Source organism: Aotus nancymaae, unplaced genomic scaffold (genome assembly GCF_030222135.1).
Source record: "Aotus nancymaae isolate 86718 unplaced genomic scaffold, 86718_ANA_hifiasm-v0.15.2.pri h1tg000039l, whole genome shotgun sequence".
Classification (NCBI taxonomy): domain Eukaryota; kingdom Metazoa; phylum Chordata; class Mammalia; order Primates; family Aotidae; genus Aotus; species Aotus nancymaae.
The window spans coordinates 6,173,566-6,313,996 of NW_026988453.1; the positions used below are offsets into that span (position 1 = coordinate 6,173,566).

The 140,431-nt window shown below is 47.1% G+C and overlaps 5 protein-coding genes and 1 pseudogene across 23 annotated transcripts; 3 read left to right on the forward strand and 3 right to left on the reverse strand.

Moving 5' to 3' along the window:
* Positions 1–1,097: 1,097 nt before the first annotated feature.
* LOC105722008 (alpha-1,3-mannosyl-glycoprotein 4-beta-N-acetylglucosaminyltransferase-like protein MGAT4E) lies at positions 1,098–5,100 on the reverse strand. The gene is made up of 4 exons (XM_012459208.2): positions 5,071–5,100; positions 3,129–3,285; positions 1,822–2,351; positions 1,098–1,700 (listed from the first exon to the last, which is right to left on the reverse strand). Exons 1-4 carry the CDS (start codon positions 5,098–5,100, stop codon positions 1,098–1,100), a joined length of 1,320 nt encoding a protein of 439 aa, XP_012314631.2.
* Positions 5,101–19,827: 14,727 nt separating this feature from the next.
* LOC135268196 (vacuolar protein sorting-associated protein 26A) lies at positions 19,828–21,368 on the forward strand. The gene has a single exon (XM_064360190.1). The coding sequence runs from the start codon at positions 19,926–19,928 to the stop codon at positions 20,907–20,909; it is 984 nt and encodes a 327-aa protein (XP_064216260.1). The 5' UTR covers positions 19,828–19,925; the 3' UTR covers positions 20,910–21,368.
* An 893-nt stretch (positions 21,369–22,261) lies between these two features.
* TMEM183A (transmembrane protein 183A) lies at positions 22,262–39,137 on the forward strand. 3 transcript variants are annotated; one of them, XM_012459447.3, is made up of 8 exons: positions 22,262–22,379; positions 22,577–22,666; positions 23,506–23,673; positions 28,598–28,757; positions 29,951–30,131; positions 32,612–32,692; positions 36,424–36,579; positions 38,458–39,137. In XM_012459447.3, the coding sequence occupies exons 1-8, from the start codon at positions 22,262–22,264 to the stop codon at positions 38,641–38,643; spliced, it is 1,140 nt and encodes a 379-aa protein (XP_012314870.1). In that variant the 3' UTR covers positions 38,644–39,137. The 3 variants fall into 3 exon arrangements, 2 of the variants coding, with proteins under 2 accessions (XP_012314870.1, XP_012314871.1); XM_012459448.3 differs by having other exon boundaries at positions 28,601–28,757; XR_010336486.1 differs by lacking the exons at positions 36,424–36,579; positions 38,458–39,137 and adding an exon at positions 31,891–32,054.
* A 3,083-nt stretch (positions 39,138–42,220) lies between these two features.
* Positions 42,221–92,323, forward strand: PPFIA4 (PTPRF interacting protein alpha 4). 17 transcript variants are annotated; one of them, XR_010336487.1, is made up of 31 exons: positions 42,221–42,302; positions 54,620–55,252; positions 59,412–59,513; positions 59,921–60,085; positions 60,364–60,438; positions 60,681–60,770; positions 61,305–61,514; positions 61,793–61,939; positions 62,200–62,334; positions 64,175–64,258; positions 64,520–64,651; positions 64,845–64,907; positions 65,596–65,687; positions 67,672–67,780; positions 69,311–69,519; positions 70,980–71,220; positions 71,936–71,971; positions 72,191–72,324; positions 72,601–72,767; positions 75,018–75,111; positions 75,580–75,661; positions 76,029–76,229; positions 76,952–77,014; positions 77,626–77,652; positions 79,743–79,918; positions 83,781–83,878; positions 84,534–84,709; positions 87,440–87,508; positions 91,415–91,595; positions 91,808–91,916; positions 92,175–92,264. XR_010336487.1 is itself a non-coding variant. In XM_012459438.2 (30 exons), exons 2-30 carry the CDS (start codon positions 55,019–55,021, stop codon positions 92,222–92,224), a joined length of 3,642 nt encoding a protein of 1,213 aa, XP_012314861.2. In that variant the 5' UTR covers positions 42,221–42,302; positions 54,620–55,018; the 3' UTR covers positions 92,225–92,323. The 17 variants fall into 17 exon arrangements, 7 of the variants coding, with proteins under 7 accessions (XP_012314861.2, XP_012314863.2, XP_012314864.2 ...); XR_010336491.1 differs by having other exon boundaries at positions 61,323–61,514; XR_010336490.1 differs by lacking the exon at positions 42,221–42,302 and adding an exon at positions 43,906–44,101.
* On the reverse strand, positions 88,573–88,691 carry LOC135268243 (5S ribosomal RNA; annotated as a pseudogene).
* Positions 92,324–98,853: 6,530 nt separating the features above from the next.
* MYOG (myogenin) lies at positions 98,854–101,822 on the reverse strand. Its single transcript, XM_012459433.2, has 3 exons — positions 101,291–101,822; positions 100,457–100,538; positions 98,854–99,826 (listed from the first exon to the last, which is right to left on the reverse strand). Exons 1-3 carry the CDS (start codon positions 101,759–101,761, stop codon positions 99,705–99,707), a joined length of 675 nt encoding a protein of 224 aa, XP_012314856.1. The 5' UTR covers positions 101,762–101,822; the 3' UTR covers positions 98,854–99,704.
* Between the last annotated feature and the right edge of the window lie 38,609 nt (positions 101,823–140,431).

The following is a 140,431-nucleotide window of genomic DNA, read 5'->3' on the forward strand; positions in this document are numbered from 1 at the left end:
AATAAACATTCTAGTGAGAGGTAACTGGCTAGGCACAAATACATTTTTCTGCAAGTTTAACTTTAGGAAAAATTTCAAAAACAAAAGAAACTACAAAACACCTCATTTGTGTTTTTATTGGGGTTCATCAATTTATTCAATTTAGAGAGAATTGATATCTGTGTCACATTTCATTTTAATTACTGATTTTTGCTGTTAAGTCCCTTGCTGATATCATCAATGTTTAGTTTATCTTATTATTCATACCGTCTTTAAAAGCATCCAGCACTAAGTTCATCCAGATATTTGCTGATTAGATACATGAAAGAATGTGTAATCCTAACTCCTTATTTTCCAATGGAAATAGAAAGATTCTGCTATAAGTAACATTGTTTCTTCCCTTAAGAAGATTACAGCTGCTGGTTTAGCTATTCTTAACTTTTTAGGAGAAGATATGGAACATCTCAGTGCTTGAATCAAAGTAAAGTATCCTCTCCTTAGAAAAAATGGACATATGAGCCTACAGCAAATTTTGCACATAGTTCTAGAAAATTAACAGATACTTGAAGCAGCCATTCCTTAAACTCAGCTCAGCAAACTTTGCTCTGGAAAGATCTCAACCTTGGTACATTGAAGGTTTGGGTCTACAGATGTGAACTAGTCAGTTCCACCGTCATGAATATACTATTAAGACTATTGCCAACTCTAGATACATCAGTAATTCCCTCAAAGAGAGATCTGACGATGTTATACCTGTATATAGACAAGAACAAGGCAGTGCATGGTGACACCTTCCCTCTCTCTGGCCCTTGGAAGCCAGAAGGATGTTGTCTTGTCTTTACCCCTCATCAGACTGTGTCATCTACCTTAAAACTCATCATTAGGGGGACACTGCATCTCATCTTGCCCAGGACAGTCCCGGTTTGTACCTATCGTTTTAGTGCAGTTTTTAAAGAGTGCTTCCTTTCACTTTCAAAAGTGTCCTAGTTTGAACAATAAATTGTATGGCCACCCTACTAAGAATGAGCAGCCCTTGATTGATGTGTAGATTTATTTATTCCCAAACCATGTAGATTCCATTCTCAAAGGCAGTTCTTTCAGAATCCCCACTGTGCCCTCTATTTCTCTTCTTCCTCAGGCTCAGTCCAGACTTTGATCTGCCTGATCAGGAGCCAAGACTCTTGAGATGCCAACACCAGTAGTCGGATACAACTCAACTCTTCCACAGACTCTTTTTCAGAAAATACTATCTGGTCCAAATACCCTCCCACCAGTGGCCCTAGCAGGGCACAGCGAGTGCAGCCTCTGGGGTCCTCCTGGGGATCATAGCCCGGTTCCACTTGCCCCTGCTGCAGTTGGTACCTCCCTTCTTTGTCAGAGCCTGTCAGCACCGCTATCCGGGTGACTCTTTGTGGCCTGTCCAGAATCACTGTCAAGTAGTTTCCTTTTAAAGGATCTAAGGTAGAGTAGCCCTCCTCGTTCAGTGTATAGGCGTATTGTGGAATCATAGCCAATATTGATGCCATGTCAGTGAGGACAGTAGCAGCAGGGTTGTCTGATTCACCAAAGACCCTATCCTTCTCCACAGGAAAGCATATGTCGCCAAACACAGAATAATCGGCCGTGTGGTGGAAGACAGAGGGACTGAAATGAATAGGAACATTCTGGGCCAAGAGAAGATGAAATTCAGAGAGGAACAAGTGAGTAGAAGTGTCCTTCTGCCTGAACCCAGGAGGTGGAGGTTGCGGTGAGCCGAGATTGCGCCATTGCACTCCAGCCTGGGTAACAAGGGCGAAACTCCATCTCAAAAAAAAAAAAAAAAAAAAAAAAAGTGTCCTTCTGAAAGAGGAGGAAGAAAGCTGTCAGGTGGGAGAGGTCACTGGTGCGGAAAACTTTTCCAGAGATGCTCAGGTGGGCGAACTCCAGGATCACCCAAGGTAGTTCTTTCCAGGCTGATAATGCCAAAGAGATGGCACCAACAAATTTAGGGGCACAATGAATGTGATCTTCCAACAGTAGAAAGTAATCAGAAAGGTTGCTGGCAAAGTTCGTGAGGAGGGCATGATCTACTTTCTGTCTGGAATAGAAGGTTTCACAGGGTGATGAGTGATTAACGTCACTCAGATCTCCTGGGAGAGGAGACCCACCGTGGATCACCAGCAGCTTCCCCGCCCCAATCTGTGATGCGAAGAGACCTGAAATATTGGCAGCTGTTTTGCTGAGCCACTCAGGGTCAGGACCTGACAGGTGGACTAGCACCACGATATACTCCAGCTCACTTTCTGAGGAAGCTTGGAACATGGACTGCAAGGTGTCCAAGAGGTGGCTCCCATGAGGATGCTGCACTGAGGCAATCCCCAGGGTCAGCAGTCCTGGGGGAGACATGAGGCATATTGGCACTTCAAGAGGGTGAAGGGTTCCTAGGACTCTCCTCCCAAGCCTTCCCCTTATGCCGATCCTAGTGACAATTCACATTCCTTTTCCTGGGGCATGTAGTCCACATGGGAGGTTAATAGCTGATCAAAAATTGTGATATGGTTTTATTTGGTCACAGTATTGTGGTCAATACTTTGGAAGGCTCTTGGGAAAGCTTTGTGAAGGGCAAGGCTCTCTCATGGGCAAGGCTGCCAGGTACCAAAGGGAAATTTGCTGGCTTGGCAAAGTATCTTAGCCTGGCCTAGACCTTCAGAGTTATCTCAGCTACCACAGGTCAACCTGTGAATTCGAGAATGTCAGGAAATCTATGTAAACCCAAGGGTCCAGCAGTCTAGTGCACTTAGCCCTGACGTCCACATGGCCCTCTTTGCCCTCTACCCAATGGCTTTTCCCATGGCTCCCTCCAGCTCCTCCCCCTTCCTGTCTTCCCCTCCCTGGGGGCCTGACATAACTGAGCCTAACTATGGGACAGCTCCTTCTCGGGGTCACTATGGCCCTTCTGCCCTGTTGGTCATTCAAGGGGTGACCAGGTGGGAGGAAAACACACTCGGAATTATAACATGCACCAAATTCCACAGCATGGCATTGCCTCAGAGCACCCTCTTTCCTAGCCACGTGCCAGTCACTTCCCTTTTCGACCCTCCTTCCTTTTTCTGGCTGAAATACCCTGTCTGGCCTTCTCCCAGTCTGACCACTCCCTCCCAGCTACTCACTCTTTTCCCGGGGAGGGGCTCCAGCCAGGAATTGGTAGCTGGCACGCTGGAAAAGAGGGGAGTCTCTCTGCATCTCCTTGAAGGTCTGCAGATGGTTCTTGCTTTCAGAGCTGATTTGTTCCTGAACTGTCTGCCAAGCTATGTCCCCCTTTTCCTTCTGAGAATAAGATATGTCAGTCCTGAGATTATCCCCAGATTCTCTGAAGACAATTTAGGATCAGATCACCCATAAAACAGGCTAGGCAAGCCTCAGCTTCCTGTTCCTTGGGAGGCCCAGCATCAGGGCTCAGGGAACCGCTCTTCCCACCTCGTCATAAGAACACGCAGGGCTTTCAAGCAGATGTTATGGGTTCTGAGTCGGGAAATGGGGCTCCCAGGCTTGTGTGGAGGGCCTGTGGGAAGGGCCGAGGCTTGTGTGGAGTAAGCATCTGCCTGCCCCCACCATCATCAAGCTAACCAAGGTGTGGTCCACCTCGGCTTAGGCCTGGGCTCGGTTCTGTGAGATGTGCTGGTGCCCAGTGCCTCAATTCTAGAGTCCTTTCTCTTGCTCAAATCTGACCATGCACACATTCTGAACCACTTCCCACACCTGCCCTATGCTTAGCTCCAGCTGGTCTGAGGTGTTTTAGGAAAAATGTGTATTTCAAAGCCTGGCCAGGAACCGCGTGGGGTTTGGTCTTCTCACTTGCAGATGTTGTCCACTTGGGGAAGCTGTTTCCAATCCTTCATGTGAGAAATGGGAAAAATAACATCTCCATGCCCAGGTCCTGGTTGGGAGGTGGCCAGCACACAGGTCCTCATCACCTGCTGTTCCTACCAGTCAGCCTGGTCCTCTAGAGGTGACCGTGCACTGCCCTCTCCACACCTGGAGTCCCCTTTCTCCCTCCCTGCCCCTAGTCAAATCTCACTGATATATCAAGGGATAGTGGAAAGTGGCTGTTTTACATGCAGGGATTTAGAAAGTAACTGTGAATCAAGCTGGTAGGGTTGGTTTTGACTGATTTCTTCAATAACACAGAAGCCCTTGGCAGAGTTTTTGAGGGAAAGCTACAGGAAGTCTCTATCAGTCCTATTTCATACCTTTCTAGCAAGTGGGTCTCTTAGTAACCACATGTTAGGCATCTAACAGCCAGTTGTCTCTTATATCTGGTACTACTCTGTTTTCCCCTGGAAATGTCCCTTTTCTTCATCTATTCTTCTCTACTGTCACCATTGATAGTTATAACAAATTACTTATTTCTTTCCTTCATGGCTGAGCAATTTACAGAAAGTAAATTGCATTTTTTTTTCTTCTTGAGACAGGGTTTCCCTCTGTTGCCCAGGATGGAGTGCACTGGCGTGATCTTAGCTCACTGCAACCTCCACCTCCTGGGCTAAAGCCATCCTCCCACCTCAGCCTCCTAGTAGCTGGGACCATAGTACGCACCACCATGCCTGGCTAATTTTTCGTATTTTTAGTAGAGACGAGGTTTCCCCATGTTGCCCAGGCTGGTCTCAAACTCCTGATCTGCCCACCTCAGCCTCCCAAATTGCTAGGATTATAGGCATGAGCAACTGTGCCCAGACATCTTTTCTTAAGAAAAATGAAACAAAATTATTTTACTTCCTTTTATGTTTGTTAAAAAAAGTATTCTAAGTCGTTACTTCTCTTTTCTGAGAACATTTACAGTGATTCTAGAGTGTCCCACATAGATGAGGCCTAAATGTTGACTTTTATTGAGCTATTTTCCTACTTAATAACTGAAAATTGTTCCACTATCAGGTTCTGGTACTCACCAAAAGAAGTGTATATTCAACATTTTGAATTTTCTCATGGAAGAAGCAGCTCAAGAGGAATAAGGATATAATGGCTGTGACATATTTCCAAAAACAATGGCGCATGCTGCCAGGGTTTGGATGTAGCTCTGCAAAGAAATGTGGGCAGCACATGGATCTTAATTACCTGCTGCTCAGAGAAGCACACAGGCGCCATTTTCCTACCCTTTCCCCTTCTGTTCCTACTTCAAGGTATCACTGGCTTATTTCCTGAGCTTTCTCCCTCTGCATACTAACACCGCACCCCAAATTTATGCCGTCTAAAAGGAAAAATTGCCATCTAAATGGCCTTTTAAAGGGATACTTCTTAGGAGGGCCATGCAATAGAGGGGAAACACCCTCTTGGAGTAGAGATACAACCAGAAGAGGTGTTGTACCGAGGAAAGGAAACCAAAAAAGAAGATAAACGGCCCAAGTATGATCCTTTCAAATCCCAAATCTCCACTAAAGCTCCCCCTTGGGTTTTCTGATCCGCCTATCTCCCAGCCATTATGCTGATTGATTCCTCAAGGCTTACCCTTCCAAACTCATGTTTGGTTGGGGTGGTAGAATTTTTGTAGGACCTTCTACCTCAGAGTCAAGTGAAAAATCAATATTTGAGTATAAGCCCTTCATTGCATGTGCAACGTTTCCAAGGGAAATAGTGAGGTAGCAAGGAAAATGGAAACTAACCAGAAGTTTCTAACCATATGAAAATTCTTACCATAATCAGAGCAGTACGTCCACTGGAATAATTTCATCTGTCTGTGGCTCTTGGGTCACACATAGACAAATAGAATTCAAAGGTCCTCAGAAAGCAGGGATTTTTCTGAAACTAAAAATAAAACAACCTTAGTGACTGAAGGGCAGGGCTCTGACTGAACAGAGTAGGCTGAAGCCACTGAATGTCTCCTATAAGGCAGCCAAGCATGGTCACACTCCCAGGAGACAGTACCTAGCAATCATTGTTCTTTCTGAATGGGGAGCAGGGAGCTCACCATCTCCCCAACCACTTGTAAGTGAAGGTTAGATTTGGGTGGTGAGAAATGTTAACACCAGCTTTCTAGCTGTGGTAAACACAGTAAGTCTCTCTAAATATTCCATTTGTTCCTCTATTCCTGGCCCCCTTGCAGTTAGGTGAGGCCACAATACTAACTCCAGCCAATGAAAAATGAGTAGAAATTAGTGTGTGTCCTTTCTGGGGTAAGACAGTAAAAAACCCACATGAAATTCTCCATTTTTTTCTCTTCCCTTACTCTGGTGACTAAGCTATGCATTCCAGATGGCATAGCTGCAAGACAGTGGAACATCTGTCAGCCTGGTTCCCTGAGTGACTATATGGAGCAGAGTCAACACTTGCTCCTTAAACCTGGATGAGACATGTAATTTGGGGGAGAAATAAATTTTTATTGTCTTTAACCACTGATATTTGGGATTGTTTGTTACCACAGCATAAGTTAGCTATCCTGATTTAACCCAGCATTTTAGAAATAGTTTAGAATTCAATTCTATCACTTTGAATTAAATTGGCAGTAGGTTTTGAATAATACCTTCAACAACTTAGAAAGCCCTCTTGGAGAATTGCAAAGAAGAGCTACAGGGAGGTGATGAGTCTTTCTTCATTACTCTCATTCCACACCCCCCTTTCCAGGCTAAGATTAGGCCCAACAACCAACAGATTCTTAGATCTCTTAGTTACCAAAAATTGGTCATTAAACCTCTATTCTTTCCTAGCCCCCTTGATGTTAATGTTTGACCCAATAAATTTCCATATTCTTCCTCTGCTCTGCTTCAGTTTTATTATTGACATCATCCCACTTTTCCCCCGGCCTTGTGGAATTTTACTCTATGTGTACGTGGCCCAGTAGTCTTGACTTGAGGAAACTCATATGCAGATTTCTGGAGCTCTTTTTCCTGCATAGTTCTCTCTTTCCTGGAACTCTGCTTTGTAATGTCAATGCTTCAGAAATTACCTTAATGCAGAAAGCCAGGGGAACTGTAAGGCTTACTTTGTGTCTGTCCTTTCTCCCCTTGGTTACTTGTTGTTCAACATCTGAAGGCATTTTTTTCTTATATTTTATCCAATTTTCTACTTGTTTATAAAAAGAAGTTAACACCAGTTCTAATTACCCCATAATGATCCTAAATTCAACTTTTAAATCTAAAAAAGTCTTCAATTATAGATGAGCTTTACTTAGCAATTTTGCTAAAGGCACATGTATAAAACTATAGCATTATGCTATAGGTCATGACTCACTTGAGACTGAGATAAATAAGCAGCTTTTTCCTCTTCCTTTTCTCCTTTTCTTTCTCCTACCCCTTCCTCCTTTTCCTTCTTAGTTTTTTTTTTTTTTTTTTTTTTTTTTTTTTGAGACAGTCTTGCTCTGTCGCCAAGTGCCATGCTGGAGTGCAGTGGCACGATCTCGGCTCACTGCAACCTCCTCCTCCCAGGTTCAAGCAATTCTCCTTCCTCAGCCTCCCGAGTAGCTGGGACTACAGGTGGTCGCCACCATGCCCAGCTAGTTTTTGTATTTTTTGGTAGAGAGGGGGTTTCACCATGTTGGTCAGGATGGTTTCGATCTCTTGACCTCGTGATCCGCCTGCCTTGGCCTCCCAAAGTGCTGGGATTACAAGGGTGTCCTTCTTAGTCTTTAAAAAAGTTTCCTTGTCTTCTTTCTTCTCTCTAAACCAAAATGCTGCTTTTGAAAAAATTTATATAGAAGTAAAAATGATCATAAAATTTCCAGTATAAAATACAACTATTAGTCTAAAAGCTAGTATGTTGTAACTTTGGTTTGCGACTCCACATTTTGTTTTCTCTGTGATTTTAGAGACTAATGCATTTTTAAAAACGATTATTAGTTATGTTTTTGGACACACAACGTATAAAGATATAATTTTATGATATCCATAACTGAAAGGGGTGGGGAGCCAGCAGTATAGGAGCGGAGTTTTTGTATCTATCGAAGTTAAGCTGGTATAAATTCAAATTAGAGTGTCATAACTTCAGGATGTGAAGTGTAATCTCCATGGCAACCTTAAAGAGAATGTTATAGAATATACACAAAAGGGAAGGAGAAGAAAATTAAAACATTTCATTACAAAAAACCCCAGCTAAACAAAAGAAGATAGTAACGTAGGAAACGAAGAACCAAAGAGCTGTAAGCCATATAGAAAACCAATAGCAAAACCTGTGTGAGCTTTTCCTACATAGCCCTGGTATTTATACAGTTTATTTAAAAATTAGCCCACATTATTAATTGTTAAAATATAGTTTTCTCTTATTCAGCTCTCCTTCCTTTACATTTTATACCTTGACAAGTCTGAGTATTACAATATTGATTCTTTCCTATTACCCACTGTTGATACTATTAGAGAACTTTTATATATTCTACAAATATTCTTTCTCTTTTTGAGGCAGTGTCTCACTCCTGTTGCTCAGGCTGGAGTGCAGTGGTGTAATCATGGTTCACTGCAGCCTCAAATTCCCTGGCTCAGGCCATCCTCCTGCCTCAGCCTCCCGAGTAGCTGAGACTACAGGTGCGCACCACCACACCTGGCTAATTTTCTGTATTTTTAGTAGAGACGGGTTTTTCCCATGTTGCTCAGGCTGGTCTTGAACTCCTGGGCCCAAGTGATTCACCCACCTTGGCCTCCCAAAGTGCTGAGATTACAGCTGTGAGCCATTGTGCCCAGCAAAATATTCTTTCTTACCCCCAGTTTTTAAAAAATCATCCTACTGTATTATATTTTATTCAAAGGATTTGCTAGCTATCCTGACCTTCTTGCTCATTGGAACATTATCCTATGTACATTAAAAAAAATTGTGACTGGCACATAATAAGTGTACATATTTATGGAGTGTAATGTGATGTTTCGATACTTGTATAAATTGTGCAATGACTTCAACATGGTGAAACCCCATCTCTACTAAAAATACAAAAAATTAGCTGGGCATGGTGGCACGTGCCTGTAATCCCAGCTACTCAGGAGGCTGAGGCAGGAGAATTGTCTGAACCCAGGAGGCGGAGGTTGGGGTGAGCCGAGATCGCGCCATTGCACTCCAGCCTGGGTAACAAGAGTGAAACTCTGTCTCAAAAACAAAAAAGAAAATTGTGCAATGACTAAATCAGAGTGATTAGCATACCCATCACTTTGAACATTTATTTCTTTGTGAGGATAACATTAAAAAACCTCTCCTCTAGCTCTTTGAAACAGACATTATTGTTAACTGTAGTCATCCCAGTATGCAATAGACCACCAGAACTTATTCCCCCATCTAACTACAGCTTTGTACTCCCTGAACAATCTCTCATTATCCCTGCTCCCCAATTACCCTCCCCATCCTCTGGTAACCACTATTCTAGTCTACTTATGAGTGGGACTAGTGAGGTATCCTGCTCGACATACTAAAACTTTGTTGTAGCTTATCAAGGAACTATATTCTAGGACCTCCTTTTAGAAGAGAAAGAAGAAATCACAGAGGGAAATTGGAAAATACTTAGAGATAAATAAAAATGAAAATACAAATATCAAACTTAGAGGATGCAACAAAGCCATCTTTCTTCTTTTTAGATATTAGAATTTATAGCTATGAATTTCCCCTATGGGGAAGAAAGATATCAAATCAATAACCTAACTTACAGTTTCAAGAACTAGAAAAAGAATAACAAAATTCAAAGCTAGCAGAAGGAAGGAAATAATAAAGACCAAAGCATAGAGAACAAAAAAAATAATTGAATAAAAAGTACAATGGCTCACACCTGTAATCCCAGCACTTTGGGAGGCCAAGGCAGGTGAATCACTTGAGGCCAGGAGTTCAAGACCAGCCTGGCCAACGTGGCAAAACACTGTCTCCACAAAAAATGCAAAAGTTAGCCGGGCATGGTGGTGTGCACCTGTAATTCCAGCTACCTTAGAGGCTGAGGTAGGAGGATCCCTTGAACCCAGGAGGCAGAGTTTGCAGTGAGCTGAGATTGCACCATTGTATTCCAGTCTGGGTGAGAGCGAGACTCTGTCTCAAAGAAAAAGAAAAGAAACCAATCCAAAAGTTGTTCTTTGAAGAGACCAACAAAATTGATAAACCTTTAGCTAGACTAAATAAGAATAAAAGGATAGAAGACTAAAATACTAAAATCAGAAATGAAAGTGGGACCTTACTATTGATTCACAGAAATAAAAAGGATTATAAGAAAGTATTAAGAGCAATTGTATGCCAACAAATTGGATACCTCAGATTAAATGGACAAATTCCTAGAAACACAAAACCTACCAAGACTGAATCATTAAGAAATAGAAACTATGAGTTGACTTACAATTAGTAAGGAGATCTAATCAGTAATAAAAAATCTCCTGACAAAGAAAGCCCTAGATCTGATGGCTTCTCTGGCAAATTCTACCAAACATTTAATGAATTAACATAAATCTCCAAGCTGTTCCAAAAAATTTAAGAGAAGGAAACACTCCCTAGTTCTGTGAGGCCAGTTTTGCCCTGATACCAAAGATAGCAAAGATTCTGCAAGGAAACTACAGATTAATATCCCTTTTACACATTCATATAAAAATCCTCAACAAAATACTAGCCAACAAAATTAAGCAGCACCTTAAGGATTATATACCATGATCAAAGGGGGCTTATTCCTGGATGTAAGATTGAATTAATGTGAAAACCAATGTAATATACTACATTAACATAATGAAGAAAAAGAAAACCACATGATTATCTCAATTGATGCAGAAAAAGCATTTGACAAAATTCAACACACTTTCATTATAAAAACATTCAACAACTTAGGAATAGAAGAAAATTACCACACCATAATAAAAGTCATATATGAAAAATTCACAGTGAATATCATACTCAGTACTAAAAGACTAAAAACTTTTCCTGTAAGATCAGGAACAAGGCAAAGATACCCACTTCTGCCACTTCTACTCATCATAGTACTGGAAATTCTAGCCAGAGAAATCAGGCAAAAAGAAAGAAAAAAAAATCCAAACTTGAAAAGAAGAAGCAAAATTTTATCTGTTTGAATATTATATGATCTTATATGTACAAAGTCCTAAAGAGTCTACCAAAAAAAAACCCTGTTTGAACTATTAAACTAACTCAGCAGATTAGCAGGATACAAAATCAACACAAAAAAATCAGTTGAATTTCTATGTAGTAATAACAAACAGTCTGAAGAGAAAATTAAGGAAAAATAAACCTATTTATAATACCATCAAAGAGAATAAATTCCTTAGGTAATCAGTTAGTCAAGGATGTGACTTATACAATGAAAACTAGAAAATATTGCCAAAGAAATTAACAAAAGCATAAATAAACAGAAAGCTATCCTATATTCATTGATTGGAACACTTAGTATTGTTAAGATGTTAATATTTTCAAAGTGATCTACAGATTCAATGCAATACCTACCAAAATCCCAATGATGTATTTTGTAGAAACAGAAAAATCCTTTCTAAAATTCATATGGAGTTTGCCTTGAGTAGGCAAAACAGTCTTGAAAAAGAAGAGCAAATTTGGAGGACCAACATTTCTGATTTCAAAACTCACTACAAAGCTATGGTATCAAAAGGTGTGGTATTGGGGTAAAGCAAGACATATAGACCAATGGAATAGAAAAGAAAGCCCAGAAATAAACTCTAACATGCAGTCAAATAATTTTTCATAAGGGAACCAAGACCATTCAATGGGGAAAGGACAGTCCTTTCAGCAAATGGTGCTGAGAAAGCTGGATATGTACATGCGAAAGAATGAAGTTGGATTCTTACCTTACATCACATACAAAAATTAAATTGGCATGGGTGAAAGACAAATTTTAGAGCTAAAACTATAAAACTCTTAGAGGAAAACACAGGCAAAGGCTTCACAGTACTGGATTTGGCAATGATTTCTTAGATATGACACCGAAGGCACAAGCAACAAAAGAAAGCATAGACAATTTAGACTTTATGAAAATTAAAACCTTTTGTGCACCAAAAACACTATCAACAGAGTAAAAGGCCAACTCACAAAGTTGGAGAAAATATTTGAAAAAATCATACATCTTTTTTTTTTTTTTTTTTTTGAGACAGGGTCTTTCTGTGCCACCCAGGCTGGATGGCAATGGCACAGTCACAGCTCACTGCAGCCTCAACCTACTAGGCTCAAGTAATCCTCACCTCAGCCTCCTGAGTAGCTGGGACAACAGGCCTGCACCACCACGTCTGGTTAATTTTTAAATTCCCAGAGCCCTCAGCTAATTATAGTAACTACAAGTATAGTGCATGTAGCTAGCAATGGAACTCCATTTTTTTTCTTCATCTTACGGAGCTCCTGTGTTACCCAGGAAAAAGGAATGGAACAGGTGTTCCCTGATAGAGGACACAGTATAAAGACTCTAAGGATTAGACTTGGGTCTGGCCCCCAAAATTGACTGGATCATGAGGTGTGGGATTATGAAGCTTAGGAAGATTGTGTTCACCCTTCAACTCATGTGGTCTGCCCTTGGGACGTTGTACTTGACCAAACCTTTTCAGTTAATATCAATTCCTTCTTACTTGGCTCCATTGCATACTAAACCCTGACCATGCCCCTTACAGATCAGCAATCCGACTCCCAAACTTAGTATGGCTAATAATTTGCAAGAGCACAAACAGCATTTATTTGGACTGATGCCCATTTTAAACAGAGTGGAATAGGGAACACAGGTTATAGGAGGAGAAAAAAGAGCATCGTCACTGTGAGAGTGGCCAGAGAGATAACGAAGAGAACTAAGAAAATGGAGTGTCATGGTGAAGATGATTTCAAGAAGGATAGGATCTCATAGAAATATAAGAAAGTGATGTAGAAAATGCAATGAAGGGGTCACTGGCTACCTTGAAGAGTAGTTTCAATGGACAGGTAAATTTTGAAGCCCAAGTTTGGCGACACAGAATTGTACAGGTGCTGAAGAAACAAAGACAATGGGCTACAGCTGTTCTTATTAGTCATGGTAGAGGAGGGAGCGGTGTTTGTCGTAGAGGTTTGCAGGACAGAATAGACTTGTGCATGTTTGTAAATTAGAGAAAGGAGCCTATAGGTGGAAAAAGTATGTTCATTTCTGTGATCCCTGATGTGATTCCTTCTTTTTGTAGACTCAGTTATCACGTACTGAGGCTATACTGCCCTCATGTGGTGCAGACTGCCCAGGAACTTTATTCTAAACTAGGAGTCTGCAAACTTGCCAGATGGTAAATATTTTAGACTTTAAGGGTCATTCAGTCTTTGTCACAACTACACCTTGTAGAGTGAAACGAGCCACAGATAGCTCTTTGAGTAAGACGTGGTCGCAACTGTACCGGAACTCTGGTCTGCCCGCTCCTGCAACTGACTCGCCACCGTTCACTCTCCAGAGGAAATCGTGCCACAGATGCAGCTTTTAACAACATGAGAAAGACATCCCTGGATCCACAAGTTAATTCACTGGATTAGAATTACTCTAACTGGCCAGGTGCTGTGGCTCAGGCCTGTAGTCCCAGCAGTTCGGGAGGCCAAGGAGGGCAGATCGCTTGAGCCCATGTTCCAGACTAGCCTGGGTAATATAGAGAGACCCCTTCTCTACAAAAAATACAAAAATTATCCAGGCATGGTGGTGTGCACTTGTGGTCCCAATTACATAGGGGGCTGAGGTGGGAAGATCTCTTGGGCCCAGGAGGTCGAGGCTGCAGTAAGCCGATATTGTGCCACTGAACTCCAGCCTAGGCAACAGAACAAGACCCTGTCTCTAAAAATAAAATCACCCTAACTAGCCACAACCTAACACCCCTGGTGAAGATGTGGGCTGACTTGATCAAAAGTGCAAAGGAAAATAATCTCAAAGTGAAAGGACCATTTTGGATCCCTACCAAGCTTCTGAGAATCACTAAGAGGAAAAACTCCTGTGGTGAAGGTCTAAGACTTAGAAGAAGCCAAGATGAATCCCCACGAGAATCCACAAGCGACTCACTGACTGACACAACTTCTGAGACTGTTAAACAGATTACTTCCATCAGTATTGAGCCAGGTGTTAAGTCACCTCTGCACAGGATTCATCAATTTTGTTAAAGTGATTATCAGTTGCTTGAAAAAGAAAAAAAGTAGCCACAGGTAATACGTAAATAGGTATGCGTATTTCAATAAAACTTTATTTGCAAAAAATAGGTGGGGGTCAGATTTGGCCTGCAGCCTCTGGTCGGCTGACCCTTGATCTAAACCTGTGTTCTCAATATTAGGACTGAACATTAAAGTTATCTGGGGATTTAATTTTTTTATTTTTAGAGAATAATTCCTGGTCTCAAAGCATCCTCTCTCTTCAGCCTCCAGAGTAGCTGGAAATATAGGTGGGGCCACCAGCCTGGCTCTCTGGGGATTGTTTTAAAATAATGTGAGTGCCCAGGCTACACCTGAGACTGACTGAATATGAAACTTTGGGTGTAGAGCCAGGTTACTAGTACTTTATAAAATTCCACCACCAGGGAGGGAGTCCATTGTGCAGTCATGGCTGCAAGCTACTGATTCGAATGAATATGCTTCTAGTTTTAAGTGTAGCCCACATTTAGTGAGTGCTTATTACATGCCAGGTGCTGAGCTAAGAGCTTTCTGTATATTGTATCATCTCATGTAATCCTTAAAACAACTCTGTGAATTGGGAATCATTATTATGCTCATCTTATAGATAAGAAAACTGAATTTTTGTGAGATTAAGTAATTTGCTCAGGGTCATGTGCCTATTAAGAGAACAGTGATTCAAACTCAGAACATCTGCCTCTAGAGCCTGAGCCTCCAATCAGTAGGCTGCTCTATTTGTTACTATTATTTTTAACTGAAAACCACTCAGAACTATGTGAATTGAACTATTTTTATCATATACTATATTTTATTTTATTTTATTTATTTATTTTTTTTGAGACGGAGTTTCGCTCTTGTTACCCAGGCTGGAGTGCAATAGCGCGATCTCGGCTCACCGCAACCTCCGCCTCCTGGGTTCAGGCAATTCTCCTGCCTCAGCCTCCTGAGTAGCTGGGATTACAGGCACGCGCCACCCTGCCCAGCTAATTTTTTGTATTTTTTTAGTAGAGACGGGATTTCACCATGTTGACCAGGATGGTCTCGATCTCTTGACCTCGTGATCCACCCGCCTCGGCCTTCCAAAGTGCTGGGATTACAGGCGTGAGCCACCGCGCCTGGCTACTATATTTTATTTTTAAAATTTACTTTATAAAATAGAGGTGGGGGGGTCTCACTATGTTGACCTGGCTGGTCTCAAACTCCTGGCCTCAAGCAATCCTCCTGCCTCGGCCTCCCAAAGTGTTGGGATTAGAGGTGTGAGCCATCACACCTGGCCATATAGTATATTTTATTTTATTTTTTGTTTTTGAGACAGAATCTCATTCTGTTGCCCAGCTGGAGTGCAGTGGTGTGATCTCCCGGGCTCAAGCGATTCTTGTGCCTCAAGCCTCCCAAGTAGCTGGGACTATAGGCGCCTGCTACAACACCTGGCTGATTTTTGTACTTTTAGCAGAGACGGGGTTTCACCATATTAGCCAGGCTGGTCTCAAACTCCTGACTGCAAGTGATCCACCCGCCTCGGCCTCCCAAAGCGCTGGGATTACAGGTGTGAGTCACTGTGCCTGGCCAATATACTTTATTTTATTTATCTATTTACTTTTTTGAGATGGAGTCTTGCTCTGCCATTCTGGCTAGAGTGCAGTGGTGCGATCGTGGTTCACTGCAACCTCCACCTCCCAGCTTCAAGCAATTCTCATGCGTCAGCCTCCCAAGTAGCTAGGATTACAGGCACCTGCCATCACGCCTGGCTAATTTTTGTAGTTTTAATAGAGACGAGGTTTCACCATGTTGTCCAGGCTGGTCTTGAACTCCTGACCTCAGGTGATCCACCTGCCTCAGCCTCTCAGAGTGCTGGGATTACAGGCATAAGCTACTGCACCCAGCATCAATATACTATATTTTAAATAAGGCATATAAAGTTAGTCACAGGCAATTTTCCCTAGATTTAATTAATGTACTTTTTCTAGTGCCACTGCATTCCTATTATGAATGAAATTCTTCTGAGACCTTTTCCAGAGCTTTAGTGCATCATAGAAATTCATTTTTTTTTTTTTTTTGAGACAGAGTCTTGCTCTGTCGGCCAGGCTGGAGTGCAATGATGTGCTCTCGGCTCACCACAACCTCTGCCTCCCGGGTTCGAGCAATTCTCCTGCCTCAGCCTCCCAGGTAGCTGTGATTACAGGTGCGCGCCACCACGCCAGCCTGCTTTTTGTATTTTTAAGCAGAGACGGGGGTTTCACCATGTTGGTCAGGCTGGTCGTGAACACCTGACCTTGTGATCTGCCCGCTCCAGCCTCCCAAAGTGCTGGGATTACAGGCGTGAGCCACCGCACCCAACTAGAAATTCATTGTTTAAGTACACTTTCAGTTTGTTTTCTGTTACAGGTTTTCTCTATCTTAGCCAGTTTGACTCCGCATGTACTTAGACTACTAGTATTAATCAAAGACAAAAGTTCTGTATGACTTTTTTTCATCTTAGAGGCAGTATAAGATAGTGGTTTTTATTTTTATTTCTTATTCTTATTTATTTAACAAAGATGGGGGGAGTCTCACTATGGTGACCAGGCTGGTATCGAACTCCTGGCATCAAGTGATCCTCCCATCACCACCTCCCAAAGTTCTGGGAGCCACTGCGCCTGGCCAAGACAGTGTTTTTTCCTGCCTCAGCCTCCCGAGTAGCTGGGACTAAGGCATGTGCCAATATGCCTGGCTAATTTTTTCTGTATTTTTAGTAGAGATGGGATTTCACCATATTGGCCAGGCTGTTCTCGAACTACTGACCTCAAGTGATCCACCTGCCTCAGCCTCCCAAAGTGAAGTCTTTTTTTTATACATGAACTTTGGAGATAGTCTGAATTCTAGCTCTTCCACTTATATGTTAAGTACTAACTAGTCTTTTAGCATTTTTTTTTTTTTCCTGAGACAGAGTCTTGCTCTGTTGCCAAGCTGGAGTGCAATGGTGTGATCTCGGCTCACTGCAACCTCTGCCTCCCAGGTTCAAGCACTTCTCCTGCCTCAGCCTCCCGAGTAGCTGGGACTACAGTTGTGCGCCACTGCGCCCAGCTAATTTTTGTATTTTTAGTAGAGACGGGGTTTCACAGTGTTGGCCAGGATGGTCTTGATCTCCTGACCTTGTAATCCGCCTGCCTTGGCATCCTAAAGTACTGGGATTACAGGTGTGAGCCACTGAGCCTGGCCATCTTTTACCATTTTAATCAACTGGAATGGGTTGCCTTCCTTCTGACTCTATGTATTCTCTCTTTATGCAGTAGAAGCAAAAAGGAATTAGTCACTTAAGGTGTTTTCAAATAACAACCACCACGGCCTTTTCACCAATATAATAATAACAGCTGAGAGGCTTACTATGTGCTATTTTAATGCTTTTTATGGGTTAATTCAATTAATTAGTACAACAACCCAGTGAAGCAGGTGTTTTTATTATCTGAAATTTACAGGCAAGGAAACTGAGGTTCAGAGAGGTTAAGTAACTTTTCCAAAGTCACACAGATAATAAATGGCAGAGGGAAGTTTTGGATGCTGGCAAGTCTGATTTCATAATCGCACTCTTGACTACTTTAAAACTACTGCTTTTTTATAATAAACTGCCTTGAGTAGGAAATTCCACTGTCATGTATTTATTCAAATCAGAAGGAATACTTTTCCAATACCTCCAAAGCAATGATTCCCAGGCTTTAGGATTTCACAGGCTATTACAATTTAAAAGAAAATTATAACCAATATAGATTTGCCACCTTTAAGATTTCATGAGAAAGGACCTTAAAAAGCAAACACCTCCAGTGATAATTTACTATTAGTGCAAAGTAAAGGACAATTTTTTTTTTTTTTGAGACAGAGTCTTGCTCTGTCACCCAGGCTGGAGTGCAGTGGTATGATCTTGGCTCACTGCAACCTTCGCCTCCCAGGTTCAAGTGATTCTCCTGCCTCAGCCTCCCAAGTAGCTGAGACTACAGGGGTGCGTCACCACGCCTGGCTAATTTTATTTTTTTTCCTAGTAGAGACAGGGTTTCACCATATTGGCCAGGTTGGCCTCAAACTCCTGATCTTGTGATCCACCCGTCTTGGCCTCCCAAAGTGCTGGGAGTACAGGTGTGAGCCACTGCCCCTGGCCTAAAGGGCAATTTAATACCAAAAAAGTAGGGTGGACGTAATCTAGAAAGATAGCATTCGAATGCATAGGTATTCATATATTGTTCTTAAATTTCTCACTTTTCTGAGGAAAATATTTGAGAACATTTTCCTTCCACCTTCTTCCTAATAGCTAGGCTAAGCCACTTGCATTTAAACATAACAACAATTTTAGTAAGTTTTACTTCTTGTCCTAGAAAGAACCTGTATCCTCCGATCTGGAGATTAACAGTGCTATTAACTAAAAGTTGTTGCGTTTTGATAAAAGGTGGAATGAAAGATCAGGATCATTGGTTCCAATATAGTAGCTGGAAGACTTCAGAGTCTGAGAGGTTTTGCTTAAAATCTTCTCAGTCTAGAAATTTTGAACGATGAAATAAACAATTTTGTGAACTAGCATTTATTTCATCCAATGCATTAAAATAGTAATTATACTGCTGAAAAATGAGAGCACATTCCTGTTAAAACCCAAGTTTTTTTATAGTGACAATGTAATAGGGTTTACGTTTCTTGTACCTTGGATTCCCTCCAGAATTTGAATGCCTGAGTGTTTTCAACAGGATGCCACATGAGTAGAAATCTACATATATGTGGAACTTGTGAATTTTTTATTGTACTTTTTTTTTCCTTTTTGTGGAGAATGGGGTCTTCTTGTTGCCCAGGCAGGTCTCACACTCCTGAGCTCAAGCTATCCGCCCCGCTCTGCCTTCCTAACTGCTGGGATTACAAGCGTAAGCCACCATACCCAGCCATGAATTTTTTATTGATAATGTGAAATGAGAAGCCTCAGCACTTACTATTTTTGAAATGGACTACAAACATGAATAACATATAAATAGAAACCTTATTTGAAACAATTTTCTTTTGTTAACAGTTTATTAGACATTTGTTTCATGTTATAACTTTAGATAAATTAAATTTGAATATTACACAATTGTGTCAATTATCTTCAGCTTCAGTTATAATTCCTAATTGATTCAAGCCTATTATCACGACCCCTGGTGGTAGTCTGTTACATAAGGTTAGTAAAAGGTCTGAGGTTTTTCTCCTAACAAACTTTGTGCTAGCTAATTGGACTGAAAATAAGATAGATAACTCTCTGGCAGATCCAGCGGATTGGATGCCTGGGTCCTAAATTTCTCAAGCCAGGAATTATTACGCTTTAGGAGTTGCAAGGAAGTTAGAAGGATAAAGGAGAATAACTTAGGACACCCAAGAACTAATTATTCGTCGTGGTGATACTAGCCCAGGGTTCGGTCCCTTACAGTTCTGTAACTTTGACTCAGTGACTCGCTTCTCTCTCAGTACAAAGGAAAGACGGTATTCTTTCTTTTTGGCGCAGGGTCTCGCTCTGTCGCTCAGGCTGGAGTGCAGTGGTGCGATCATGGCCCACTGCAGCCTCGACCTTCAGGACTCAAGCGACCCTCCTGCCTCGGCGATAGTTTTTCATCGATGATTCTAGTGATTTTTTGGGGGGATCGTGATAGACTCGAAACTTTTAAGAACGCCTTCTCCTGTTTTGAGAATTCAAAAATTTATTTATAGCTTTCATAAAATAAAGTGAAGACTCTTACAGAACTATGTTGGACTAGCAGGTGCCCGGGAAGATGACAGTGTATATGCATTCTGGTGCTGACGTGGACCGGGAGTGTGGACAGAGGAATTACTATAAAGAATCCGGAAGACGGTCACGTGACGGGGCGCCGGAGCGGAGGGAGCCGGGGCTGGGAGTTCTCCTGAGGGAAGAGGAGTGGAGTCGGGGGGACGCGGCGGCGGCGCTGACAATGAGTTTTCTTGGAGGCTTTTTTGGTCCAATTTGTGAGATCGATATTGTTCTTAACGATGGGGAAACCAGGAAAATGGCCGAAATGAAAACTGAAGATGGCAAAGTAGAAAAACACTATCTCTTCTATGATGGAGAATCTGTTTCAGGAAAGGTAAACCTAGCCTTTAAGCAACCTGGAAAGAGGCTAGAGCACCAAGGAATTAGAATTGAATTTGTAGGTCAAATTGAACTTTTCAATGACAAGAGTAATACTCATGAATTTGTAAACCTAGTGAAAGAACTAGCCTTACCTGGAGAACTGACTCAGAGCAGAAGTTATGATTTTGAATTCATGCAAGTTGAAAAGCCATATGAATCTTACATCGGTGCCAATGTCCGCTTAAGGTATTTTCTTAAAGTGACAATAGTGAGAAGACTGACAGATTTGGTAAAAGAATATGATCTTATTGTTCATCAGCTTGCCACCTATCCTGATGTTAACAACTCTATTAAGATGGAAGTGGGCATTGAAGATTGTCTGCATATAGAATTTGAATATAATAAATCAAAGTATCATTTAAAGGATGTGATTGTTGGAAAAATTTACTTCTTATTAGTAAGAATAAAAATACAACATATGGAGTTACAGCTGATCAAAAAAGAGATCACAGGAATTGGACCCAGTACCACAACAGAAACAGAAACAATCGCCAAATACGAAATAATGGATGGTGCACCAGTAAAAGGTGAATCAATTCCAATAAGACTATTTTTAGCAGGATATGACCCGACTCCAACAATGAGAGATGTGAACAAAAAATTTTCAGTAAGGTACTTTTTGAATTTAGTGCTTGTTGATGAGGAAGACCGAAGGTACTTCAAACAGCAGGAGATCATTTTATGGAGAAAAGCTCCTGAAAAACTGAGGAAACAGAGAACAAACTTTCACCAGCGATTTGAATCTCCAGAATCACAGGCATCTGCTGAACAGCCTGAAATGTGAACTGAACAGGAGGAAAAAAGAAGAGTAAAAAACTCCTGTAACCATTGAGATTAAGTTCAGCAGGTTAAAGATGGTTGCAGCTGGAGTGGGGGAAAAAAGGCCAAAACTCCATATATATTAGTCTTCCTTTATCTTAACAGCACTGCATTTATTTTATGATATAATGAAATGTTCTTTTCATGTATATACATTTTTAAAAGTGCTTTCTTTGAAACACTGGAACTTTCTTAAGCTGCCTTTTTTTTTTAACTTCATACTCTGATGATAAGTACTCAGATATGCATCAGCATAAACATGAAAAATTGTCATGTGAGTAGGCTGGTATTTGTAATTTTGCTTTCTTTGTGCATAATGTTGATTATAAATCCTTTTCTTCTCTCTTTTCATGCTAATGATTGCGTCTTATTCTTTACATGCAAAAAATTAAATATTTTATATTCAAATAAAATTAGAAACCGAGTGGCCCCTTGCATCCTGCAGAGATTTAAAACATGGCACCTCAACATTTTCAAGAACTACATTTGTTTTTACATATGTATTTGAGAAATGCATATAGAGTGTTTCACCGTAGGTGTTTCTGAGTACGATTCCATGGCTTCCAGAATTTTATCCTCTTTGAGGTCTTCTGTGGTATGACTATTGAATTTCTTCCCACAAGGGATGATGTAGCAGGTCATTATGGCCTTCTTTTTTTTGGCCATATTAAGTAACAGGTTTGCTATTTTCCAGTAGTACCACTGTGTGTTTTCTGCAATGTGGAGTTGACTTAGGTTGGCATTTTAGATTTGTTAAAACCATTTTCTCCATAAATATTTTGAAACATATATTTCAGTTTAATCTTTTGCCATGTGTATGCAAATATTTTCTTAACTTCACAAATTTATTCTCTTTTTCAGGGGAAAATTTTGGGATGGGGGACTCAGGAGGACCTGTGAAGCATGTAGTATCTAGATCTGGTAATTTCATGTTTATTAAACTCGAACTTTGGCTATTTAAACTCAAAAAAAAAAAAAAAAAAAAAGAATCCGGAAGACCAGGATGTAAACTCGTAATTCTAATCAACACAGGTGGGCTCCGGGTCTGTGAGACGCGAGATACTGCAACACCCGACACCACTCGGTAGAACAGGTCTCTTCACCTGGAACCCGGACCCAGCTTGATTCGCGGTGCCTGATGATGACGCATGCTTACACCTGGCGGTGATTGGTTCGCGTAGAGGGGCGTCGGCCGCCAACGCGACTCGAAACCCGGACCTATGTTCTCGCGAGAGTTAGCGGCCTCCGGTGTGGGATGGCCGCGGAGCCGGGCGGAGCTGGCCTGCGGCTCCCGGGGCCGGCTCTCCGGCCGGAGACATGGCCCGGGGGCCCGGCCCGATAGGCAGGCCTCGCCCCGATACGGTCGCCACGGTCGCCATGCCCAAGAGAGGAAAGCGACTCAAGTTCCGGGCCCACGATGCCTGCTCCGGCCGAGGTGGGCGAGGGGGGCTGGGGCGCTGAAACACTTTGGGGTTGGCAGCTGGGAGGGGGCTGGACCGTGCTGAGGCTAGGGCTCGCCTGCTCGCAGCGGGAGGGCGGCTCGGTCTGGGGGCCTGCGGCGAGGAGGAGGTCTTGGCGGGGAAACGCTGATGAGAGAAGGCCTCTTCCTTGAGGGTTGGTGCTGTGTTGCAGTGACCGTGGCGGATTACGCCAACTCGGATCCGGCGGTCGTGAGGTCTGGACGAGTCAAGAAAGCCGTAGCCAACGCTGTTCAGCAGGAAGGTAAGCTTTCCGCTAGCCTTTTAAGACTCATGCCGCGAAGACGGAACTAGGCATTTTATTTTTTCTCTGTTTTTCTTGCAATCCTTTAGTCATCTTCCCGTAATCGTGTTTACTTTTTTCAATGTTAACTTATATATTGGGGGTGGGGAAGAATTAGTCAAGAGTAGCAGTTTCTGTAGCAGAAATATTTTCTTACTTTGCTTTTAAAAACATGTTTGCATACTCTTTAGTTTCCACTGCATTCTTCTTGGATATTAATCCCTTTGCTGTAGTTCATATATGTTTTACTCTGCAGTTTGCTTCCTTGTTTAATAACCTTGGAGTGTTCTTTTCCTTTTCCGGTGTTTCTCTTGCTTTCAGTCTGTTTACTCATGGGTCTAAGACTTGTATTTTATGACATCTCTACCTCCAGCTCAGGACCAGGGTTAAATTGGATTCAATTGGTCTCAAATATTTCTCTGTAGAACTTATGGGAATATAGAGGGATTCTTATGTATTAATTAATACATTAATTCTTATGTATCCCATTCTTATGGGATAATCTTTTATCCTGCAGGGTTTATAGTGGAAAAATTGTGCACTCCTTTTTGCTCAGGGCTGAAAAAAGGACTCAGTTTCTGCAGCTTTGGAGTCAGTTTGCCCATTGCTTTCTATTTTTTTTTGTATTTAAAATACAAAAATTTTTCTTTTTTTTTTTGTTGTTGTTGACAGATTCTCACCTTTCTCTCTCACGATGTTTTCTCCCCCCCTTTCCTGAATGGATGCTGATACCTTGGCCAAGTTTTTGTATTTCTGGGCGGAACTGTGTGCCATCTCATTCTCCTCTTATTTTCTTCTAGTAAAATCTCTTTGTGGCTTGGAAGCCTCTCAGGTTCCTGCAGAGGAAGCTCTTTCTGGGGCTGGTGAGCCCTGTGACATCATCGACAGCAGTGATGAGATGGATGCCCAGGAGGAAAGCATCCATGAGAGAACTGTCTCTAGAAAAAAGAAAAGCAAGAGGCACAAAGGTATGGAGCTTGCTCTCTTTTGGCTTATTAGACCTGCCTGTGGTGACAAATTGAAGCTGTTACTTTCCCAGTAGCACAGGGGGAGATATAAGAGGTGATACCAGGGGAGTTTGAAGAAAACTTGGCTCTCCACAAGAACGCTGGTAGTGGGACAGGATTTAATACACCTGGGCTTTTTGCTTTTGTCTGAATTCCAGAGGGAAAGAGATTAGTATGTGTTAGTAGAGTTTCGGAGCTGTGCACTGGACTATAGTAGCCCTTCATTGAGAACATGTTATCAGGTAAAAACCCATATGGCAATGTGAAAACAAAAGGCCTTTGCATTTCTGGATTTCTGAATGTGTAAGGAAGCATAGATGTAACCAAAAAATGTTTTCCCAAATATGTGGATTTTTTGTTACAAGTTTTGTTAGTCATAGAGTTAGACATTTTCATGGGCTTTTAAGTGCTCTATAATTATTAAAGTCTGCTTCGTGTCTAGTAAATACTGTGGGAAATAGAAAAGTAGGTGATTTTTTTTACATCCTAATAGCAATGAAACTTACACAAATGAAACAAAGAATAATAAACTGATGGTATATAATGTGCCAAACCATCATTCAGATTCTGGGGTTTCCTTCAGACTTAAGTCAGAATCTTGAATCTCTTGGAGTGGAACTCAGAATTCTTTTTTTTTTTTTTTTTTTTTTTTAATTGAGACAGGCTAGAGTATAGTGGCAAGATCATGGCAGACTGCAGCCTTGACTTCCTGGGCTTAAGTGATTCTCCCATCTTAGCCTTTTGAGTAGTTGGGACTACAGGTGCTGTGCCATCATGCCCACTAATTTTTTCTATTTTTTTGTAGCGACGTGGGGACTTACTATGTTGCCTAGGCTGGGTTTGAGCTCCTGGGCTTAAGCAATCTACCCGCCTTGGCTCCCAAAATGCTGGGATTATAGGCATAAGCTACCATGCTTAGGCCAGAATTTTTAAAGCTAAAGTGGTTCAGATGATCAGCTACATTTAGGTGAAGGCTGATAAATAATAAATGTATGTATTTTTGGTCTCAGATTACCAGAACTTTCACCTGAGAATCAGATCATAAATATTTATATTCATCAAAGTATATTCAAATAATAATGAAATTAATGGTATGATTACTTTGAAATTATTCCAGTTATTGTTAGTCATAGCCCTCTTTTTCAGAATACAAAAGTTAATAGAGGTTGAGCATTCCAAATCTGAAAAGCTCCAAAATCTGAAATTTTGGGAGCACTGACATGATGCTGAAAGGGAATGCTTATCGTAGCACTTTGGATTTCTGCTTTTTGATTAGGGCTGCTCGACCAATAAGTACAGTGAAGATATTCCAAAATGTGGAAAAAGACAAAAAGCCAAAATCTGAAACGATTTTGGTCCTGAGAGCATTTCTCATAAAGGGTACTCAACCGGTGTTGACATTCTTCATACTTGTTTGTTCTTAATTTTTCACTTAAAATCCTTACTTATCACCATTCTGTTAGGGATTTATCTTGTTGTTTTTTTGGACACGTTCCACAGAATGGCTTAGACTCAAAAAAAAATAAAGGTAAAATTTATTCCTTTAAAGTGTACAGTTCAGTGGTTTTAGCATATTCACGGAGTTGTGCAACCATCAACATGGTCTAAGTTTAGAACATTTTCATTACTCTAAAAAGAAACCCCATACTTATTAGCATCCCTTCTCATTCCAAACCCTCCTCCAGCCCTTGGAAACCAACTAATCTTTGTGTTTCTGCAGATTTACCTATTTGGCATTTCATGTAAATGGAATCATACAATTTGTAGTCTTTTGCATCTAGCTTCTTTGGCTCAGCATAATGTTTTCAAGGTTCATCCATACTATGTATGTATCAGTATCTAATTCTTTTTTATTGCTTTTTATTTGGCTGCTATGAATAATGCTGCTGTGAACATTCATGGACAAGTTTTTATGTGGACACAGGTCTTTTCATTTTTGGTTAGATAGGAGTGAAATTGCTGGATTATATGGAAACTCTATGTTTAATTTTTTGAGGAATTGCCAAACTGTTGTTCAAAGTGGGTGCACCGTTTTATATTCCCACCAGCAGTGTATAAGAGTCTTAGTTTCTCTATACCAACACTTGTTATTGTCTGACTTTTTAAATTATAATGGATGTGGATTTGTATCTATCTCATTGTGGTTTTGATTTGCATTTCCCTAATGGCTAATGATTTTTGCCCATTTTTAGATTGGGTTATCTTTTTTTTATTGAATTGTAAGACTTCTTTATTCAGGTTACCAGTCACTTAACAGATATATGATTTGTGGCTTACAGGCTCTTAACCATAATTCATATTTTACTTCCTCATTCCACTTTACCTCCATTAGGTTTCTCCATTCCAGTCAGACTGATCTTTTTTTTTCTTAAATTTATTTTTATTTTATTGTTTTAGCAGGTACAGTGTATTTTTCTTCTTTTTTTTAAAGCTTCTTTTTAATGAAAAATGTAGAATAAGAGAGAATAGTATAACTCCATATAACTATTACCCAGCTTCAACAGTAATCAACTCATGACCATTGAAAAGTTTTTTTTCTCCTTCTTGTTTTAATTACCATTTTGTTTTTATACACTACCAACTCACGGCCATTTTTACTTCAGCCATTACTCCACCACCCTATCACTCACACACACACGGTTATTTTGAAACAATTTCCATACCATCATCATCTCTATAAATATTTTAGTAGTTATCTCTTTTAAAATTTCATTATCACATCTAAAAGACTTAACAGTAACTCCTCAATGTCATTACCATCTTGTTAGACTTTTCTGTTTACTGTTCTCACGCTTTGCTTTCTAAGTCCCTTGGTTTCATGTTAGCACTTGATTTACTTGACATGCTTTTCCTCTTAACCTATGCCTCTCAACATTCTTCATGTACTTTATGACTTATCTCCATGAAGCTTTCCTTTATTGATTCTATTTCCTTCATTTTGAAAGCTCTTAATAATTATGTATAAAACATGCACCATCATGGCCAGCTAATTTTTAAATTTTTTGTAGAGACTGTGTTGCCCAAGCTGATCTCAAATTCCTGGGCTCAAGCCATCCTCCCACCTTGGCTTCCCAAAGTGTTGAGATTACAAGCATGAGCCATTTTACTCAGCCACAATCGATGAAATTTTAATAGTTGTTTGCCTTCTTTTTCAAAGAGAGAAGAGGTTATGTGGGAGAAAGTGGGGCCTAGACGTGGTAGACTTGAGTCTTGCATGATTACTGGAGATTATAAGAGGGATAGGAATCAGAAAAGATGATGTTGTTTTAGACATATTGGATCTCTGTTGTGAAGAGCCTAACCAAATAACCTGATCTAATCATAGAGCTGTGGGAAGCAGTTAGCTAGAAAAGGAGGGGCAACTTTGGGGAGGTTGTGTAGGGACTTTTTCCTCAGGAAGGAAGAAAGCTGGTTTTAGAATAGTTCTATGACTAGTTTGAAATAAGGGTTAGGGTTAGGATGAGCCCAGATTCAGGTATCTTTACAGAGCATGTGTATTACCTGAACCTGAGAAGTATAGTGGACGTGAAGGTTAAGAGAATTAACACTAATGAGTTCAGAAGAAGGAAGAGGAAGGGATACATTGTCAAGGAGTGACTCATTGTCTCTGGATCATAGGTCAGACTGGCAATGAAACAAGGAGAAAGTAGAAGGAAAAAAACATGTGCAGGTAGTTGTGAGTAATGAGAATGTACTGTAACTTACCTGGTTTTTTAAATTTAGTTTGTACTTTAAGGTTTCCTTACATCATCTTAAAGTCAATTTTGTTTTTTTACCTGACTGAAAATGTTTAGTGCGTGGAGACTTAAAGAGAAACCAAGAGCAGGGCTTAATAGCATAAAGCTGAAATTTGGCTGGGCATGGTGGCTCACGCCTGTAATCCCAGCACTTTGGGAGGCCGAGACAGGCAGATCACAAGGTCAGGAGATTGAAACCATCCTGGCCAACATGGTGAAACCCCCGTCTCCACTAAAAATACAAAAATTAGCTGGGCGTGGTGGTGTGTGCCTGTAATCCCAGCTACTCGGGAGGCTGAGGCAGGAGAATCGCTTGAGCCTGGGAGGTGGAAGTTGCATTGAGCCAAGATGGTGCCACCATGCTTCAGCCTGGTGACACAGCGAGACTCCATCTCAAAAAAAAAGCTGAAATTTGGAGTCAGAAAATCTTGGTTCTGTTTACCTTGACTGAGTGGCAAGGTTTTGTTTTCTTATTCCATTGAAGAATTACTAGAGTTGAATGATACAATGTGTACGAAGGCACTTTTGAAACTTCAAAACGATGACCAGATGCAGTGGCTCACACCAGTAATCCTAGCACTTTGGGAGGCCAAGGCAGGTGGATCACTTGAGGCCAGGAGTTCAAGACCAGCCTGGCCAATGTTGTGAAACCCCATCTCTACTAAAAATACAAAAATTGCTCAAAACAACACAGCCAGTTACCAGTAAAAAATAGAGAAAAAAAAGACAAAAATTAGCTGGGTGCAGTGGAATGTGCCTATAGTCCTAGCTACTAGGGTGGCTGAGGGATAAGACTTGCTTGAACTCAGGAGACAGAGGTCGTACTGAGCCAAGATTGTACCACTGCCTTCCAGCCTGGGCAACAGAGGAGACTCTGTCTCAAAAAAATAAAAATAAAAAGTAAAACTTCAGAATGGTATGTCAGTAGTTGTTAAATAAAGGCCTTAAGAATAAAATCTATTTTCTTGGGCAACAGGAGTTAAAAGTTTCCAGTAGCTAGGATGAACAGGAAATGATAGGTTTGCGGGATTTCTGTGGACGTATTTAAAACCATTTCTTAACTGTGCAATCCTTGGGAGAAATGAAATGATCGAGTATCTTTAGATATGTGTGTAGAAGATGAAAGATTATTCCTTTTTCTGTTTCAGAAGAACTGGACGGGGCTGGAGGAGAAGAGTATCCCATGGATATTTGGCTATTGTTGGCCTCATATATCCGTCCTGAGGACATTGTGAATTTTTCCCTGATTTGTAAGAATGCCTGGACTGTCACTTGCACTGCTGCGTTTTGGACCAGGTTGTACCGAAGGTGCGACCACAGAGAGCTCACTGTCTTATCTGTGTAGCTGATTTCATTGCTGTTTGTGATTTGGAGCTACTCACTGGATGGTGACCTCTTTTCACTTTCTCTACTCCATGTCTGGGCATGACCCAGCTTTGGACTTCTTGAGCCCCTGTCTAATTTAAATTTGATATTATTAATTATCCAGGTAATTGTTTTCCATGTGGTTGCCTCCTTTCCCACTCCAGTATCCACTTTCAGCAAAATGTCTTGCTTCAAGTCCCAGAGAGAACTGTCTGAATTTTCGTCAGAGGCTTATTTTAGCTAGAATGTTCAAAGCTACAGATACCTATCTGCTCATCGTTTTAGCGGGACTGGTGTTGCTTAGCGTTGCTAGTCATCTTTAAGAATTACACAGTTTTTGTACTTATGTCTCCTATGTATAGTTGTAGTGGTGAGGAGTAAGTAAATTATGTGATTAGTAAAAGGGCTAGTTTTTGATGCTAGGTGTGAAAGTGTAGGGATGGTTGTAAACTGTCAGGCTGTGGTGAGAAGGACTGTTGAAGTAGAAAGGAGTAGAGAACTCATTGTGAGATCTAACAGGAGAGCCTGGCAGTTCTTCTTCAGTACAGGTTTCTCCAGTACGGGTTCATTTTGAGCAATTCAGAATTTGCTCTTTTGTTCGGTGAAAAAGGGAGGACTTTAGCTTTAAAAATGGATGGAGGTGGCTGGATGTGGTGGCTCTTGCCTGTAATCCCAGCACTTTGGGAGGCCAAGGGGAGTAGATCACCTGAGGTCGGGAGTTCGAGACCAGCCTGACCAACATGGAGAAACCCTGTCTGTACTAAAAATACAAAATTAGCTGGGCGTGGTGGTGCATGCCTGTAATCCCAGCTACTTGGGAGGCTGAAGCAGGAGAATTACTTGAACTCTTAAGGCAGAGACTGTGGTGAGCCAAGATCGCACCATTTTACTCCAGCCTGGGCAACAAGAGTGAAATTCCTTTAAAAAAAAAAAAAATGGAGAACTGCAGGAGTACAAGGCAAAGACGTACAAGTTGCCAAAAGTTGCCAAGAAGTCAAGTAGCACTGGGGACAAGCTACCTGCTGGCCAGTGGAATAGTGCAGTAAAGTTCATACAGAGACCAGGAGTCTTAGGAGACTGACCTAGAGCAGGAGAGACAGGTCACATATTGGTAGGAGTAATGTGTCATGTTTCAGGCACTACACGCTGGATGCTTCCCTGCCTTTGCGCCTGCGACCAGAGTCAATGGAGAAGCTGCGCTGTCTCCGGGCTTGTGTGATCCGATCTCTTTACCATATGTATGAGCCATTTGCTGCTCGAATCTCCAAGAATCCAGCCATTCCAGAAAGCACCCCCAGCACATTGAAGAATTCCAAAGTGAGTGAGAATTTGTGTTGGGGTTTGACTAATGGACTCTTGTATCGTAGTCTTGTTATCATGGCTTGTCTCCAGCTTCCTTGATGGGGAGGGCTGCAGGTCCCAGGCTGCTACGGGACTAATGTAAACTTTTCAGGGCTTAAGAGATTTTACTTCTCCAAGACATTTCTGCTGTGCTGGGCTGCCTTATCTTATACTTACCTTAAAGCTTTCTTGTGCCTTTAGCGTATTCCTTATTATTTTTATTTTAATTTAGCTTTATACATTGGATCGCTTTAGATATAATGGTTTTGGTGGTTTGGGCTAGGAAGAACACAACTCAAATGGTAGATGTATGCTGTAATTTTTAAGAGGTGCTTTAAATCACGGTACAGAGATATAACATGAGCAGTTCACTGTTTTTCTCTTTCTAATGCAACCTTTACATCAGGGTTTACCCTTTATTGTTGATCTCCTTAAAAGATTCTGGTGTACACTTGACTTCTGTAGCATTTGGAAGTGCCCTGTGCCAGGATATTGCCAGGCTCTGGTAGGTCATCTCACAGACTATTAGGTACCGTAATTCATAAACCTTAGTTCTCTCAAGTTCTTTCTGTGTTCTAGGCTCTTTTTATCTCGGGATTTCCTTGATGTTTTATATTCATACCTTTATATTCAAGTTTTGTCATTCTTCCGATTTGTAAATAGGTCTACTAGCCTTTGGTCCATTCTCTTTTTCTCTTCCCTGGTGAAATTGCTAAATCACCTTTGTCAAATGAGGTTACCCTGTTCCTACCCCAAATCTGATGTTCCATAGCATTTCCCATTCTCTTGTTTGTTTTTATGGTATTGGACATTATATAATGATTCTTCTCTCCTAGTTTAGCTCTAGGGTGATCATATTTTACCTGATAAATATTAAAGGGTACTATTGATTTCAAGATTATCAGAGTTCCTACCCAGCTTTGTAAATTGAGGTAGTCAGGGCCGTTGGCCAAACTCAATTTAATAATCATGCTAACTGGTGGATTTAGAGAAGGAGTAGATTGCTGGGAGAGTAGGATTTCACCTAGCAGCTGCTTCTCCTTGTAATATGAGTGGACAGTGTATCTTCTCACACTTACAAGTGTCCCTTTCCCTTGAAACATTTGATAGTATCAGATTAACTGTGGTGAGTGTGGGGATCATCCCAAAGTTAGCCATGCCAGGATTAAATCAATTGCTGGGAGCAGAGCAGCATTGGGCAAACTCCTCATGCTTGACACATCTTAGCGGCTCCAGTGCACAATGCAAGTGCTACTGCCTAAATTCTAAAATGCCCTCTTCATATTCTTATCACTGTCTACTACTTTTTTAAAAGTGGACTGTAAAAAGCCAAAGTAGAATGAAAACGAAGGTCTTTTTTATTTTTATATTTTTCTAAGATGGGGTTTCACCATGATGGCCAGGCTTGTCTTGAACTCCTGACCTCAGGCGATCCACCCACCTCAGCCTCCCAAAGTGCTAGGATTATAGGCGTGAGCCACCACACCCGGCCGAAAATGAAGGTCTTAATCCAGATAGTAAGCCCAGGCCATCTGGCTGCTGCTTTTATGCCTTGTTAGAGATCTTCTGAAGAGGGTGTGGGGCCTGCAGTGGCAGGTGTCCCATGCATGGCCTTGCCACTTGTATATCCATGATTGCGTGGCATTCAGGGAGTTGCCAGCATGCCTAAAGGAAGTTGTCCCATGTTCCTGGACTCCAGCTTTTCGTATTTGATTCCCCCTCTCTCTCTTTTCAGTAGCATAGCTTGTGTGGGACACTGGAGCCGTTGTGATGGCAGCAGAAGTGTTTTCCCCTTAAAGCCAAGCCCATTAATTTTGATGGAACAGCAGGACGTACAGGGCATGTCTGAAGGGCAGGACAGCTGGCACGGCGGACGACCCACCCCTTATCCCCTGGGAGGTACTTCACTTCTTGTGCTTAACCCTAGCTGTAGCCTGACTTTCACTGAGGGGCTTATTTCTAGACAGAATTCAGCCTAGCTCTAGTTTCCTGACTGGCTGTCTGCTCTCAGAAGGTACTGAGCAGTTTGCTTCTGTTACAGGGCCAGCCCTCTCTGCCTACCTTATGGCCTTGTATCATCTTGCCTGGTGGCTGCTGGCTTCCCTTATATTTTAATGTAGAGGATTAGCCTGCTGAATCAGAGGATGCCCCGGTCTCTAGATAACATGTTTCTGTCTTTGAAGATGAGAACACTAGGGGTTGATGTCAGTAGCCTCTGAGGTTGACTTATATTGGTCCCTCTTCTCCTTATTGAATAGTCTTGGGATTGTCTATTTTTATGTTGCACCAGTGTCAACTTGGGGGTCTATTTGTGCCAAAGTAAAATCTCAGTATTGGGACTGTGGCTGGCTTTAGAGCTGTCAAACAGAAAGGTTTTTGCTGATTATTTTTGTTATAGTGTATTTTTATTTTTTTTTGTCTTTTTCTTGGTTTATTTTATTTTTACTTTCTTACAGTGCTTACTTTTCTGGTGCAGAAAGATTGTTGGGAACAGACAGGAACCAATGTGGGAATTCAACTTCAAGTTCAAAAAACAGGTATGTGGTCTTCTCTTTGTTTTCCAGATAATACTTTGTTCTAAGAGATTTCCCTGGGTATCTTTCTGAGTCTGTTTGTGCGCAATAATAGTACCACAAATTCTCGGTAACTTAAAAAGAACAGAAATTTATTCCCTCACAGTTCTGGAGGCTGGGAAGTCCAAGATCAGGGTGCCTGCAGGTTTGGTGTTTGGTGAGGGCCTGTCCTCTCTGCTTCCAAGATGGTATCTGATTGCATTCTGCAGAGGGGAGGAACACTTTGTCCTCACATAGTGGAAGCCCCAAAAGGGGCTGAACCTACTGTGAAGACTCTTTTATTAAGGCCTTAATTCCATTCATGAGGGAGGGCTCTCCCAGTAGGTCACCTCCTAAAGGCCCTACCTCTTAATACTATTGTGGCAGAGATTAAGTGTCAACATGAATTTTGGAGGAGACACAAACATTCAAGTCATAACACTAGGCATGAAATTGCCTTACTAAAAGCAAACAAGATACAGCCTAAAAATCCAAAATCTGAAATGCTTCATAATTTGAAACTTTCTTGAGTGCCAACATGATGCTCAAAGAAAATGCCTATTGGAGCATTTTGGATTTTGGATTCGTGGATTTCAGATGCTCAACTGGTATAATGCAAATATTCCAAAATCTGAAAAAATCAGCAACACTTCTGGCCCCAAGCATTTCGGATGAGGGATACTCAACCCAAAATGCCATGTAAACAAAAGGTGGGAGGAAGTATTCTGTATTGAAAGACAAGGATAACAACCTACTGTAAAGAGTAAATCTTGAGTGGATCCTTGATAAGGGAACAAAGCTATAAAAGACATTTTGGGGGCAATTTTCGAAATCAGAATGTGCTATGGATAATATGAAATTATTGTTAATTTTCTTATGGGTGGTGATGATAATGTGGTTGTATGTAAGTGTATTCATGCTGAATTACTCAAGGGTGAAGTGTAAATGTTACTTTCAAATGGCTTTGTACTTCCTTTCCCCCAAAGTGTGTGTGATTTTTATATACATATGTGTATACATATATAAAGTATGTGTATACATGTATTTTACAAAATATAGACACCTATACACACATGTAATTTTATAAGATCTTCTTAGCTTCATATATTTAAACTATGCTAAAGAAAGCCTCTCTAATGGATGAATAAATCAAGATACTTGTACAAAGACTACCATCAAAGCTCATTTTAAAAAAATTGGAGGTTGGAGCTGTAAGAGACAGTTTAAAGGGATTTTGATGAGATACTGTTGAGAAAGTCAAGCAAGGTGCATGAAACAGTCTGATGCCATTTTTTGTCAAAACACAAAATCTCTAAATATGTGTGTGTAGGTAGGTCTGTATGAGTATGGAATACATGGAGCATATAACCAGGTTATTAGTGTGGCTTAACCTGGAGGGAGGGAGAGGTGTCTACAATAAAAACTTCATAGGGCCGGGCGCGGGGGCTCACGCCTATAATCCCAACACTTTGGGAGGCCAAGGCAGGTGGATCACGAGGTGAAGAGATCGAGACCATCCTGGTCAACATGGTGAAACTCCGTCTCTACTAAAAATACAAAAAATTAGCTGGGCATGGTGGTGTGTGCCTGTAATCCCAGCTACTCAGGAGGCTGAGGCAGGAGAATTGCCTGAACCCAGGAGGCGGAGGTTGCGGTGAGCCGAGATCACGCCATTGCACTCCATCCTGGGTAACAAGAGCGAAACTCCGTCTCAAAAAAAAAAAAAATACTTCATGTATGGGCCAGGCGTGGTGGCTCATGCCTGTAATCCCAGCACTTTGGGAGGCTGAGGCAGGTGGATCACAAGGTCAAGAGATCGAGACCATCCTGGTCAACGTGGTGAAACCCCGTCTCTACTAAAAATACAAAAAAAAAAAAAAATTAGCTGGGCACGGTGGCGCGTGCCTGTAATCCCAGCTACTCAGGAGGCTGAGGCAGGAGAATTGCCTGAACCCAGGAGGCGGAGGTTGCGGTGAGCCGAGATCACGCCATTGCACTCCATCCTGGGTAACAAGAGCGAAACTCCGTCTCAAAAAAAAAAAAAATACTTCATGTATGGGCCAGGTGTGGTGGCTCATGCCTGTAATCCCAGCACTTTGGGAGGCTGAGGCAGGTGGATCACAAGGTCAAGAGATCGAGACCATCCTGGTCAACGTGGTGAAACCCCGTCTCTACTAAAAATACAAAAAAAAAAAAAAATTAGCTGGGCACGGTGGCGCGTGCCTGTAATCCCAGCTACTCAGGAGGCTGAGGCAGGAGAATTGCCTGAACCCAGGAGGTGGAGGTTGCGGTGAGCCGAGATCGCGCCATTGCACTCCAGCCTGGGTAACAAGAGTGAAACTCTGTCTCAAAAAACAAAAAAACAAAAAAACACAAAACTTAATGTATGATATAATCTCAGTTATACAAAATTATTTAAGAGAGAGAGTATATACATATTAATAGACATATTAAGAGAACAGTTCCCAAAAGATTAGTTGCAGTTACAGGATAGTAGAAGTCTTAAGTTACCTTTACTTTGTCAATATATTTATGTATTATTTAAACTTGTTTACCATTAAAAAAAGTTACTTTCATTGTGGAAGGGAAACCTCATATATTTCTGAATGGAAGCCTTAGATACAGAAAAGGCAAATGACATGAACTCTCCAGTTGCCAAGCCAATGAAAATTTTTTAAAACCTGGAAGAAATATACCAGAGGCACATACATTGTTTACTAATCTAATTACTGGCCAAGCCTTGAACGGTGACAGTGTCACTCAACGGACACCTGTATTATTAGGTGGAATTATGGTCACCCTATATTCTTATGTGGAATTATGAGCAAATATGGCAACAGGTTTATGGATTTTTCTCTCTGTCACTATATATATAAAACCCATAAACCCATTACTAAGTAGAGGAGACAGGTGAAAACACATAGGGTAGGGGAGAGATTGATAGAGAGTTGTTTTCACCTGTTCGGTCTACTTAGTATTTCACTGATGAGACACATTATAAATACTATTATTTATTCCTCATGTGATGGCAGGTGGGTTACAGATAAGTTTGTAATTAAAGTAAACCTTATTTTCCCATTGATTTATTTCAAAAACATGGTTCAGGGAAGAATTTTAGTTCTGATATTTTGCATTTACTAAGATCTGCACAGTCTGTGGTATCCATTAGATGCTGGTAGAAAGTCCACCATACACCTTTCTGAGAAGGGATTGAGAGCCAGTCTTCGCAGTGTTGAAATGTGACTAGAAGCAGAGACCAGGATTACTGCAGGAAAGTGAATGGTGAGATTTCCTTTAGTTCTGAGACTTGTGATTCCTTTGTTTTATGGTGTCTGGAATTAGGTGGCCTAATCTGCTTCCATCCCTTTTGTGCAGCAGATCTTCTTTGGAGTCTGACAAGTTACAAGAAATTTGCAATCTTGCAAACATTGTAGAACCTCTGGTAGAGGCTGTAAGTTTCCATTTCTTGTCAAATGGCCAGGAATACCATCTAAATGAAGCATAAACCCATTGGCACATTTGCTCATCCAAATGTATTTCCCCTTCTTTCAAAGGGCAGATTTTCTTTGATCTCTGTATAGAAACACATATAGAGAGGAGATGACAGTAAAATGTATCTTACTAGCTTTTATTGAGCCATAGGATTTTCTTTGATGGACTCTTAGAACCATATACATTTCCTCTAAGCCATTGGATTAATTCTCAGTTCTCTTCAGTCCCCTAGGTTAAAGAGCAAGTGTACAGGAGGATTGCAGCCTCCCGTTCAGTATGAAGATGTTCATACCAACCCAGACCAGGACTGCTGCCTACTGCAGGTCACCACCCTTAATTTCATCTTTATTCCGATTGTCATGGGAATGATATTTACTCTGGTAAGTGGGGACTCAGGACGTCATTCTCAGCTCCTTTTTTTTTTTTTTGTCATTCTGAAAGGAGATGAACTACATCGCTTTTTGTTTGCTTGTTTTTTAAAGAGACACAGTCTCTGTCACTCAGGCTGAAGTGCAGTTATGGAATCATAGCTCACTGCAGCCTCAAACTCTTGGGCTTAAGCTATCCTCTTGCCTCAGCCTCCCAAGTAGTTAGGACTTCAGGTGCACGCCACCACCCCTGGCTAATTTTTATTTTTTGTAGCAGTGGGTGTCTCACAGTGTTGCTGAGGCTGGTCTCAAACTCCTAGCCTCAAGCAGTTCTACATCTGCCTCTCAAGTGCTGAGATTATAAGCACGAACCACTGCCTTCGGCTCTTTTATAGACTTCTGCTATATCTGAGGTTTGAGAGGTATTTGTAAATTTATGAAGGAAGATATCTTCTTTTTTTAAAAAAAGTTTGAAATCAGTCCTGTATATTAGGAACAAGCAGATTTGTGGAGACATTAATTATACCTGAGAATATTTTACCTTTTTTCTTTCTTTGTAGGAAAGGGAATGTTTCTGCATTTCCATGTGTAGTGATCATTAATGATTGAGAAACTATAGGAATAATAATGAGATACATACATGAGCACTGTATGTCAGGATCTTGAGGCATGCATGTGGGGTTACAAGTGGATATTAAAATATAGGGTGATCAGGTCAGCTCTGTCCTTTGTGTGATATGACTGTTCAAGGCTTGGCCAGTCATTTAGACTAGTAAACAATGTATGTGCCTCTGGCATATTTTTCCCAGGTTTTAAAAATGTTTCACTGGCTTGGCAACTGGAGAGTTCATGTAATTTGTCTTCTCCATATCTTAGGCTTCCATTCAGAAATACATGAGGTTCCCCTTCCACAGTGAAAGTATCTTTTTTTAATGGTAAATGACTTTAAATAATACCTAAATTTACTGAAAAAGTAAAGGTGACTTAGACTTCTACTGTCCTATAACTGCAATTAATCTTTTGGGAACTGTTCTCTTAGTATGTATGTTAATATGTATATACTGTCTCGCTCTTAAATAATTCTGTGTAATTGAGATTGTATCATACATGCAGTTTAGTTTTTTTTTTTTTTTTTTTTTTGGAGACAGTCTCATTCTGTTGCCCAGGCTGGAGTGCTGTGCCGTGCTGTGCTATCTCGCCTCACTACAATCTCCATCTCCTGGTTTCAAGGGATTCTCTTGCCTCCACCTCCCAAGTAGTTGGGATTACAGGTGCCCACCATCACACCCAGCTAATTTTTTGATTTTTAGTAGAGATGGTGTTTGGCCAGGCTGGTCTTGAACTCCTGACCTCAGGTGATCTGCCTGCCTCGGCCTCTCAAAGTGCTCATTAGTGAGGCCTTTAGCCTAGTTTAAACATGTGAAGCTGAGAAGGCCTTATAAAATTGTCCTTAAATTTTTCTATCTTTACAAAGGTTGACTGGGTGTGGTGGCTCCCAGTGTAATCTCAGCACTTGGGAGGCCAAGGTGGGATCGTTTGAGGTCAGGAGTTTGAGGCTAGCCTGGCCAACATGGCGAAACCCTGTCTCTACTATAAATATAAAAATGGTGGTGCACGCCTGAATTCCTAGCTACTTGAGAGGCTGAGGCACGAGAATTATTTGATCCTGGGAGGCAGAGGTTGCAGTGAGCTGAGATCACATCACTTCACTACAGCCTGGGCAACAGAATGAGACCTTCTCTCTCAAAAAAAAAAGTGTTGGTGTTATAATTTAAAGATTAATCTTGTGGCCTAGCCAGTGTAAATTAGTTTGGATTATTTCATTTCAGAGTGAGCTGTTGGGAACCAAGGTTGTGTAAGTTGGATACTGAATTTGCTTTTCCATTTCAGTTTACTATCAATGTGAGCACGGACATGCGGCACCATCGAGTGAGACTGGTGTTCCAAGATTCCCCTGTCCATGGTGGTCGGAAACTGCGCAGTGAACAGGGTGTACAAGTCATCTTGGACCCAGTGCACAGCGTTCGGCTCTTTGACTGGTGGCATCCTCAGTACCCATTCTCCCTGAGAGCATAGTTACTGCTTCCCATCCCTTGGAAGCAGCCCCGAGTCTAGTCCATTAGTAATCAGATTCCAGTTTGGAAGGGGCAGCTGGATTGTATATCTGGTTAGTAATGCACATGCTCTTCAGGTTCTAGGGCTCCTGTTAGGGGAGGGAGAAATGTTGAATCAAGAGGAAAAATAACAACTATAATTTATGAACATATTTTAATGTAAAAATTTGCATTTAAAAGGAATGGCCCTGTTTTCTGTGTTAAAACCCCATTTGGTGCTATTGAGTTTGTTCTTTATTCTTTTATCCCAGTGAAAATTGTTGATCTTGCTCTAGGGAAAAATTAAACTCTTTGAATCTCCAAACAAGGAAGTTTCAGCATTCCCTTATGATCAGAGGAACTTTAGAGGCCTGAAATTGTTGCTTCCAGTTTAGCTCCCCCTCAAATTCAAGTGAATATTTTCTCCCTTTACCCTTCTCCAGAAATAAAGCAGGTGACAGGGTTTTCAGAATCTTACCAGATTGACTTGTGTATCTTTTTTAAAAAATAATTTGTAATATTTATTGCATACATTTTCTTTTGCCAGTTTTGGATTTTAGGTATTTTTTTGCATGAGGCTGATAGTGGTGATGATGACTTTATACCCTTGGTACTATAGTAGGAACTTTACATAGTATCTCTACTTCTCACAGTCTTGCAAGGTAGGTGATATTATTCCCATTTTATGGTTGAGAAAACAGAATCAGTGACTGTACCTGTAACACCAGTAAATGCAGAGCTAGGATTCTGACCCAGGTCTTTTGTTATACCATAATTTAAGAAGATGAGTCTCATTTTTCTTGTGGTAGATGGTGGTAAAAGGGAGTAGGCAGAGTGTTCATAGATAAAAAAGTAAAAGGGTAAGTAAGAAGTTGACTGTGGTATACCTTATTCTAATCAGCTTAAAAAGTATAGAAGATTGATGAAATGATCTTTTAAATATGTATTTCTAAGTAAAATGTAAAACAAACCAAGAATGTTATTTCAGGAAGGATAGTGACACTTGCATTGAACTGTTAGAAAGGCATTTATTATGCTAAAAAGTCATTAACAAAATGCATTGCATGTTGAAATCAGCCTCTTGAACCATAAGCACTTAGCGACTTTGCTCTGCCCTGTACTGTGCTGCTTCTGCTGTCATCCTGTGTGCCTACAGAAGCCTGGCCTTCCGTCCATGCAGAAATGCTTATGTCCTCCTGTTGTTCAGGTGTACTCTGAGAAGAGGATCACAAATGTCTTTTTGTTTTGCTAGGAAGAAAACCTTGCTGCTTTTCTCTCCTCCCACCCTCTGCTATACAAAATTAACCAGTGAGCTGGATATTACCTGGATATTGCCAGGAGGTGGGCATTAAGACAGTATTCTTTAAAAATGAAAATCTTTTGGAGGAAAATCTTGTGAGGCAAACTGCTAAATTGGTGTGTGTGTGTGTGTGTGTGTGTGTATGTGTGTGTGTATGTGTGTGTGTGTGTTTCCATCTTACCCAGGAATATTCTTAGAAAGCATCTGCTTAATTTTGCTGCTAATAGCTAACCTTATCCCACATTGAGGGTGGTATTAAAACTGTTCACACAGAGAGTGAGCCTGGGTCAGCCAAAAACAGAATTTGGGCATTTAAGTGATAACAGACAAAAAACCTAAGGACAGTGAGCACTTTGCAGATCTCTACAATCAAAAGTTGCCTCTTTGAGGCGGGAGGAGAGAAGCACAGCCCCTGCCTGGTTGCCTGAACTAAAGATGCCATGGAGCAGGAGTGTCTTGGTGCATTGTTGTCCCCGCTTAGGAGTACCTTTAAAAAGGGGGTGAAATAAATTTGGCTTAATAATTGTATTCTGACTCAGCTCTGAGTTTTTTATGTCAAATTCCATAGTATGGTGACAGATACAGTACTAGATGCTGCCTCAGCTCTCAGCACAATATTGACAAACACTTGGTAAAATGTGTTATCAGTAGTGATCCTGGCTTCAGCCTTCCTCTGCATTGGCTGAGTTGCCATTTCTAGCATGATGCATGCTTTATTAGTGACAGGATGTGAAGTATCTCAGGGATTTCCTTTTGGTGAGGACCCTAGACCACCCAAAGAAGAGTTGGAACTTTCTGGACTACAGGTTAAAAACAGCTTTAAGTTATAAAGCTTTATACACCATGATTTTGCTCTTTTAGCCAAACAACATACAGGTGACTGGAACACTGTGAGAGTTAGGGGTGCAGACCTCACACAGTTGAAAATCTGCTGTAATTTTTGACTCCCCCAAAACTTAATAGCCTACTGTTGACTGGAAGCCTTATTGATAACATAGACAGTTGATTAATGTGTATTTTGTATATGTAGTATATACCTTATTACAGTAAAGCTAGAGAAAAGAAAATGTTACTCAGAAAATCATAAAGAAAAAATATATGTACTGTTCATTAGCTGGCTCATCATGTTGAGCAGGCTGGTAAGAAGAGGAAGGGTAGGTCTTGCTGTCTCAGGGCTGTCAGAGAAGGAAGAAAATCTGCATGTAAGTGGTCCTGTGCAGTTCAAGGTCCTGTTCAAGGGTCACAAATTTAGCTTCATGTATCACCCCTCAGATCAGAATTACCCAGATTTCTCTGTCTTCAAAGAGAGGCAAGGAAATTATGCCAAATGGTGAATTATTGGGTGGGAAATAAATGAGAGAAGGTTGTATGTGTCACTGATCTCAACTACAGCATTTGCTGCTGATGTAGAACATGCTGTGTATATATCTATAAATACATACACGTGAACACATTGCATGTATATAAAAAATGGTTCACACTTTTAGTGGTGCTTACTGGGTATTGGTAAAGGATTGAGTAGGCACTGTGATGAAACTTCACAAAGCAGATGGAAAAGATGCATTAATAGCCACAGGGCGCAGGGTAAGGGAGCAATTCAGGAAAATGGAGAGGCTTAGCTAAAATTTGTCAGTCAGAAATTTTGGCATTTGAGACTTGTTTTCATACTATGTATATATAATAGACAAACCCTTCATTTTGTAGTAACAGTGTTAGAACAGCCAGGTGCCTGAAGGCAAGCGACACAATTCACTGAAGTGCATACTACACATGTAGTATCTGGATATCGAGTTTCCCCACTTTAAAAATGGGTGCGATCAAAGGAAAAGCAAGTAATGGGCAGGAGAGAAGTGTGAAAGGTGACAAACCATTGACAACAATTACAAGGCCGGGACTAAGGCCAACTTAGGGAACAGGCTGTTAGACTAGGAACAGGGGTGAGTTCAGAAGAACGGGCAGAATATCGCAGCACTCCTGGGCCCTGGGACCCTCCTCCTGCGGGGTAAAACCCTGGCACTCCGCCACCTCCTCGGCCTCCCGAGTCCTCAACCAAGATGGCGCGCAGCCTCAAAGCGGCGCTCTCGTCACGTGTCGAGACCGGAGGCGCTCGGGGGCGGGGGGCGTGGCTTCGGGGACGGCGGCCCGGCCCCGCCTAGGGGGCGGAGCCCGGGGGGGTGTTCGCAGAGGAAGGGGGCGGGGCCTCGCGGCCGGGCGCTTGGGCGGCGGAGGCTGCAGCTATCTCGGCGCCGGCTCGGCTCTAGGACGTGTCGGGCTGTCCCGGTCGGGGGCGGCTCCCTGCTGCCTCCGAGCCTAGCCGCCCGGCCTTCAGCAGTTGCAGGCAGGTGAGCGCCCAGAGCCTGGACTGGGGTAGGATGCGCCTTTTCCCCACCTCCAGCTCCCCTCGACAGTTTGGGGAGGGGTCTCGTCTGTCGCGCTTCGGGAAACAGCCCTTTTTGACTCCGTCTGTGCTGTCTCCGGCAGACGTCGGTACTGCTACCCCCGCCGCACCTCGCCGGCCTTTGCGGTGCCCCGTGCCCTTGGGGGTGAGGATGGGGGCGATGCCCGATCTGCGGGGAGGGCGTGGAGTGCGCCCTCCGCTCCATCCGCTTCTGGGGAGGGGGCCGAGTTGGCGAGTCTCACGGTGGGAACCGAGCAGACTGCGCCCCCATTTCCCCTCCAGGAGAGTCAGAAAAAGCGCCTCCTGGCTCTGGGGCCAGCCCCACTCCTTTGGGCACGAGCTTCTGAGGGTCTGAGGTCTTCGCGCTTCGCGGGGGTCTTCATTCTTCCCGCGTTCCTCATAGCACCCCTGTTCCTGTCGCTAGCTCTCCATTCCTCGAACTGCCAGCCTCAGTCTGTGCCAGAGATGCCCCCATCTCCGCAGTGCCAGGGCGGTGGGGTGGAAGGAGCGGCCAACCCGAGGCCTGTTGGGGGTGGGGACAGGGGTGGGCGCAACAGGAAAAGAGGGCTGGAATAGAGATGCCTGAACTAGAAGGGTGGGAGGGGAGCACTGACTTACGTCCACGCAGTAGAGATGTTTTCCAGCACAAAATCTTGAGGTTTTGATGGTGGGTGGGAAGAGAGAGGTCGGGTTGGAGGACTTGGAGACATAGTGTGTGGGTGTTTTTTTTTTTTTTTTTTTTAAGGACGAGGGATCCAGGACAAGGTGCCACTAGGAGCTGATGTCACCTTTGAGGTGTACTGGTAGTTTCCATGAGAGGAGTAGGAGAGTTGGGGCATTCTGTGTGGAAAGCAAGTGGTTAAGGAGGCTTTGCTTAGTAGGGAGATCCCCTCTTGGTGTGAGCTTAAGGGCCCCCTCCAGCAGTCAGGTTTCAGGGATTTCCCATGGTCCTTTCCAGAGTTGTTGAATCTGGTACCTAGTACTTTGTTCAACATCCAGCAAACATTTATTAGACACCTACTATATGCCAGATACTATGTGCTACGTCTTCTGAAGGCATTTTATAGCCACGGAGCAGCTGAAAGGTACACATAGTAGGCACACATAGTAGGTATTCTGTTAACTCCTCCCTCTCCCCACAACCCCCATTCTGTTACATTGTTGTTGGAGTAGAAAAAGAAAGAACTGTGTCCTTGTGCTTTTAAACAGCTGTCTGAACGAGACTCCAACCCACACACCCCTTACCAATATTAACTGGCCTGGTAGTCCAGGGAAGCTGCCTAGGCAAAAGGGCAGCTTGAATGATTTCCCTTGGTTATTATTTTCTCAGATTTTGTCCTGAGGCTTGAGGAGGCTTCATGGGGTAAATAGTATCTCAAAGCAAAGAGATAATGAATGAGAAAATGGTTACTGGGGGCTAAGAATGCCCTAGACACTCTGCATAGTGGGGGACGCCATCTCTGGAAGGTGGAAGAATGTGGGGGAGGAGGGCAGGGAAGGGAATTCTCGTGCAGTGGGATGGGGGTGTGTGCTGCTGAGCATGTCATGATGTCAGAACTGTGCAGTGCATGAGGTCTGGCTGCTGGGTTGTAAAGGAGGTCTGGAGGGGCAGGGCATGGCAGGCAGTCAGTTTCCTAGGTCTCATCTCTGAGTTGATTGCTGAAATCTTAGAGTTGGAAAGAGTTGTCAGGGATGGCTTGTAGGTCCTCATGGAGCCTCTGAGGATGGCGGAGCTAGAGCTAGGTGAGAGAATGAGTAGTCAGGCTGTGGTGGTGATAAGGTGGGGATGAAGGCTTAGCAGGGCTGGGGAGCTGGGTGCTGAGGGGGTTTTAAGATATGGGCAGCTAGCCAAGGCCTTTGAATGCCAAGGACATTCTTCCCTGGGCTTTAGGCCCTACTGTGTTGGTTGCATAGGTGAGTTGCTTTAGAAACAAGGTTGGCAACTGAGTGGTATGGAGGTGTGTGTGCGCATATATGCATGCATGCGTGAGTGTGTGTGTTTGTGCATGTGCTGGAGAGGAGGAGTGGTGAGGAGCAAGGAGGACTGAGGGAGTGAAAGCTACCCCAGAGTCTGGGTCCCATGTAGGGAATTGAGAGAAATGGAGGAGAGGGAGTGGGGTTGGAGGGAGAGACAAGTGTGTATTGCAGCCACATGAAGTCACCATCTGTCCCCCTCTGGCCTGCTAGCTCACTGACCTATAATTAGCTCTGGAGGGCATACGGTGCTGGCTCACAGGAGCATGGCACTTCGGGTGGCCAGCAGAGTGGAGGACTCAGAGGGATCCTTGATGTACTGTGGAAGGGGCTGCTTCTAGGGGACCCTCTGCATTTGCTGTACTGGGAGGGGCCTGAGGCAACTGAGAATGTCACCGGGATAGGCCTGGTGCGGGAAACAGCAGTGGGGAAAGGAGCTCTAAGCAAGGATGGCAGGAGATTCCAGGACTGGGCTGAGCCTGAGGTCTCCCCTCTTCTTGTTGCCTGGCTGCTGACCCACCGCACAAGAAGCATGATTGCTGCCCAGCTCATGGCTCTGCCTCCGGAGAAGCGCGGGTGCTGCAACCTCGGGGCCTCCTCCAGGAGTCTCTGTTCCCCCGGGTGAAGTCGGGTCTAGCGTGGAGTAGCCACCTGCCTTTCACTTGGTGGTTGAGAGGCCTTGGCTGAGGCTGCTTTGTTCTGAGAGAGCTGGAGGAGAAGCTGCCACCAGTGAATTCAGTTGGTTGTATTTCAAGTGGTGCTCAGCACTGACCCCCCAGCTGTGCCAGAGACTGAGTGTTTGGCCACATGCTTCTCTGTACTGCTTTCCAATGATTACATGTGTATCTGTGTTCTCTCAAGTAGCCTGTGAACTTTGTCTTACATGTCTCTTGCTTTCGTAACAGTATTGGATGCACGGAAATCACTCAGTAAGTGATCGTTGGATTGAATCGAAGAGGTCTGTCTTCTGATCCCCTGGGTTCCATGAAGCAGGGCCCCCTCACTACTGGAGATACTTAACCTGGAGCAGGGAAGCCTCTGGGGACCCAGGACACTGGTGTTACATCCCTGTGGGGGCATTAGATTCTGTAGGCAGTAGATGAAGTGAAAGCCCCCCAGTCTCTCATAAAGCATGGCATACGGGTTTGTAACTCTAAACTGTAATATGGATGTATAGATATGGTATGCACCTATTCTATATTATGTAAATATATGCTGTATATACTATTGTTCAGTGATGTTACAAAGAGTACATATCCATGGTATGACTTAGAGGGCTTTGTTGCTTATTTTGCCCAGGTAGTAGAGTTGAATTCTCATAAGTTAGGTTTATACTTGATGTGCCTTCATGGCCACTGTCTTCAGATGGATAACTCTCATTTCAAAGAGAGAAGGGTTTCCATTCACTTTAAGAAAAAGCTTCCTTAGAATGATGAAGCCTTCCTCATTTGGTAGTGAGCTCCTTGTTCCTGAAGGATAATCAAGTAAAGACTGGGCTGCCAGGGATGTTGTGAAAGAAACTCCCACACCGGGTGGGAGGTGGCCTCTGTGACCTCAGAGAGCCCTTCTGAGTCCAGGTATGGCAGGTGAGTCTGGACAGGAGAGGGCCTCAGCAGACAGCTCTCCTTTGGCCTAGAGGAGTGAGGCCGGGCCTGAGCTGTTCCATGAGGAGTGGGCATTTTGGAACATGCAGGGGGTGACCCCAGCAATCTCATGGACATGGAGGCCTGGACTTGGGAGATGCTGCAGTGCGTCCCCGATGGGTGGGGGTAGGTAGAAGGATGGGGTGGCCCCAGTTCCATGACCACAGCTCAAACTAGGCTAGTCGTGGAGTGCCCCAAATTTTTGGTCCTGTTTGAGGCAGAGCACCTGGAGCAAGTGGAGCTTTCATTCTTTCATTATCACCCCATCCCTCCCTCCTCTCTCGCTCATAGCTTCTCACACAGGTTCGAGGCCTCACATGGACTTAAGCTGTCTCATAAGTGTCTCAAGACCAGAGATACACTTTCGTGATTACACATGCATAATTGCACAAGCTCTCACAGCCCCCATGTGCTCCTGTGAGCATGCATGTATGATGTTATGAATCCCAGCTGCTTGTGCATGTATGACCATGCACATTTACTGTCATGGCTGTGTACTCGCACATGTGTTCTCATAACCACAATTATATGCAGTCTGAGCCTTGATGTACTTATAACCACACACATCTAAACACTCTTAGGAGTATCTCCACCTACTCGCTCTCATGCCTGTACTCTCAGGACACCATACTTAGGACCATACCTTTATACATAGACATATACACACAAATACATACTCTCTCTCTGCCCCTTTCTCCCTCTCTCTTCCTGTTGCCCAGGCTGGAGTGCAGTGGCATGATCATGGCTCACTGCAGCCTCGACCTCCTGGGTTCAATTGATCCTCCCACCTTAGCTTCCCGAGTAGCTGGGACTACAGGTGCATGCCACTGTGCCCAGCTAGTTTTCATATTTTTAGTAGAGTTGGGGTTTTGCCATGTTGCCCAGGCTGGTTTTGGAGTCCTGAGCTCAAGCAATCTGCCTGCCTTGGCCTCCCAAAGTGCCACTGTGCCCAGGGCTTGTGCCCAAGGCATGAACTACTGCACTGGGTTCTCTTCCTTTTTCATGGCCACACATGTATACCATGTGTCCTCATGATCACACACATTGTTGCATGAAGACACATGACACCCCCCATTCTCTTTTCATACTCCCCCCACTTTTGTGACCGCATACACATGCACATTTTTTATGATGCTTACGTTTCTCCCTGCAGTTCTGTCCTCTGGACTTCTCGCACCTGGTCCTGTTAGCACTCTGGACCATCCTATTCTCTGCCCTGCGATGGCTCCCTCATCTGTAGGATTGATCAAGGAATGCAGTGACTTTTGAGCATTTTTATTTCACCACCAGCGGACTCTGTTTAATATTTGTCCCACACGGATGTCTAGTTTTGAAATATTTTTATTCTCCAAATATGCTGCACTTATTACTTTGTTTCTTTTTCTGCAAATATTATTTGAGGACAGTTGTGTTGATTAATGGCTCTGATTAGCAGAAGATGTCTAGGGTTTTCTCTGGGAATGTACTTGATGTGAGCTCAGCAAAAGCTGTGTCTGTGTTCGGTGGTGCGGACTCCTGTTTTGGCTTGGTGACTATATGATCTCTATTAGACATTTGGAATGTGGAAAATAGTTGATTGGCTCCTGATATTCCTCGTGTAGCTGTCCCAGGGTTGTCACTGTTGCACTGATGTGCATCCTTTCTAAGAGAGCTCGTTTTTTTTTTTTTTTTAGCAGGGGCCTTCTGTAGACAATACTTAAACTAGGAATTTTCTAACCTCTTCATGGCCTTGGAATCCTTTTATACAAATGAAACCTTAATCAGATGTCCCATAAAACAGACAGATTGGAGTTGAATTTAGAGCCTTTTGAGTTTGTCACACCTCTTCACCCTCTTTTTGGCCCTGGGCTGTCCCTAAAGGTACTTGTCATAAAGCTCAGTTTGCAAATCCCAGTCTTAAGTTAAAGAGATAGGTGTGATATCTATAATTTTGGGTATTTCAGAAGAGGAACTATTTGCGGGTGGGACCTCAGAGGCTTGTAGTTCTCCTTTCCCTGCTGTTTTTTGTTTGTTTCTTTCTTTTGAAATAGGATCTTGCTCTGTCACCCAGGCTGGAGTAAGTGGTATGATCTCGGCTTACTGCAGCCTCCACCTGCTAGGCTTAAGGGATCCTTCCTCCCACTTCAGCCTCCTAAGTTGCTAGGACTACAGACACTTGCCAATGTGCCCGGCTTTTTTTTTTTTTTTTTTTAATAGAGAGGAGGTCTCACCATGTTGCCTAGGCTGGTCTTGAACTCCTGGGCTCAAGAAATCTCCCACTTCATCCTCCCAAAATTCTGGGATTAGAGGCATGAGCCACCATACCTGGCCTTCCTGTTAGTTTGACATTAGTCTTCCTAGGGTGGTGATGGCGAGGGTGACCCTATGGCCAGGTGAAACCTGTGTTCTGGTGTGATTGTTAACAGTGGTTTATGTCTAAAACAGGACCCTCTAAGCCAAGAGGGTCCTGGTTTGGACAGTAAGTTCTGTGCTCACTCAAGTGATGGGCCATGCCTTGGGAAGAAGTGGCCCATGTCTAACTCTGGGGGAGCAGCTGGAGAACTGGGCTTCACAGACTCAGGCCCAGGGGAGCCTGTCTGAACAGATGCTTCCTCCCATGTGCCCTGAATGAGCCTGGCATTAGGAGGCTGAGTGTGTTAGGCAGCTGGTGCTAACCTGTGCTTAGGTGGCATTTTATACTTATTAGAACTGTTCCATGTCTGTTATCTCTTTCAGCCTCATGACAACCTGTGACTAGAACGTACTGTGTGTTACAGTCTTCATTTTTTTTTTTTTTTGAGACGGAGTTTCGCTCTTGTTACCCAGGCTGGAGTGCAATGGCGCGATCTCAGCTCACTGCAACCTCTGCCTCCTGGGTTCAGGCAATTCTCCTGCCTCAACCTCCTGAGTAACTGGGATTACAGGCACGTGCCACCGTGTCCAGCTGATTTTTTGTATTTTTAGTAGAGACGGGGTTTCACCATGTTGACCAGGATGGTCTCGATCTCTTGACCTCGTGATCCACCCGCCTCGGCCTCCCAAAGTGCTGGGATTACAGGCGTGAGCCACCGCGCCCGGCACAGTCTTCATTTTCCAGACTTGGAATCTGAAGCACAGAGGGGTGAAGTCTCACTGCTAGTCAAGTTGTGTCAGGGGCCCGGAGAACTGGATCCTTTTAAAGGGATCTGTGGCTCACCGCGAGAAACTCTTAAGTAGGGCTTTTCCAAGAGTTTTTTTCTGGGAATGGCTTCCTGTAGCCAGAATAGATTTTTAACTTTCTTACTGTATTACAAATGGGCCTAGCCTTGAGGTGCTTTGGGAGCCTAGGGTGCTGAGAGTTCATGAACACTTACTGAGTGTTGCTGGGTGCTGATCTCAGCACTTTGTGTAGGCTGACTCTAGAAATCCTCTGTCGCAGTTGTCTGAGGTGGGTACTGTTATCATCCCCATTCACAGAGGATGGGGAATGGAGGCTCAGAGAGATTCAGGATCTTCCCAGGGTCACCTGTGTAATCAGTGGACATGACAGCCTTCGGAATCATCAGCTGCTCTGGAGTCTGCCTTTCAAGACAGGAGTAGCCCCCATCTTGCTCTCAAGAAGGTTTAACTTTCAGAACGGGCACTGTGGCTCATACCTGTAATCCCAGCACTTTGGGAGGCTGAGGTGGGCAAACACCTGAGGTCAGTAGTTCAAGACCAGCCTGGCCCAAATGGTGAAATCCTGTCTCTACTAAAAAAAAAAAAAAACAAAAAAACCTAGACATGGTGGTGGGAGCTTGCAATCCCAGCTACTTGGGAGGCTGCGGCAGGAGAATCACTTGAACCCAGGAAGTGGCCATGTCAGTGAGCCAAGATTGCACCACTGCACTCCAGTCTGGGTGACAGAGCAAGACTCCATCAAAAAAAAAAAAAAAGGGCTAGGTATAGGAACGCTTCCAAGGCCTTGAGCCAATTTTCCCTGTTGTAGAGTTCCCTTTGTTTGAAACCAGTCAGGGATGGACTGCCCTGGAATGATTGTCAGCACAGGTCTGTTCGGTTCCATGTGTGTTAGGGCCCTGTGTCAGAGCACTCAGAGATGGGTCTACAGATGAGATGATGTAAGAGAAGTCCCATGAAGACAGGCATAACTAGACGGCAATGCTGGGTCAGCGGAAGGGCAGATCTCACCCATTGGAGGGATCAGAAGAGACTCCGTGGAGGAAGTGGTGTTTGAGATGAGCATAGCAGGGTGATCCATTCATTAGACTGACACGGAAAGGGAGATGAGAGGCAGACCAGTGAGGAGCTGGATGAACAGGCACCATAGGTGGGCCTTGGGAGCAGGCCAGTGAGCAGGGCTAGGGAAGGGCTAGGGAGCAGCAGGAGAGGAGGTGGGGCTGGATTTCTGGAGGAGAGGATTAGTGAGGGCCAGGCTTCTGGGGGTGCTGAGCTGGACGGGGAGGAAAGAGAAGCTTCTGGACAGCCTGAGGCATGGGGAGCTGGGCTGCAGGCCCCACTGCAGGGAGAATGTCTGAGAGCCCCAAGGGTGAGGGCTCAGAAGAGTGTCTGTTTCTGCAGTACCTGTGGGAGTGGGGGCAGTGTGGGGAGCTCAGGGAAGCTGCCCACAACTTGGTGTGGAGCCAGCTAGGGGCTGGGAGCAGAAATTTGGGTGCGTGGTGGACGGGCCCTCCCAGTGGGGCCTTTCAGTCGTCCCAGGGCCTTATGACCATGTTGGCTGCTGTGCAGAGGCTTTCCCTTAGGCTGGAGGAGGAGAAGGACAGGGAAGGCCAAGAGGAGCTGTCCTCCAGCTGCCATCACTTGATGAGGGTAGGGAAGGTTCCTTGGTGGAGACATGAGGCCTGAAGGAGTTGTCTTAACCCTCTCTCTTCTTCCTCCTTCTCCTACCCCTCTTTGGCATGAGGCAAACGAATTGAATCCTAGTTCTTCATTTCACTAGCTGTGTAGACTTGGTTATATGACATTGCATCTCAGTTCTCACTTCTGTGAAATGGGAAGAAGAATTACATCTTCCTTGCAAAAAATTATGAGGATCAAAATAAATTAATCCATGCCACTTGGCAGCACAGTGCTGGGCACATGGTAAATGTGAGTGACTCATAGCAGCTCTGATGATTGTTATTTTTCTGGAATACCCCGCCCTCCCCATTTCCTCAGATCCTCCCCACTCACCTCCAGCTGGGCGGTGTCTGACCCTCCGCTTTTCCCTTGTGGCTGCCGCCCAGAGACTCCGTTTTTGCCCAGCTAAATAGCCCCTCAGATGCTCCTAGCAGCCTTGCCCCAGCCTGTGGCCTCCGCAGGGGCTGGCAGCCTTGCCCTTGTCCAGCTCGCTCTGTGGCTGGGCCTGCCATCTGGTAGGCAGGAGGGAGCCAGGCCTATGTGTGGGGCCAGCCAGAGCAACAGACCCATAGTGCCCATCCCTCCTGTGTGTTAGGAAAAGGTGGGGGTGACTTTTGTGATGCCAGTGAGGCCCCCAAGTTGCCTCTTCTGTTTCTAAAGGCCCAAGGCCTACTTTCTGTCCGACCCCCCACCCCCGACACACGCGCACTCACACCCACTCACTCTTGAGCCCTCTTCCACTGTTTCACAGCCTGCCCACACTCCTCCCCAGCAAAGCCCCTTGCAAATGCTTGCTTTGGGGACTGGCAGCTTTCGCCTCTGAATCAGGACCTGTGACTGTTACTTAGAAATTGTGCGGGAGTTGAGGAGGCTTCTGTGAGGCTGAGATGATAATTGCGCTATTTAAAGACGGCCCTGGAGCCAGAGGAGCTGGAAGGAGCCAGGTGCCCTATGTGGCTGTCCTAGGGCTCCCTTCTGCTCACTGTGCCCGTGCAGCCGACAGGATAGGGGCAGGAGGTCCTGGACAGTCATCTCAGGGGCATCTGCCTGGCAGTCCTCTCTGGGCTCATCTTCAGACCGCTCTACGTGATGCCATTTGGCCAGGGGAAGTGGAGTTGCTCCCTGGCACCTGGTTTAGAGAGAGGCCAGAGAAGGGCTAGTGAGAAGAGAAGCAACCAAAGCCAGCTTCTCACTTGTTAAAATGACCAGGAGGATTTGGGAGCCAAGTTGGACCAGATAGCCAGTACCTCACAGTGGGCAGCCTGAGGTCCTGCTCTTCCTTCCTGAGAACTTCTCCAGCCCCTTTCCTGTAAGAAGCTTTAAAAACTCCACCCACAGCCGGCCAACACTAAGGTAATTCACACTCCCATGCAATCCCGGGGTGCTTTCTACTCTTCATTTATTGCCCATCCAAGATCTCATCCCCCTAAGGTAGGCAAAACCAGGGTTGTGTGTTTCCTCTTATAGCCGAGGCCTCAGTAACTGGTGACAAGCCTGAGGTCGCCCTGCTGGTCTGTGGCAGGACTGTACCCCTGTCTCCTGAGTCCCTGCTCTGGGCTTCTCCCTTTGTGCTATACTGCAGGCTGCCTGGGAATCTGGTGGGCTGGGGCCATTGCTGGGGTACCGGAGCGCCTTCCTGGCACACTAGTCTTCTCCAAAGTTAGCCTCTGCCACAAGGGGCCCCTTCCCAAGCCTAGCCTTCTCTTTTGGCATCTTGGTGTGTGTGGTGGGGTGGGGGAACTTGGAGAGGTGGGCCTGGATGTTGATGAGCTTGGGGAGGTAGGCTGGGGCCATATGGCCTTTCAGCCTTAGGGCTGGAGCATTCAGGTTGGAGGGGCCTGGGTCTGGTGGGTGGGAAAATTGGAGGAACGGCGGTTATCAGCATCAGGGAGATGGCAGCTTTGGCCAGACTGGGCAGCAGCCCCTCCTCTCCACTCCCAGCTGCTCTGAGGGGCAGGGAGGTGCGAGTAAGCTGCCCTGGCAGCAGCAGTGTTGGAGAAAGGAGGAGGCCGACCAAGCGTCTACTTTTTACTTCTGTAGTCTTCTGGAACCCTACCCTCCATGGTGGCTGTCTGGCTTGGGGAAGGATCCCCTTGACCAGAGTTTGCGTCCGGTTTCTATGCATGGGAGTGTGTCTGTGGCCATGTGGGTATCTGTTCTAGGGCTCTGTGTTTGTCTCTGTGCATGTGTGTGTGCACTTGTGTATGTGTGCATGCATGTGTGTGCATGTGTGTGTGCATATGTGTGTGCATGCCCACATGCCTGCTTGTACTACTACGCCCCTCTGGGAAGGGCTAGGAGTGTGAGCTCTGAATTTTCAAGCTGGTGCACTAACTTTCCTCTGATCTCGACCCCACATTGCTCCCCAGTCTCCCTCTTCCTTTCCCATTTCTGCCTGGAGCATCGGTACTCTGGGGAGGGCTCCAGGTGGGAGAGGCCTGGCTCTTCTGTGTTTCCCCTGCAGGGTTCAGTCCTGCCACAGGCCTGTGCAGTGTCTGACCTCTCACCTCACACTGGGTCCTGATGCCTCTTGTCCACCCTGACCCTCCTAGTCTGCCTGTTATTCTCACCCTGAGGGCAGACAGAAGGCTTTCCCTGTGTTTCCCATAAGATAAGAGAGAGGAAGGAGGAAAAGCATCATTTATGGAGCACCTCCAGTGTGCCCATCGCTGTGCTGGGGGCTTCATACCCTTTCTCTCCTGCAACTGGGGCCTCTGAAGACAGTCCGCTCTGAAAAACGACTAAGGTGGCAGCTTTCTAATGTGGACAGGGAGGTTGGAATCTGATTATAGGCAGAGCAATCCCCAGCTGCAGCGGCCTTTCTCATTACTTCGGTGTTACTTCATCGCTGGCTTCCTTTGCTCTGACCATTGGGCTCCTGTGCCATGCTCAAGGCATCAGCAGAGCCATGCTGTGCACACGCTAACTGACCTTGGTGGTGACTTCTACAGTGTCAGCAATGGGTAATGGTGCTGAGAGGGCAGGTTCACAGCCATGATAGGGGCCGCACTGTAGCCCCACCCCCGGAGTGGCACACCCCACTCCCACATCACCCCGGCGTTCCTTTCCATCATTCAGTCCCCGCTCCGATGCAAAGGTGGGAGGCTGTGAGCTCAAAATCCAAGCCTGCTGTCTGCCAGGCCCGTGTGCTGTCCTCCTTGGCAGGTTTTGGAAGTGGGGAATGACTTGAGTCAGAGCCTCCTCCCTGAATCATGGGCAGTGTAGCAGGTCAGGGCTCTGCCTGCTCCAGTACCCAGTCTGTGCCTCTCCAAACCCTTAGCCATGTTGTGCCAGTGGCCAGGGCAGGAACTACTCTGTCCCTGTTTCCTATGACCCCAAGAGTCCAGCTTTTAGGACTCATGCCCACTCCCACTAAGAGTTCTTTATAACCATCTGCACTTACCTTGGTTGGCTTAAGTGATGAGGAAAAGGCCAGGGGTGGCACAGAGACCCTGTTTCCTCCCCTCCCACCCCCAGGTCTCAGGAGGACTCTGGGCATCCTGCCGGCTGCTCCCCTGCCGCTGACTGAATCATTTCTATATTTGGCCAGCAAGCCACGTGGGTAGGGGAACCACTGCCACTGTGGCTGCACTTCTGACAGCTGTGGGGAGCAGGAGGAGGCAGAGGTTAGGCAGTAGGCATGTGCATTCCTTGGGAGAACTAAGGAGTCGCCATCAGAGCGAGTAAGCCTGGAGCAGGGGCATGCGCCAGACAGCACCTCCCTCTCTCCCCCAACATTCTAGTTCAGTTCCTGTCTCCTCTGCTCCACCACCTCCCCTGATGCCCTTCACCACTCAGCTGGTACTCACAGCAGTCTCTTTTCCCACAGACACACTGCCCTCCAGAAACGATGGGTGTCGCTAGACCCAGCTGGGACTCTGCCAGGCTCCGGTGCTCAGTCTAAGAGAAGGGCTATTTTCCAGCCCTGCTCTCCCTGCCTGTCATGGCCACATTCGGCTGCTGTCTGCTTGTCTGGGGACAGAGGGCATTCAGCCCCAGCCCTGAGAAGTTAAGCCAGGCCTTCTGGCTCGGTTCCACAGGGGTACTTCAGGCCCCAGGCCCCTTTCAGAGCAAAAGCAACTGATGCCATGGGAGAAGCCCCTGCCCACCTGTCCACTCGCCTGGCACTGCTCACTCTGAGACCCATGCTCTGGGTTCCCCTGGAGGTGCCAACCCTGTGAGTCCCTCCCTGTCCCCTGACGCTGAGAAGGCCCTGCCCGCCCCCACCATGTGTGAGGTGATGCCCACAATCAACGAAGGGGACCCCCTGGGGCCCCCCCATGGCGCCGATGCCGACGCCAACTTCGAGCAGCTGATGGTGAACATGCTGGATGAGCGGGAGAAGTTGCTGGAGTCTCTTCGGGAGAGTCAGGAGACCTTGGCAGCCACGCAGAGCCGGCTCCAGGAGGCCCTGCATGAGCGGGACCAGCTCCAGCGCCACCTTAACTCTGCCCTCCCCCAGGTAAGGCCCAGAGGCCTGCATCACTCTTAACCCCTTTCTCTCCCCTAGCCCTGCTAGATCCACTGAGCCCTCAGCTCATCTGCGTCTGTTTGCCTATCAACAATTGGAATTCACCGAGCATTTACTCTCCTTAATCTCTCTACTTGAATTCTTTCCCTGTTACTCCCAAGCTCCTCAGTTTGGAATTGGTTTCCCCTGGAGAAATGGATGGAATTTGATGGGGGTAGGAAAACGCAACCATAGGTGCCAGCTGCAGTGAGCTCAGACGGCCAGGAGGTGGCACCCCAGACTGGAAAGAAACTTCTTCCCTGCCTGCTCCTCTCCAGTGCCCTATTCTTGGAGGTGGCAGGTGGGAAATCACAGGCAGTAGAGACGGGAGAAGCCTTAGCAATCGTCTCGTCCAGCTCCAGTATTGCACAGTTGGAAAAAGCAAGAGGTATCACATGGAAGATGATAGGCAGGGCTGAGTCTAGAAGCCAGACATCTCGACATCCCGACATCCTGTCTCGTGCTCCTCATCAGCACAACTACCAGCTGTCCTGTAGTCCCATGTACTGTGTCCTTTCTATGGCACTTTGTAAGGATTCTCTCACTAAATTCTTAAGACTCTGAAGTTGGTGCTGTTACCACCATCATCCCGTTGTACAAATCACAGAACTAAAGCTGGGGGAGGTGGGTAAGTTGCTCATGGCCGCCCAGGTGGTATGTGGTGGAGGCAGGAACTGAGCCTGGGGCTAAGTGCCTGTGGAGCCCAAGTTTCTCGGCACTGCACCTATTTCTCCCTCACTGCATTGGCCCTGAGCTCCCTGATGATGCCTACTTACCACCCACTTGGTAGATACCCTAGGCAAGGCGTATGCTCTGGGGATGCAGGAGGGAGCAGGAGCCTGGGTAATTTGGTTCTTGGACTGTTTAGCTGCTGCTTGTCAAAGAAGCTATGAACTCGGCCTGGTAACCCGGCCCAGAGAGGGCTGCAGGTTGTGTGTCTGTGAGACAGTGCTCACAGTGACTGAGGGAACATCCTGCCCTCTCCACCCCCCGTATGAGCGGAGAGATGGGTATTGAAAGCCAGTTCTAGACACATGGCATAGCCCACCCTGACCCAGTGAGGGTGCTGCTGGGGTTGGGGAGGCAGCCCTGAGGAGCCAAATAGCTCAAGCCTCAGCGCCAGGCCCTTCCCGGGTGTGGGGAGGAGACCCAGGGCCGGGTCTGGGTGGGTGACTTTCCGAAGCAGAAGTGATGCTTGGTGGACAAGAATATGGAGCCCTGGTAAAGCAGCCGGGTGGGGCGGTGGGGCCCTCTTCTTTCACTTCGCATGGGGCTCTGAACTTGCCCTGGAGTGAATGAGCTAGTTCCTGACCCCAAGGAGCTCACAGACTAGGAAGGAGACACACAACCCATGTGACCGGAGAGAATGCAGAGGAAGATAAGAGAGGCCCAAAAGGGTTATTAAGCACAGTATCAGTGATAAAAATAGCTGCCTTTGATGGCTTGGGCTAAGTGCTTTCTATACATTGGCTCGTTTAATTCTCACACCAACACCTGGAGGGAGGACTGTTACCTCTGTCTTACAGATCAGAGAATGAGGCTCAGAGAGGTCAGGTAACTTGTTCAAAGTCATACAGCTAACGGGGGCAGAGCTGAGATTTGATCCCAGGCCTACTCGACTTCGCACGCTGAAGTTTCATGAGGGCAGGGGTTGTGTCTTTCTTGTCACCATGTCCCCAGTGACTGCACAGTACCTGGTACATGATAGGTGCTCACACATATTTGTGGTTGAATGATGGACTCCCAAGTTGGTGTTCTTGACCACTGCTCCAAATGGCTTTCAGGAGAGGGAGAGAGCCTCCCACTGGGGAGTCTGGAAAGCTCCCAGCAAGGCTGTATCCTTTGAGATGGGCTTTGAAGAATGGTTATGATTTCATCGGGTGATGACAGAGGTTTTCCAGGGGGAGGGAGTCTACTGAGCCAAGATGTGGTATTAGGAGGGATGCCGGTGTTTAGGAACAGCAGGTGATCCAGGTTGACTGGGTCTTAGGGGATATGGAAGTGACACGAGAGAGAAGTTTGAAAACCAGGTAAAAATTTGTATTTGTAGGCTGGGTGCAGTGCCTCATTCCTGTAATTCTAGCACTTTGGGAGGCTCTCAGGAGATCAAGACCAGTCTGGGCAATGTGGCAAAACATCATCTCTACAAAAAATCAAAAAATTAGCTGGGGATTGTGGCAAATGCCTGTGGTCCCAGCTACTCAGGAGGCTGATGTGGAGGATCACCTGAGTCCAGGAGGTCCAGGCTGCAGTGAGTTGAAATTGAGCCACTGTACTCCAGCCTGGGTGACGGAGGAGACCCTGTCTCCTGTATTTGTAGACAGCATTGTGGTTTGGGAGATTTGTAGACAGCAGTGTGTCAGATAAGCTAGAGGTGGGGAGGGAGGGGACAGGTATCCTGTGAGTGGGGAGATAAGACAGCTGCTGAGCTTGAGGTCAGGAGAGGGTACAGCACCAGCCTTTTGGTGATGGCGTCATAGTGTAGGGCTGGGTGGCAGGCTGTCAAGTCCTGTCTCTGGGTACAAGCATGTGTACATGAGTGTGTATGCCTGCGAAAGTGTGATGGTGTGTGTGCATAAGCTGAGGGACGAGGCAGCATCAGGCCTGGGCTTCTGGAGTATGAGATGCTTGACCTTGACCACCTTTGGCCATGGCCCTGCTAGAAAGGCAGTAATAAGTAATAATGTCAGAGGTCCATGGTTTCTCATGCTCTGGCATCTCTTGTCCCTTGTTCCCTCCCACAACCCCTCTAGCCCCTTTTGCCCTATCTGGAGTGATGTGAGGGGTTTGGGAGTTCTTCCTTTGGTCATGAATCCTTGGTGTGTGAGAGAGGCTGCAGGTTAGGACAGGGGTGAGGCCTGTTGCATCACTCTCAGGACTTGGACATCCACAGAGTTTGGGCTGCTCATCTGAAAACCTCCCTGGAAGGAGGTGATGTTTAGTTACACAGGTTATGATGAGCCTGGATGTGGGAGCAGCCTCTCACCCCTGTATGCTTGTCCTGATGGAGGAGGGTGGGCTGGCAAGATCTCTGAAGGCATCTGGGCCTGACAGTGTGGAAATGGATCCCCCTAGAAGTAATACTTGGAACATGGTTATTTGGTAAAGCCAGGGCAAGTGCCTTGGCATCAGCAGCTGGGACACAGCCCTTGCCTGGTTGAGCAGGGCTCCTAGGAAGCCTGACTGGGCAGGTCCGCCTGCTTTCCTGCTCCTGTTTAGGTAGGTCCTTGGATCCGCTTATTTTTACCTACTACTTGCAATTTGCAAAGCCCTGGGATGGGGCTGGAGGAGTTCCCTGAGGCACTCATGCAGACGTTGTCTTCAAAACCTCTTTCTCTTCCCTCTTTTATTTTTATTTTTTTTAGTTTTTTTGAGATGGAGTCTTGCCCTGTTGCCCAGGCTGGAGTGCAGTGGTGCAATCTCGGCTCACTGTAACCTCCATTTCCTGGGATTCAAGTGATTCTCCTGCCTCAGCCTCCAGAGTAGCTGGGATTACAGGTGCACCACCATGCCCAGCTAGTTTTTGTATTTGTAGTAGAGATGGGGTTTCATCATGTTGGCCAGGCTGGTCTCCATCTCCTGACCTCAGGTGATCCGCTGGCCTCAGCCTCCCAAAATGCTGGAATTCAGGCGTGAGCCACTGCACCAGCCTTCTCTTCCCTCTTTCATATCCATCAGTTTCTGTTTGGACCTTATTCTGCCAAACCAGATGCAGAACTCTCCTCCATCAGTTTCTAAAGGAAAATGTCATTGAATTCTTGGAGAAATGGAAATGCCAAGTGGGAGGGAGGACGTAATCTGGTCATATTGGAGGCTGGATGGGGAAGGGCCTGCAGAGCAGACTCAGTGACTGTCTCATTCCTGTGGACAACTCTGTTCCCTTGGATTCTAACACATGGAATGCATGGAGGGCCCAGAGATGTAGCCCCCTCTGGAGAAACACATGCTAGCTGCAGGTTTACTGACCTGCATTGTGGATGGACTGGGATTTAGTCAGAGAGGTAATGGAAGTAAGGGATAGGTGAGAGGATCCCACCACTGACTTGTGCCTGCAGAACACTGCTTTGGGGGTGAATCCTCAAGCACTGAGGGGCCTTGGGGGGGTTTTCAGGAATTTGCCACCTTAACTCGGGAGCTGAGCATGTGTCGGGAGCAGCTTCTAGAGCGGGAGGAAGAGATATCAGAACTGAAAGCAGAAAGGAATAACACACGGGTAAGTGGGGATGACTTAGTGTGTGTGTGTGGTGTGTGTGTGTGTGTGTGGGGGGGTGTGCTGTGAACACCTTGACTGAGAGAGCAGGCAAGAGTGGGGCCAGGCACAGCCCTAGCTCAAGCCCCATCCTTCCCTCTTCCCGTCTCCCATCCTGGGGTGAGAGCCACATCATTTAACCACCAGTGCTGGGCTCTCTACCTGCAGTTGCTGGTTCACAGAAAGCTCAGGGTCCTGGGCAGAGGCCGGGCAGCTGGCTTGTATAGGATCGGCCAGTTCGGAAGTATTTCAGCGTTTTGACAGTGGTATGGCTGTACTCTTGTGTGCTCGGGGATCACGTGGGCCCTGCTTGTAGCCCTTGGGGCACATGCTTACAGCCCTCTGTCTCGCCCTCCCCTGCTCCCTGCTAGCTGCTTCTGGAACATCTGGAGTGCCTGGTGTCCCGCCATGAACGGTCACTGCGGATGACTGTGGTGAAGCGCCAGGCCCAGTCGCCTTCGGGGGTCTCCAGTGAGGTGGAGGTGCTGAAGGCCCTCAAGTCGCTGTTTGAGCACCACAAGGCCTTGGATGAGAAGGTGCCCATCTGCCCGCTAGTCCCCCGCCCCTCCAGCCAGCCTGCCTGGAGCCTCCCATGTATCCCTTCTCTGAGATTTCTGTATCTGTTATTTAGGAAACCCTGGCTCCCTTCAACCATTGTCTTCACTTCAAGTCCTCCTGTTAGGCTCCCTCCTGCAAATGTGCTTCTTAGCAGGCCCTTCACTGCCCTCAAGCTCGGTAGACGAAGCCCAGGCTCTTCCAGCCTGACTCAAGTGGGGTCCTCCTTTCTTCCTCCATCTCCCGTTACCTTGAGCAGGTGCGAGAGCGGCTCCGGGCAGCACTGGAGCGAGTCACCACCTTGGAGGAGCAGCTGGCAGGTGCCCACCAGCAGGTAAGTTAACTGCTCACTCTCCGTCTGCAGCCCCTGGAAGTCCAGGCTGGTTCACGCCTGTGCCCTACTCTGTTTCTCATCGGTGTCTTCCTGCTGCAGCTGGAGGCTGCTAGGCAAGGCTAGGCTGAGCACCTCTTTCTAGGAGACACCTGTTTAACCATGGCAGGGGCTCGGGAAGGGTCTGAAATGCATGGGAGGTTCTCTTCTCTTTGACTTATTGCCCTGGGGCGTGTGCCCTGTAGGTGTCGGCCCTGCAGCAGGGGGCAGGGGTCCGGGATGGAGCAGCAGATGAGGAAGGGACTCTGGAGCTGGGGCCGAAGTGCCTGTGGAAGGTAGGTCATGGGAGCTGTGTAGCAGGGGTCATGTGTTCCCCAGGATGGGAGGCTGGAGGCTCACTAACTGCTCGAGTTAAATCTGGGGCTTTCTCCAATATTCCCACATATCTTTTCTTCTTCTCCCTACTTCATCTGCAAAGAAATCTGTAGATTTTTATTTTAGTGCCCAACACACGCTGGGCACGTCGTATGCTTGTCTACTTGAATTGTTAGGTGCCCTCTGCCTTGTGTGGCAGCATCAGGCAAGATTCCTTCTCTCTCTGAGCCTTCGTTCCCCATCATGCCCCTTTCTGGGTTATAAGAGGCTGGCATAGCAGATAAAACTAGAAACCTGCTTTTCAAGAGAGACACAGGATAGCAAGGTGTTTGGTCATTGTCAGGAGACCTCCTGGGGCTCAGAGGGAGGAAACTGTAGCTGGAGGAGTGCTGTGATGTTGGGGGCACAGCTGGGACCTGCTCTGGGTGTGCCGTTCCTCCTCCTACCCCCGGGATAGGGCAGTGGGGTGGCCGGGATGCTGCTGTGACTCACAGAGCTCACTGTCCCTGGAGGAGGATGCTGGCCGGGTAGAGGAGCTGCAGGAGCTCCTAGAGAAGCAGAACTTTGAGTTGAGCCAGGCCCGGGAGCGACTGGTCACCCTGACAGCAACTGTGACCGAACTTGAGGAGGACCTGGGCACGGCCCGCCGGGACCTCATCAAGTCAGAGGAGCTGAGCAGCAAGCATCAGCGGGACCTCCGGGAGGTGCGTGAGGGTGCAGGCCTGCTGCGGGACCTCGTCGTGGAGGGTGTGGAGGGAGGGCCGGCAAGGGCTTGGGGGCGTGAGACTGAACACCTGCCTACTTGCTTGGGTCCATTGTTGGGGGCAGTCATGAAGGGGTGGGCCAAGGCCAGAAACTGACAGGGGAGTGTAGCTCATGCCCCTTAATGGGTTCCAGTCAGCCAGGTGTGGGTGGGGAGGCATAGACAGGATGGGGGCAGGGAAAGGCTGGTGACCGTTCCCCTCGTCCCCTCTTCTCCCAGGCTCTGGCCCAGAAGGAGGACATGGAAGAGCGGATTACTACACTGGAGAAGCGCTACCTGGCTGCTCAGCGCGAGGCCACATCCATCCATGACCTCAATGACAAGCTGGAGAACGAGCTGGCCAACAAGGAGTCCCTGCACCGCCAGGTACCTCCTCAGGGTGGGTGGGTGGGGGGCATTTTTTCTTAGCCCTGGAGGTGTCCTCATGAACCTACCCTCAGTGGCCGAGGAGCCCCTGGGGTCCTGCAGGTCGCCCTTTGAAAGGGGAAGTCAGGCATCTTGGGCAGCCGACAACCAAGATTGTCCCTCGCTGCTTCTGACCTGTCATCTGCCCTCTGCCGAGGCTGGGGTAGGGGTGGGGCTTCAGTGCTCCCTCTCGAATCACTTCACCACCCCCACGTCGCTAGTGTGAGGAGAAGGCCCGACAACTGCAGGAGCTGCTGGAGGTGGCAGAGCAGAAGCTGCAGCAGACGATGCGCAGGGCAGAGACGCTGCCAGAGGTGGAGGCTGAGCTGGCCCAGAGAATTGCAGCCCTCACCAAGGCAAGTGGGCCAGGGGCCTGGGATCTGCCTCTGTCCCCCATGTTCTGAGCTCTCAGGGAGTCAGGCAGGGAAGGGAGCGCGTGGGAGGCGCATTGGGCCAGGAACCAGAAAACTGCTTCCCGCGGTGTGACTCCAGGGAGCACACTGCCTTGTGCCTGTCAGTTGGAAGAGTAATCCCTGTCCTCATCACTCTGCAGGGATGTGACAATCTCATAAGAAGGGATGTAAAAGCACTTGAAGGAGATGAAGCTATGTTGATGCAAAGTTTTTTTTTTTATTTTAATCATCTACACTGTTGTCATGAATACTTACTTTCGTTTGGGGCTAGAGCAGAAAGATTAGGACTTTCATCTCTGGAAAGATGAAACCTTAGAAGGGATATGGTGTATATATCCCTGAAGGGGAAGGGGTGGGGGTTAGGTTGAGTACATCTTTGACTGCCAAATTGAAGCAATCTAGAGCTAGGGACCGCCTCTGGTTGTTTGAATCCTGCAGTTTTAGGATGAAGAAAAGGGAATATAATTTTATTTAATGGATGCTTTATGCAGTAGTAATTCTGAGAGGTATGCTGGCTGAAAACATAATAGGTTCTGGAAGAGCCAGGTAAATGCATAGACTTAGACATACAGGGGTTAATCAAAAGAATTTAGCAGTGTTTTCAGCTGGTCAGCCTCATATGGACTCTCTGTGGCTCTCTCCGAACGTATGGCGAGAAGGAAACCTGTGTTTAGGAAGCACCAGGCACGGTGCTCGGAAGGGAGAGGCCAGCCAGCCAGTGTGCAGCTCAGCTGCTTCGAGGATGGAACTGCAGCCTGGCCGTGTCCCAGCAGACCCAGGACCAACACTGCTTCTGCCAGTGACTAGCTCTGCGACCTGGGAAAAGTCAGCCCCTGCCTTAACCGGGTCTCAGTGTCCTTATCTCTATGGTGGTGGTAGACAGAATGGTCTCAGAGGTCATTCTAGCCTCGAGGAATGAGGGATTGGGTTGAAATCACAGCAGAGGTTGTTATGTGTGGGCTGCTGAGTAGTCAGCTTTAGTCTCTCCCAAAGCCGACATGAAGGCATGGCTGGAATGTTTCATACAGTCAAGTGAGTCATCGCAGGAGGAGCTGAAGGAAGGATTGCCTGGCTATAAGAGGTGTGGCTCTCTAGAATATCTTGCCAGCAGAGACAGGAGTGTCTCCATCTCTGGGCGTCCATGACCGGAAGGGGAGACGCCTCCACCTGGGCGGGTTTAACAGCAGAGCTGGTAGCCGCGCGAGGCTGACGCTTGTTGAGTGCTCACTGTGTTCTCAGTGTTGGCCTTGGATTATTTCATTTAGTCCTTGCAAAGGTCCAATGGGCTTGGGTGCTGTTATTACCCACATTTTACAGTTGTGGAAACGAAGGCACATAGAGGTTTGATAACTTGCCCAAGGCCACACAGGTGGTGAGAGAAACCAGGATTTGAACCCAGGGGGCATGGCATGAGTCCATGCTCTTCAGTGTGGTTCTGTCCATCTGGAAGCATAGAGATTTATGGTGGCTCATGCTTTCAAGTGGAGCTTTTTCTGGAAGCACGGGGAGGATTTACAGTCTCTTGAACTGCTAGCTCCAGGATGTTTTAAGGCGAGCCCTGAGCGGGGAAAAGGTAGGGGAGACCTGGCAGATGTTGGAGTACCTGGGAAGAAGGGCAGTGGGGATGGAGGTTCTGCTCCAAGATGGTAGGTGGAGGCTGAGCTTCATTGGTACCAGGGGCCGTAATCCCCAGGGCCACCCTGGCACTAGGGTGCAGGGGATATGGGGCCTGAGCAGGAGGAACAGAGGTCTACGGGCTGCACCGACCCATCCCTGCCCGTAGGCTGAAGAACGGCATGGCAACATTGAGGAGCACCTGCGGCAGCTGGAGGGACAGCTGGAGGAGAAGAACCAGGAGCTGGCACGGGTGAGGGCACCAGGCTGGGCCCGCAGGCCCCTTCCTTACCCCAGGGCAGGCTCCCAGGGTGGTCTGTGGAAGGAGCACGGCGGAGGAAGGGCCTGACCAGGGACAGAGCCACAGAGGGTGGGAGGAGGCTGGCAGGTGCAGGAGGAGGTGGTCAGGAGAGTGGAGAGAGGGGCTCCTAGAGGATGAGAGGAGTCGAAGCCCAGCAGGAGAGGGTGGGGCTTCTGGTGAGGGTGGCCTGGTGCAAGGTAGGTGGCTGTGCAGGTGCGCCAGCGGGAGAAGATGAATGAGGATCACAACAAGCGGCTGTCAGACACAGTGGACCGGCTGCTCAGCGAGTCCAACGAGCGTCTACAGCTCCACCTGAAGGAGCGCATGGCAGCCCTGGAGGAGAAGGTGCCTGGAGGGGCGGGGTTGGGATGCCAGAGATTAGTGTGGGTGGGAAGGCGGGACTGCGATAGGTGCAGATGGGGTCTCACTGGGGTGGCTGGCCAGCCTGGAGAGGTGGGGCTGATACTACACACCTGGAGGCTCAGGTCCGGATTGGGAGAGGAAGGCAGGGGCCTGGCTCACAGCTGCTCTTCCCCAGAACACATTGATCCAGGAGTTGGAGAGCTCCCAGCGGCAGATTGAGGAGCAGCACCACCACAAGGTACCCGGCTGCGGCCAGCCCCGCCCAGCCTGGGAGGGCCGGGTTGCAGGGAGGAAAGGACACCCTGCTTTTCACGCAGCTGCTCCGATACCCAGCAGTGTTAGCGCATATGTTAGTGCACTACATACGCTGTTCCGTGATTCCTCATTAGGGCCCATCATGGTAGGTGCGTCACTGCCTGCAGGTGAAGAAGAAACTGAGGCCGGAAGCTAGGGCGGAGGTGGACAGCAGAGAGGCAGGGCCCAGGGAGGGGCTCCACCCAGGATTTGAGGGGGGTCTCAATCCCTGGTGCGGCCAGAGCCTGGTGATTCTGGGAGGGTTCACCTCCGTCCCGGCCTCAGCAGTGTCTGTGAGGTCTGGGAGGGCGCTGGGGCCCTCTGGTGCCCCGCCTCATCTGCTATGCATTTGTGCAGTGGTGAGGGGTCAGCAGGTCTAGGCTAGCAGAGCCCTCCCCAGACAGACCCCCTCCCAGCCCTGCCCCTCTGCCCATCCTTCCACTCACTCTCCGGTTGGACCTCTTCTCTTTTGGTGTCATCTGTGGGCCTGGCCTGGGGCCCCTGATTTTGGACTTTGTAGTACATTCTTCAGCTTCTCTCCAACTCTGCTGTCCTCTTTGTCCCTCTCTGACTCCCACCCTCCCTCTCTGCCCCTCCCTGGCCCCCACCCTCACCCGGGTCTGCTGGCACAGGGCCGCCTGTCTGAAGAGATTGAGAAGCTGCGCCAAGAGGTGGACCAGCTGAAGGGCCGAGGGGGGCCGTTTGCGGACGGCGTCCACTCCAGGTACTGCAGCGCCAGAGGCTGGGCGCGCCAGGATGGGGTCCTGACGGACCCTGCGGAAGGAGACTTCCTTCCAAAAAAAAAGTGCCCAGGACCTCAAGGTCCTCCTCCTATTCAGGGTGGGACATCGAGGCTTGGAGAACGTGGTCAGAGTCACCCAGCTTACTTGGGCAGTTTGGGAGGGAGCACCTCTGAGGGCTGCTGAGAGGCGAGTTATCAGACAGACAGTGCCCTGTCCCCACTGCGGTAGGACATAGGCACACAGAGGGCCTATGACAGAGGGCACACCCTTGAGAGAGGTCTGCAGGTCCCTTGCTTACCCGTGTCCCGCTAGGCTCACTGGCAGTGACAGCTGCTCATTCCAGTTCTCTTGAGAGTCGAGGCCCACCCAAGTTCAGGCAGTGGGCAGAAAGGCAGCAGGAGAGATTGGAGTGGAGCATCGGAAACTTCCTTATTGGAAGTTGAGACGCCGTGGCAATCCTATGGTCTTGGCATCCCTTTTCTTGAAACCACTGTAAGAGATGGAGTTTATCTCCTAATGCTTGAATTAGGCCCATGTTTAGGGAACCTCTGCGTTTCCCCCCACGTTTTGTGGAGCGGTTGGTGTTGAACTCAGACCTCGAGCCTGTCCTCAGTCCCCAGGCCAGAGAGGTAGGGAAGACAGAGGAGACTGAAGTGGGTGGTGCCACTCAAGGCTCATGGCTCTTGGCTGTTTCCTTTCCACACCAAAGTCTCTTAGATCAGAACCCTGTCGTTCCCGTTGGTCATGTGCTTGCTCTATCCAGGAAACGGGGATGAACTACCATGAAGAACAGTGAATGGAAATGTGCATATGGGTGTGTGGAGGGGCAGTGCTTGAAATAGGGAAGGGGACATCGAGCTTGAAGAAGAGAAGCCCATGGGTGTCTGGGGTGGTAGAGGCTTAAGTGCCATCTCCACGTTCGCCAGGAATTACTGCATGTAGGTATGAAGAGAAGCAGAGGATGGAGACAGGTAACAGTAGCTGGGATTTCTCCTACGTCTCCCATCCTGACCAGAAGGGACAACCCCTCAATTAGTAAGACACAGCCCGTAGTACACCAGGCCATTTGCCGCTGCTCGGCTTTCCGTAATGGTTGGGCATTCTTTGGTTCGACTTTAGAATCTCTGGATACTTCATGGAATTGGAGCTGAGTTGAGGGAGAAAAGGGGAATATGCAAGAACTTCCCTCTCCCTCTGGGGACCTTGTATACTTGTCTAGTCTGCTGCAGGCTCACTGTGTCCCTTTGTTCTGGGCTCCCTCAAGGGTTCCAAGTAGGAAGGCACAGGGACGGAGTGCCTAGGGGAGGCTTCCAGATGCTCCCCAGGATTGTTGCTTGGGTCCTAAAATCTCAGGGTTGGAAGAGCCTCTTGGAGCACTCAAAGTGTTTTCTCTAGCTTGTGTTTCTGACAGTGTCAGGGCCTCCTAAAGCTTCCTGGGGATAGAGGGTATACCTGGCTTGAATTTTAACCAGGGACTCAGTCCAGATTATGGGGAGACCCGAGGAAAAGTGCTGGGTAGAAGACCAAAAAACAGAGACCCTCAGAGTGAGAAGGACCTTTAGACATCATCCCTTCCAACCTGTCCCAGTGCCGGGAGCCCTCCTGCGCCACGTGTGTCAGATGGCCAGAGAGCCTCTGCTCCAATACCTCTTTGCTGGGGAGCTCAACTTTTTAAAAGCCACCAGTTGCATCATAAGCCAACCCTTGCCATTAGAAGATCCTTCTTATGCCATATGGAAAGCCGCTCTCTGGAACTTTCTGCCCCGGCTCATTCTGACCCCTGGAGCACCAGAGCATATGTCTCCTCTCTTGCTTACATGGCAGCCCTTCAGACATTTATGACAGCTCCGTGTCCTGCTAAGACTTCTCTGAGCTGAACATCCCTTGACTCTTTGTGTCCACTGGGGGTGAGCTAGGGCTCTCAGTCCTCAGGGCCTGTCTTTCTCTCCCCCGTCCCTGCTCCAGGTCACACATGGGCAGTGCAGCAGATGTGCGGTTCTCCCTGGGCGCAACCACCCACGTATCCCCAGGCACACATCGCCGCTACTCAGCATTGAGGGAAGAGTCTGCCAAGGTGAGGGGGTGGAGGGGTCTCCTCAGGGAGTTTGGGGTCTATTCGGCCGCGTGCCTGGCTCCAGTTACGCAGACGGCTGGTGTGTGGGGCAAATCCTTCCCCTTCCCTCCCCTGTGTCAACGACAGCTGCAGCCCTGGGGTTGAGGCCATCGTCAGCTGCAACAGCTGTGCCCCCCTTGCCTTGGCCTCCTAGTGGGCAAGGGGTGGGGCTGGCGGGCAGCCAGCCAGTCCCTGAGGCCCCACTGAAGTGTGTGTGCGTGTGCCTGGGTGTGCAGGCGTGTGTGTCTGGTGGTCAGGGTGGGGGCTTCATGGGTAAGATGGAATTGGCAAGCTTTCTGGAACAAAAGCTGTGGTTCACGGGGGAGATGAGGGAGGGATGACAGGTTAACTGGCCCTGGACTTGGAGTCTTCTGAGAAGCAGCTGTGAGTTCACGCTGTCTGCGTCTGCCCAGGGAGATTAGGGGAGAATGAGGAAAGATATGGGGCAGAAAAATGCCGAGTTCCATCTTTTGGGAAAGTGCGATTATTCGTCATGGTTTGTCCTGAGCCCAGGTCCTCTAAATAGCATTTAGAGCACTGGGGTATTAGAGGATATAGATGGAGAAAGAGGGAGCTCCTAGTCTTGGGAAGATTCATTTCTGCCCTTGAGAAACCCCTAGTCTTATGGGGGAGTCACAGTCTGAAGATACCTCTTTTTCTTTCTCTCCCCACTTCTTTACTTTTTCTGTTTATAAGAACGTAGTAGCTGCCCAGGAGCTGAGAGGCTACAGGAGCCCTGAAGGGGAGCTAGGGGGCTCGGGCCGTAGAAGATGGGTGTTAGAGTAGCTTTCCATCCTGGCCCCCTTCCTTCTCTGCTCTTCTGACTCTCTGCCTTTCCCTCTTCTGGGCCTTTGTCCACTGGTTAGGTTTGTAGGATGATTTCAGAGAATCCACTGCCTCTCGGGGTTGACCACACTGCCCTGTGATGAGTTGACACTCTGCCGACTGCCTCGTCAGGACTGCTTGGCCTTTCTGGTTCCCTGGGTGTAGTCAGCCTTTCAGTTTGTATGGATGGAAACTGATAGCATTTATATGGTGCTTGCTTTGTGCCAGGCACTGTGCTAAGGGCTTTACATGTATTTTCCTCATTTGATCCTCACAGCTATCTATGAGTAAGTATTTTACCATCCCCATTTTACAAATGAAGAAACTGAGGCACAGAGAGGTTAAACAATTTTCCTGTGGTTGCACAACTAGAATATGTTGGAGCTGAGATTCAAACCAAGGCAGGCTCTCTCTGGACTCTCTTCTTAACCACTGCTAGCTAGCTTTTTCAATTAGTTTGAGCAGTGTTTCTTAGACTGTAATGTGCAAACACATCACCCAGGGGTCTTGTTAAAATGCAGATGTTGAATCAGTAGGTCTGGTGCTGTGGCATTTTCAGCCAGCTCCCAGGAGATGTCAGTGCTGCTGGGTAGAGTTAGGGAGGGTTCTGCTCTGCAGTTATCTGGGTGTCTTATTATGACTCCTTTACCCTCCTCCTTTGCTAAGGACTGGGAGACTTCTCCATTGCCTGGGATGCTGGCCCCGACAGCCGCCCCTGCCTTTGACAGTGACCCTGAGATCTCCGACGTGGATGAGGATGAGCCAGGAGGTCTGGTGGGCTCCACAGACGTTGTCTCCCCCAGTGGCCACTCAGATGCCCAGACCCTGGCCATGATGCTGCAGGAGCAGCTGGATGCCATCAACGAGGAAATCAGGTTAGGGGAGAGGTGGAGGACCTGGAAAGTGCTTTGGAGGCATCGGGGCCCTTTGTGTTGGAAAAATCCTATATGGATTTGCTCATATCTTATGACTGCAACTTAGAGTGCCGCAGTTAAGGGACCCTTTGTAGGGCATGTGCCAGAGTGAGAGGGCGGGGCCTGAGTGGACTTCTCAGGCTTGACCTCCCCTCTCAGGGCTTGCGATATGGCTGGGCTCAGGGGGATGCACGCTGTGTTCCTGCAAGCCTGCAGCTGATCATAACCACTAAGAGTGTGGCTCCCACTTAATGAGGCCAGCTCAGGGTAAGGGCTTTGTAAATGTCACTGTCTGTCTTACCATAGTCCCCGAGGTAGGCAGCATGATACCTGCTTTACAGACTAAGGAACAGAAAGAGAGGTTAAGTGACTTACCCAAAGCCACACAGACGTGACAGAGCCAGGATTCAAACTCAAGTCTGAACTCGGTCCACGGTACCATGCCTCCTGTCCCTAATGAGGCATCAAACGAAAACAGTGACAGGGAAAGTTGTGAAACCCTCACTTTATCCTGACTTTTTAATGAGTTTATTAATGTTAATGACAAACAGCAGGGCAATATCTGAGCTGGAGTGTATCAGAGCTTTATAAGCTGTACAGGTCATCGAGTTCAATGGTTCAAGGTATTGCACAGACCAGTTACAAAGAAGACACACACACACACACACACACAGAGAGAGAGAAAGGTACAAACAGGACCACCAGCTTTTTGTTTTGCAAAGTAAAACATTAATGATAATGACTATCGATTATCACAATCATTCTGCACAAGAAAGGCCATTTTAACATTCTAGAAGTAAGAAAGACATACTCAGAATAAAGGCGAGTCTTTCTTTGTGAAAGGCAGTGGGCATCTTTACTGCAGCATGTGTGTGTGTGTGTGTGTGTGTGTGTGTGTGAGAGAGAGTGTGTTTGTGTGTATGTGTGTGTGTGTGTGCACGCACTGCTCGCTGAGTACCTCCCATGTACACACATACACCATTATTATTTCTTTCATTTTTCTGTGGAACAGGGAAAACCCCATCGGGGTCAGCATCATTTAAAAATCCTACACTTGGAAACTGCTGACTTACACCACTTCATCATTGCATATGTTGGGAAACTGAGGCACAGAGAGCAAAATACCTGACTCAAGCCCACCCCTGTAGTTAGGTAGGGGTAGGTCAAGAATTCTGATTTTCAGGGTGGTTTATGTTCCACTGACCAAACTGCCTTCTTCCTCAGTAGCTGTTTTTGTAGACGGAGGGAGTAGGCAAGTTAACAAGAGAGAGACATGTTTTTAAGCTGCAGCGGGACAGACAAACCCTGCCTGCCGGGCCTTGTGTCCACCACATGAGGATGAGTGCAGGCATCAGTCCTCACTGCCTCCTGCTGGTCCTGGCTGAGGCCAGTGGTGAGGTCTGGTTTTACCTGCCTTCCAGGATGATTCAGGAAGAGAAGGAGTCCACGGAGCTCCGCGCGGAGGAGATTGAGACGCGTGTGACCAGCGGCAGCATGGAGGCCCTAAACCTGAAGCAGCTGCGCAAGCGTGGTTCCATCCCCACCTCTCTGACGGCCCTGTCCTTGGCCAGCGCGTCCCCACCACTCAGCGGCCGCTCCACACCTAAGCTCACCTCCCGCAGCGCAGCCCAGGACCTGGACCGAATGGGGGTCATGACCCTGGTGAGAGGCAGCTGAGGAGCCGCCCTGGCATTACTGGGCCCTGCACCGGGGGAGGTTTTAAGGGATAGTAGGACTCTCATGCTCTCACCTGGGCCTGTGGGGGAGGGTTTTATTTATTTATTTTATTTTTTATTTTTTAATAGAGACAGGGTTTCACCATGTTGGCCAGGATGGTCTCGATCTCCTGACCTTGTGATCTGTCCACCTTGGCCTCTCAAAGTGCTGGGATTACAGGCATGAGCCACTGCGCCTGCCCCCGCCTCCTTTTTTTCGCTGGGGAGGTTTTAAGGACAGTAGGACTCTCGTGCTCTCAGCTGGGCCTGCAGGGGTTTTAAGGGCTGGCAGGACTTACATGTTCTCAGCTGGGCCTGCCCTCTTCTTCCCATAATGTGTGCAGACCCCGACATGTCAGGCCACCACCCTGTCCTTCTGTGTTTGGGAAGGGCCTAGGTTATATCCTCTTTGCCCTCTCCCTTGAATGAGCCCAGACTACTTAAGAAACTCGCCCACTACCCTCCCCTGTTCCTTTCTTCCAGAGAAATAAGCCCTGGCTTGTTTTTCTAGACCAGCTTTTTATTTTCTGGTGTGATCTTCTCTCTGGGGCTGTGGGAGGCATGAATCCTATCTTCTCATCCTAAGACCACTGGGCTCCCCTGGGGTTGGCTTTGGGGCAGCCAGAGGTGAGTCCAAGCTTTCCCTTCCCTTTCTCTTGCAGCCCAGTGATTTAAGAAAGCATAGGAGGAAGCTGCTGGTGAGTGCTGCCTGGTGGCCCAGGCACTAACGGGTTCACTGCTCCTGCGCCCTTTCCTTTCAGCTTCTTCCCCCAGGGCCCTTGAGTCTGAGTCTGAACTCACAGAGGCACTCGGGGCTTCCCCACTGCATTTCTCCACGCTCCTCCACCTCTTCTGGGCTGGGTAGGCAGGCCCGAGATCTCTTCCTCTATCCCCTGACGGCTCCACTATCTGTTCAGTCGCCAGTGTCTCGGGAAGAGAACCGAGAGGATAAAGCCACCATAAAATGTGAGACTTCTCCTCCTTCCTCACCCAGGACGCTGCGGCTAGAGAAGCTTGGCCACCCAGCCCTGAGCCAGGAGGAAGGCAAGAGGTAAGTGGAGCAGGCCCCACCTCTAGTCTCCATCCGCAGGGTCACCTCCTCCCTTCCTCTGCCTCTGCAGGGACCGCGTCTCCCCCATTCCAGGTTCCTGAATGTCTTACTTCTCTTTGAAACACCATCAGGAAAGGGAGTTCCTGTGTCTCCCTTGCCCCCACCCCAGTTCTGACACTCAATAGAAGTTCTTCCTAAGGTCTAACTTCCATCCTTCCTGCTGTCACTTAAGTATGTTTCTTCTTATTCCGCCCCCTTCTGGCTGTCACCCTCTAGTGCCTTGGAGGATCAGGGCAGCAACCCCAGCAGCAGCAGCAGCAGCCAGGACTCCCTGCACAAAGGCGCCAAGCGGAAGGGCATCAAGTCGTCCATTGGCCGCCTGTTTGGGAAGAAGGAGAAGGGCAGGCTGATCCAGCTGAGTCGGGATGGAGCCACAGGCCATGGTCTCTGTCCCCTTCTGAACGGAGGTCTGGGCGGGCATCAGGGCATCAGAAGCAGGAAGGTGTACTTGGACTGGCCTTCTCTGCCTGCGTCCCAGGGATCAGCGTGGGGAAGCCCCAGGAAGGCGATTTCAGATCTGCAGAAGCAGTTTTCGGTCAGAGCTATTCATGGCAGGGTGGATTGCCTCCTGAGGCGTAAGCTCCTGCCTCTACAAGCTTCAGGAAGTGGCTGGGTGGCTTTTATTTGGCATGCTGTGGAAAGGTCTCCTGTATTGAGTGAAAGATTGGGCCTCTGGGGTTTCTTTCAATTTGGAGGTTTTCTGATGTACTGTGCTCAGGACCTTCAGGAGAAATCTCTTGGTTCTTTCTTTTGAAGAGTCAGTTCTTGACTGGAATTTATTTCTGGGTACATCTGGCCTCTGGGACTCAAAATGTGATAACACCTAATTATAGCTTTGTAGACATTAAATCCAAGGAAGCGCTCAAGGAATTCAAGACATTAAATTCAAGGAAGGGAAGGGAGGCATCGCTATCACCTCTGTGGTAGTATAAAGTTCTAGTGCGTGCTTGGCATGTGGCGAGTACGCAGTAAATGTTAGCTTTCATCTGCCCTTCTCTTCCGGTTCTTCTTTTCTATTTGCCTTCTTGTTTCTCCTTTTCTTTCAGTCACCTATTCAGCCATTTGTTCCACAAACATTTATTGAGGAACTACTGTATGGCTTAGTAACAGGTGCTCAGCAATAGTTCATTCCTTCAGGGAGCTCAGTGTCTAACGAAAAGGAAGAAGTGAAGAGACAATTCCAGAACAATCTATTGATAGAGACATTCCCAGGGTGCTTCTGGGACTCAGAACTCAGCTCTGGAATGGTGGGGATGACAGCGGTGGCCTCCTCTGATAGCAACACCTGAGCTGAAGTGTGAAGGCCACAGAGGAATTAGCTGAGCCAGGGAGAGGTCTGTGTGTGGAGGAAGCGGTGGTCTGGGAAAGGCGAAGTTTTGTGGGCGTGGGAGGTTTGTGTGTACTTATGCATGTTGAGATTCGAGAAGAAGGAGCAGGGGAGGAGTGGGGAGATGGGACTGGACAGCTAGGCTGGGTCCAGCTGTAAGAGCCCTACAACATCTGTTTTAGTTTAAAAGTTCTACTGAGTCAGTAGGAGCACTGATGAATTTCATGCAGGGGAGGAACTGATCAAGGAGAATAAAGGAACCTTTGGACCCAAATGCATAATTAGACCTTTCTGCACCTCAGGAAGATGTGAATTAGAAGATAGCTAGCTGGGTGAGGAGGAGGAGGAGGGAGAGCTTGAGAGGAGGAGGTGGGGGGAAGAGGAAGGAGAAAGAGGAATTTGCTGAGACAGGAAGAGGTCTGTGTATGAAGGAAGGGGTGATCTGGGAATGGGGAGGAGGAAACATGGCCGCCTCTGCTCAGGATATGGGAACATCAGCCCAGAGAATGAGGTCCAGCTTCTTCCTCCCCAGTCCGTAGGGGCAAGCGGAGTTGTGGAGTTGGCCACAGACAGGGGAAGCTGAAAGGTCTGATCAGGGGAAGAAGCGTTTTGGGTGAAGCCTTATGATTTCCGATGCTCTCCACACCACGTTGGCACCTAAACCTGAGACAGAACCTCAGATGAGTTTCTGGGTTACTCACACCTGTTGCCTACTGTGCGTTTTGGGGGTGTGTGTGACCAGGACTTAATTCTAAGATTCTGCCTCTGGCCATGAATTCTGTAGGGTTCTAGCATCAATTTGAGGAGATGTTTAGTAGAAGACAGAAATCTACATGTTCCCTTTCGTGTTTTTGTGCAAGGAGTGCACCCAGAGAAGAAGGCCCAGAGACACACCTCAGTGTGCAGATTTCCCCACCCCGACCCAAGCCAGGGCCATCCTTCTCTGAGCCTTGTGGCCCACTGTGTCTGGGGCTCTGGGTTTCCTTTGCACCTTGGCTTGGAGGAAGGGCAGGTTCTATCTAGGATTCTGGGTGGGATAACTTGGGTCCATCTGGCTGGAAAACACCCCCAGGGCTGAGGATCTTGGGAGACTCTCTGAACTAGGGATGACCCGCTTGATGCCGCTGTCTGAGACTGCCTGGATGTAGGGACATTGAGCAGAAACTCCAGGAATAATGGGTGGTTCTATCAGGCCATCAGTTGTCCTCTGCTGAGGAAGCTCCTGCAGCTTCTGTTCCCCACCCCTGATCAGGCAAGGGAGGAGAGGCAGAGAGCTTGGCTGACATGCACATCTCTTTCCTTGTAGTTATGCTAACAGACTCCGAGTTCAGTATGCAGGAGCCTATGGTGCCTGCCAAGCTGGGGACCCAGGCAGAGAAGGACCGGCGACTGAAGAAGAAGTAAGAGCCACAGGCCAGGCTCTGCCAGGCTGGGGCCCAGCCCCCCACCCACTTTCCTTCCCCTGGGCTGCTGTGAAACTGAGCTAAGGGACCCAGATCCCAGCAAGGCCCTTCCTGAATTGAGTTGGCCTGGTCCATGTGGGCACAGCAGAGTTGAGAGAAAGTTCTTAGGTTGCACCTAGGGAGAAGGAGGCAAGGGGATGATGGGAGAGCGACCTGGGTCCTGCGGGTCTCTGGCAGGGCAGATTGAAATCTCTAAGTCAGTGTCAGGTCACATACAGAGAGCCCCTTGCCCTCTGGGGGTGGAGAGTATTCCTGTCCCATTTCTTGTTGTCATATTGCTTCAGGTGTAGAGCAGAGGAAGTCCAGGGTGGGGAGCAAGCGTTGTGGGTATCCAGGGGTCCCTGGAGCAAGCACAGTTAAGAGAGAAGGAAGAACTAGTGAGTCTGTTGTTCCTCTTCCTATAAGACACCAGCTGCTTGAAGATGCCCGCAGAAAAGGAATGCCCTTTGCCCAGTGGGATGGTCCTACTGTGGTCTCCTGGCTGGAGGTAAGCCTGAGTGAAGGAAGTCGACTCAGGGATCTGGAGGGAAGGATGTGTGGGGTGGGCAGAGGGGTGGTGTCCTGGAACTTTTACAGTGTGTTTCTCCTCTGCCAACTGCACGTGTGCCATACCTAGCATTTAGCTCCTCTCCCCCTCCCCAGCACACACACATACCAGTCAGAGGACAGAGTTGATGCTACTTTTAATCTGTAAAACGGGAGAGAGAGGGATTTGATGACCTCCACATTCCTATGATCTGCATTTGTTATTCTGAGTCCGTGGATGAGGCCTGGCCCTTGCCCCTTGCTATTGCCAAACTTTTGGTGGTAGGGCCCAGGCCTTGAATTATACCCCCTGTGCCTGGTGTCTGCAGCTGTGGGTAGGGATGCCTGCCTGGTACGTGGCAGCCTGCCGGGCCAACGTCAAGAGTGGTGCCATCATGTCCGCCCTGTCGGACACAGAGATCCAGCGGGAGATCGGCATCAGCAATGCCCTGCACCGGCTCAAGCTCCGCCTGGCCATTCAGGAGATGGTGTCACTGACCAGCCCCTCTGCCCCGCCCACCTCCAGGACTGTGAGTGGCCCCTCCCTTGCCCAGGACATTTTCAGAGGTCCTGGAACAGTGTCTGCAAGGCCTCCTGTTGGGCTTTGGGAAGATGCGGCATTGAGTCCTGCCCCTTCCATCCCATCCTCGCAAAGGGCTCTCCCTGGTCTTCAGGAGGATATGACATTGATTCTAGGAGGATCCCAGCAGCCTTGGTTCCCTGCCTCTCACATAGCACCCATGGGGTTCCATTTCCCCATCCCTACTCTGCCAAAATTTCCAGGTTTCTGGGCAGAGTTCCCAGGATGGGCTTTCTGGGGTTTTGTATGGTTGCCAGGTTGGGGGAAACAAAGGGAAGGGCATTTGTGACATTGTCTTGGTCCTCTAACCTCAACACAAGAATGCAGACTGCTCCATGGGCCCCTGGGGGGAAATCTTTTATTACTGGCCATCTCCATGATTGAGGTCAGCCCCCATTCCAGATCAGCATCATGCATTCTTACTCAGCCAGGAAACATTTATTGAGCATCTTCCGTGTGCCAGGTGCTGTGCTAAGCAGTGTGGCTATGGTGGTAACAGAGATGTGGCTTCTGCTATCCACTTACTTAGAGCCATACAGTGTGCAGAGCTGTGAGCTGGACCCCTGGGAGGATCTAGGGAGGGAGCTTTGTCCTTGTCCTTTGGGTGCCCAGCCGGATGGGGATCCTGGGGACCCACACCCAGGATGAACTAGGTTTCCTCTCTGCCTGCAGTCTTCTGGGAATGTCTGGGTTACCCATGAAGAGATGGAAACTCTGGAAACATCTACTAAAACAGTGAGTCTGGCCCTTGGCCTTTGTCCTTGGGCCTAGGGTTAAGACTGATGATGCCCACAGGATGAGGGGAAGGTTGTGGGCAGTCAGAGTGGGCTGCCATAGACCTCATGTGAGACTGGTGTCCTTGATGTGTGATCTGCTCAGGGTGGAGGGCTGTTGGGAGAGGGGTGGGGCTGGGAGCAGTTGGTATGTGCGTGGTCCTTCCCAGGGGGTCACAAGCTTGTCCTGGGCTGTTGGTGTGCTGCAGGGTAGGGGAGCTGGGTTGGGGAGGGCTCTGCCCTGCTATGGACCTGAGCCACAGAGTCTCTGCCCTTGTGCTTCCTCCCTGGTGGAGGAATGGGGAGTGTTGGGAGAGCTGGGCATCTTGCCTGGCTCCCAGTCAAGCCTGGGAGGTGTGTGTTTTTGCCAAACACATATTTGCCCTGTCTCACTGCAAACATGGGTGCACACACCAACCTTGTGTTCTCTCTCAACCATCCTGACAAGCTTTCCCCAGTTACCCAGCCAGATAACTGGGGGATCTTTTCCCCTCCTTGATGGGGCCTAGGGTAGAGCTGATGGGTTTCTTGACTTTGCCTGTTTCCCCTAAATGCTGCACTTGTTCCTGCTAGGACAGTGAGGAGGGCAGCTGGGCTCAGGTAAGACCCCTCCCCTGTCTAGAACCAGCTCCCAGAACTCCAGGACAGTGTTCTTCCAGTAGGTTCTCTCCCCAGCAGGAATCTCTGAATCTCACTTCCCATGAAAAGCCCTGGACACAGGTTCTCAGCTTCCAGCAGAGCATCCCCCACCCCCACCCCGTTCCCTCTAGCTGCTTGTTCTGGTTTCTCAGGATGGCCGGTGAGGAGCCCTGGAGGGCTGTGGCCCCTGCACTCCTGGCCCTTCTTCTCAGTCTCACCCTTTTCCTAGGAATAATGAGACCTAGATTAGTATGAGTCTTCTTCCTCTCCCTGTCCCTCTCAGGGGCACCCTGGTGAACTGAGCAAAGGTCTGTCATCCATCCATTTCGTGAACAAACATTTATAGGTATTAGGCCTTATCAGGCTCTCTGGATTTAGAAGTGAACAAAGCAAGCCCTCATGGAGGCAGTAACAAATAAAGCAATAATATCAGTAAACAAACCACGTCAATAGGGATAAAAAAGACAGTCTCAATAAACAAAGGGACAATATTGGATAGAGATGCGAGCTGTGAAGCAGAATGAAGCAGGGAGCAGCACTGTTTATACCTGCTCAAGAGATTGGCTGAACCATTCGCAGCATAAAACACCCTTGGCAGAGGTGATGGGGGGACCCATCCGACGGGTGTTAAATGAAGAATGCGGATCCTAACAGGTGCATGGAATTCGATACCAAAACTAAAAACCAAACAAAATTAATAATATGTTGTTTAGCTGGGTGCAGTGGCTCACACCTGTAATCCCAGCACTTTGGGAGGCTGAGGTGGGTGGATCACCTGAGGTCGGGAGTTAGAGACCAGCCTGATCAACATGGAGAAACCCTGTCTCTACTAAAAAAAAATAAATTAGCCGGGCGTGGTGGTGCATGCCTGTAATCCCAGCTACTCAGGAGGCTGAGGCAGGAGAATCATTTGAACCCAGAGGGTGGAGGTTGCGGTAAGCCAAGACTGGGCCATTGCACTCCAGCCTGGGCAGCAAGAGCGAAACTCCGTCTGAAAAAAAGAAATAATAATATGTTGTTTAGGGACATATACATGGATGATTGTAAAAAGTGTAAAACAATGTTTTACAACCAAGAGATTAGTCAGAAAACTCAGCATAGTGGTTCCCTCTGTGCGGGGCAGCAGGAGACCGGCGGTGACAGAGCGTCAGCGCACAGAGGGTGCAGTGGGGGTAATGCGCTGCTGCCTAGCTTAGTTGGTGTCCACTGTTGCTAACTTCATTTTATGCTTCATAATGAGCATGTTACATATAGTCTTAGAAGTATCAGCTCTTACACTGTAAAAGGGAACAAAATAGACTTTTTCCATCTGGAAAAGTAAGGGTAAGGAAATGAGGTAGGGTCACGGTGGAAACTAAAGCTTTCTCAGGACGGGTGGTCAGGGAGCACCCTGCCCAGATCAGGAGGCCACGTCCACATGGCACAGGCCCTGCAGGACCAGCGGGTAGGGTGTGCGTGGGAAAGCAACAAAGGACCTGGGGCGTTCTCGGAGCAGAGGCTCAGGCCTTAGAGAATGCGTGCTGGCTGTTCAGGCGCAGGCCACCACCCTTTATTTGTGTCACTCCTCTGCCAACATTTAACTTCCTTCCTTCTGGCATGAAGCCAGCCTTGTCCCTGAGTGAGACAGGCTTCCTTTGCCACGCGGCAGGTTCTCTGTAACAACACGGCCTTTCCCCTGGGCTCAGCGGGCTTGAGGCTCACTGAGAGTCAGGAAGCCACGTCTGCTGCACGATACCACAAATGCAATCCAGAGTCAACAGGAAGGATTTCATATTAGCTGCTGCCGGGATAGCCACTTCTGTTCATTAGTGTAGATAATTGATATGTGAGTGGAATCGTTATCATTTAGAGATCTTAAAAAGTTCCATTTAAAATCTCCACCTCCCACCACTACCAGCCCCCTTAGTGAAGATAAACTGAAATTGTACTGGACTGCCCTTCCTCCCTCACGGGTGGAGGATGGATTCATGCGTCTCCCAACCAGCTGTACCAGCCTCAGCCTGCCGGCTCTACCTTCCTCCCCCATAACCTCCTGCATCTCGTTTCCCTAGACCCTGGCCTATGGGGACATGAACCACGAGTGGATTGGGAACGAATGGCTGCCCAGCCTGGGGCTCCCGCAGTACCGCAGCTACTTCATGGAGTGCCTGGTGGACGCCCGCATGCTGGACCACCTCACCAAGAAGGACCTGCGGGTCCACCTGAAGATGGTGGACAGCTTCCATCGGTGAGCGAGGCTGGGCCTGGGGCTGCCTCCCTCGTGGGGGCCTCCCCCAGCTCTGAGGGTCTGCCTTTAGGAACAGAGGGGGCCTCCATCTCTTCCCATGGCCTCTTCTGAGGGGTAACACGTCTCCCCTTGGGAAAGTCTCCCTCGTCAAATCCTTGTCTCATCCTGTAATTTGAGGATTCTGATCCTCAGATTGACCAGGTTTTTGTCCTCATAATGACCAGGTCATTATATCTAGTCCTGAAGACACAAAAAGTCCTTTTTCTTTTGCTTCACCTCCTTTGAGATGTCCCAGGTCTGAGTTTTATTGCTTGTCTTTGGCCTTGTTGAATTTGCTGTGTTTACTCCAACAAGACTCAGACTGAACCTGGTGTTCAATTTAGGCGTCTCATTCCTCCCAAGGTGAGGGGGAAGGTCTTCCTTGGCCTTTGCCATGCCAGCATCCCAGATCAGAACCTCTCTGCTTTGGGCTCACATCCTTTTTTTAGGAGGTCATCCAGTCCTCTCCTGCTCTTTGCTGAAAAGATCTTCTGTTCAAAAGTATCTGCAGCAGAGGTTCCCAAACTGGCAGCCTGTGGGCAGAATTTGGCCCAGAGATGTGTTTTTGTTTGGCCCATATATATCTTGGGAGCTTGTTTGGAGGTTCTAGCAGAGGAGCGTAGCTACTCATATACCCTTGACCGAAGACCAGTCCTCCTCTATCGGGGATGGTCGTCCTCTTCGACTGAGCACGCAGCTTTGGGAGGGACGCACATGGAGCGGTGAGGGAGGAAGGGGACACCCGCCTAGCCAGCCAGATCAGCCGAATCAACCCTGGCGATCAATGGGGTGACATGTCGCAGCCAGATCACCCTCACATCCTGGCCCACATATAGCTTAACAACTCAAATTGAGTTGCCAGTATTTAAACAGTAAGAGGTTTTATATACAATTCTGGATTTCTGGCTTCTCTTGAAACCTTGAAAGCTCTGTCAACACATTCTAGCATGGAAGCAGCCAGCTGGAGCTGAAGAGCAGGACAGGTGGGCCTGCTCTGGGACCTCCCAGCCCCCCAGCTTTCGTCCCTCACCTGCGTTACCTGCCTGGTCCCAGTAGGCATTTGTGCTGGAGAACGAAGTGGGTGGGCATGGTTCCAGGAGTTGGCAGTTTTTAGGAAGTCCTTCTTAATGTCCAGCTTCAGATCGTGTGGGTGGCTCTTTGGCTGGATAATAAGACAAGGAGTAACGCTCTTCAAAGTTCCCTCAGGGCTCCATGGATGTCCTGTGGTCACTCCAACTGAGATATCATAGAAATTAAATCTGGAAGGGATCTAGTTAGTGTCCCTGTTTTATGGATGAGAACCTTGAGGCATGGGGAGGAGCAGTAGCCCCAAGGTCACTCAAGGATGATAGTGGAGTACAGGGGACCCCAGGTACGCTGACTCAATCCAGTGCTCTTGCCACCACAAGGCAGAGCCTCCTGGCCTGGAACCCTTGGCCCGTCTGACCCCAGCAGGAATGCTGCTTGTGAGGGAAGACTGCATCCTCTCCTCTGCACCCACCCCCCACCCAAATCAGCTAGGGCTGAAAGGGAATCGTTTGTCTCTGCCCGGAGGCTGCCAGGCCCAGCTGCACCTGTCCCCTACTCAGTGATTGATAGGGCTAGGGAGAGATGAGCTGTTCGCCTGCCAAGCCTGGATGTGCCCGGGCTGCTAGAGGATCTGTCAGCCCGGCCCCAGCCAGGACTATGGAAATCCTCCCCCCAACCCCTCTGCCCTGTCCCCAGGAGAGAATTGCGGCCTGCACTTGTGGTTCTAGGTTCAGCTCTGAATCTTGAGTACTTCAGAGTTTCTAAAACATTTTCACATCTCACCGCCAAACTATGTATCTACCTGCTTTTATTCCACTTAAAACTTCACAGGCATGTTCTTACGTCTTTAAAATTTCTTTTAAATCATAATTTTTATGGCAAGAAAGGGATATTTAAAAACCTTATTTTACAGATAAGGAAAACAAGTTCAACAGAGGTCGATTTGCATCGGGTCACTCAGCCAGGTGGTTACAGACTGGGGCTCAAATCCTTGTCTCTTGACACCCTACTCAGAGCTCTCTTCCTTGGGACATGGTGCTCTATCGAGCAGGTCTTCTAGAAGAGCTCCTGTTATGGTAGGACAAGCATGCACAATAGTCACGAATGTCACCCTAATAGTGCTGCCACTACCGAGTGCCTGTAATGTTCCCAGGGCTGGGCTAAGCTCTTGCATTTCTTCTCACCTGCAGGAGAGGTGTGACCCCATCTCACATTTGCTGGATGCCCCTCAGCTAGGAAGGGGCTGAGCTGGTATCCAAACCCAGGTTGGCCTAACTTTCAGGGCTTTATATTTTTGCTGTGGTATGCAGGAGCTTTGAAAGAAACTGGACTGAAAATGATAGTGAGTGAGCTTGAAATTAGACAGAAAGCATTTCCAGTCACGAGCCGTGTGTATACATGGCCCTTCCCAGTGGAGCAAGGCTTAAACCAGCGGCTTGAGCAACACATGAGTGGCTTGGGCCAGATAAGGGTTCCTGGAAGTGGCATCTCTGAGCTCTGTTCTAGGCCGAAGAGCCTCCTGCTTAGAAATGAGGGGAGAGGACGAGGGAGCAGTCTGTGCAGTTTAATCTCAAAAAGCAGTGCCCTCAATAAGAGTCAAAAGCAGACAGAGTTGGGAGGGAACTTCCATTTTAATTCTCTACAGATGATGGAAAAACTCAGAGAAGCTGAATGACAGGAGCGTTCAAGGAAGGAAGAATACTACAGCTCTTCCAAGATGGAATGAGCTGCCTTGGGAAGTAATGAGTTCAGGCACAGGTTCAGTGACTACTCTGAAGGAAGCTATAGAGGTGACTCCTGCCTTAGGTGGGAGTGTGGACTGATGGCCCCCAGGGTTCCTTCTGACCCTCAGGATCTGTGGTTCTATACCTGGCTTAGTTACTGAATGCTTACTGTGCACCTGATACTGTTTAAGTACTTTCAGTAATTTGTGTGAATTAATTATTTCATTTACTTCATCAAGCATTTGTAGAGTCCCTGCCTGTGTTCAGGGTTTAGGATCAGTGAACAAACTTATATTCTAACTGGAAGAGACAGTCAAGGAATAATAAATATATGGTATGTTAATAGACAAAACATGCTAGGAAAAAAAATTGACCAGGGTGAGGGGGATTGGGAGTATGGGCCAGGGGAGGTGATGGTGATATTGCAATTTTAAATCTGATGAACAATGTGACTAGTGAATTGTACTGAGAAGGTGACATTTAAGCAAAGACTTAATGGAGAGAAAAGGAGTAAGCTACACAGCCGAGTGGGGGAGGCATGTTCCGGGCAGAGGCAGCCACCAGTGCAAAGGCCCTGAGGCCCGCAGGGTTTGAGGAGCAGCAGGGGTGTCAGCGCGGCTGCAGCAGGGAGAGCAAGGAGAGTGGCTGAGGCAGGGGTTAGACAGGCAGGGGAGCAGATCTTGGAGCCATGGTCACGACCTGAGTGAAGTGGGATACAGAGGGGTTTCTTGTTTTTGCTTTTTCTTCTACTTGCAGGTGGATCTTTGTCATTCTAGTGTCTGGAGAGAGAGGGGCATGTTGGTTTGATTGAAAGAAATTTTTTCACATCAATCAATCCCCAGGCCCGCTCCCTGGCTGAGAGGGAGGATATGGGGTAGACAGAGAAAGGGGGTCACCTCGGGATGGATCTTGGGCAAGCCCCTGGGGAAGGAGGAGTACGAGGGGGCTGGGGTGCTCTCTGTGCTAGAGGCAGTAGGTCTGGACGTGCTGTGGCTGGTGCTGGATGTGGGACAGGTGGGGTGGGAATGTGGCCCCACTGAGGCTCTGGCTCGGGGGCTGTGTGTCTGCAGAACCAGTCTTCAGTATGGCATCATGTGTCTGAAGAGACTGAATTATGACCGGAAGGAGCTGGAGAAGAGGCGAGAGGAGAGCCAGCATGAGATCAAGGGTAAGCTCGTCAGGCTTGGAGAGGGTGCAGGAGCAGCCTGCTGGGCTGGTCCCTGCCTTGAGCCAAATGGAGGGGAGGCATTCTGTGGCTCAGGGAATCTCCCAGTCTGACAGGGAAGAGGCAGCCTCACCTTAGGGAGCTCCCAGTCTGTTGGAGGAGACACAGTCCATGCCACGTTGGCCGTAATTCCCCTCCCTCGATCCCACATACCAGACGGCAGCCACCAACTGGACAAATGCAGTGAATCCTCTGGAATGGTGTTATAGACTGGTGCTTGTGGCACTTGGTGATCTGGGTGGGGTGGGAGACGCAGGTTTTAGAGGAGACCTTGAAGGTGGGAAGAATAAGAAGGCCATTCCAGCCTGGGGCAGGGGGGTGACCCGTGCAAGGGCTCTGGGGAGAAAGCTCGGAGCCTGTTAGCCTGACTCTGGGTTCTGTAACCTGGCAGGGATGGAGTGAGTAGAGGGTTGGTTCCCCAGGAGCCCAGGTGCCAGGGAGGACAGAAAGAAGATATGGAAAGTTGGGGATGGGGTGGGGGCCAGAGAGCAAGGTGGACTGGGGGCTCTGGGTTTTGGGTGCTGTGCGTCTCATCCTTGGAGGGCCCTTGATGAAATGTAGTGTCTCCTTCCGTCCCTTTTCTTCCCCCACCCTCCAGATGTGCTGGTTTGGACCAACGACCAGGTGGTTCATTGGGTCCAGTCTATTGGGCTCCGGGACTACGCAGGAAACCTGCACGAGAGTGGTGTGCACGGAGCCTTGCTGGCCCTGGACGAGAACTTCGACCACAACACGCTGGCCCTGATCCTCCAGATCCCCACACAGAACACCCAAGTGGGCAGCCTTTTAATCAGTCAGCCTGTCTCTCCCTTCTCCCTCACTTGCTTTCTTTCTTTCCCTCATACACAAAGGCTTAGGTATCTTGCAGAAAGGGGAGGCGGGGGCTTTTCTAGGGCCTATGCCAGAGGGGATTGCAGTGTTCTCAATCCTCCAGTAGTCCCTGTGTGTAAGCAAGCCCCCATGGGCACACATATGTGTGGGCCTAGCGTGGGCCTGGCACACAATGTGCTCTTACAGTGCGCGTCCCCATCCTGCCCGGGGTACCTCCGTCTCCCCCTAACCCCACTTCCTAGCTGAGGCTTTGAGCCTTCCTTTTCATCCTGCTTCTCTGATCTGACTTTTCTTAGAGGGGGATTAGTCCCAGGGCCTGGAGGGACCACAGAGCCCATACCACCTTTGTCTACCACCTGAGGGATCTGCTCCTGGGCCCCCAGGCTTCAAAAAGCTAAATATACCAAATCACACAGCCCAGAGCTTCGCCATGCCAGGGCTTTGGCTCTCTGTCAACAGCTCAAAAGATTAAACATCTCCTGAAATTACATTTCATCATTTTTATGGAGCTGTCATCTAAGAATATATCTAAATGTTTCTTGAACCTATTTATATTTCTGGCCTTTCTAACTTCCTGTGGGTAATAGATTCTAGAAGTACTGCTTGTTGTGTAGAGGACTTCCTGATTTTATTTGTCCTAAAAATGCCCCTGTCAGGCCCCTGGGGAGGGAACTACCTCCTCCTAATAGTTTAGGTTTGGTAAGGATATTTGTATTTAACCAGTTCTCACCTTTCGTGATTTCATAAACTCTGATTGTATTGCCTCTGGGCCCAAGCCTTTGTCTCTCCAGACACAGTCTTCTTAATTCTTTTAGGCTTTCCTCATATAGACTCGCCTCTGTCCCCTGATTGTTTTAGCTGCCCTTGTCTGGACTGTTTGCAGCTGTCAGATCTCTTTTGAAATTCAGCCACCAGAGCTGCACAGTCTATTCTGGGAGCAGACACGTTTTGGCTTGAGTGACGGCAGGGCTGTGTTGTCTCATAATTCTGGGTAGTGTGTTGGCCTTTTAGGGGTGGTGGCAGTGCACAGGGCCAGTGTGTCCTGTAGGCATTCTGCAGTGACCCCTCTACCCCAACGAGTCAAAATGGATAGGACAGATCCCCTCATTCTCCAAGAGGAACTTGGATTTCTCCCCCAAGTGCAGTTCTCTCTACTTGCCCACTTTGGGCAAAAGCCTCATCTGGGGCTTTCCTGGCCACTCACATGGCTTTGTGAGATGCTGCTGAAATTTATACCTGTCCTCCTCACCTTTCACTGCCCAGAGGAGCAGGGTCGTTTGGATACTTGAAATTTACTATGCTTCTTTCAAATCATTTCTAAAAATGTTATGTTCCCAATACTGGCACAGACTGTCCTTAGGTTAATATTTTCCACCCAGAAATGGATTTTTCTGTTTCTTTGATTTCCTATCTCTAACGCATTCAGTTTTGGAGGATAGCAATAATTCTGTAAATAGTAGCAGGGACACCTCTCTATGGCTTTCTAACCTTTCTTAATTTCCTGACCCAGTCATTGAGCTTAGCTGTTGGGAGGAGTAGTGTCTGACCCAATATGGAATTCCTCATTTAAAATGGTTAAAAATGGCTCGGAGTGGTAGCTCAGGCCTGTATGCTTAGCATTTTGGGAGGTCAAGGTGGGAGGATTGCTTGAGTCCAGGAGTTCAAGACCAGCCTGGGTAACATAGTGAGATCCAGTCTCTACAAAAGTTTTAAAATATTAACTGGGTTTGGTAGTGCGTGACTGTAGTCTCAATTACTGGGGAGGCTAAGGCAGGAGTTTTGCTTGAGCCCAGGAGTTTAAGGCCGCAGTGAGCCATGATTGTGCCACTGGACTCCAGCCTGGGCAACAGAGTGAGACCCTGTCTGACTCAAAAAGAAAAAAAAAAGCTTAAAAATATCTGGTAGCAATTTTGAAAACTTTTCAATTTTCTGGCATTTCTGAAAACTCTGAATGAGTTAATCTCCTGGGAGGCCTAGAGAAAGGGTTTATGCACACAGCCCAGGGACCACCAACATCCATGACTGAGCAGGCTTCCTGATTTAAGCTTTTGATGTGAAAACTTATCCGACAGATTTATTTAATTCAAATTAGTTCAATTCTGGTGATCCATGGTTTATATGCTTACTTACCCCTCCAGAAAGACAGTCAAGCACGACTTTCCCCTTTCAGACAATGTTTTTTCCAAGTAGGTGAAGTCTGCTTATCTATGTGTTCTATGGTCCTACTTTTTTGTTTTTTTCTTGGAAACAGGATCTTGTTCTGACACTCAGTCTGGAGTGCAGGTGCGATCATAGCTCACTGCAGCCTCAAACTCCTGGGCTTAAGCTATCCTCCTGCCCAGCCAGTAGCTGGGACTATAGGTGTACACAACCATGCCAAGTTAATTTTTTTAATGGTAGAGTCAAGGTCTTGCTATGTCGCCAAGGCTGCTAGTTTTTTTTTTAAATACATTTTTCTAGTTTGTTGTATATGAAAGAATCCTAGGCTTATGGTTTTACTTCTGAGGTTTGCTTGAAGGAGAAGCTTCAGAAAGGTTGTAAAGGTCTCTAATTGGCTAAATGCACTGAAGCCTTGCATCTCTACCCTTGGACCCTATGAAAAAAGTGAAAGATGGCATAAAGGTAGTTAACTCTAGTTAACCACCTTTCCCTCCCCTGCTCTATGTTCTCCAGGCACGTCAAGTGATGGAAAGAGAGTTCAATAACCTCTTGGCTTTGGGCACAGACCGGAAGCTGGATGACGTGAGTACCTGGCCATGAATTAGGGGCTTTGGGGATTTGGTCATCTTAGTTGGATTGCAGTTCATGAGTTCTGCCTTCCCTTGGCTAGTTATTGGAAGGCTAATGTAAGGGAGGAGAGCCAGAGGGGATGGGGATAATGTCAAGGGGTTGAGGAGGTGGGCCAGCCCTAGAAGGACTTGTCTTGGGTAGCAATAGGCTGTGGCGAAGTCTCTGTGAAAATCCTGTGCAAAAGCTGAAGGCCCCACGTGTACTTCCAGCATCTTTCAATTTGGTGCCCTGCCTTCCTATCCGCATAGGATCAGAGATTTTCCCCAAAGGCCATATCCTTGGGAGCACACCTTTTTCTTGATCTCTCAGACCATGGCTCTTCAGTGCTGAGCTCAGCATAACTCCAGCCTGCTCAGTAAGACTCCAGCCCATCCTCCAGGAACATGGGTGTGTGGAGGTGGATGCCCTGCTGAGGCTGTTAAATGACAGGTTTGCTCTCTTGCTCCCCAGCGCAATCTGCACAGCTAAACACCTGCTCAGCCTTTTACCATCCCAGCTTTCTCTAGTTTCACCCTTGGGGCTACCTTCACACCAAGTTAAAGTTTTTCTCTCTCCGCCCTCCTGGTCGCTGAAGGAACAGTCCCTTGCTCTTGATTTCATCAGGCCTTCCCCTTGAGCTGAGGGAAGACCCTGGCATTTGGAGTCCTATGGTCCCCTTTGAGATGCTGACCTAAGCGCACCGGTTTCCTGAGGTCATAGCCCTTCCTTGGCCCCTGCCTCCTCTTCCTCCTTTTCTCCTCCCTCCTCACGTTCCCATCACTGCCCTTGCCTGTCAGGTTTGCCATAGTTGATTTGGCTCCAAATAAGTTAAAAGCCCAGAGCGTGTTTATTTTTCGCTGCTCTGTCTTCATTCAGATCACTGATTCTTAATGGGGCTAAAACCCACCCTTGTAGAAGGATTGCTGTGCCTCAGGGAGACACAGGGCACTCTCAGGAGTACACAGAATTTGTGGAAGTGTTTTCTTCACAGAGGTATCTTGAAGTTTGGGAGAAAAAAACAGATTTTTTTTTTTTTAAGCCTACGGCATCTGGTACTCCCAGGCGGTCTCCCATCCAAGTACTAACCAGGCCCGACCCTGCTTTGCTTCTGAGATCTGACGAGATTGGGCACGTTCAGGGTCGTATGACCGTAGACGGAAAAAATAGATTTATATATGTATATTTTTTGGTCATTTGGATACTTGAAAAGAGATCAACTGGCAGTGCCCTACCCCCAACCCAGAGCTGTCCCAACTCTGAGAGATGTTTTCCCCATGCCCCTGTGATATTGACCCTCCCACTAATTCTGCATGCACTTAGGATCGCAGCTTTCTTTGTTGCTGTCTGGAGAAATGACTCCCATATATCTATTAGTGTGGTGCTAATTTAGAAGCTATGTAGTCCTTCAGTCCTTACAAAAATATTCCTTGCCTGCCCTGTGCCAGGCATTGTGCCAGGCATGGTGGTTAGTGATGACGATGTCTCACTTAATGGTAACGATCACCACATGAAACAGGTTATTATGCTCATCTTACGTACGGATGAGGAAATTGAAGCTCAAAGAGGGAACTTACTTGCTGTGGCAGAGCAGGACTGCAGCAGATACGTGTCTGATTCCTGAGCTCTTCCCCCTTGTTCCACTTCCTCTGGGAAGCTTGTGGAGCTATCTGGCCTATCAGGCCCCAGACATTGGGGTGGTATTATTGATTAGACATTGGGGTGCACATAGGGCAGTGCAGTGGGGTTTTTGGGATGCAAGTAGGTTTGGGCTAGAGAGGATAGCTTTTGCAGGAAGCATAGAGTAGAAGCCAGGTCCTGGGAATAAGGTAAGATTTGGGGTTGGGGGCAGGGTCTGTGGTCCAGGGAGACTGCCTCCTGTCCAGACGTCTAGCACATCATCAGCAACCTTGAGCTGTCTCTTGCAACCAGACCCTCTGCCGATTTTGGTTTTTAGTGTCCCTTCTCAAGCTTCAAGGCTCTTGAGGGTGGTATCCAGTTCTCCCTCTACATGGAAATGAGGACTCAAGGGAAATAAGGAGGAGGAGAGTGGGAAGGAAGAATATCTGATTATTACGGGACAGCAGAGGAGTGTAGAAACAGGTCTTAGGGTTGGCTGAAGGTGGAAATGGAGAAAAGGGGAAGGTGGGAGAGAGAAAAGAGGCTCTGGGCTAGGGTAAGAGCAAGATCATGGGGAGGATGGCAGTGACAAGGAACATTTCTGACAGACTCAGGAATGGGACTCCTGCATGAAGAGCCAGCTGCCACCTATTCATTTAATGAGTATTTACTGAGTGCCTAAGGTGATCCCAGGCACTGCTCACAGGTTGGGGATACATTGGTTGGAACAAAAAAGATTATGGTTTCTGCCCCATGGAGCATAGAATTTGAGAGAGAGAGAAAGAGTGAGAGAGAACGTGAAAGGCATGGAGGTAGGGAGAAAGGAAGGAGGTGGGAAAAGGGGAGGAGGAAAGATACAGTCATGCGTGGCTTGGTGACGCTTCGCCATGGGGATGAGTTCTGAGAAATGCATCATTAGGCAATTTGATCACTATGAACATAGAATGGACTTACACAAACCTAGGTGGTATAGCCTATTGCACACCTAAGCTCCATGGTATAGCCTGTTGCTCCTAGGCTACAAATCTATATAGCTTGTTACTGTATTGAATGCTGTTGGCATTTGTATTTGTGTTTCTAAACAGAAAAGGCACAGTGAAAGTATTATAATCTTATGGGACCACCATTGTATATGTCATCCATCACTCACTGAAACATGTGGTGTGTGACTGTATTAATAAAATAATCTCATAAATACATATAAAAATGCTACTAGGAGGAGTGCTATGACAGGGAGGGACATGGTGCTGAGAATTTATCAGAGCATTTGGCCCACTCAGGGCACACACAACAAACCCTAGGGGGTCGGGGCTGGGAGGGGTTGTGGAGGCAGAACAGGCGGGTGAATGTCCGTTGTTCCTGCTAGTCCCACCCCGCCTGCGTCAGCTCTGAGAACATGGGCTGGAGGGAGATGGTCATGACTTCCAAGCAGGGTGGATGGAGGCTCCGAAGTGTGGGGAGGGGAGGCCTGTGCAGAGGGACCTACTGTAAGATTGTGGCCTTGGGTGCCCTGTGGCAGAGATGATTATTTCTGAGACATGCTGGCAGGGGTGAGGGGGGCAGATGGCAGGGGCTGCCTGCCATGTCCTTTGGAGGAGCTTGCATCTACTTGGTCATCTGCTTGACCCATCTCTGTCACTGGGTGATTTCATCTGATCCCATTAGCGATAGGCAGCCTGAGAAGTAGGGCAGATGTTATTATTCCCATTTTACTGATGATGAAACCGCGGCTCAGAGAGGTCACTCATCTGGTCCAGGGTCACATAGCCAGTAAAATGGCAGAGTCAGGATTAGAAGCCAGGTGTCTGCCTCCTGACAGTGCTCTTCCGGCATACTGGGTTACAGCCATTCAGAGGTCCCAGAAGTACAGGACAGTGTGTATAGGGACTGGCTGTCACTTCCCATGGGCTGAGGCTGAGGAGAGCCTTGAAAGGTCAGTGGTCATGCCAAGCCCACTTTGAGAAGATTGCAGTGGGCTGGGAAACAGTTCAACTGCAGGATGGCAGACCCAACCACATTCTCCCCACACGCTCCCCTCATCCGCCAGCCAGAGACAGGGAAGTTCAGAGTCGCAGGGTTTCCCGATTCACTGTACAGATGGAAAAACTCAGGCCTAGAAAGGGGAGGTGACCCCGCTCCCCTCTTTCCAAAGGGATAGGGTTGGTGCTCCTAGAACCTCCCGCGACTGGCCCCCTCCAGGCAGGCCGTGGGGATGGCAATTCCAACAGGGCCCTCGGGCCTTTGGTGTCCCCCACCGTGCAGGGGGATGACAAGGTGTTCCGCCGCGCGCCCTCCTGGAGAAAGCGCTTCCGGCCGCGGGAGCACCACGGCGGCGGCGGCATGCTCAGCGCCTCGGCAGAGACCCTCCCGGCGGGCTTCCGCGTGTCCACCCTGGGGCCCCTGCAGCCCCCACCGGCCCCGCCAAAGAAGATCATGCCTGAAGGTGAGTGACAGGCGGGCTGGGCATGGCTGAGGCCCAGGCGAGCTCCTTCCTGGCTCCTTCCTGGCACCCTGGGGCCGACCGGGCGGAGAGGGACAAGGCCGAGGCTGGCGCCCCGCGCTCCCGGGCTGCCGCTGCACTAACGCCGCGGGGAGCGTGTGCGCGCACTAACCCGCCGCTCTGTGTGTTCTCCCGCGGCTGCTGACTCCTCCCAGCCGGGACGGCGGGGGCGCAGAGACTGGAGACCTCCACGGTTCGGACCTACTCCTGCTGACCCCCCACCCTCCCGCCCCGGGTCTGACGGGGGTGTGCCCGTGGCTCGGGGTAAGTGGGCCAGGCCCGGGGACGCGGGCACCTTGCTGCTGGCCCTTGGCCCCACGCACCTACCTCTGGCTGCCGGCCTGGCCCTGCTGCTCCAGCCCCGCTCTCCAGCCTGCCCGGCTTGCCCCTTCCCGCTTCATCTGGCCCGGGTGCTTTGCGCTTGGAGCACGCTGCGCTGCCGCTGCTGCACACCCTGCCACCCGCCCCACAGATGCCCCGCAACCTGCCTCAGTGCGATGCCTGTCTCTCTCTCTCCCTCAGCTCACTCCCACTATCTCTACGGACACATGCTCTCCGCCTTCCGGGACTAGCCACAGCCCCCAGGGCGGGCTTCCTCCTTCTGGGTTTCACAGGCACCAGACCCCTCCTGCTCGTTCCCCTTCCTTCCACGGCTCCTAGTCTCGTCCGTGACTTTCCGGTTGCTCTGGATCTCAGAATATACTCGTCCACCTCCTCTGCACCCCACAACCCCCAGTTCCACCATGTGTCCTTTGTAAGTCTGGTGAATGTGGCTGGCGTCTCCTGGTATCGTGGAGGCACCCAGGTTGTCCACGCTTGGGATTCTGGGGGAAGGAGAGAAGGGCGGTCCAGGGTGGATGTGAAGCCACCCTTCCTCTTCTGGAGCCAGACTGGTCTGCATTGCAACCTCCACCAGGACCAGGATCCTGGGCCACAGGCTGGGATGGCCCTTCCAAGAAAGGGTCATTTCACACGCTGCCCTGCTTGGGCTATTCAACCTTAGGGTCTCTGTCCACGTCTGGCCGTGCCAAACAGTCTGGCAGCTGGTTTTGACACCCCCAGCGTCACTACTCTCCCAACCCATCACCATGACTGCAGTTCCTGCCTCCATTCTCTTGGGGACAGGGAGGGGCTGGGAAGGGCTACAGGAAGGCCCCATTCTCCCTAAGGATGGTGAGGCTGGGAGGAGGAAGGCTGAGGTAGCCATTCCAGGCCCTGGCATAAGCTGAATCCCGAATGTGGGTTTGGGAAGAACCAGAGAGAAATGGATCCCTGAACTCTGGGCCAAGGGTGAGGAAGGGGAAATTCTAAGCCCCTGCCCTATAAGAGGTAGGCAGACCAGCCAGAGGGAGAGCCAATGGCCTCTGGTAGCCTTAAGCCCAAAGGGCAGTGGGAATGCCCCCCTCTGCCTCACTTCTTTAGTAACCCCAGCCCTATAAAAATGAACCTGATGGGTGGATTGAATATACATTGACCCTAAAGTCAAGTATGGGGAAAAGGCAGACTGAGGCATCCTTTCTCTGACATCCCAGCAAGAAAATAGCTTCTCCTACAGTGATTCATGTCCAAGGTCCAGGAGATCCAATGTTGGCGAAGGCAGCCACTCTCCTGCTTATCCTCAAATCACCCAGCCCTAATCCAGGCTCTTTTGGTGTGCAGGGACTGCCTCCTCCCAGAATTCCTAAGATCCGCCCAGCTTCCGCCATTTTCATTGCTTTCCCCAGCAGCATGGTGAGAACTGGGGCTGAGGGATACACGTCCTGATTTGGTAGGAATATTATTCCCAAGAAATTCCCCCTCCTCACCTACTCCCTGATCCTACCAAGGTGCCTGAAAATGTTCAAGACTTATGTTCAGGGCGGGATGATGGACCCCAGGGCTTCATCAAAGTGAGAGGAAAGCAAAAGCGTCTGGCACGTGTTTCTTGGAGAGGGGCCAGGGCAGTGCCATCCTACAGGTGGCTGGAGCAGCTGCTTTGCAACCTGATCACCTTGAGTTCTGAGCAGGGACTAGGCTCGCAGGTGAGATAATGGGCCAGGGCACCCAGTCCAGAAGGAGCAGTGGCACCTGAGCAGTGCCAGGGCTTAGAGCTTGCTGCCCCTTTTCAGTAGAGGAGAGGCTCATGAGTGGTGTGGCGGGGTGGGCTCTCCGCTAGGCTTGGGCAAGGCAGCCACCTGCCCTTGCTCTCCCTTATTGTTCCCCGGCCTCCCTGCCATCAAGTTCTGGGAGTGGAGATGGAGGGATTATTGAGCAGAAAATGAGTTGGATGGAGATAAAGAGCTCCCATCCCTGGGTAGTGGATGTTAAGATGATGGAGATTCCTAAGATTGGTGGAGTTGGGCACTGCACAGGCATCTGACTCTGTCAGGGTGCTTTTGATGGGCTGGCTATATGGGGCACTCAGTCTCAGCCTCTCCCCTCTACAAATCCTGCCACTGTTGGCCATGTTGTAAGGCAGCAGCTGTGCCAGGGAAGCTGGGTCCATTCAGGGCACCTTGAGAATTATTGCAGGGAGGTGATGAGAAGCGAAATCTGTGCAAACAGTGATGGAAGGCTGTTGTCTTGGTGTATCCCTTGCCTCATAGTCAATATATTTTTTTCTTTGGAGAGTCACCAGTGACCCGAGCCCTCCACACCAGCCTCCTGTATCTCATCAGGTCCCTTCTCAGTACTGTATTGGCTCAGTGCATCAGGAATGGGTGTATGGGTGTGTGTGGGTGTGAGTGTGAGTGTGTATATACCAATAAACAACCTGGTTTTAAGATAATGTATAAATGGCCTCCAGTCTTTTTTTTTTTTTTTTTTTAACTTTGAAGCTCACCTGAGATTTCCAGCTTCTTTCACAGTCGTAAAGGCTGCTGTACTCTGGAGAGGAAATATCACAGTTTTGAGAACTTAGAGTCAATAACTGTCTGTTTACTTATGTAAGCACAGGATTGACAGATTAATGTTTGGGTTGCATGTGCCCAGTGGGTAGAGGACCAGATAAGGAGAGAGGAGCCCGATGTCTTCCTTCATCTCGCTCCTCTGGTCAGGCTGTCACTCTTTCCCGCTGCTCCTGGAGTTCCTTCTCCTGAATGCCCCCTGGTCACATCACTCTACTGTTCCTACTTTCAGCAGCTCCCAGCACCTCTAGATCAGAGTTGCAGCTCCTCCTCACTGTGGCCTAAGAAGCCATTCATAACTTGCCTCCTCAGTCTTTTCTCCTCCCACCAGGCTCCAGTCTGCCCAACTCAGAAACATGGTGTCCGCCCAACTCAGAAACATGGTGTCCGCCCAACTCAGAAACATGGTGTCCGCCCAACTCAGAACCATGGTGTCCACCCAGCCCCATCACTAGAAGGCAGCACGTTGCTTCTGTCATTACCTTTGCAGTTTTGAGCCTTCAAGACCACTTCAGGCATCACTGGGGAGGCATCACCTCCCCTCCCCAGCAGAGCTAGATAACCAGCAACGCTTTGCTCTCCCAACACTGCACACTGCGCAGGCTGGGCAGCAATTGGGTCCCACGCTGGGTTGCGAGTTCCGTCCTTTAGGGCAGTCTTGTTGATCTCTGCATATCCTTGAATGAATCAATGCACTAGCCTTCTCTCAGAGGGTTGTATAGGGATTAATATTAGTAAAGGCTAAAAATCACTGAGTACTGTTGTTTGCCAGACACTGTTCTAAGCACAGTAAATATATTAACTCATTAATCCTCACAACTCTGATATATTCTCAGCATTTTATAGAACAGGACATTTTAAGGCTAAGATGATATAGCTGGTAAGAGACAGATGTGGGTTCAAACCTAGGTCTTCCTGACTCCAGTGTCTTGTCCTTAACTACAATATGTATGTTAAAACTCCTGACCCAGTGCCGGGAGTGTTTATCTTTTCTTTATTTTTCATTTGGAGTAGCATGAGGAAAAGGAGTGCTTATCAAATGTTGCTTGCTTCTTTTTTAAGTCAACTTAAGCTCCTGTGCCTCAGCAAGCCTTTCCCAGATACCCAGTCCGCTTTCCCTGACTCCTTGGTGTGTAAACTCGTGGTCTTTGGCTTCTATGAATCTTCACGGGGCTGTGTTTCTTCTGCTTCCTGGAGTGGTGAACCCCCTTCATGCAGCACAGTGCACCAGGCATCCTTGTGTCCTCTTTAAGGCTGATGGGGCCCCAAACACTGATGGAGCAAGGATGGCCACGTCCATGGGCACAGGTGAGGGGAGGGAGTGGGACAAGGCACCCTGGACACAGCCCAGTGAGGGCAAACAGAGGTGAGGGAAGGTGCTGGCCTCTGGGGGTCCCTTGCTACTCTCTCCAGGATCAAAGGTAAAATTGATGAGCCCTGGTGATTGGCTATGGGAATGAGATCTTCACTGGAGGGATCCAGGAAAGCTATGACCTCCCTGTGCTGCCTCCCACTGGGACAGGGGATATAGACGGAGTGGACTTATGTGGAAATAGGAGTTTGATTTTGATTTTGGACATGCTGGGCTTGAGGTGAGAACTGGACATCATGGTTCCATCTGCATTTATGGGAAAGAAGCAGCTAGGTCTCTATCCTGGAACCATTTCCTTTGCTCCCTCTAGGAATGCTCCAAGCAGTGAGGGACAGGGAGTCCAGATCCAAATGGGGACCTGTGGCTGAGGGGGATGAGGCACAGCTAGAACTGTGGAGGGGCTGTGATTGGAGTTCCCACTCAGGCCTCGGTTGAACTTCCTTAGGCAAGGTCCCGGTTCAGCCTGAAGTCTTCCAGTCTCACCTTCAGGCTTTTCTGCCCCAGCCTGGGGTCCAGAAGCCCCGGGGAAGCCTAAGGAACCTAACATGTTGGGACGGCGTTTTACCCAGGAAGCAGATACCTGAGCTGAGGGGTATCCTTTTCTCTCACCCTCCGCAGTCACTCCTCCGCCGCCTCCCTCTCCAGTTGATCCACCCCGTCTACACCTGCAGCACTTAAGAAGGGTTTCCAGTCTACCAAATCAATTACTCTGAGAGGTTAGATACCTAAGAACGCTCATCAGAGTGCTGCAAGTAGTATTGTAAGCATTCTTCAATTCACACCAATTACCTAAGCACTCTAAGAAGTTCCTATTTACACACCGACACTTAGTATGCCAATTTTAAGTAATATTTATCTTTTCATTGTAGTGGATTCCCTAAAGTCCATTATTAGGCAACATTTGATTAACCCAGTTTGATTTATTGTAGGCGCTTCCAGCTATAGAACGAATTCGAGCTCTCCCTGAAGAACTCGAACGCATTGTTCATTAATTGGAGCCTTCTCTGTAATTCTGTTGTGAAGATTAAGCATTTGCTAATTTAAGGAAGTCCCTGTGCTTTGATAACAATTGTTTATTCTGTGAAAATGAGTGAGGCTGGGCTTCTGCTTTGCAGAGTTTGCCATTCACACCTGTGGAATTCTAGCGAATTATTTTTTCCTTAAGGACTTAAGGATGTGAGAAAGTAATTGACAGTGTCCACATGCCACCGTGGTAGGGATCTCTTGCATCCAGTATCATTGCCGAGGACTGTTCATTCTTCCCAGAGTATGAACGTGAACCTCATTGTCTAATTTTCAAGATAACTGAAGAGGAGTTGATTAAAAAAAAATATTTCCAGCAACCCCAGAGCCTGTCCTTCAGCAGAGCGGAGTGCCTTCCTTGGCCAGTCAGAAGAAGGGCAAGGGATGGGCAGGTCACAGCTGCAGGTGACAGGGTTGTTTCCACCCTAGGAGCGTGGGAGGTGCCGGGGGCAGAGGAAATGAACCTGAGGGGAGAATATCCTCCATGGATGTGTCCTGAGTATTTTCGGAGGGTAATAAAAGAGTGAATAGATTCCAGAGTCAAGGCATTGCAGCCAGCCTGGTTGCCCTCCTCATTCCCAAGGGCAGTGAATCAGGGCTAAGAGTCATGGAAATGACCTTGGTCCTCCTCTCCAGTTCTTCCAAGGGGGAAAGACTAAACTCAGTGACACCAGCTTGAAAAGAAGAAAATCCCACCAATGGGAGCAGAGTAGGCCAATTTGCAATTCCCAATAAGCCATGCCTGACTGGTTTGAGATAGGCAGGCAGTGGGGGAGACCCTCCCTTCTGCACCCTCACCTGAGTTCTGTGAGCCTCCAGAGGTTCCTTCTGATTCTTTTCCTTAGGCAGAGTTTCTGGAGAACCTCGAGGGACACAGTGTTAACTCTCCTCTCCAGCAGTAAGGTCAGGAGTGTGAGTGTGGGAGAGATGGCCCAGCTGAGCCCAGAGCCAGCGCAGGGTGGTCGCTAGAGCCTCAGGCAACACTGGGTTAAGTCCATTGTCAAGGGCCCCAAAGAATTAAGTAGGGCTGGAGTATACCGTGCTCTGAATCCCTGCCTCTGTAATGATTCTGATACTTATAATTTGCAACGAACCAGATGAACTTACCCCTAAGCAGTTGGAATTAATAAAGTTTTCAGTAGATGTTCATGTTCCATTTGAATTCTAGCTCCTGTTAACTCCCCAGTTAATCCCTATGTAATGTCTGTCCAAAAATCTTTGTTCTCAATTTCCCACCCACCTTCTACGCTCAGGAAGCTAATCTTTGCAAAATAGCAACCCAAATGAAGAGGACCCCAGTTTCTCTTCGATTATTCTTTGTGGACCCCTTTACCCTCCCTGAGCCGAATCACCTTCACGCTGGGAGCTGCAAGCAGGAACCAGGATCCCCTTCTGCCTGGAGGGAATGGAGGAGAGTGGGGAGGGGACATGCTATTTGGCCCACAAGGAAGTTACAGTGTCTGACCTCACTCCTTTTCTCACCTCTCACTTCTCTACAGGGCTCCTGGTATTGTGAAACCAGGGCAGAGGTGGGGACTAGGGAAGGGAAACCACAAATTCTACCTCTGCACCCTGGCTGTGGGCTGAGCACTGGGCATACGAGGTGCTCAGTTAACTGAAACCAGAGGACCTTTTGGGATATGACACAGAGCACAGCAACCTGTGAGCAACGGCTGTGAAGTATAGTGCAATGGAGTGCCCCCCCAGTTGTCCTCCGTGTCCCACAAGGATGTCTGTGGAATCTGGTCTCCCCCTAGACCGAGGTCCAGACATGCCTGACTTCCTTTGGCATGGTAAAAAGAGCAGGGGCCTCAGTGCCTAGTGACCACCAGCAAGGCGAGGCCCTCAGCGCTGTGGAGCCCTGCCCACTAGGTCGTGTCCGGACTGCTCAGTGGGAAGGGGGATGTCAGTCATTGCCCTCCCTGCTCCGTGGGAGGGGCAGGGCTATCAGTCATCTCCCTCCCTCTGCATCATCACTGACACTCTTCTGGCAACCAGTCTTTATTCGTTTTTTAAAAAAGGAAATCCAAATAAGTTAGCAAAAAAAAAAAAAAAAAAAAATACAAAACAATGGCAAAACCACACGATGCTTAGTTAACAAAAGAAATCACCCCCAAGAGCCCCCAACCCACTTTCCCTGCCTGTCCCCGGCAACTTCAGCACAGGAGACCTTGGTCAGATGGCAGCTTTACAAACAACACACAAAACAAAACAAAACACGACATAAAACCACTGGAAGGTTCCCAATATTCACTGCAAAAGCTTGGCCCCCCAGGGACTCGGGAACAGAGGATTGTTCCTCTCCCTTTCTTCTCTCTCAATTCAGGGCAGGCCCAGCCCAGCCACTGGCATCGGGAAGAGACCAGAACAGGAGATATGCACAGCTTGTCCAGGTCAGGACACTGTCTTTGTCTCTCAAACCGTTTCATTTGGGGGGTGGAATTAGAGGCCGCGTTATGATAAAAAGGAAGCTCCTGAGTTTGCCCCCTGAGCTGAGGCATACACGAGGGGGTGCTCTGGTCCCCTGCTTTACCTCCCTGGAAAGGGGATGCCCTCTCCTCCAAGGAGGCAGCTGAATGAGGGCATCCATTCCCTTGCTGGGGGGTGCGTTAACCTTACATGGATGAGGAAGGGGATAGTCTGGCCTACGGCACCCCAGAGCTGGCTTCCTATCATCGGGGTGCCCTGGCTTAGGAGACCCCTGCTGTAGAAGCAGTGGCATCTGTGGCCAGCTTGGGGGGCTCACAAGGACGCCTGGCCTGGCAGACAATCTCAGTTGGGCATGGTTTCATCTGGGAAGGCCACAGACACATCTTCCACTGTGATGCTGTCCACGATGGAGGTGAGGGAGTGCAGGTTGTGGGCATCTGTAGGGTCAGCCGTGAGCAGATGATCTGTAAGGGGAGGTGGGAGGGTGGTACCTGAGTGAGGAGTGGGGGTTCTTGAGGCCCAGAATGGGGAAATGGGGGATGGGACCCTTGGGGTGACACAGGTTTTCCAGGACAGATGGGTGACAAAGCTCGGGAGTTCTACTCCCTAGTCCCCGCCTTTCCCCATGCTGTATGTGTGTGTGTGTGTGTGTGTGTGTGTGTGTGTGTGTGTGTGTGTGAGAGTGTGTGTGCGCCCTCCTCTCTGAAATCCCCTGGTGAGGTAGGATTTGGAAGCAGCCACTCCAGTTGGAGCAGGATGGAGCTCCTCAGAGACTGGACCTGCCCTTTGCTGGGCCCAGTTTTGCAGCACTGACTCAGCACTTCACAGGGACCCCTGGGGCGGGGACATTGTCCTCTCTGTGGAGAAGGTCAGCCACCAGGCATCAGCTGGGGAGCTGCAGGAGCCACCATCACTCCTTTGCTGGTCCCGACTACAGGGGCACACAGAACCTCCGAGCCCACCCTTTGGGCCCTGGAGTCCACAGGTCCCTGTAGAGACCCAAGGAAGAGGACCAGAGCAAGGAATAAGGTAAGAGGGGAGAACCTGGCCCAGGGAGGGACTGAGGGGTTGGAGCCAAGTTTGCCCTCACTTACCCCCGGGGTTGGCGCCGAACTCCAGTGCGCTGCCCCACTCTGGACTGCAGGAGGCGCTGTGAGAGCTGCATTCGCTGGGCACCTGCAAGACAGGGCGAAGGCCCAAGGTCGGGGCACAGCCATTCTTTGATGTGTCTCTCTGCCTAGTCCCAGTGGGCAGAAGCACCTGTGGTGGGGTCAGAGGGTGGGCCACAGGCTGTGGCCTTCCAGCATAGGCCATCCCCAACCCCAGAATCTTTGCAAACAGCTCCTCCACTCCCCAGAGGCCCTGCTTCCAGGCCTTCCTGGCCTCCATCCTGGGTGGCGGTTCTGCCCTCAGAGGACACCAGCTTAAAGGGGTCCCTGGTTCTTCTGACCCTGGGGATAAGGGTGATGGGAACAGACTGGCCCAGTGAGAGTCGCTCTGCACAGGCCTACTGAGTGGGTTTTCTCTCTGCTCAGCAACAGCCAGGATGGGGGTAGGACGTGGGGCAAGGCAGTGTTCTCTGGTGAACTTGGCCTGGCCTTTCAGGCTCTGACTCAGGCGTTGGGGTTAGTTCTCACCCTCACCCGGGCTGGCTGTGGCCTTGCTCCCGATCCTTTCTTTAACCGTGTGTTCCCCACTCCCACCCCTTCTGTACTTCCTCCCCACCGCCTTTATCTCGTCGGGAAAGAACACAGGACACGGGAGGTCAGCTGGACAGCCCAGCTCTGATCAGGGAAGGGCTTCTGCAGCCCCTCAATCCTGTCTGGCACCTGCTTCAACCCTCTGAGCCCCTGTTGGGGTCTTGAGGCTGTCCAGGTGCCTCCCTCTGACCCCCTCCCCCTGGGCAGGAGGATGAGATGGCCACTTACCCCTGGCTGGGGCCCGCCCCCGCCCCGGTAGCGGAGGTCTCGCTCCTCCTGGTTGAGGGAACTGAGCAGGGCCTGCAGGCGCTCGATGTACTGGATGGCGCTGCGCAGGATCTCCACCTTGGGCAGCCGCTGGTTGGGGTTGAGCAGGGTGCTCCTCTTCAGGGCCTCGAAGGCCTCGTTCACCTTCTTGAGCCTGCGCTTCTCCCTCAGCGTGGCCGCCCGCCGCCGGTCCACGGACACCGACTTCCTCTTACACACCTTACACGCCCACGGCAGGCACTGGCCGGGGCAGTGTTCGGGGGTCCCCAGCCCCTTGTCCTCGAGGGGCCCTCGGGCCTCAGGGCTCAGGCTGAGCTCTGTCCGCTCATAGCCTGGTGGCTCGAAGCCCTGGAGGTGGACGGGCAGGTAGTTTTCCCCGTCATAGAAGCGGGGTTCCTGGTAGAAATAGGGGCACGTCTCATACAGCTCCATGGGGTCGGAAAAGGCTTGTTCCTGCCACCAGCCCCCAAGCTCCTGCAGCCCCTCACGCCAACTGCTGGGTGCCATTTAAACCCTCCCCGCTGGCATGGAACCAGAGATAAATATAGCCAACGCCACAGAAACCTGAGCCCGCTCTAAGCTGTTGCCGCACATCAAGACGTTTACAGTGGATTACATGTGATTCCCCTTCTCTCTCCCCCACGGCCCCCGCCCCACCCAGCCAGCCTGCCCCTGGCCCAGGCGGGCTCCTGTGCACGGGTCGGGAGGCCGTCGGGTGTAATTTGATTAGTTTTCATTTCTCAGCAGCCTCGGTGGGGCAAGGGGCGCTGGGGGAGGACACATTCCCCTCTCATCTGCTCCTTTCAATTACTCCTAGCTGGGCGGCCTGCCCGCTCTCTCCTTGCTAGTCTCAAAGAAGCTGGTGGGTATAGGGGGAGGAGGGAACAAGGAAAGGTAGGCTTAGGCTGGAAGGGGCCCTAAGAGTCAACTTATCCATCTCCCTGCTTCCTGACAGCACCTTAGTTATGCTACGTCAGTCGGATGAGACTCTTTTAAAGACTGCTTTAATGGGACTGCTTCAGATTCTGGGTATCCACGGGCACTCAGTATCCAGGGATAAGAAGGATCACGACTCAGAGTAGCTAATGAATTCCACTTTCGGGGTTCCCAAGCAGCTTTGACCTGTATGTTCTCTTAGGTCTCATGTGATGGCAGGGGGTAAATTGAGGCAAGAGAAATTATTTGGGTTTTGGTTTTCTTGCCAGGGGTCAAGAGAAATTTTCTCTTTAATACAGCGGCCGTGGTCAGAGCAGGGATTAGAATTTACAGCCTACACGTTGCCACCTTCCCCAGAGCGTCAAGGTCAAGATTACTAAGCTCCCCGTCTCCTCCGTGTCTCACTCCGGACCATTGATCTGTCCTTCTGTGTTACCTCCTCAACTCTTTTTCCAGCACCAGAGTTTTCCTGACTCATTACTGTGGATGAGGGTGGGAAAAGGGAAAAAACAGAGCCCTTCAAACTCAGCTTAAATCTCCTCTCTCCTTGACCGCCGGGCCTGGTTGTTCTGCCTCTCCCTGTCCGAGGCATCAATTTTATAAGTAACATGCAGGTCTCAAATGTTGGGTGGAGCAGGGACTATTTAATCTTCAGGCCTCTCAGGCCATGATCACCTCTCGGTAGGTGCCTCAGGGTCTGAGAGGACAAATTCCTTCCAATGCAGGGGGCAGACTTCACACAACAGCATCAACAGGGCTCAGTCTGAGGGCTGGGAATTATAGGGAAACCCCAGACAGGGTCCCTGCCCTCGACCTTACCATCTGGTAGACAACGGTGGTCACCTCTTTCTACCCAGCCCCTGATGCCCGAATCCCCTCCCAGGTGGCCACCGCCAACTTCTTGCTCACGTCAGGAGACAGCTCGTTCCCTTGACGTGCAGCTTTGAGCTGCAATCTGCTCCCTGTATCTTTTACCCTTTGTTCCCAGTTTTTTTTCCTAGGACCCCATAGACTAAGTCTGATCTGTCCTACTCCTCATCCGATGACAGATCAAACTGATAAGTTCAAGCCAGTGGCAAGGACAATGGAGGGGGGACAAGACTTCACAGGGAAGGTGAGACCTGCATTTCATGTGAAGAACCAGCGTTCCTTCTCATTATTCCCAGCAAGGAGCCAGGAGAATTCTGATGGGCTTTTGGGATAGGAAACAGAGGGAAGGAAGGAACATAGCTGGGCAAGAAAAGAACCCTAAGCATGTTGAGGGGGAACTGTGAGGTCTTAATTCTGTTCTTGGCCTTACCGGCATGATAGAAAGTAGCGTGCATAGGCACTGTGGATTCTAAACCTTGCTTTCCCCTGACCAGCTGGGCTGAAGAAGAGTCTCCATTTCCAACACTTCCCCTGCCAAACAAAGAAAAAAGGAAAAAAACATGCCCGGGTTTACAGTCCAATCCTGTGAGCCCTGTGAAAAGAAGTCATGTTGAAGCTACTATAGACACCCCCATAGTGCATCTTTTGTCATTCCGGGATCCAGTGTGACTTACCTCTAAATAATGTGTCTTCTTCCTATAAAATGGAGGTGGAGCTGGCTTGCTCTGCGGTGGTTTCCAGACCTTACTATCTAGTTGGTGAGCATGGGCTGACATGCGAAACCTGGATTACAAGGCAAGGGAGAGCTGTGTTCATTTCGCAGCAAACACGCAAAAGCGTTCTGGGAATTTTTGGGACAGCAAAACTGCTGCAGGCTGGGCCTCTGCGGAAGGCTTGGGGGGCATGCTGGGCCGGCTCTTGGAGAACTGGCAGGATTTGGATGAGGAGAGGGAGCAGGGCAGGAGGACGTTGGGTAGGCTGGTTTGTATGGAGCTTGGGGTTCAGGCAAGGGGGTGATTGGAGACGAACTCGCACAGCGGGGAGGGTGCCCAAGTGGGCAGGGAAGGACTTGAGAGCTGAGGCAAGGAGACCACACGGAACAGCGTGACAGTTGTCCAGGAGTGAGATGACGAAGGTCTGAACAGCCCGCTCAGAGGCAGGAGGATGGATTCGACTGGAGAAGGCGCGTTTCCCGCTAGCGAAGGATGGTGAGTGTGCACGAGGTAGGGGAATGGTTGTATTAAATGAAAGGGCACTTGGCACATGGATACACCTGGCAAATGTTATTCCCTTTTCTTGCTTTGTGTTTTCTTCTACTTCTGAGTGCCCTGCAGGGGACCGTAGCGGCAGGAATGGAGGAGGGAAAACCTGGCTCCACCCCGGGTGTGTTCATTCATTCATTCATTTTTTTCAATCAAGTACCTTGTATTTAGCACCTTCGCCAGGTGCCGGGGTCACTAAGACCTCCGCTGTCTGCCTTCAGGGTACTCACTGATGAGTACTCACACAAAGTCATCTAACCAAGGTAGAAAGAGCAGGCTAGAAAAAGTGCTGATGTAATCCAGAGAAGGAATTCATTCATTCATTCCTTCATCTGCTTAACACATATTTACTGAGCACCCACTCCGGGTCGGTCCCCCATCTGGGACCTGACCTGGGGCAAGAGCAGTGCCTAGACTCAGCGCTTGCCTGCAGAAGCTCTGTTGGGCATGCGTTTGGCCTTGTGTCTGGATATGTTTGCCTCTGACCAAACATGAGGGCAGAGCCGGGAGGTTAGGGTGACTGTGTGTGCCTGGTTTCTGTGAATCTCTGTCTGTGTGTGTGTTTGTGTATGTCTGAGTAGAGTGGTGTGGGGACCATGTCAAGGCCCAGCTGTGGGGCACACACCCTCCTAGGACTGAGCTGATAGAGTGACCCAGGTGTCTTTGACCTTTCCATACCCTGACAGGGGGATTGGCCATTTACCCATCTTGTTCTTCTCTTAGAGCCGAGCTGTGGAGACGCCTCATCTAGAGGCTTGGTCCTCCTCCCCCTGAACACCCCTCCACCCCCGCAAGCTGCCCTCTGATGGATGGGAACACATTGGTGCCAAGCACAGAACAGCCTTTGTGCTCCGCCACCAGTGGCAATCCATCAGCTCCACCCTGACAGCAGGGCGTCGGGCCCTAATCCCCACCCCTGCTGGCTTGGGCACACAGGGCCCCCTGCCCTGACGGGAGCCTCCTCCTCCAGCAGTCCTGCGCCCTCCAGAGGAAGCCCTTATTCCCCCACTGGGGCTCCTCGGCCACACCGTTGGCTCCCCGACCCTGACCGTCTCAACTTGATTCTGTCTATTTGCATGCTGGGCTGATGTCATTTGCATGGTAGCGGCTGGATTTCAAAATGCTCAGAAATCCCCTTCACCTGCTCCCTGCTCCTTACTACCCCTTCTGCTGCACACCCAGTCACAGCTCCCTGGCCTTCAGCATCTTCCAGTTCCTGCTGACACTGCAGATGGGCTGACCTGGGCTGCCGAGGTGCTCGGCTAAAATCAAAGCAAATTTTCCATTCTAGAGTCTCATGTGCTTGGGAATAGAGGAGAAAGAAGGAGAAGGGTCTGGAAGGGTGGGGGCCTCTGGCTACTCCAAACAGGTGCCACCATATATTTTCCTATGGGTCTCTGGGTACTATTGATGAGGATGAGGTAGGGGGTGGCAAATGCATGTGTATTTCAATAGGACATAGATGCATAAACATTACATGCCAATCAGCATTGATTATTTGTGGGGCAGTAGATTTGCTGCAGGATGAGAACAGATCACAGAATCACAGAATGTCAGAGCTGCAAGGCGGTCTGGAATCCACTAGTCCACCTTCTTCCTCCACACATGGGGAAACGGAGGCCCAGTAAAAGGTAGTGATTTGCCCAAGGGTACAGAGGATGAGTGTCAGAAGTGTGAAGGGTGCCTGTTCTGAATCCTGGAGCCTCCTCTCCCTCGCTGAGGCTGGCAGGTGAGGAAGAGTGCAGCAAGTGAGTGGATAATTTCCCGGTGGGCCTGGGGCCACAGGTAGGCAGACAGTGAGGGGTCGGAGAGTTTGAATGGAGGGTTTAGAGAAACATCAGGAGAGGTACTGCTGGAGAGATGAAAAGAATATACAGGAGAGGTGTGAGAGAGAGCGTGGGCTGGAGGTGCCAGGCAGAGGCCTCGGGGATTGAGACAGGGGAGGTTTGGAGGCAGATGGGACCAGGATTGAATGTGAGGAGGAAGGGAGGGTCCCCCTCCACCAGGCCTCTGCAGCCATACATTGTTTCCATGGAGGACTGAGCATCGGATGACCACTGGCAAATCCCGTCCCTGCCTGGAATCTGAAGCTCAGAGCTAGGATCATTCTTCAAGAATTTCTGGCTTTAGGGTGTGGGAAGATGCAAACCGGGAGGTAGAAGGGGTTGGGTTCGAGGAGAGTGGGTGAGGGTCAAGGGGAGGTGATTGGTGGAGATGAAGCCGAGAGCTGGTTTTAAAAATAACCAGAACTGGGCTCAGCAGTGTGAACTGGGAACCTGGCTCTGGTGGGGCCTCTGGAAATATGGGCAGGGATTTCTTACAAGTATCCTACGTTCCTATAGGAACAGGGCCTTCAGGCTTCCAGCTCCTGGTTAGGACAAATACTATCAGGATGCAGAGGGAAAGTAGAAGAAGGAACCCTGGATACGGAGTTAGGGCATGTTGCTGTCCTGTCTCCTCTCTGGTTCTCAGTTTCCCCATCTGTAAACCAAGATGCTGGACTCACCGGTTAGGATGCCGTTTTTTGTGTTTTTTTTTTTTTTTTTTCTGACTTAGCATGTGCATCTGGAGGAAGTGCTCATAGAGTCAGGGTAGGAGGACTGTTTTGAGTGTTGTCTGAACCAGGTTTAGCCCTGACGAATAGACTCAGAGGATCAGAGAAGGCAGGTTCCCTAGAGATATTTTATCTTTTCCCCATCTCCACTTCTGCTCCCATGTTTAACCTCCCTGAAAGGTAACCAGATGGTTCTCTGGACCCATTTCTACCTACTTAGAACTGTTTGGCATATATTTATCATACTTACCTCTGGATTTGCTCCCCCTGGCTGTCCCCTTCACTGCTACTCCCTCCCACCCCCCCAAATCTGCCCTCTCTGTGGATTCAGAAGCCCTAGGATGCCACCACCCCCTCCGTTCCCTGGACTGCATCTATTTCTGCCTCTTTGACAAGTTGTGACATATTTGCAAGCAGCTGCTGCCTGGGTGGAGATGACTTTGCTTTCCTCCCAGCTCTGTCTTCTCCTCCCCAATCCCTCTCTGGACAGCCACCCCTTCCCAGAATGTGCCCTATGACCCTCCCTACATTCTCCTCTCTGGGACTCAGACATCCAACATTTCCTAGGTTTCTGCAGGGGTGGCCAAGGCTCTGCACTGATACAGAGGGAGTCTTCTGGGGTAGAAAGTCGTGTGGCCGGGGTGCGGGGGGAGTCGCAGCTTTTCTATTAAGTCCCAGCTGTAGGGTTTGAGGCAATTCTCTTCCCACTGTGAGCTTAATTTTTTTTTAATCTTTAAAATGCAGTGATGAATAATGTCTTCCCTATCAATCATAAGTAACTTTGCTGCCTGTTAACTGTAGAGACTTGGGAAACCCTCCCAGTGCTATTGATCCCATTACTGTCTCCTCTTCATTCCACTGTTCCTGTCTGCTGGCCTTTCCTATGAGCCCATAAACCTGGTGAAGTCTCTCCTATAAAACAAAAACAAAAACAAAAACCAACCCTTCTCTTTTCCATGGAGCCTCCTCAGCTATGGCTTGAAAACTAACCTTTCCTTCTTCACCACATTTCTAGAAAACAGAGTCTACACCTCCTCTTTCCACTTCTCACTTCCCATTTGCTTGTCTACTTACTGGCTTCTACCTTCCCTAAGCTACAAAAATGGCTCCTCCCAAAATCAAAGAGACCCTCACCGGGTGCCATCCTGCCGATATTTCTCAGTTTTAATTTTGCTTGATTGGTCTGCGTCATTTGACAATGTTAACCATGCTTCCCTCGAAACTCTCTGCTCTCTTAGCTTCCATGGCCCCTTCCTCTCCTGGTTCATCTCTGACTTTTCTCACCATTTCTCCTCCGTCTCTGCTTGCTCTCTCCTCTCCTCTTTGTTCTTTTCATGCCCCTCACTCCTGCCCACCCTTTAGGAGGGATTTTTAATTTTTAGTCTGCTTTTCTACAGTCTCCCTTTGTAATCTCATTCTTTCACCTACTTTTAACTAACATGTTATAAATGCTTGGTAAATGTTAATGTCTCTTAACTTTATGTATTAAATTATGTATTTATGTTATATGTTAATTACTCCCAAGTCTATATTCTAGCCTCTGCCTCTTCCCTGAGCTGGATCTCATGTCCAAGGTGCTAGTAGACTTCTCCACTTCCATGTCTCGCAGACTCCTAAAATTTAATTTATGTGCTATAGAAGCCACTCACTCATTCCCCTTTCCGATATCCCCCTCACTGGTGACCGATGCCGCCACCCACCCAGTCATGGCTCTTCCTTTCTTATCCTTCCACATCTAATTGTTCTACAAGTCCAACAATCCCTGCTCTCTTCCTCATTTCAACAATTCCTAGGCCAGGCACGGTGTTCAGGTTTGTAATCTCAACACTTTGAGGCCATCTGGGGAGGATCATTTGAGTCCAGGAGTTAGAGACCAGCCTGGGCAACATGACGAGATTCTGTCTCTAAAAATAATTTTTTAAAATTAGGTGAGTATGATTACCCGGGACTACAGGAGAGTGCCTGTAGTCCCAGCTACTCCCGAGGCTGAGGTGGGAGGATTGCTTGAGCCCAAGAGGTTAAGGCTGCAGTGAGCTGTGATCATACCACTGCACTCAGCCTGGGTGGCAGAGTGGCCATGTCTCAAAAAAACAAAACAAAACAAAAAAGACCCAAACAATTCCTAGATTCACATAGGGCCGAGAATGTTTTCAGTTCCACTAGCCAAAATGAGAGGCCTCATTGAAGACATGGGGCATTTAACTGAGATCACAAAAGGGTCACACCTTAGTAATAAAATAAAGGCTATTCTAGATCTGCCTTCAAAAAGTTTTGAACAAGTTGCAAAAGCATCAGAATAACTTAACTGCCTTCCAAAACAAAGTCCAATTCTTTTTAAAGGATTATAACAAAATATAACACTCAGGTATGTAAAATTCACAGTCATCCAATCAAAAATTAGCAGACAGTAAGGAAGCAGGAAAAAATGTTACTCATAATCAGGAGAAAAATCAATTAATTGATATAGACCCAGAAATGATAGGAATGTGATAGAATTAGCAGATAGGGGTCTGGACACAAGGGCTCACACCTGTAATTTCAGCAGTTGGGGAGGCAGAGGTGGGCTGATCACTTGAGCACAGAAGTTTGAGACCAACCTGGACAACATGGTGATACTTGGTGAAACTCTATAAAAACTACAAAAAAATTAGCCAGGCATGGTGATGCATGCCTGTAGTCCCAGCTACTTGGGAGGCTGAGACTGAGTCTGGGAGGTTGAGGCTACGGTGAGCTGTGATTGTGCCACTGCACTCCAGGCCAGATAGAGTGAGAACCTATCTTAAAAAAAAAAAAGACTTAGGAGATAGGTTTATTAAAATAGTTATTATAAATTTGTTCAATATGCCCAAGGATTTAAAGAAAAACATGAACATAAGAGAGAATTAGAAGATATAAAAAGGAATCAAACTTTCATTGGATAGTATTATGTATTAGTCTGCTCAGGCTACCATAACAAAATACTTAAGGCTGGGTAGTTTAAACTATAGACTTTTATTTTCTCACAGCTCTGGAGACTCGAGGTCTGAGATTAGGGTGCCAGCATGGTCAGATTTTGGTGAAGGCTCTCTTCCTGGCTTGCAAATGGCCACCTTCATGCCCTCATGGTTTGTGGATGGAGGCGGGGGTGGGGGGTTAGAGAGAAAGCAAGAGAGAGAGAGATGTATCTCAGGGTCTATGGTATCTCTTATAAGGACACCAGTCCCATGAGACTAGGACCCCTCCCTCATCATCCAGTTATCCCCCAAAGGCCCCATCTCTAAATACCATTACATTGGGAGTTAGGGCTTCAACATAGGAATTTTGGAGGACTTAGTCAATATTAGATCAATAGCAGATTAGACATTGCACAAAAAGTTTGTTGACTCTGAGTACAAAGCAATAGAGACTACCCAAAATGGAATACAGAGAAAAAATATCAAAACAAAAAGACCTTCAGACCTGTGGGATAATATCATACCAAGTGGACTAACATATGTGTAATTGAAATTCCAGAAAAGGGCAAAAAAGCCTGTTTCTTCTATTGAAGAAATAATCGCTAAAAAAATCTCCAAATCTAATAAAAATTGTAAACTCACAGATCTAAATAATTCAATAAGTCCCCAAAAGAATAAACACAAAGAAAACCATACCAAGGCACATCATCAAATTGCTGAAAGCCAGTGATAAAGAGAAAAATTTTAAAGCAGCCAAAGAAAAAGAGGCACATTATGTATAGAGGAACAGATAGGAAAACTGTCAATTTCTCATCAGATACAATGAAGGCCAGAAGGCAATGGAGCAACATCTTTAAAGTGCCAAAAGAAAAGTCTGTCAACCAAGAATTCTGTATCCAATGAAAATGTATTTCAAGAATGAAGGTGAAATAACTTTTTCAGACAACAATATGCTGGTAAAATTCATCACCAGCCATTCCTCACTATAAGAAATGTCAAGGGTTTTTTACACAGAAGGAAAATGATATAAGATGGGAATGTAACATACATAAAGGAATGAAGAGCATCAGAAGTGGTAAACACATGAGTAAATATAAAAAGACTGTTCCCCCTCATTTAAAAATTTCTTTTAAAGATAGTTGCCTACTTAAAGTAAAAACAATAATGTGTTGTGGAGTTTATAGCACAAATAAGATAAAACGTATGACAACAATAGGATGAAGAATGGGAGATGGGGACTAGAAGCATACTGTTGTAAGTTTCTCACATTATATAAGAAGTGGTATAATATTATTTGAAGGTAGACTGTGATAAATTAAAGATGCACATTATTAACACTAGAGCAATTACTAAAAAACAAAACAGACTTGTAGCTAATCAGCCAATACTAGAGATAAATTGGAACTCGGTTCATCTAGAAGAATATAGGAAAAGACGCAAGAAAAAGAACAAAGAGAAGATGAGACAATTTGAAAACTATTAGCAAGATGGTAGATTTAAACCTAACCATATCTATAACTGCATTAAACATAAGTAGAGTGGATTTAAAAGCAAGATCCAACTGTTGGCTGTCTACAAGAAACTAATTTGACACATAAAGATACAGCTAAGAGTACAAGGATGGAAAAATGTATGCCATGCAAAAACTAATCATAAGAAATCTGGAGTACCTATATTAATATTAGAAAAAGTATATTTCAGAAGAAGGAATATCGCCAGGGATAAAGAGACAGATTACATAATGATAAAGGGGTCAGTTTTTCAATAAGACATATTAATGCTTCATTTATGTGTACCTCACAACAGACCTTCATCATCCACAGAGCAAAACTGAAAGGAGAAATAGACAAATCTTTATTTTGTCTATTTATAATAAATTTATCCAAAATTTTAGTTAGAGATGTCTATGTCAATGTCAATGCTCCTCTCTTAGTAATTCATAGAACAAGTAGATGAAGCCATTATGGAAATAGAAAAGTTAACTCTTATCAATTTTATCAGCTGACATTTGTAGGCTATTCCACTCAACAATAACTGAATACTCATTTTTTTCAAGGACACATAAAACATTTGACAAGATCATACACTGGGCTATAAAATAACTCTCAATAAAATTTAAAGTATTGATAATAAAGAGTATGTGCTCTAATTACAGTGGAATTAAATTAGAAATCAATGGAAATTTCTGGAAAATCCCCAAATATGTGTAAATTAAAATTCTATATAACCCATGGGTTATTACTTACTGAGCTAGGTAAAAATAAAGCCCTGGGTTAAGTGCTACATAAATTGTGTCACATTTAATCCTCGCAATAATGCCATAAGGTAATTACAGTGATCACTGTTTTGCAGATGAGCCCCCAGAGCTCAGAAAGGCAGCTGATAGGTTGTAAACCCAGGAACAGAAACCCAGATCTGTCTCATGCCAAAGCTCAGCTCACAATCAGTGTGTTATTCCACAGGAAACTAGTTACAGCATTTAAGATGGGCACCCTGAAGAGAGCTGTGCAGAGAGTACCCTGTTGGGTATGAGGGGTGAAGGGAATGTGCTGTTGATGCTGCTTGCCTCCTTGCCAGCTCCCTATCCATAATCTTACCCCTAGGCTTGGTGCTCAAGAGCCTTCCCCATGGAAACTCTCCCATTGCATGTTCTCTCATGTTCTTCCCCACCCACGTTCTTCTGTTGTGAGCTTCCTGTGTCCCCCATGAGCTCTTTCCTTGGCAGGCTCACTGGCTTTTCCTGGGTGCTTGATCCAAACACCTCACAAGGCCTTCTTCCTCTACAGGTCTCATCCTCACTGCTCTTACTTCTGGCTCCCCCATCCTGATCTCATCAGGTCTGCTTTGTGGTCCAGGGCTTTCTGGACCCTCATCTAGAAAGGTGTGGATCCAGGTCCAGTTGTTGCAAGAACTGAAACACCGTTCTTTTCTCCTCAGGCAGCTTTCTCAGACCAAACCAAGTGTTGCTGGCCCACCTGGAGTCCACCAGTAGCCAGAGTATCTGGCTACTGCCCAGTGGTTCACTTTATCTTTCTCTTTTACTTAAGAGGTCTTTGAAGCAGACTGCCTGGATTTTAAATCCTGGAATTATCACTTGATAGCTTTGTAATCTTATGTAAGTCATTTTACCTGTTGGTGCCTCTGTCTTAGTCTTTATGCTGCTGTAACAGAATACCACAGACTGGGTAATTTATAATAGACAGAAACTTACTCGGCTCATGGTTCTGGAGGCTGGGAAGTCCAGGAGCATAGCACCAGCATCTTGCAAGGGCCTTTGTGCTGGTGAAAGGTGGATGGGCAAGAGAGGGCAAGAGCAAGAGGAGGGCCAAACTTGTTTTTATAACAACCCAGTCTCATGATAACTCACCACTCCCAAGATAATGACATTAATCCATTCATGAGTGCAGAGCTCTCATAACCCAATCACCTCTTGTTAGGTCCCGCCTCTCAATATTGTTGCAGTGGTGATTAAGTTTCCAATGCATGAACTTTGGGGGATACATTCAGACCACAGCAACCTCTGTTTCTTCATCTGTTTAATAAGGGAAAAAATGGGATGTGTCTCACAGGGTTGTTGTACAGATTGAATTTTTTCGTATTTACAAAGTGCCTGGCACTCAATTAGCATTAGTTCTATTGTTATTATTATGAGACAGGGCCTCACTCTGTTGCTTAGGCTGGAGTGCGGTGGTGCAGTCGTGGCTAACTACAGCCTCAACCTCCTGTGTTCACGTGATCTTCTTTCCTCAGCCTCTGGAGCAGCTGGGACTACAGGTTGCATGCCATCATTCCCAGCTAATTTTTTTGTTTTGTTTTTTCGTAGAGATGGAGCCACACTATATTGCCCAGGCTGGTCTCAAAATCCTGGGCTCGAGCAGTTCTTTCACCTCAGTCTCCCAAAGTGATGGGATTGTAGGCATGAGCCGCCATGCCTGGCTCTGTAATTAATTTACATCCTTTTGTTCTTGTCTCCTCCATCAGACTGGGAGCTTCCTTAGAGCAGCAGTAGTGTTTCTGCAATCACTCTATTATCCTGGGAGCTCTCTGGCAGAGTGGGGCTGCATCTCCCCTAAAGAGTGGTGGCTCCCTGAGGTCAGGGACTGTGTCTCCACCATTAGACAGGGACTGTATCTGCCTCTCAGGCCCTGAAATTTTCTCTGTTTGCCTGCTTCTCAGTTCTCAGAACAGGGCTGTGAGTATGGGAAGCACAGTGGAGCTCTAGGCAGTGAAGATGTTCTGGGAGGGGCCCTGGAAACTCTGTCCAGTGGATGGATCTGGCCTTGGTGAGGGAGCCAGGAGATCCTAGGCAGATTCCTCCCCAGAGCAGCTCCAGAAACAAGATCCCAAGGCAGCCTCCAGGAGCTACTTCTGCTGGGGAGAAGGGGGAAGCTGGGAAGTTCATCTAAGACATGCACACCATGCACACTGTTCTGAGGAAGTTCAGCCTTAGCAGAATCTTACTCTTTTCGCTTTATCAGAAGACAGGAGATGCAGTATAGCATTGAGTAAAGAGGAGACTAAGATAGCATTGAATTCTGACTCTGCCACTTGCTAGCTGCAGGGAACCTTCTTTAATATCTTGGGACATTCGTTTCCTCGTAGGCAAAAATGATAAGAAAACCTTGTTCTCAGGTCACATTATGTGCTCAATGAATGTTAGTTGGGTGAAAGAATGCACGTTCATTTCCTTTCTTTGGGGGAGTTTAGGGAGTGGCATAACCAGCCCTGCCTCTGGTAAATTGAATTCTACCATCTGTGGGCTGAACAGGTCATCAAGATGACATTTAGTTCATTCCCAGCCTTTAATCCATCTCAGGCACACACTTAAATAAGCTCCCAAAATGGAACCCTTGGTAATGCATTCCTGTGCTTTGGTCATGAGAAAATCCCTTTAACACTGCGTTGCCCTCTCCTTACCCCTCCCCCAGTGGCATGTCACAGGCATGTCTTTTCTTTGACTGTTTTCCGTAACTGGAGTAAGGAGTGTGGAAAGTTGGGACGTTGGATTCTAGTTCTAGCTCTGCCGTTAACCCCTATGTGACTTTGAGAATTGGAAGCTGGTATTTGTTGAGCCTCTGTTATGTGCTGAGTACCTCACACCCTTCCCATGACATGTCTGTGGAGATGACAGGGTCCCTATTTTACAAAGGACAAACATGAGGATCAGAGAGGCTAAGAAACTTACACCAAATCACACAGCTATGAAGTTCCCATCTCTGTGACTCTACAGTCTTTTTCCACTTCACAGTGCTGACTTTCCTAGGGACCTGTTTCCTGATATGTAAAATAAGAGAATTGGATTTAGTGTTCTAGAAAGTTCCTTCCAGTGTTGGCATTTTGTCACCACCTGCTCAGGGACTCTGGAAGGATCTGAGGAAATTTCTGCGCAGCTTCCTGGCTTGGCTTCCTTGCTTTTCCCTGACCTTCTCTTTTGTTTGTCTATCCCCAGGCCTTCCTTACCACCCTCTCCAGTGAGTTGGTGTGAGACAAGGAACCAAATGTTTCCCTGGAGTCAGTGCAGTTCCATCTGCTGCGTTCCCTGCATAGCGGGCCGTGGGAACGCTGTGTTCCACCCTCCAGACCCTGGTGCCTGGAGTGTTTTCCCTGAGCCACACAGCCTGTCTGCATTCCCCTTTCTTGGGGGGCTTGGGCCAGCCCAAGTCAGGACCCATTTGCTTTTCTGTCTCTGAAAGCAGATGGCTTCCTGGTAGTAGGGGTGGGGTTGGGTGGACTTGCTTCCCAGGCACAGGGATTTTTATCAGCAGGCTGTTTCCATTTCTAGAGTGCCAAGCCTCGTGTCCTCACACCACTGAAGGAGTCCATGCAGCCAGACATTCGGTGATTCACTTGTTTCACATCCTCACCCCATCTTGGCTCCCCCACAGTGGAGACAAAGCCCTGATTTCAGATTTCTAGCTGTGGCTCACCTCACCTGTGATTTGCTTTCCTGAGCTTACAGGTGGGGAAGTAGGGGCATTGCAAGGTGGTTCAGGGGGCTGGCCTGGAATAGGAACTCAGGAACCTGTCCTTCCCTGATTCGGGGTCCTCCTACCCTGATCTTTCAGTAGGGCTGCTGCCACAACACGGGCCTCATCTTTCTTGGCTGTTACTAGATTTCTGAAAGCAGCTGTTTCTTTGTTGACTTGTGAGCTCTCACACTTCCTGGTCCAAGGGCAAGGAGCAGTGTTTTGTTTGTGTGTGTGTGTGTGTGTGTGTGTGTGTGTGTGTGTGTGTGTGTGTGATTCTTGAACCTAGAGCCAGCTGCATTCTTCATGTAATGTCACCTGGTAGGGATTGGATGGTCAGGGAAATACAGATACCTGGGCCCAGAGTAGGATTGCTTCAGGGGGACAGTGTGGTCGTCATCACCATGCCATCATCAGCAGCTGCATCATCATTTAGGACCTTCTTGTTTACTATGATAAATGCATTAGGCACATTAACTATTTCGTCCCTACAATGAGTCTATGAGCTAGGTATTATTACCAGTTTTCAGACTGGCAGTCATGGTGTATTAGTCCGTTTTCACACTGCTATTAGGAACTACCTGAGACTGGGTAATTTATGAAGAGAAGAGGTTTAATTGACTCACAATTCTGCAGCCTTAACAGGAAGCATGATTGGGAGGCCTCAGGAAACTTACAATTATGGCGGAAAGTGAAGGGGAAGCAAGCATCTTCTTTACATGGAGCCAGGAGGGTGGGGGAAAGTGCCACACACTTTTAAACAACCAGATCTCTGCTGGGCACAGTGGATCATGCCTGTAATCCCAGCACTTTGGGAGGCTGAGGTGTGTGGATCATGAGGTCAGGAGTTTGAGGTCAGCCTGGCCAACATGATGAAACTCTGTCTCTACTAAAAATACAAAAATTAGCTGGGCGTGGTGGTGGGCGCCTATAATCACAGCTACTTGGGAAGCTGAGGCAGGAGAATTGCTTGAACCTGGGAGGTGGAGTTTGCAGTGAGCCGAGATCACGCTACTGCACTCTAGCCTGGGCAACAGAGTGAGACTCCATCTCAAAAAAAAAAAAAAAAAAACCAAAAAAACGAAAAAACAAAAAACAACCCGATCTTGTGAGAACTCTATCACAAGAGAGCACTAGGGAATGGTGCTAACCTATTAGAAACTGCCCCATGATCCAGTCACCTCCCACCAGGCCCTACCTTCAACACGTGGGGATTACAATTCGACATGAGATTTGGGTGGCGACACAGAGCCACACCATATCACGTGGTTAAGAAATTTGCTGTGGTGCTAATGGCTCACTCGAAAGTCAGTGGACAGTCTTCTCCACTGAGGTCTACAGCCAGTAAGATTGACCTTGGACAACCTTGATGACAACTCCTCTTTAGAGTGTGTATACAGTAGACATGCAGCAAGTGCACATTGTGGATGTTCAGTACATACTCATTGATTAGGGAAACTAAGCGATAAAGTCCACGTCATAGAAGCAAGTCCCTTCTGTGGCACAGGGTGAGAGTTCAGGGATCTGAATCCTCTGAATAGTTGCATGCTCTATAACCTGGGGTGAATTACTGACCCTTTGGTCCTTGGGAAAAAAAAGGATGTCATTCAGAGGGTCGTAGAACTGTAGACTGCATCAGGGGGCTGGATGACTTGACCTTCAAAAGGGTTGTTGTAGCCAGAGGAGTAGGTGAGCTGCATCAAGTTGCCTGGGGCTTTGTTTATCCTGAGACAGACAGCTTCACTCCTGGAGTTGTGAATTTCTGAGCATTCCATCCACCCATTGGGGGGGTGCCTGGCACCCGTGCCTCGAGCCCTGGGTGTGGGTGTTGGCAGGATCTGTTGTGCTCATGGCGCCTCACTCCCTGCACATGCTGCTCCTGGGCTCGAGCTGGGGAACAGACGGTGCCTCCTGACTGGTTTTCCTTTTGCTTTGATCTTGCTGGCTGTCCTTGCCAGGGCTTGGCTATCAGCCTTGGTGGTCGGTAGCCAGCCTTTGACCTTTGACATCCAGCCTCTCCCCTCTCCACATGTGCTAACCACAGTGAAATCACAGATGCACAAATTATCAGAGCTGGGAAGAATCTTAGGGCAACTGTCTCATGTTAAAGAGGAGAAACTGAGAAGTAGGGAGGAGGAAGTCCTTGCCTAAGGTGACAGATGGCAGAATGGAGTAAGCCACATTGGACTTTAGCAGCCTGCCTGCCTTTTCTTCAAGAGCCAGGAAATATTCATTTAATAAGCATTTAATATCTTCTACATATAATCACACCACCTTTACCTAGGTGATCACTTAGGTGTACAGACACGTGTGCACATGCGTGCGCGCACACACACACGTTGTCCAGAGCCTCCCTTCTAGACCTCTCCTGGGCCTGCCAACCTCAGGTCCTTCCAGATCCCTGTCACGGCCTCCCAATCAAAGCTCCTTGTCCAACTTTCTACCCCTAGTGATCTTGCCTCTGTTGGGTGGCAACGAGCTGATGCAACATAGTGGGAAACATTAGACCCTTGGCCTCTCCTCCTTCCCATACAGAGCAGGCAGAGAGCTTCACTACTTATGGATATGAGTCCTTAGGTTGGTTCCTCACCCTCACTAAGCCTCAGTTTTCTCATTTTGGAAATGAGGATAATAGCCCACTTAGCTTACCGCCTGGCACCAGGTCAGCTAATAAAATGTTAGCTATTATTTATTATTATTAATGGGACCATGATTATTCCTAAAAGCAGTGGTTCTCTGGAGAACTTCTCATCTAGCCTGGAGGAGGGGGCTTGGGCTCCATAACCTTTCCATGGTGGCACCCCCATCCCTAAAACAAAGTCCTACATTCTAGGAGGCCTTGTGGCGGTCTCAATCTCTAGCTGGCCCCAGTCATTGTCAGCCAAGCCTCTTGCATTTCATGGATCTCAACTCTGCCTATTGCAAGTTATAAATAACCCTGGCCATCTGTGCTATGAAACCCCAATACTGAGACCAAAGCAGAAGCTTTCTAGATCCCTGCCTCCTTCCCCATCTTCCCCTGCTTCTGGCAGGAGTTTTGTTTTCTCTACTTTAGAATTTAAAGCTTCTTCTCTTTTGTGCTGCCTCCCCCAGCCTCAACCCTGTGCGTTGACTCTCCATCACTGCAGATGTCGAGGAACTCTCTGGGGAACAGTTCTCTTAGAAGGAAGTGCCCATTTCAAGAAATTGCACAGAAATGGTGTGCTCCCTCCTGAGCCATTGGCTGGACAGGGCCAGCAGCTGCCAGGCGGATGAAATGTGCACGGAAAACATGAGGGGACTAGATGCAGCCACCATGCTCAGCAGAGGGGCTTCCAAGTTTCAAAGCCAAGCAAATCCTCAACCTTGCTGGGGGGAGGAGGGAAGAATCCTTGAGTTCTTTTCTCACTCTCATTTCCACCCTCTAAGGAAACATACTCTTGACAAGTCCTATGCCTTCAGCCCCTCTCAACCTGCCCAAGTGATAATTAGCTAATCTGGGTGGCTGTATGTTATGGACTAAATGCTTGTGTTCCCCAAATTCATGTGCTGAAGCCCTAACCCCCAGTGTGATGGTATTTGGAAATGAGGCCTTTGGGAGGTAATTAGGGTGACATGAGGTCATGAGTGTGGGGCCTTCATGATTGGATCAGTGCCCTAATGAGCTTACGTGCACAGGCACTCTCTCTCCCTCACTATCTATCTGCACCCACCGGCCATGCATACACCAAGAAAATGGCAGATGAGTGCACAGGGGGAAGGCAGAATCTGTCTTCTCAGGAAGAAAGCCCTCACTACAGCTGGACCATGCTGGCACACTGATTTCAGTTCTGGCCTCCAGAACTGTGAGAAAATAAATTTCTGTTGCTAAAGCCACCCATCCTATGATATTTTGTTATGGCAGCCCAAATTGACTAATAACACTATATAAACAGAATGGCCAGGACCTTCCCTCTTCTTAGGAAGAGCATGTCATCAGGGGCTTCCTGGAGACAATGCCAATGACTGATGGTCTACTGGGTAATTAATTCTAGTACAGAAGCAGCCATGTGTTTTTCCATCCTGAGCCAGATTATCCGACATCCATAAAGTTATAATTGTTGTACCAAATTTTACTAAATAGGAGATATTTACAAATCATGATATATAAAATAATCCAACAACATTCATATCCCTGCCAATCCAGTTCAAGAAAGAGAATCTGGCAGCATTTTCTTTGAATAATCTTACCCATTCCTTCCCTGAGCTGAGCTAAGTCATTATTAATTTCATGCTTCTAATTTCCTTGCTTTTCTTTATAGATTTATCATTGTTTACTTCTATCCTTAAATGATATGTCATTTGATTTTATATGGTTTTAAATATTTTGTTAATGGAGTCAAAGTATACGTCTTCTTTTGTGACAGACTTCTTTCATCTGTGTTGTGTGCATTGCAATTCATTTTATTTTCATTGTAGTGCAGAATTCCATTGTATAAATAAACCACAACTATTCCTCAATTTTATTACCAATGGAAAGTATTTTTCCCCAGTGTGGGAGTACTAAATACTATGCTGCAATGAGTATTCTACTTCATGTCTCCTGATTTCCTAGATGGAAAAGTTGCCCTAGGGCATATATAATATATAAAAGTGAAATTGCTGAGTCATAAGAGTGTATGCATCTTAAATGTTGCTAAATAATGTAAAAATTATTTGCTAAAGTGGTTGCACCAACTTATACTTCCATGAATAGTGATGTTGTCAGACTTAATTTTTAAAATTGTTTATCTGGAGGGAATAAAATGGCATCTCTCATGTTAAAGGTTAAATATTCCGCCAGGTGCGGTGACTCACGCCTGTAATCCCAGCACTTTGGGAAGCCAAAGCCCAGCACTTTGGGAGGCGGGTGGAGCACAAGTTCAGGAGTTTGAGACCAGCCTGACCAACCTGGTGAAACCCTGTCTTTACTAAAAATACAAAAATTAGCCAGGTGTGGTGGTGTGCGCCTGTAATCCCAGCTACTCGGGAGGCCGAGGCAGGAGAATTGCTTGAAACTGGGAGGCGGAGGTTGCAGTGAGCTGAGATCACACCACTGCACTCCAACCTAGGCGATGGTCTCAAAAAATAAATAAATAAAATAAAAGTTAAATATTCCTGATGACTAATGAAGTTGAACATTTTTAAAAAATGTTTACTGGTCATTAAGATTACTTCATTTTTGAAATTCCTGTTCAAGTAGTTTGCCCGTTTTTCTATTGGATCGTTTCTCATTTTCTCATTGATTACAGAAGTTCTTCAGATACGCTCAATGGTAGTCTTTTGTAATGTGGTGTGTGTTTGTGTGTGTGTGTTACTGTCTTTTTCCCGTCTAGTTTGCCTTTTCACTCTCTTAAGCATGTCTTTTGGTGAACAGAAATTGTTTATTTTAATGAAGTCTAGTTTGTCAATCTCTTTTAGAGTTAATGCTGTTCGTTCCTGTTAAATCTTTGCTCATTGTAAGGTCACACAGATACTGTTTTTCTGTTTTCTCCCGGAAGTTTTATTGTTTTATGTTTCATATGTAGGTTTTCATATGCCTGGAACTGAATTTTGTATGTGGTTTGAGATTTAGGAATAAATATTTATTTTTTTCCCATCATATGGATGTTCAACTGACATCATATGATTTATTGAAAAGATGATCGTTTCCCCACTGCAATGCGATGATATCTTTTTGGTAAATTAAGTAACTATATGTATGCATTTCTGGACTACATTCTCTCCCATTTACCCTTGCACCAGTTGTTTTGTTCTTCTTAAAGATTGTCTCCTTCATTTAGAACCGGCTTGCCAATTTCTACCAAAAAAAACAACCAAATAAACAACAACAACAAAAAACCCTTAGAACATCTTCACCATATGGAGTCTTTTAATCCATGAAGTTGGTGTGTCTCTCCATGTGTTTAGATTGTTTCAATAATATCTCTCAGTAATGCCCTGTAGTCTTGATTGTAAAGAATTTTAATATCTTTCACTAGATTTATTCCTAGGTATATGATTTTTTATGCTGATATATATATATATATATATATATGGGCTCTGTAAGTTTTTTATTTTAAAATTGTTATTGCTAGTGTATAGGGATACAATTACTTTTTTAAATATTAGCCTTATATCCAGTGACCTTGGTAAATAAATGTACTTCTAAGGTTTAATAGTTTAGATATATAAGTTCTTTTGGACTTTTTATATTCACAGTCATGTTATTCCCTAATAATGATGGAGTTTTGGTTTTACATGTCTCATTCATTTTAATTTTGTATTGCCTTATTGCACTGGCTATGTCTCTAGTGTAATGCTGAATTGAAATCATAATAGCAGACATCCTTATCTTATTCCTGATTTCAAAGGGGGAAATCTTTATATATTTTACTTCTAAGCTTGATATTTGGTGTCATTTTAAGAATACTTAAAAAAAAATCAGATTAATGGAGTTTCTTTCTACTCCTAGTTTTCAAAGTGTTCTACTATAAATGGGCATTGAATGTGTTTTCTGCATCTGTTGAGATCATTCATTCTTTTCCTTTCTCTGTTCTGTAAATCTGGTGAATTACATTGATTGGCTTTTCAATGTCAAGTTATTTATACATGTATTTTTTATATCATTGCATTTGATTAGCTAATATTATGTTTAGATTTTCAACGATGTACATTAAGGAGACTGATGCATAATTTTCGTTTCTTACAAAGTTGTGTCAGGTTTTAGTATCACATTTACGAATACTAACCTCATAAAACAAATTGGGGAGTGTTTTTCTTTTTCTGTTATCTTGGACTTTGCTTAAGATTTATGCCCAGTTCTTCATTAACTACTTAGAAGAGTTCACCTGGGAATCCATGTAGTCCTAGAGTTAGGAAATTTTAAAATCACAGATTTAATTTCTCCATTAGAAATGGGAAGTTCTATTTATCTAATGAAGTTCTATTTATCTTAGTTCATACTAAGTTCTAGTTATCTTAGTGTTAATTTTAGTAACTTGCATATTTCAGGAAGTTTTCCATTTTGTGAAAAATCTCAAATGTATTGGCAGTTGTTCATAACGTCCCCTTACATTTTTAACATTTGTGTAGGATCCGATTTGTAATGATGGTTCTTTTTTTAACTCCTGATGTTGAAATATATGTTTTCTCCATTTTGTCTTTGAAGAGTTTTTGATTAGTCTTTACAAAGAATCAACTTTTGTCTTTGTTGCTTTTTTATTCTGTGGTTTTTTTTTCAACTGCTTCATTGATTCATGCTCTTATCTTTATTATGCTCTGTCTTTCATTTTCTTTGGGTTTAACTTGCCCTTCTTTAAGGTTCTTGAGATGGATGCTTTGATTATTGATATTCATGCTTTATTTCTATTGTATGTACTAAGGCTTTATTTCTAATATATGAATATAAGTTTCCTTCTAAGAACTCCTTTAGTTGTGTGTCACATGTTTTGATATCTTGGGTCTTTATAACCATTTAGATCACAATATTTTCTAATTTCCATTGTGAATTCTTTCCTCTGTGGGTGATTTAGAAGTATGTTGTTTAATTTCCAAACATTTGGTGATATTCAAGTTATCTTTTGTTACTGGTATTTTGCTTAGTTTCTCTGTGGTCAAAGGACATACTCTGTATGATTTCAGTTATTTGAGGGATGTTGTCTGTCTTGTTCCTCACTGTATCCCAGTTTCTAGTGCAGTGACCGGAATATATTAGGGGCTTAATAAAGGGGTGGTCTAGTTCTTGACTTCAACATGGGCCACGTCAGTGATCTGATTTGCCCCCTGTGCTGCACGTGAACCTCAAAATCTAGAAAGATGTTGCACCTGAACACCTCCTGGGATTTTGATTGAAATTGCATTGAAACTACAGATTAATATAGGGGAGAATCAACATCTTTATAATTTTGAAGATAACTGACATCTTTATAATTTTATATATTTCAAACTATAAATAGGATGTCTCTTTCCGTTTATTTAACTCATTATAAGAGGTAACATAATACAAGATTAAGAGCGTGGATTCTGTAGCTAAGCTTTCTGGGGTCAAATTCCAGTTCTGTCACTCAGTAGATTTGTAACCTTGGGATAGTTTCTCATTTGCTTATCTGTAAATGGGATGATTATAGTATAGTGCCTTTCTCATAGGGGTGGTATGAGAATTTAATAGGTTAGTACAGCATTAGAACCACTTGACATATTGTGGGTTCTGCACAAGTGTTTCCTACATGAAATAATTCTTTAATGCTTCTCAATAGTTCTGTGCATTTCACCATAAGAGTCTTGCAAATCTTTTGTTAGAAATATTCCTAGTTACTTTACAGTTTGATGTTATTTTGAATGACCATAGTTTTAAAAGTTACATTTTCTATCTGTTTCTGTTTTTACTGGTTTATGAAAATGAAATTCATTTAGTAAAATTGGTTTTTGTCTATTGATTTTGACAAGTAACCTTGTCAAGTGCTTCTATTATTCTACTCCTTTATCTGTGGATTCCTTAGGGTTTGCCACATAGATGATCTTATCCATGAAAAATCACAATTTTGGTTCCTCTTTATCAATACTTATAACTTCCCCCCCACCCTCCACCCCCACCACCCCGCTTTATTTGTGTTCCTCCTTCTGTGTCTAGCTTGGAACTTCCCAGTGGATGTGGTAGTAATGTACATTCTCTTCTTGTTCCTGATCTTATAGGGAAAATAGCCAAGGATTTGCTATTAAGTATGTTTGCTGTGAGTTCTTAAAAGCAATATTTTATCAATATCTTTCTGTCGCTAGTTTGCTGAGAGTTTCTGTCATGAATGGATTTTTAATCAAATACTTTTTTCGGCAGCAAGTGATATGGTTTCTTTCCTTTAATCTATTAATGTGGTGAATTACATTAATTGATTTTTTTAAAAAAATGATAAAGCAACTTTTATTCCTGGAATAAGCCCATCTTAGTCAAGATGGGGTACATTTTTATATGTTGTGGCAACTGGTTCACTAATATTTTGTTTAGACTTTGCATCTATATTCATGAGTAGAATGTCCTGTAAAATTCGGTTCTCATTCTTTTTTTGATCTGGTTTTGGCATCAAGGTTCTGCTAGGTTCATAAAATGAGTTGGGATTTTTTCTTTAAGTCTTCTGGAGTTTTTGTAAGACTGGGCTTATGTTTCTTGAATTTTTACTAGAGCTACTAACTTGATTTCTTTACTGGTTATAAGACTATTCAGGTTTTGTTCTTGTTGACTTAGTTTTAGTAGTCTATATTTTTCTAAACATTTTTCCGTTTCATCTAATTTTTCAAAATTTTTGGCACAAAATTTTTTCTTAATATTATCTTATTATTTTTAAAAAATCCTTGCAGCCAACATAATTTTGTCCCCCCTTTCAATTCTTAATATTTTAGTAATTTCTTCTGCTTTTTACTTGATCAATCTTGCCAGAATTTTATAGATTGTATTAGACTTTTCAAAAAACTAACTTTTGGCAGTTTGATCCTATTGTTTCATGTCTTATTAATTGTCTTTTAATTGCTTTATTCCACTTTCTTTGATCTTTTTTGATACATTTTTGTGGTAGGGGCTGTGCATTGGAGGATGTTTAGCAGCATCCCTGGCCTCCACCCACTAGTTGCCAGTGGCACCACTCTCCCCTTCTCCCCGAGTTGTGACAACCAAAAATGTCACCTGGAGGGCAAAATTGCCCTGTTTTGTGAAACATAGCGCTCTCTGTTTTTTCCTCCATGGGCTGTCCCTCACAGTGTCTCATTGTTTTGTGTTTAGTGATTTTTTTTTTTCAACAGCAAACTCATATTTCTCAGAGCTATGTCTGTAAGAAATACAAAGACTCTCAGAGACGTTTATGAACACCTCCATGCAGAAACTAGAAAATCTAGAAGAATTGGATAAATTCCTGGAAACACACAACCAACCAAGATTGAATCAGGAAGAAACTGAAACCCTAAACAGACCAATAACGAGTTCCAAAGTTGAATCAGTAATAAAAACTTACCAACCAAAAAAAGCCCTGGACCAGATGGATTCACAGCCAAATTCTACCAGACATATAAAGAAGAGCTGGTACCAATCCACTGAAACTATTTCAAAAAATCAAGAAGGAGGGATTCCTCCCGAATTCATTCCATGAAACCAGTATCATCCTGATACCAAAGTCTGGCAAGACACAATGAAAAAGAGAACTACAGACCAATATTCCTGATGAATATAGATGCAAAAATGCTCAACAAAATACTAGCAAACTGAATTCAGCAGTACATCAAAAAGTTAATTTGCTACAACCAAGTAGGCTTTATTCCTGGGATACAAGGTTGGTTCAACATATGCAAATCAATAAATGCGATTCACCACCTAAACAAAATTCAAAACAAAAACCATATGATCACCTCAATAGATGCAGAAAAAGCTTTTGATAAAATCCAACATCCTTGGCCAGGCAAGGTGGCTCACGCCTATAATCCCAGCACTTTGGGAGGCTGAGGCAGGCAGATCATGAGGTCAAGAGATCGAGACCATCCTGGCTAACATGGTGAAACCCTGTGTCCACTAAAAACACAAAAATTAGCTGGGCATGATGTCACATGCTTGTAGTCCCAGCTACTCAGGAGGCTGAGGCAGGAGAATGGCTGGAGGCAGGAGAATGGCTGAACCCAGGAGGTGGAGGTTGCAGTGAGCTGAGATCACACCACTGCACTCCAGCCTGGCAACACACTGAGACTCCATCTCAAAAAAAAGAAAACAAAAATCCAACATCCCTTTATGATAAAAACCCTCAACAAAGTAGTCATCGAAGTAACACACCTCAAAATAATAAGAGCCATCTATACCAAACCCATAGCCAACATTATACTGAATGGGCAAAAGCTGGAAGCATTCCCTTTAAGAACTGGAACATGACAAGGATGCCTCCTCTTACCACTCCTGTTTGACATAGTATGGGAAATCCTAGCCTGAGGGATCAGGTAAGAGAAAGAAATAAAAAGCATCCAAATAGGAAGAGAGGAAGTCAAACTCTCTCTCTTTATTGATGATATGATTCTACACCTAGGAAACCCTAAAGACTGTGCCAGAAGACTCTGAGACCTGATAAGCAGCTTCAGGAAACTTTCAGGATACAAAATCAATATACAAAATCAGTAGCATTTCTATACACCAATAATGTTCAAGCTGAGAGCCAAATCAAGAATGCAACAATAGCCATGCACATGCACCATGGGACATATCTAAACAAGGAAGTGAAAGATATCTACAAGGAGAACTGCGAAACACTGCTGAAAGAGATCACAGATGACATAAACAAATGGAAAAACATCCCATCTTCATGAACTGAAAAAGTCAATATCCTTTAAATGTCCATACCACCCAAAGCAATCTACAAATTTAATGCTATTCCTGTCAGATTGCAAATTTTTTTTTCACAGAATTAAAATAAACTATTCTAAAATTCATATGGAAGCAAAAAAGAGCCTGAATAGCCAAAGAAATCCTAAGCAAAAGAAAAAAAGCCAGAGGCATCACATTACCTAACTTCAAACTGTACTATGAGGCTACAAGTAAGCAAAACAGCATTGTATTGATACAAAAATAGATACAAAAATAGACACATACACTAACGGAACAGAATACAGAACCCAGAAATAAATCTGCACAACCTACAACCAATTGACCTTAGACAAAGTCAACAAAAAGAAGTGACAGGGAAAGGACTCCCTATTTAATAAATGGTGCTGGGAAAGCTGGCTAATGATATGCAGAAGAATGAAACTGGACCCCTATGTATCACCATATACAAAACTCGAGATGGATTAAATACTTAAATGTAAGACCTCAAAATATAAATATCCTAGAAGAAAGCCTAAGAACTACCCTTCTGCACATCACCAGTGGCAAAGAATATGACCAAGTCCTCGAAAGCAATTGCAACTAAACAAAAAATTGACAGGTGGGACATGATTAAACTTAAAAAAGCTTGTGCACAGCAAAAGAAACTATCAACAGAGAAAACAGACAACCTACAGAATGGGAGAAAACATTCACAAACTATGCATCTGACAAAGTGCTAAGTTCTATAAGGAACTTAAACAAATCCACAAGAAAAAACCCAAATAACCCCATTAAAAAGTGGGTAAAACATGAACAGGCACTTTTCAAAAGAAGACATACATGCGGCCAAGAAGCATATGAAAAAAAGCTCAACACCACTGATCATTAGAGAAACGCAAGTCAAAACCACGAAGAGATACCACCTCACACCAGTCAGAATAATTATTATTAAAATGTCAAAAAATAACATGTTGGTGAGGCTGTGGAGAAAAGGGAAAGCTTATACACTGTTGGTGGGAAGGTAAATTAGTTCAGTCACTGTGAAAGGCAGTTTGGAGATTTCTCAAAGAACTAAAAATAAAACTACCATTCAACTCAGGAATCCCATTACTGAGAATATACCCAAAGAAAAATAAATAGTTGTACCAAAAAGACACATGCACTTACTTGTGTCCATCATAGCACTATTCACAATGGCAAAGACATAGAATCAACCTAGGTGCTCATCAACAGTAGACTGGATAAAGAAAATATGGTACATATACACCATGGAATACTACACAGTCATAAAAAGAAATCATGTCCTTTGCAGCAACATGGATTCAGGTGGAGGCCATTATCTTACGCAAATTAACTCAGGAACAGAAAACCAAATACTACCTGTTCTCACTTGTAAGTGGGAGCTAAATCTTGGGCACACATTTATATAAAGATGGCAACAGCAGACACGAGGGACTCCAAAAGGAGAGCGGGAGAAAGAGGGGAAAGAGCTGAAAACCTTTCTATTGGGTATTTTGTTCACTGACTGGGTGATGAGATCAATAGAAGCCCAAACCTCAGCATCACGCAATATACCCTTACGACGAACCTGCACGTGTACCTTGAAAATTGAAATAAAAAAAAAAAAAACCTGTATCTCTGGGAATTCTCTGATGCCCAGCTTGAAGATATTTTCCTTTCCTGCAAGAGATCCTTTCATTTGCGTCAGCCAGGCAGCTGAGGGAACTGTCAGCCCTGGATCACAAGAAAGTAAATTATTGGGTTTAGGTTTTTAGAACCACCAAGATAGTGTGAATTTGTACAGCAAGGCCACATAAGGGCTAGCTGGTAGTTGTCAATTTTCAGGGGAGTTGTTTTTCTCCCTTCTGTTCAGTGTCAGGTTTCAGGCAGGCAGGTGGGGCACTGATTTATTTTGAATTCACCATTAGACTGAGTTTTAGCCTTTGGGTTTCAGGTTTATGGGTCGATGCTGGGGGTGTGGTCCTGTTGGACTTCCCATGTTGACAAGCGGCTCGGTTTGTGGAAATTGAAGCTCAATGTAGATGTCAACATCAGTACAAGGCTTACATCTCTGGGTGCCTTCTTCTCATGGTTTTAGGCTTCCAAATTTACCTTTCATTCCTTTCCAGTTTATTAATGCATTTACAAAGAGGTTTTAAATCTTTTGTCTGAATATTTGTTGTTGTCTTTACTGAGAGGACTAATTGGTAAACTACTCCACTATACCTATAATGTTTAAAAAGGAATAACGATACTGAAGCTGGCTGGACAAATTTATGGTTTGTTAACAGCAGTACAAAAGCAGTTGAATTAACACAATTTATGTGAACAGGCACTCTTACTGGCCCATGCTAGATGTGGGTCGATTTTGAGAACATCAGTGAAGTCCACAAGGACAGGTATTTAACACATGGTGCCATGGAGTGTGCTTGGCTAGGGTACATCTCAGTCCGTGTCCCAGATTTTCATCACTGTGATGGTTCTCAGTGCTGATCTCAGTCACTTCACGAAAAAAAGAGCAAATGGACCCAAACATTCCCAGTGTCAGACCACACCATGGGACATTTCGGGCTCTGGGATTTATCCAGTGCTTTCTGAAATTCTAGGAAAACCAAGTCTTCTTGGAAAGCATACTTCACTTTCAGCTTAATAAGTTCCCTGGAAATGGGACCCTACTGATAGGGAGAATGCCTGGTTATTTATTATAAATACATTCTTCAGTTTATACACGAAGTGGTTAAGAGCACTCAAGCCAGACTACCAGACTTGGAGTCTAGGCTCCCCTACTTAAAAGTCATTGCCTTTTCTCTGTGCCTAAGTTTTCTCACTTAGGAAATGGGAATAATACTAGAAACTATCCCACAGGTTTGTAGTGAGTCTTGATTCACCAGTACGTGTGAAACACCTGGAATGTGCCTGGAACATAGGGGTTAACTTCAAAAAGGTAAACATAAAGAAACTTAAAGCAAGATTCAAACTTACCAAAACCTGAGGATTTATCCTAAAATATGACTTTATGTCCATCAAATGGCACTGTATTCATTGCATTTCTTTTCTTCTTTTTTTTTTTTTTTGACAGAGTCTCACTCTGTCACCTAGGCTGGGATGCAGTGGCATAATCGTAGCTTATTGCAGCCTTGAATTCCTGGGTTCAAGAGATCCTTCTGCCTCAGGCTCCCAAGTAGCTGGGACTACAAGCACACACCACTGTGCCCAGCTAATTTTTAATTTTTAATTTTTTTTGTAGAGACAAGGTCTCACTATGTTGCTCAGGCTGGTCTTGAACTCCTGGCCTCAAGTGATCTTCCTGCCTTGGCTTCCCAAAGCATGTGATTACAGGCATGAGCCACCGTGCCTGGCCTGCATTTCTTTATGATTAGTGATTTTATTGTGCTCAAAATAGTCAAGCAATAAGAAATGAAAGCAGGTTCCAGTGGTCAGTCACATAGTCCACATGGGCAGCTTAAGTTCAACACGGGCAACAATTGTGTTTCAAGCAAGATTAGAGTGTTTACAAGTCTTGTCACATCAGTAAGACCTAAGGTCTGATGAATCAGGTCCTTCAAAGCCTTTGAATTCTCCATGGTCCTTCATCTGGAGAAGGAGTTCAGTAAATATTTCTAACAAGTCTCCATGACTTCACCACCCAACAGCATCAACATAAACAATGCCTCCACACTCTGCTTCATCTTCAAAATTTCAGTAAACAGTAGTTGAAGCATAAGGACAAAAAAAAAAAAAAAAACTTCACAATTTTGGTGGCTTCCTTTATGATATAATGCAATGAACGTGATTTGCAAAGCGCACAGTATGTACTCTTCAAATGAATAATACAGTGCCAATTCCTTTCATGGGAAGAAACTGCTGAGACCCCTCTTCCCCCATCTCTCCCCTCACTGAAGGTGTCCCATCTGCCAGCAGTAAGCTCAGTTTTTGCGTGTTTATAGTCACACTCTGTTTTTAACAAGCTCTTTTTAGGTGTTTGAGTTCTAGTTTTGTGGAGTCTCCTGTGGCCTGCCTTTCAGGGCCAGGAGTCACGTGTTCCTCCCTCGTCTCATGGAGGAAGGGAGAGGGGCACGTTCATAAGTATGAATCTCGGTGGTTCAGGCCTGTAATCCCAGCACTTTGGGAGACCGAGGCGGGTGGATCACGAGGTCAAGAGATCGAGACCATCCTGGTCAACATGGTGAAACCCCGTCTCTACTGAAAAAAAAAAATACAAAAAAAAAAAATGAGCTGAGCATGGTGGTGCATGCCTGTAATCCCAGCTACTCAGGAGGCTGAGGCAGGAGAATTGCCTGAACCCAGAAAGCGGAGGTTGTGGTGAGCCGAGATCGCGTCAGTGCACTGTAGCCTGGGTAACGAGCGAAACTCCATCTCAAAAAAAAAAAAAAAAAGTATGAATCTTGCTTTGCATTTCTGAATTTTTTATTGTTTTCTTTGTTAATATTTATTGGACATTTACCATGTGCCAGGCACTATTCCAGGTGCTTTTTATGTAATTCATTCTGTCGGAAAGGCAACAAACTCTTTAGGCTACATTTGCCTTTTTTGAATGGGTCAGGAGCAAAGGAAGAGTGAGAGGCCCAAATAAAAATTACCATCTGCCTGTAGACATGTCCTAGACGTGGCCGTACTCTGTGCCTCCTGTCTCAGAGGATGGGAGGCAGAAACTTAGAAGTCATGGGAGACCTTCCTCCCTCCATTCCTGGTCTCATGGCTTCAGCCTCACTGGCTTATCTCAATTATAGCTCTTTCCACATTGATCTGTAACCATCTATCTTCCCTGTTAGGGTACAGACTATCTTTGATCTCTGAATACCCAATTCCATACCAGGTCCTCAAAAGACATTGGCTGAAGGAATGAATGAAGTTCTGTCATTTCTACCTAAGAATTTCTTGAATTATCCTTCTTCCTCCACCCCACTGACTGCTCAACATAGCGTCCTACTCTTTCTCAACAGAACTCTTCCAGTAACCTCCTGATATTCCCTCTCTCTGCTTTGCCCTACTCACTTTCCTCATTGTCTCAAGAGTTATCTCTCTAAAGGACAAATCAGAGTGTGCTTTTGCTCTGATTAAACCCTTCAGTGCTTCTCAGTGCCCTGGGGATAAAGTCAAGACATCATCTCTTGCCTCCTGAGCCCTGTGTCTAGCCATATGAATGGCAGTGTACATGGTATGGGCGTGTGTTTAGCCCCAGTTCTTTTGCACGTGTGCTTTTACCTAGGATGCTGCTGCTGCCTTTTCATTGCATGGAAATCTCCTGTCCATCCTTTGAGCCTCGGCTCAAATGTCCTTTGCTCTGTGAAGCCTTCTGGGATCCTACAGCCTTCGCCTTTAGAGGATAAGATCTCTATTTGAGCGTTTGTTGGCTGGCTGTAAAAATTTGCTCACGTATCTATGTCTCCATCTCTCCCCACCTGACTAGACTCTCAGTCCCTGAAGAGCACAAGCCTGAGCTTGGTATCCCTGGCTCCTTGGCAGGCTTCAAAGAATACTAGAGGGAAGAAGGAGGGAGATCCCATCTTCTATGAACAGTGAAAACTGTTGTCGATCCAAAGGGTCTGGACGAAAAGCCTGCGTCGACACTGTGACTGACACGTCTGCTGAAGCCAGCACAGCCCTCAAACGCGGGCTTGACTCCAGCCTCCCTCTTCTCGTCTCCCTTCTTCAACCCTCTCCTCTCATTTCTTCCTTCGTGCTCTTTCTGCCTTCCTCTTTTCCCTCTTTCTCTCCTGTTCACTTCCCTTTCCTGCCTTCTTTCCATGACTGTTTCACTTTAGCATTAATCGTATATTGCACAAACAATATTATAGCAATATGAATGTAAGTGAGTAAATAACAGTCACCCGCAATTCTGCTACTCCAGCAAATCAGATTGGTTTCATTTGCCTGTATTCCCTTCCCATCTCTGCATGCCCACATCATTTTGCATAGTTGTCATCATAATGTAGTTTTAATTTTGTAGTCTACTCGGTAACTTAATATCAGAAGCATTTTCCAGACTCCTACACAGTCTTCACGATTATTATTTTAATGGCTGAGTAATATTCCATTGAATGGATGTGCCGAGTTTTACTTAACTGTTTCCTTCCTGTTGGACCGGTCCAGACTTTCCCGGTTGCAGAGAGTGCTGTGACGGATACGCATGTTCTTTAATCTCTTTCTCTGTCTTGCTCCTTCTGTTCCCCCCCCTTTTTTTCTCCACTTTTTTCTCTCTTCACGTTTTTTTCCTTGTATCTCCTTCTACCTCCTTGGCCACAGCTCTTTCACCTAGAGCAATAATCTGCTTCTGAGTGGGTACAGAAATCATCCTAGTGGGACCTAGCGCTTTGAAAAAATATTACTAAAAATCTGCAATAAAATGCTCCCAAGGACACTTTTGTTACATTCGTGCCCTTAAAAAGAGTTAAGTGAAAAATCTTTTTGTTCACAAGAGGTAGGAGCACAGGACCAGGTGGAATCAGGTAAGAACAAATTGGAGAAGGCTAAGTCTGTGACAGGACACGTTATTTGTAATGGGAGAAAATGGGATACAAGTGTCTATCAATAGGGAAATGGCTAATCAAACTATGACGTGTCTGTGCTGCAATTGTGTATCATTGAAAGACTGCAGAACTGTATGTACTGACTGGACAAGACTTTTGAAGTGAATTTAGTTGCAGAATGTTTGTACTTTACAATTCACGTAAAAAACAGCAAAACCCAAACCCATGATAGTACTACATATTTTTCTGAATATACATATTTGCATATATAAATGTTTGTATAGGGGTATGTACATACTCTTATTTATATGTAATATAAACACACTTGTATGAATATATATATATATATATACACACACACACTTACGCAAATACACAGAAAAATTCCTGGAACTATACAGATCAAACTGGTAACAATTCACCTCTGTGTTTAGATGAAAGCGTCTTGATTTGGGGAACTGGTCAAATGGAATTTGAGCCTGAACTGCAGTGGTTTCACATTTTTATCAAGAAAAGAGCATTCCCATATTACTTGTATAATGAAACATTAACTGAAAATGTTGCCACTGTTGTGTCTTTCTGCTTTCCATCTTACACTGACCAGCTTCCGATTTAGGGGCTGGCCATCAATAAGTGAAATGTAATAGGAGAATACTATTGAATATGCAGATGTCCTTTGGGAAGAGTGGGCTTTTTGCTTTTTCAGTTGTAATGTTGGTCTTTTGGGACAGTTGCTGGTGGGTCTGGGGCAGGGGAGAACAAGGCCTGCTCTTCCAGGAGATAAAGAGCCCCTCAAAGCAGACATCGTCTGAGCCAGTCCTTCCCGCCCCCTCCTGGCAGGTGGAAGTTGTGGGGGAGTTGAAGTGTAGTCTCTTGCACTGAGTCCTGGATGGAGGACAACAGATGGGGCCACACAGCTCTGCTGCTCAGACCGAGGGGAACAGGTGGAGGTTCTGGGGTCAGAGTGTGAATGCTGGCGACTCATGAGTGGTGCAGGCGGGTGGAGTGCCAGCTCAGGGGCAGCGACAGCTGGGCAGCACGTGGGCGAGGGAGGGAGTCGGGCAAGGGGTCTGGGGGTTGGGTGGGTCCAGCCATGGAGGAGGAGGCACTAGAAGGCAGAGGACAAGAGAAGGAAAGAGGGAAATTCCCTCACGCTGGGTAGGAGTGAGGTCAGAGGTCCCTGGCTGACCTGAGAGGCTCAGGAAGCTGCAGGGCGGGTGGACACAAGGGTAGAGAAGGGTGCTCCCTTGCTCTGCCTCCTCATACTTCTCCCTTACCCCCAGCTGTCCCCTCCCTAGCCCTAACCCGAGGCATTTGGGCCACTGCAGCAGCTGTACCAGTCCTTTGGCACTGTCAGGGCATGGGCAGGGGAGGGAAGCAGCTGCCACCCATCCCCTTGCAGAGAGGGGGTGGAAAACGCAAGTAGGTAACCAGGTTGGAGAAGACTCAAGCATGTGATGGGGCCCTCCGCACTTTTCTCTCCAGAACTCCTACCTGCCTAGGTACCCCTCACCCCATTCTCTCTTTAGTTAAGTGTTAGGGTAGGAAAGGTTAAAAAAAAATCTATGACAATAGTAATGTTCATTGTTAACATTTACCAAACACTCACCATATGCAAGGCACAGTGCTATTGACGGTATAATGTATCACTGAATCCTCCTAACAGCCCGTTAGGAAAGTATTATAATTTCTGTTTTACAGATGAGAAAACTGAGGCTTTTTACTTCAGTAATGTGCACAAAGTCACACACTAAGAAGAGATATAAGTGAGATTTGATGCCAAATTTGTTTGGCATTAGAGACCAAACTTAACACCTTTGAGGAGTATCGAATTAACAGAGGGTTCTATGCCCAGGAGAGCGCCAGCTGTCCACCAACAAGGGGTGACTTCTGGAAGTGGTGGTAGGTCTAAGTTAGCCTTCCTCACTGTGGGAATTGAGAGCAGCTAGATGAAGTGGGGTGAAAGTAGAGAAGACTGGAAGGCTGGGTGTGGTGGCTCACGCCCGTAATCCCAGCACTTTGGGAGGCGTAGGCGGGCGGATCACCTGAGGTCAGAAGTTCAAGACCAGCCTGGCCAACATGGTGAAACCCCATCTCTACTAAAAATAGAAAATTAGCCGGGCATGGTGGCGGGCACCTGTATTACCAGCTACTTGGGAGGCTGAGGCAGGAGAATCACTTGAGCCGGGGAGGCGGAGGATGCAGTGAGCTCTGACCACAACATGGCACTTCAGCCTGGGTGACAAGAGTAAATCTCCTTCTCAAGAAAAAAAAGAAACTGGAAAATCCTTTGCTCTGGTGAGATCCCTCTCCGAAGAGGAGGGATCTGTTTCTCTTGTGGTTGACTTAGGAGATTTGCCTGGAAACGGGAGGAGGCAGTGCTGGGGGAACAAAGCACTTTGGACTGGACTTCAGGAGACTGAATTTGTCTCTCCCCTCCAAGGGTGCGGATCTGCTGGGCCTTCAAAGGCGCCGTCCCCTTTGGCCTTTCTGCAGGTGAGTTCGGGAGAGGCTCGGGCAGGTGGGGGGTTGAGGTGCTGCCAGTTCCCTCTGTTCTGGTCCATGATGCCCGGTGAAGCATCTCACCTGAAGCCTTGCGCAGTGCTCCGCCAGTGCTCCCTAATCCTGAGCCCACCTATGGCTCCTCCTCCTCCTCCTCCCTGCCTCGGGAACCCAGCACCTAGCGCTGCGGGGCCGGGAGCTCGCTCAGGCTGCGGGACTGGGGTCTGGCCCTGCCCAGCTCCTCGCCCACACCCAGGCTTCTGTCTGGCCAGCAGGGGGACCCCGAGCCCCAGACAACAGCCCTGAGCTGGGCGGTTGCTTCGGGCTCCGGGTCCCTCTGCTCAGCAGATCCACCCTCCCCCGCGCCCGTCCCTGCCCCGCCCCCAGCCTCAGTTTCCTCCTCTGAGAAATGGGAAAATGGTTATACTGAGTTCACCGGCAATGCTATGAGAGGTAAATGAGTTCTAAACCATAAGGCGTTGTGAGACTTCCTTCTTGTACTCTTGAAGTGTATTATTCTGAACATTGAACATTAAATAGATGTTTCTTGAGCTCTGTGCAGTGGGAGCTGTTTTAAGCTCTGGGTAAAGTCTGTCCAGCTTGGACCAGGGATAGTGGTTGAAATAGAAAAGCTCAGTCAGTGAAGGGCGCCTTGTCTCCCACCCCACTTGACGAGCCGGGTGGAGTGAGTGGCTTTTGACTGCAGAGTGGACACCTCTGGAAGCTGCTGTTTGTTTTTCTGGTCTGGAATGTAGGACATTGGGATGAGCCCACAAAGGAGCAGGGAGCCCAGGCCATCCACTAGCTCTTTGCCCTGACCTGAGGAAAATGTACTTAGTGCACATCCCTTTCCATGCCCACTGCTCTCTGAAGGGAATGACTCTAGACTAGCACTTTGAGTTCTGCTTAACATCAGGGAATTGGGGCCAGGATAGACTGCAGCTGAGGGATGGGCTGAAGCCGGAATCAGTGGCCAGGCCTGTGTGACCAGTTCTGATTCCTCAGTGTGATGAGTGAATGCTTAGTGTCCCCACGCCTGGCTCCCATCGCTGCTGGGAGGGTCTTCACTCAGAGAAATACCGGGGTACTGGCTGAGGAGAGGGGCCATTTCATCCTCTCTTTTTACCGAGTGGAGCAAAAACTCATTCCTTCCAAGAAGTCTCTAGCTTCAGTCTAAGCCCTCACCCCCAGAACATGATTCATGAAACACCTAATTGGGACTTGAGAAGAATGAGGTGACGGCTCACACTGAAGATGTTGCTTTTCAGTTCCTTCTGTTTCATTCCCTCAGTGGACTGCGGACTCTCTGAGTGGGCCACTGTGATGCACTGGAAAGAAGCTTGGAGTGGAAATCAGGAGGCCTGAGCTCACGTTTCAGCTCCAGCACTTAGGGGCTCAGGCCTCTCCCTGAACCTCAGTGTTTTAATCTGTCGAAGGAGACCATAATAGCTTCCCACCCAGGTGGGGTGATGATGCAGGGGATAAATGTGAGACAGGGCCAGGCGTGTGTTCTACGTTCCCTTCAGTCTGTATCTACCCAAGAAAAATGAAAACATATCCTCACACAAAAACTCATACATGGGCTGGGCACAGTGGCTCACGCCTGTAATCCCAGCACTTTGGGAGGCCGAGGAGGGTGGATTACCTGAGGTCAGGAGTTTGAGACCAGCCTGGCCAACATCATGAAACCCTGTCTCTACTAAAAATACAAAAAATTAGCCGAGTGTGGTGGTGCACACCTGTAATCGCAGCTACTCAGGAGGCTGAGGCAGGAGGATCACTTGAACCTGGGAAGTGGAGGTTGCAGTGAGCTGAGATTGCACCATTGCACTCCAGCCTGGGCAACGAGAGGGAAACTTCATCTCAAACAAAACGAAACAAAACAAACAAACAAAAACGAACAACTTGTACACGAATGTTCATAGCAGCATTATTCACAATAGCCTGAAAGCGGAAATAATCTAAATGTCCATTAACTGAAGAATGGGGAAGCAAAATGCGGTGTGTCCACAGGGTGGAATATTATTCAGCCTTAAAAAGGAATGAAGTATGGATACATGCCACTAAGCGAAAGTAGCCAGATCGTGTATTTCATGTATTGTATGATTCCATTTATATGAAATGTCCTGAATAGGCAAATCCACGGAGGCAGAAAGTAAATGAGTGGTTGCCTAGGGCTGGGTGGTGGGGGGAAGGTTGGGAAGTGATGGGTGCAAAGCTTTTTTGGAGGAGAGGTGATGAAAATGTTCTAAAATTAAATGATGGTGATGGTTGCAGAATTCCATAAATAACTCAAACCATTGAATTGTACATCTTAAATGGGTGAACTTTATAATATGTAAATTGTATCTCAATAAAGCCGTTAACATTTTTTAATCGGGTGTCCTGAATTTAATCTGGCAACTTTGCTTCTGCCCATCCTTCCTTCTTTCTCCAGTCTTGACAGCCTTCTTCTCCCTTTTGGAACATGCAGTAGTGGGGGTATCTGACGCCTCTTGATGGGTGCGGAGGAGTAAGGGAGGCATTAGGACATCAGATACCAGGCTGTCTGACCTCCAGCAGGCATCACATAATCTCCCCTTAATTTCCTCTTCTGCTTAGTGATGGGAGGGGAAACAGAGGATGGCTTGCCCTTGCACCCTGGAAGGGGGTGTTGGAGGAGTCCAGGAAGGGGGGTGCATGTGCTGGCTGGGATGAGGAGGGCTGCACAGGGCAGCATGAGCACTTATGAGCCGTCACATGGCAGATCTTCCAGACAGTGGAGGGGTGGCAGGTGGATTGCACCTCTTTGGCTGCAGACAGATCTAGAGAAGCCAAGAAATCCGTGACTGGTGCCCCATGGGCTAGGGTTAGGGGTACGGGCTGGGCCACAGGCTGTCATATGAAGGAGTGGTGCTGTGATAAGGCTGAGTCTTTAATGGAGCTGCAGCGTGGCTGGCTAACTGCTGACCTTGTGTCAGGTAGGGGAGTGGAGGGGCTTCAAGGGAGGGCCAGGTTGTGGCTGAAGACCTGGGAGCCTCACCGCAGGACTCAGTGGTGGTGGGGGAGGGCTTGGAGCTGGTGAGGAGCTAGATACTTCCAGGTCTGGGGACACCCAGAGCTCCGTGCCCAGCCAGCTGTCATTAACTGCTTAGCTCCTTGGGGTCTGTGCTCAGCCTCATTTTCCTCTGATTCGTCTCTTCCTTCCCACTGCTCCCATCCCTCAGGCTATGAGCATGCTCAAAGCTCCCCGTCTAAAACCAACCTCTTTCTGACCCCTCTCTTCTGCAGCTCACCATCCATCTTTTGTTCTCCTCCCTGCCAAGCTCTTTCAAACTAGACTTGTCTGCACCCACAGCCTCCAGCTTGCCTACCTGCTCCAGCGTCAACCCTTGAGAAGCGCTCCGACTCTCCCATCCCTTGAAGCTTCTTTGAGGTCTGCACACCCTTCTTTTCACCAAATCCAACCACATCCCATCTCAGACCTATCACAGCTGCCCTTCAGCCCTTAGCCCTGAACCACTCAGCACCCCTGCTTCCTGAAACGTCTGGTAGCCTACTCCTCCCCTCTGGCTGCCCTCCCTCTTGATTATGTGGGCACAGCCCAGCTTCTCCCCAACCTCTTCTCTGCATCCTCTCCTGGGTGGCCTCATCTCTCCCAGGACCTTGACTGTCACCTCCATTGCGATGACTCAGCTCCAGCTTCGATGAACTCTTGGCCACTTCCAGAAGGCTGCTGGACCATTCCCATGGGCACAGCCACCCCAACCTGTCCAGGAGTGGACTTCGTATCCCACTCCCATCCCCCCAACCAGCCTCTCCATCAAATCACTCTCATCCTTGTCAGCATTTCCCTGGGAACCCAGCTTGAAATCAAGTCATCTTTGCCTCCTCGGTCCCCCTGCCGCTGTGCCCGGAAGTCCCCCCATGAGACATCTTTCCTGTCCATCTTCGTCTCTGTTCCCACTGCTTCCTCTTAGGTTTAGCTTTTCATCATCTTTGACCACGACTGCTGCCTCCGGGAGGTCTGCCTGCTCTCACCCTCTCCTCTACTCTGCATGGCGTCTCGGATGATCTTCCTACAGCATCTTTCAGATCCTTCAGAAAATCCTCAAAAATCCTCAAAAGCTTCCCATTACCAACAGAGAAAACTGTATATTTGTCTAGTAATTTACAACCTAAAAAGTACTTTCACATGAAGTTAAAGAGGTAATGTTCTTATTCTTCTATGTATAAGAGAACTGAGGCTCAGGAGATATGGGGGATGGTTGGGCTCCACTCAGTGCTACAGGGCAGATCTGGGGCTG

What these genes read in the sequence shown, in the direction of transcription:
- LOC105722008 (XM_012459208.2), bottom strand. Translation starts at nt 5,100, where the DNA reads ATGGCGCCTGTGTGCTTCTCTGAGCAGCAG. An exon ending in AGCCCCTCCCCGGGAAAAGA is followed by an intron (nt 2,352 to 3,128) that starts GTGAGTAGCTGG and finishes TGTCTCCCCCAG; the next exon opens with GACTGCTGACCCTGGGGATT. An exon ending in CAGCTTTCTTCCTCCTCTTT is followed by an intron (nt 1,701 to 1,821) that starts CAGAAGGACACT and finishes CCTGGGTTCAGG; the next exon opens with CAGAAGGACACTTCTACTCA.
- LOC135268196 (XM_064360190.1), top strand. Translation starts at nt 19,926, where the DNA reads ATGAGTTTTCTTGGAGGCTTTTTTGGTCCAATTTGTGAGATCGATATT.
- TMEM183A (XM_012459447.3), top strand. Translation starts at nt 22,262, where the DNA reads ATGGCCCGGGGGCCCGGCCCGATAGGCAGGCCTCGCCCCGATACGGTC. An exon ending in CAACGCTGTTCAGCAGGAAG is followed by an intron (nt 22,667 to 23,505) that starts GTAAGCTTTCCG and finishes ATTTTCTTCTAG; the next exon opens with TAAAATCTCTTTGTGGCTTG. An exon ending in TGGGAATGATATTTACTCTG is followed by an intron (nt 36,580 to 38,457) that starts GTAAGTGGGGAC and finishes TTTCCATTTCAG; the next exon opens with TTTACTATCAATGTGAGCAC.
- PPFIA4 (XM_012459438.2), top strand. Translation starts at nt 55,019, where the DNA reads ATGTGTGAGGTGATGCCCACAATCAACGAAGGGGACCCCCTGGGGCCC. An exon ending in GGATGGAGCCACAGGCCATG is followed by an intron (nt 72,768 to 75,017) that starts GTCTCTGTCCCC and finishes CTTTCCTTGTAG; the next exon opens with TTATGCTAACAGACTCCGAG. An exon ending in AGGAGGGCAGCTGGGCTCAG is followed by an intron (nt 77,653 to 79,742) that starts GTAAGACCCCTC and finishes TCGTTTCCCTAG; the next exon opens with ACCCTGGCCTATGGGGACAT.
- MYOG (XM_012459433.2), bottom strand. Translation starts at nt 101,761, where the DNA reads ATGGAGCTGTATGAGACGTGCCCCTATTTCTACCAGGAACCCCGCTTC. An exon ending in GGGGCGGGCCCCAGCCAGGG is followed by an intron (nt 100,539 to 101,290) that starts GTAAGTGGCCAT and finishes CCTGTCTTGCAG; the next exon opens with GTGCCCAGCGAATGCAGCTC. An exon ending in GTTCGGCGCCAACCCCGGGG is followed by an intron (nt 99,827 to 100,456) that starts GTAAGTGAGGGC and finishes CTCCCCTTACAG; the next exon opens with ATCATCTGCTCACGGCTGAC.